Source organism: Haliotis rufescens, unplaced genomic scaffold (genome assembly GCF_023055435.1).
Source record: "Haliotis rufescens isolate VD_foot unplaced genomic scaffold, xgHalRufe1.0.p SCAF_4, whole genome shotgun sequence".
NCBI classification, from domain to species: domain Eukaryota; kingdom Metazoa; phylum Mollusca; class Gastropoda; order Lepetellida; family Haliotidae; genus Haliotis; species Haliotis rufescens.
Genome location: NW_025964112.1, coordinates 25,485,488 through 25,594,659, shown reverse-complemented (window position 1 = coordinate 25,594,659; position 109,172 = coordinate 25,485,488). Strand labels below are relative to the sequence as shown.

The window sequence follows — 109,172 nt, the reverse complement described above, 5'->3', positions numbered from 1 at the left end:
CGAGCAGTATACATGTTCAGGCATAGTCCGAGTGTCAAATTCCATAGTGAACACGAGCAGTAAACACGTTCAGGCACTGTCCGGGTGTACACTTTTAAGGCGAACACGAGCATTAAACACGTTGAGGCATAGTCCGGGTGTACACTTCTATGGCGAACACCAGCAGTATACGCGTTCAGACATAGTCCGCGGGTGTACACTTTCACGAAGAACACTAGCAGCATAATCGTTCAGGCATAGTCCAAGTGTCAAATTCCATGGCGAACATCAGCAGTATACTGTTTCAGGCACTGTCCGGTGCACACTTCCAAGGCGAACACCAGCAGTATTCACGTTTAGGCACTGTCCGGGTGTACACTTTTATGGCAACACCAGCAGTATACACCTTCATGCACTGTCTGGATGTACACTTCCATGACGAACAACAACAGTCTACACCTTCAGGCACTGTCCAGGTGTACACTTTCATGGCAAGCACGAGCAGTCTACACCTTCATGCACTGTCCGGATGTACACTTCCATGACGAACACCAGCAGTCTACACTTTCATGCACTGTCCGGCCGGTGTACACTTTCATGACGAACACCAGCAGTCTACACGTTCAGGCACTGTCCAGGTGTACACTTACACGGTGAACATGATCAGTAAACACGTTCAGGCACTCCCCGGGTGTACACTTCCATGGCAAACATGAGCAGTATACATGTTTAGGCACTGTCCGGGTGTACACCTTTATGGCAACACCAGCAGTATACACCTTCATGCACTGTCCGGATGCACACTTCCATGACGAACACCAGCAGTCTACACGTTCAGTCACTGTCCGGATGTACACTTTCATGGCAAACACGAGCAGTATACACTTTCATGCACTGTCCGGGTGTACACTTCCATGACGAACACCAGCAGTCTACACGTTCAGGCACTGTCCAGGTGTACACTTTCATGGCAAGCACGAGCAGTCTACACGTTCAGGCACTGACGGCATGTACACTTTCATGGCAAATACGAGCAGCATACACGTTCATGCACTTTCCGGGTGTACACTTCCATGGCAAACATGAACAGTAAACACGTTCAGGCACTGTCCGGGTGTACACTTACACGGCGAACATGAGCAGTAAACACTTTCGGCCACTGTCCGGGTGTACACTTCCATGGCAAACATGAGCAGTATACACGTTTACACTTACACGGCGAACACCAGCAGTATACATGTTCAGGCATAGTCCGAGTGTCAAATTCCATGGTGAACACGAGCAGTCTACACCTTCATGCACTGTCCGGATGTACACTTCCATGACGAACACCAGCAGTCTACACGTTCAGGCACTGTCCGGATGTACACTTTCATGGCAAACACGAGCAGTATACACTTTCATGCACTGTCCGGCCGGTGTACACTTTCATGACGAACACCAGCAGTCTACACGTTCAGGCACTGTCCAGGTGTACACTTAAACGGTGAACATGATCAGTAAACACGTTCAGGCACTCCCCGGGTGTACACTTCCATGGCAAACATGAGCAGTATACATGTTTAGGCACTGTCCGGGTGTACACTTTTATGGCAACACCAGCAGTATACACCTTCATGCACTGTCCGGATGTACACTTCCATGACGAACAACAGCAGTCTACACCTTCAGGCACTGTCCAGGTGTACACTTTCATGGCAAGCACGAGCAGTCTACACCTTCATGCACTGTCCGGATGTACACTTCCATGACGAACACCAGCAGTCTACACGTTCAGGCACTGTCCGGATGTACACTTTCATGGCAAACACGAGCAGTATACACTTTCATGCACTGTCCGGCCGGTGTACACTTTCATGACGAACACCAGCAGTCTACACGTTCAGGCACTGTCCAGGTGTACACTTACACGGTGAACATGATCAGTAAACACGTTCAGGCACTCCCCGGGTGTACACTTCCATGGCAACATGAGCAGTATACATGTTTAGGCACTGTCCGGGTGTACACTTTTATGGCAACACCAGCAGTATACACCTTCATGCACTGTCCGGATGTACACTTCCATGACGAACACCAGCAGTCTACACGTTCAGTCACTGTCCGGATGTACACTTTCATGGCAAACACGAGCAGTATACACTTTCATGCACTGTCCGGGTGTACACTTCCATGACGAACACCAGCAGTCTACACGTTCAGGCACTGTCCAGGTGTACACTTTCATGGCAAGCACGAGCAGTCTACACGTTCAGGCACTGACGGCATGTACACTTTCATGGCAAATACGAGCAGCATACACGTTCATGCACTTTCCGGGTGTACACTTCCATGGCAAACATGAACAGTAAACACTTTCGGGCACTGTCCGGGTGTACACTTCCATGGCAAACATGAGCAGTATACACGTTTACACTTACACGGCGAACACCAGCAGTATACATGTTCAGGCATAGTCCGAGTGTCAAATTCCATGGTGAACACGAGCAGTATACACTTTCAGGTACTGTCCGCTGTACACATTCATTGCGAACACGAGCAGTAAACATTTTCATATGATCAATGATCCAACATCCCTGATTTTATCTCCTGGAATGCTTGTGTTCCATTTTCACCCTTGCTGCAGCGAAAACAGCAATGTTCCACATAAGTGAAAACCAGAACTATATTCAAAAAGCATATACTTATTGTCTATCCAAAAAACATAACATATATTGTATAATTGTCTAAAAAACTGTAAATTAAATATCCACATGTATAATGTCGGATCGGAAATATCTCAGGCAACAGATATAAGTAACAAAAGTAATCAGTGAGTACCATAATAAAAAAACCCAAAAAACCCACATAAAGTAATTTTGTTTCCATATCATACTCCGGTCTCCATAGCCAGACAAACCAGTGATTTGATATCACGTCCAATGTACAATGACACACAATCAACCTTCATTTTGTCGCCCCTTGGGTACCTATTCTACACCGGAATCAAAATGGGAATAGATATATCAAACATGCATTGTAACTAATTACGACTCGCATCTTCATCGCTGCGCTGTTTATAGCTATTTAGTAGGATTTCATAGAGAGCATTGTAACTAGACTCGTTCAATTTTCGATTAACATTTTGTTTCACTGGCTTTGTCAAAAAGTTTCAGAGAACCAAGTATCATATGAAATTTATTTGCTACTGCATTTATTGATCATAATATAGTTCAATATCGTTAAATATAATTCTGTAGTGTGGTAGCCCTACATGGCAACACATGGAGGTCGAAAACTGAACGAATATGGTTACTATCAATTTAATTGTATATTTCATTGGTGCACATTGGCTACACCTATCTCACCTTTATAATCAACACTCGATGGCCAACTCACTTACAATATACATGTATTGTAATATTTTAATTAACTTTTTACTATCGACTAGCTTATCACCACCACCGAGGACCATACAGCAAACACTCCGTTATAACGCGCGACGAGAGACTCGTTTCACTTTTGCTCGTTTTCAATAGAAGAGAGTCGGACATATTTATCGGAAAGTGGGGATTTGATTCTTTTGTGGAAATTATAAAAATACATATAGTAAGCGCCTGCTACAATATAACTTTAGGCAACACCAACAATCCGAACGTATAGTATGACTCGATATCATCGGAAGCTCTATGTTATCGCGGCATCGGTAAATCTCGCAATGTATATCCCCTGTCGACAGTTTATTTATGCAAAACTAAGCACAATATTTTTCATCGCATGATCGAATACAGGATATGTAAAATACACAGTCTAGTTGTACAAGACCAGAAGTCGTGCATAGAGCTCAAATTTGCTGTTAATTTTTATCGATTTTTCTTCGTTTCCGTTTTCTCTTTTTTGCGCGTGATTATCCTAGTATATGAATATCACGTGATGTAATCCAGTATGGAAGGTAGGTATCCGGTGTAATGCATGTGTACCCCCTACCTCCATTCGAAATTGGTTAGAAAAGAGTCGCTTGTTTGGACGATGTCCTTTGACACAACCTAGGTCGTATGAATACTGATTATGCATAATCCAAAAGCAGGAAGTGATGTAAAGCACATATATCAAAACAATGTTCATAGGACCTGTCAGTCAAGACAAGAGGCGAGAAGAACTGCAACAGTCAGACTGTAACGAACCGGAAGAAATATGTCCGGGAGAAGGCGGCTGTTTCAAATGACATGGTCAGTTACCGCCAGATTCAAACACTAGTTCCCTGAGATACATTTGGAAAAATGCTAGTTAGAAATGAAACCCAAAGACAAAAAAGTTGTGGAACCAAGGCGAGCGGGAAAAAAACTGGCGAGCGAGCCTGCACGTTTGCTGTTTCATTCCTTCTAGGGCTTCGGTCTCAAAGGGTTCTTTGGACAATGAATGTGCATGGGTTTCGCTAAATGTCCTGTGCATGACGCAATCTCATTAAAATCAGATCTTAGTTCTCACTACCGCTGAATGAAGATCTGAGGACATCCCGACTCAGACCGAATTTTCGGGAACCGACCAATGGAATATCGAACAAGAAGCTTAATCGAGCTTTACGGCACGAGTTTCAAACTGGCGACAACGCTTCAAAATATATAATCCACACGTATCACACACAAAATAGTGATACCGCGGTAATATAGAGTTGCCCACCACAGGAACTCGTTATTGGTCAGTAAATAGAAATATATAGATCTACCCCCTATATGTGAGTAGTATATATATTTTTTGCCTGTGGTTGGTCAGCATTCGCCATTACGATCCATTATAAATTAACTACCGCGATAATATAGCTACCATGCTGATATGACGGCTAGACTGTTTGTTTGTTTGACATTTTTAGGAATTTTGTTGTAAAGTAGAGAACCTGCCACAGGCTTTCCCCTGGATGCCAGAGGGACATATATGCCCCTCCTCTTCAACCCTCACTTTGAAGTCGAATAAATTTCAACATACATCACGCACACAAATACACGTCACAGTTTTGAATTCTCTGGGAAACTTCCTGTTCGGTGATATCACTCGCTGTCAATTTAGGTACAGCAAAAATACTAAAAAATGACCTCTGAAAATTAGGTACATCGTAAATGTCGCCATTTGTTACACATTACTAAATCACCATTCACAGCGTTATTTACAGCATGATTTGAAATCGAAAATTCGGATATTTACTCGGAGAAATGTATTTCAAAATAGCATATTATTGATCACGGGTATATGTCATTTATCAAATCACCACTGATCTTTCTAAAACGTCGCCGATTGACCTAGAATCGCTTAGAAATTCCGAACGCCGAAGAGAACTTTCAGCCATTTTTTCGTTTTTCTCGTAATTCCAGTGGCTAAACTGGTTATAAATGGGAACTTATATACATATATTATTTTTTCGGTTCATTAATTTTCATTATTTTTCACACGATCATTAGGTGTTAGATACCCGTTTAGTGGCTATTAGATTACCCGAACTCTATCCTCAGCCCTTGGATCCCCTTTACGATCAATCATCCCTTTACGGTCATTAGGGTAAGGTACCCGTTTCGTTGCTATTACAGGTTCTATAGCGGCACCTAATATTCTTCACACAAAAACGTCGAGTAAAAGGATGAAATTTATTGTCGAATATTTTGGCTGCTGAAAACTGTCCTGGAACATTCACACAAACCACTTTCACCGGCTACATTTTTTCAGTACTGATTCAAAAGCGAACTCACCGTTGTGTTGTCGCTAGCCATGCTCATGCCTCCCTCGTTCCTTACTATTATCCACATCATCCTTACAGTATTCCCTACCACACGTTTCTGCCACAAAATCCACCCGGCGAATCATAAAATACCATGTCATTTATGCGTACTCGCTATTTCGACGTCTGACGTCCGGAGCCGTTTTCGGTTCGCGCCATATGGGATCATTCCTCACCACTCGGTATCTTGTACTGTAAGTGCTCCCATGACACATTTATGTCATACGATCCATGAATCGGAGCACCTTTATCATAAAGTACCACACTTCACGTGAGGACGATCTCTGCTGTAGGTCACAGATTTGTCATACCATGAACGAAAATTAGGAGATACATATATTAATCAACATTTCAATGTCGTCTTTCTCCGACGTTGTCAAAGCCATGACGTCAAATATAATTGTGTCATTTTTAGCAATTCATTACATTTGATGAAAAGGTTAATGCTCCATTAATAATGGTGCACTATTAGTCAAATTGCACACACACAATCAGGAGAATGTTGGCCTCTAAGGATTGATTTATAAGTTAGGTAGGGCCATCTATTTCGCTGTTACTTCCTTTTTTATGAAGTACAATTTCATCATTTTATAGTATTTTTTATAAAAACTAAACGTGTAAAGCTTCAATATCGATATTTGTGTTGGAATAATTTGGTACCTCGTGAACAAAACGCCACGAAAATATATTGTCCTTATCCACAGCTAATACCCACCAAGTGACATGAGTTACAATAAACTAGTGCTAAGCATAGCGGAGTTATGCCCCCTTTTCTTTGTACGTGAGTAACCTCTCTTTCGTCTTTTGTCGTCATAAAGGGAAATCAGTTTTCGTCATTTACTACAGGCTATTTTATGTATTGAATGCATATAAAGCATATGCATTTAAGCATATAAATCCACATATACATATTTGGGATACGATGACATGCATCAACCAAGTCAGCGGGCCCCACCATCCGATCCCGTTAGTCGCCTCTTAAGCCAGGTTCACACAGTGCCGATTATGGCTCCCGTTTGAGATCAGACAGCCCTACGACACGAAAAGTGAAAAAGTCGGATTCCCAGCTAACACACAACATTGTCACAACGTTGTGGAAAGGTTGTGGATTGGTAACTTCGTGATATAACGTTGTCACAACGTTATTATGACGTCAACGTGCAACGTTATTTCACAACGTAATAACAACGTTGCACATTCACGTTGTGAAAACGTTGTGCATTGGACATCACACAACGTTTTGTAACTACGTTTCTGAAACGTCGGTGAAACGTTATTGAGTAAAGGAATAGAACTGCTTTATCAAAATCAACATGAATTTGTCAGAATACCAAGGTAGTAATGCATTACTTTTCAATATATTCGGCATTTGAATTTTCATCTCTTAAAACTAAAATTTCCAGAACGTAATTGCGTATCTCTATGACAACGTTATTCCACAACGTTACAACAACGTTGCAAATTAACGTTGTGATAACGTTGTGCTTTGGACATTACAACACTTTTTGTAAATGATGTTTAGGAAACCACTTGTAGATCTACCATCTCTTAGTGTTATTATGTTTAAACATATATATCTAAACTAGTGTCCAAAAGAAACGATACCACCTGTTTGCAACGACATAAAAGAAAAACTAAACAATGCAGAAGTTTAGGATTGGTGTTATGCTTTTGAGAAATCCTTTCACAACATCTGTACAAAAATTTCATTTCAATAAAATCTGTACAACCAATATGACAAGCCTTTAAAGATGGGTGGGGTCAAAAAATGAACATTTCGTTAGAGCACTGATCACAGAAACAACGGGAAATGTCACACCACACGTCTCAAAGTCAAGTCAGTAGCGGGTATGTCCACCGTGAGCATCAATACATGCCAGAACACGCCTACGGACTAATAACGTCAAACGTCTGATGACGTTGGGAGTGATGCGTTGCCATTCCCCGAGGAGACATCGTTCCAAGTCCTGGACGTTGACTGGAGGCACACGGCGACGTCGGATTTGCCGATCGAGGTGGTCCCATAAGTGCTCGATGGGATTCATGTCCGGTGAACATGCGGGCCATGGCAAAACCTGTACGTTGGCGTTGGCGAGGAAGTTCTGTGTCAATCTTGCTGTGTGTGGCCTTGCATTGTCATGTTGGAAAAGGAGTCCACGAGGCTGTTGCTGAATAAAGGGCACCACAACAGGCCGTAGGATGTCATCAAGATAACGCTGTGCATTCAGGTTTCCACGAATTACGACAAGCATCGTTTTGACGTCACCACATATGCCACCCCAAACCATTAACCCTCCACCTCCAAACAGCCGGACCTGTTGGATACAGTTAGGCGCCAAACGTTCACCAAATCATCGGTATACAAGCTGCCGTCCATCGTTTCTGAAGATGAGGAATCTGCTCTTATCAGAGAACATAACACGTGCCCAGTCCCGCCGTTGCCAACGTCGAACTCGCCTGGCCCAGATCAGTCTGTTGTTCCGATGTCAAGGGGGTCAGGAGCGGTCCGCGGTAGGGATGACGTGGCCGGATACCATACTGCCGTAGTCTCCAGTAGACGGTCTGTCGACTGATCCTGTGTCCCAGTGCTGTAGCCGCCGTGGACGTCGCTGTTACGGTGCGGTTCCTCAGGTATAATACCCGGATGTAACGATCTTCACGGGGCGTGGTTACTCGTGGTCTTCCACTCCTGGGCCTGTCTGACGTCTGACCTGTCTGACGTAACCGCTGCATAAACCTGGTGATAATAATGCGTGCGCAGCCCAACCTTCTGGCGACGTCGACGTGTGACGCTCCTTGTTGGACCATTCCAACGGCTCTCTCTCTCTCGATGGCTGTCAAACGTGGTATATCTTGTGTTCTTTTTGTTGCTGTGTTATCAACGTGTCTGATCAGCCGTTTTATACGGTTTTTCTGCACGTGCAGAACATGCTAGAGAGGGAAATGTCACTTTCACGAAATTTACGTTTTTTCCCGGATGTGATCACGTGTTCCCGGTATTTTTTATCGACTATGCTGTGTTTGGGATGTGCAATACGAATTGGCATATTTTCATACTTGACAATTCACTTAGTAAAAAACAATTTTGAAAATAAGTTGGTATCGTTTCTTTTGGACACTAGTTTATTAACGAAGTTATCTGTCTACTAAATGTTGTCACAAGCAATATTAGTTAAAAACAATTGGCGCGTATTTTTTGCGGCGTGAAGTGACGTCAGAATGACGTCACATTGTCGCGGAAGATTTTTTGTCAAACTCACACTGGACATAATATATTACAAGCAAGTGATTGTGCAGCAACTGGAACTGGGCAGATGATCTGTGAATTCGGATGAGGTAAGTTCATTTTTCAAAAGTAGTCTCCGCTTGTTGATATCTTTCTGTACTTGCAAATGATTTAAATGTATCTTATTACTTTCCCGTGAAGAGATCACCCGTTTAATAAACATACAGCTTTATTACACATTGTGTAATACCAAAACGCGTGCTTATGTACTCTCGGAACACGTTTCACGAACAAATATTGAAAGCTCTCAACATCCCTTGGCGTATTCAACGACATTGTGTGTGGAGATGATAGATCACTGGGAGGAGCTTATGCACACTCGATGACCCCAGCAACCTTGTTGCTAGGCTGACGTCACATGGCATTGTTTCGCCGATGGATCTTGCAACAAAATTCAACAAATTACGTCATCGGGTATTGTGACGTCATTGTAAACTTTGAGCTGCAAGGCCCCGTTCCACAAGGCGATCGTACTCTAGCGCAACGAGAGTCTTTAGTCTAAGTTAAATTATGTGAGTTGTGATAGCCTTAGCACTACGATAATTTTGTGGGACGAACGCCTGAATTCTAAAGGTGGACCATTGTATGATATTAAATTCATACGTTTCAACTTTTGACGTGTTTGAAGTATTATTCTGTTAAACTCAATTGGATTATGCCATGGATCGTGTAGGTGTCAGCCTATTTACACTCAACAGTATAATTCTAAAAACATTATAAATGACAAGTAATAAATAAAATACTAAACTCGCTCTCGTGTAAAACCAATTTTATGAAACTCGTGAATAGTTGTGGTATCTGACTCGCTTTCGCTCGTCAGATACCAGAACTATTCACTCGTTTCATAAAATTGGTATTACACGGGAGCTCGTTTAGTATTCTATATGTATTATTCAGAAGTGGCAGAGTTTAGCCTAGAATGCAGTTTGCCGGTCACTTTCACTGAGCGTCAGTGTTGATATTAATATGATATACAGAACATGATGATAGAGGTGAAGGGGGTCCAAGACATTTTTCCATATTATTATTTTATGGATACCAAGGGTAATTACCAAGGGCAAGCAGTATATGTTTGACCAGAATTCAGAGTGGCGGCGTTTTGTGGCCGTCATATTATGTTCGGGTTTCGATCGTAAGCATGTAGGTCTGTAAATAGGCCTAATTTATGCATCGCCTACTGACCACTGACAGTTATCGTCATTTCTTCCGTGTTATTTCTGAAATCCTTACTATTTACAGTTTGATTTTTTGTTAAACAATGTGGCTCATTCAGGCCATGGGAAAGGTGAAGTAGTGATTCTCTTATACAGCGAAAAGAGGGAATCAAAACAATGGAAGTATTTTCAGATCGACTCTCTGAAGGCTGCTAGTTGTAGCCCTGGTCTAAAGCGCTAAATGATGTTATGAAAAAAATGTATTTTCGGGAAGAGACAGAAAAATACTTGTTGTTTCCGAAAAGGCCTAATTAGCACGGACTGAAGTATCCTAAATGTGGATCATCAGGTTGTTGGTGCTGTCTATAAAGTTTATAATACATGTAGCAAGGCGCTTATCATGTGTATTTTTATTATTTCCAAAAAAGAATTAATTCATCATTTTCCGATAACTAGATCTATGTCCGACTCCCTTCTAATGAAAACGAGCAAAAGTAAAACGAGTCTCTCGTCGCACGCTATAACAGGGTGTTTGCGGTATTGTCCTCGCTGGTGATGATAAGCTAGCCGATAGTCAAAAGTTAAATATCACCATATATTGACGGTGAGTTGGTCATCGTTAGTTGATTATTAAGGTGAGATAGGTGTAGCCAATGTGCACCAATGAAAAATACAATTGAATTGATAGCAACCATAATCGTTCGGTTTTCGATCTACATACATGTACATAACTATCCTGGCATATTAATATGGAAAATATTAAGGTAGATCTAAGTACATGTATTAAAAAATAAAATCACAATTGTAATTAGGATAAATACCCCAAAGTGTTAACACTTCTATAACTTATTGGTAGGTCAATTCGTAATTCATATTCAACATTCTTGCTTCAAATATGGGAATTATTTATTTTATTTGGCGATATATATTTTTCATTTATGTACATATTTTTCAAATAAGGTTTTAGAAACCTGGCCAACATATTCACTTGAATCACTAGTTTGTGATGTACAGCAGAAAGGTAAAGTTACTGCTTTTGAATAACTACAGTTGATCTGTTGACTGATAAAACTATTTGGCAATATTACCATCAGTTACATCATACTCTATTAGTCTAAGTAAATGGGATTTAGCTATTCAGTACTGGTTTATTTAAGAATGTGATACTTTGTGGTTTCTGTTTTTCTTTCAGGTGGAGAAAACAGTATTGTGGGAGCATATTTGTTTAAAGTACATCACTGACAGAAAGGTATGCATGATGTAATAAATTATACAAACATCTAAATTAAATTCTTATTTAATTATACCCACAAGCTAAAAGGGCGGGGGTATACAGTTTCACCAATGATTCAGTGCTAAAAGCTTTTCTGCCTATGTATGATCCAAGAGCATCATGGTATTACTGTCAGCGCCTTCTTCACACTTTCAGCAGTTTTTAACAGTTTAAAGACTGACATCAGACATCAAAATATTATTTTGGGGAATGCAACCATTATTTTTTTCTGTCAAAAATATGTCCCTTGTCTTGCCATTTTATAACATTTGTGTCATTTTTTATTCAGTTACCAAGGCATAAGGAGAGACTATAGATACAGTTGAAGATCATCCCTGTGACTTTTCATTTTAGGACTGAAAAGGCTCCTCAGCAACTCATCCCAAGTTCTGACTTGTCATTTAACAAATAAATAAAGGTCACCTCAACCTGAATTCTATTGTCATTTCGTTTGCTGGGAAATGGATCTTAGGACATCAGATGCAGAGACTATTCTGTTTATCACAGTGTTGCTCTCAATGCTGAATGTATGGGGTAAGGCCAAGAACATTTAAATGTTTCAATTTGTGCAGGGCTTATTGTTTGATGGTTTTAATTTGCAAATTCGTGGGAAAATCAAATATCTTTTAATTGTGTTGGAACATTTGTGAACAATTTGCACATAGCCTTGAAAATTGTTTGGGAACATAAATATTATATAACCAAATTGTACATGTAATTTTATACATTTAGATTTTTATCTTGGCCGTAGTTCAAACTCTGCAAAAAAAGAGAGTGCATTTCATTGACTTGCTCTTTCATGTTTTAGGTTAAAGTGAATTCAGTTTGCAGAATGTATTGCTTGGTACCTGACGTCTTAACCAGATTGGTACAAAAATGGACATTGCAACAACGTTGTCTACGTTGTCGCGACGTTTTGGTTAAACGTTGTAGCAATGTTAAAAATGGACGTTGTGACAACGTCTTGATTTGGTTGTATTTTGGTTTGCGCACAACGTTGTAGCAACCAATCTGGGAGTCTACAGATTTACATTGTGACAAGGTAACATCACAACGTTATAGCACCGAAAAGTCAACGTTGTCACAACGTTGTCACAACGTAGAATTGTTTGCTGGGTTACTATCCTCAATGATCTGGAATGTCCTATCATTGTCTGAACGCAGTCCTATACGTTCGTAACAGAGTCCTACGGATCGGAAATGGTCCAGAGAGGTCGGCCAAGCACTCCCGACAGTGATGTGCGTCCCGTAACATTCAGGAAACTCAGCCTATTTTGTCTAGTCGGATTACAATCGTGACTATGTGGTGTCAGATTATGTTGTATCGGATCAAAATCGTAACAATGTCCTGTGTTGTCTGGACGGTGTCCTGTGGATCGGGGCGCTGTCGTGATGAACGGGCATGAATTGTGCATTGCCGTTTCTTGTCGATTGAGTCCAGATCTTGTCGAATGCGAACCGTCTTTGTCGGTTCACTGTCCGGTCACTGGCTGATCTCTCTCGGCTCGCATTCGGGAGAATCGGGACGCTGTCGGGACAGATTCGGTCGTTTTTTTACAAATCGGATCAGATTCGGATTGAGAACAAGAGAATCGGGACGAATGCGGCTGAAAACGACTGAATCGGGACCCTTCCTGAACAATATCTGATTGTTTGTGAATTTACCGCCACGAATCACAGGATCTTTATCAGACTTTTGACATATTTTATTGAGCTTGAACTGGGTGACATGACTGGGTGACAACATATCTTCCGCGATCTTACGTAATTTCGCGAGGCAACAAGACTTTACGGCCTACCTTTAGAATACAGGGCCCCGTTCCACAAAGTGATCTTAACTCTAAGTTGATCGTAACTCCCATTCTTTAAAGCTCTGCACGTTAACGTCGAACCCATTCGACAGGCGGATAGCATGACACCCCAAAATAAAACGCGCCACATCTATTTACCAAGAAGGCTTTGCGTAACATTTAAATTACGTATGACATGCATAAATGCTCAGCTTGCCCAATATCAAAACTTTCAGTAATTTATTTACCTCCACATGCATAGTTATCCCGTTAGACTATTACAATCATTTTGTTACATCTAACTTAATTTTCTAGAATTATTGACACGCATGTATAAATCTTTGTGAACAAAATTCAATATTAAAGAGTTTGCAAATGATTTCGTTTGATAAACTTTCGGACACATTGACAAGCCGGCAAACGTCAGTGACACGTTTGGGCGTGGCCTAACTCGCGATTTGTTGAGTTGAACAAAGTCAACAAACACTGCGAAAAATGACAAATATTGGATGATACGCAAAATCTGAGCTGATATACATTCTAGGTAAACCATTCAATAGCAAAATAATGCAGTTTACGAGAAATAATCAAAATACTTGCAATTTTAGCTATCATTTCTGAAACCGGAAGCACGTACCGCATGTGACACATGGAAGTAAAATATGCAAAAGTTGGTAAGCTATCATAAAGAAGTTCCGAAATAGATTCAAATTCAAAAGAAAATACATAATTTACTTTTTTTCGTCAACTATTTACTATTTATTGATCTGGAGAGCAGTCTTCACTCCTATTTGTTTCATATTTCTTCGTGATTGTCGCCATCAAATGTGTAAGTCTTAATTCGAAACCGTAATGGATTTCTCGCTCGATGATTTTAATTTTAAAATATTTTCTGAAAACGAACGCAACGGAGAGCGATATAACGAATTGATATGCCATAATAATAACAACATAATATTGTTATTGGTCTAACATTACAAAAAGAACAATTACAAATATTAAAGATGTTGTTGAAAACTTTCTGAGAACCTCCCGTCCTCTGAACCGATTAAAATTTTGGTACGCGACGACTGTATGGAGGTAGTGTAAATATATAGATTCTAGGCTCCTATGTGATTTTGTACCCAAAACAAATTAAATTGTTCCCAAAATACTTTGTGAATTTGTACCTAAGAAAATAAGACAATAGATCTATAATTATATTTATGTTTTCGTGTAGATGAACAGAACACATAATAAAATATTTCATCAAGTTCATAATATGATTATGACTGTGATCCTTGAAATTGATTGTTCAGTTTGAGAGAAAATTGACGTCTTGTCACTGAAGAAGAGGCCAGTTAAGTTGGTTAAACCTAAGTTAGAATGTATTGTTTTGATAGGAAACTGATATTATGTTAAATTAATGTATATCTTTGAAATAATTCAAGGTAGATCTACAAAATCACATACCCATTTGGGTACCAAATCACTAGAAATTTTGGGTACAAAAGTCACCACTGTACATTTCAACTGGTTTTCGTGAATCAATGGGTTAAAAAAAATTCGTCTGAAAGATTCCTTTTCTCATTTTAAGAAAAGAATTTGTTTTACATAACAAAACAGGCAGATCTACACGGATCACGTTTTGTCCTAAAAATATATAAAAACCTCAGAACTTCTGGACACCTTAGAAATGAGGGCTTATAAAGTTATAATTCTACCTAACTTGTCACATGGTTTGACTTAGGTCTATCTAAGAAAAGTCCTTATGAAAATCTTTTTTTAAAATTATTTTCATGACACTAACATTTCTGGCACTTAGACAAAGAGTATTCAAGGAAAGACAGATATGTTTTTGAATGAAAATATGACTTTCCTTTATAATTCTTTTTTTTCATGATGACAGGGGAACTTTTATACACACCAGCTGAGGAAGTTCTGATACTGTGATTGCATACAAAGGAAAAACAGGTTGGAAGCAGTACCTGTATGTATAAAATAGACCACATAAGGTGAACAAAAGTAATGGATTGGCTGACTGGAAAACAACAACATCTGGCAAGGGTAAACGTGTACACAGGCACGTTTCTTTTCATTCCAACCAGAAGACTGAGATAGCATTTTCTTAGAAACATATGGCTAACAGAGTGAAAGATAATAATTGTTGAAAAAATATGTTTAAACTAAAGATAATAATTGAAGTTTGATCAGTTACACTGTGCTGATGCAAAGACCAATATTTACTGGCCACACACACAATCATTGTGGAAAAAATAATAACTAAATATAACTTAAAATTTTAAAACCTGTAAACAGCTGTAAATAATTAAACAATTACAATTCTATCATCAATGTGGTCTTAATATTTTTGGAATAAATTTAGAAAGCCATCGTGAAACTGTTCTAAAATCATGCTAGAATCTATGAATGTATTCCCGAATGGAAAACTATCCCAAATGTAATGTGGAACTAACACCGAAAATATGTACGAAGCGTTTTATTGCTTATATATACCCTATCATATTCAGCAACGCGGGGATGTTATTTTGAAACACGTTTTGTCAAGCCCATTTTCGCGCACCTGTTGAAGAGGGTGATCTTGCTGTGGGTAATATACATAGACGTATTACGTGGGATACACTTGTTGTAGTGAAACTTATCAGCGTGTACATCGCAGAAATATGAATCATGTCCCATTTATATTCACCGTAACATTGAATGGCGATTCTTAAATATCAACAGAAGGTCAAATAAAAGATACCGAGAAACTTGCATGTGGCATGTTGATTTATCGTCTACCGTTTCCGGGTCACGGGAGCATGCAAGGTCAAACGGATTAACTAATACGCGAATTATATCGTCAAAGTCACATTTTTATTTCATGTTAGTGGTGATTACTGATACTGTGTATCGACTTATGTTTTTGCCGTATGTGATAGGCGAAATATTTCAAAATTTACTGTAATTGTTTTGTTACGAAAGATTATCAGCAGACTATACCCCTGTCTGCGACATCACATCCGTGACCTTTGCACTTATTGAAATAGTGCTGTCAGAATTCACGATCTTTATTTCCTCTCGTCATATTAATCGGAATATGACGAATAAAACATTATTCGATTGAGAAGATCGTCAACTTTCGCCAAGTTATATTTATAAAGGCAATGTAAACTTTGTTGATATTAAAATAGCAATAAGTTATGCGGAGGTCGGGCGAAATGCACCATGTTTGATTTTAGGACGTCTGCTAGCATCATGACACGGGTTGTTTATTTTTGTATATCGTAAATATTCAACCAAAACGCTTGAAATTAGGTTTACTGAATATTCATGTCATTTATTTTTTCCTGCAAATTTTATAACATGACACGTGAGATTAACCCGAATATTCGTATTTCTGCAACCGACATGATGACCTCGAAAATTAAGTTATTTTTCTGTTTAACGTTTAGATAATAAATTCACTGAAATGGTTCCTAATTTACCATCGCGCTGTTATTTGCTGATATAAAAAACCCAAATCTTTACTCAATTAAAATTAAGATATCGGAGATATGATTATTGAAATCAATTTGCACAAATGTTACGATATTAAAAGGTTCCTAGCATGAAATGCAAACCACCTTCAATAACGCAATTCAGGTAAGTTCAAGAAAATTTACAAATTTTGTGTTCGCTTTGGTCTTAACCTTGGTATGATTGAAAACATCAGGATATTTTTATATAGTACTGTGTAGTTTTCTATGAGGAATAAATGTGCAAAATATTTCTTCAATTGGCCCTTGTTTAATGAGGCACCGACTGTTTGAAATCACCCACCCTCTTTAGAGCGCCTTATGCTAAAATTAATCCAGCAGGCAGGGGTAAGAAGTGTGAAAATAATTCAGCAGGCTAAAGGTTAACACTGACTTACGACAATCGTAGCGCTAAGATCGCTTTGTGGAACGGGGCCCAGTACCACAAACTTTTCAAACACGTGATCATACCCTATGACGTAATTTGTAGTATTTTCTAGACTGGTTCCCGGGTGCTCCGCTTGGTGTCGCTGCACTTGTTCCCCTTTTCAATCCAGTCTGTCGCAGGAACGAACGGGAACCAGTCTATGCAGTAGTTTTCTGTTGCATTCCTTCTCGTCCTTCGGGCTCGCGTGTGGAGATGGTCATGAATATGCATGAGGGCGTCTATTTTTAGATACGGACTCCTATGCCTGGAACATTCACACAAGCCACTTTCACCGGCTACATTTTTTCAGTACTGATTCAAAAGCGAACTCACCGTTGTGTCGTCACTAGTCATGCTTATTCCCCTATCGTTCCTTACTATTATCCACATCATCCTTACAGTGTTCCCTATCACACTTTTCTGTCACAAAAATCACCCGACGAACTATTAAATACAATATCATTCATGCGCACTCGCGAGTTCGACGTCTGACGTCTGACGCCTGAAGCCGTTTTCAGTTCGCGGCATATAGGCTCATTCCTCACCACCCGGTATCTTGTAAATTACGGAATGGGACAAGTGTGCCAAATGGCATCGGCATCATTCGTAAGTGTCCGTAGACTAAAGTCACGAGACACCATGCCTACCCGTAACCTTCGTAAGTGTCGACCCTTTTCGTTCAGTTCTGTAACGTCATAGACGTGACTAGGTAAATTTGCACTAAGTTTAACAGTGTGGACGTAGCTCGATCAGTCGGTTAGCTGTCAGGCTAACAATCCGAAGGTCGCAGGTTGTGCAGGGTGTGTGCCGATTGCGTGTGGAGATGATAGATCACTGAGACGAGCTTTTCTTACACACCTGTGGGTGAGAAACCCATTTGAGATAACTGGTATCAAACCACTCTCCTACCCAGAGTTCCATGCGGCCGGCAGCCAGCCAGCATATTACCTCTGCCACAGGCCAGCGCCATGTGACGATTCGTCACATCTTTCACAGTCCATTCAAGATATTGCATATGCTTTTCATCCGTTTCATGTTTGACAAGTCTACACATTTTCAAAAACAAATGTCAAAGAATGGTTAACTTTCATTGAAAAAGTATGCAAATACGTAAAAATCTACTTGTTTTTGCGTAGTTATCCTATGTTTACATTGGTTGTACGGCTCCACGTGCTGTCATCGAAGCCCAACGGAGAGCTAGCGACACGGTCACTTTGATGCAAAAATATATATTGTCATGCAACTCACTGTCGCAGTTGAAGTAGCATATCTATATAGTTATGCAAAACAATATGTAAAGCGCCCCCAAATACTTGCATTAGTCCGTTCTACACTGATTTCTGAAAAAGCGCGTTTGTTTACAAACAAGAGAAAAGTCCGGTCACGTGATATGCAAATTAGCCTGTGGCAGTGGTGTTATGCTGAGTCACCACTGCGCCGGAGTTCGGTATCAAACATATGCGTGAGATCGAATTCCAGGCCCGTGATTGGCTACTCCATGGTGATGACCTGGGGTCAGATGATGACGGACTACTTTCCTGAGTGTAAGTCATTCATAAGTTGCTCGTGCTTCAGTCGAATGTTCACTTACGTCTGTATTGTACAACAGGACCGTGTAATTAATAATAAAAATAAACAAACTCGTCCTCGTCTGCGAGTTTGTTTGTTATTATTATCAGTTACATTATCTGTAATTGTTATGTCAACATTATCGTTTTTTCAGAGTGTAAACCCCCTGGCTGCCACAGCGACACATATGTCCCTTCTCTTCAACCCTCACTTCGAAATCGAATAAAATTCAAAATACATCACGCAGACACTTCACAGTTTTGAATTCCCCCTTCTGTTTATCATTTACTGTCATTTGAGGCAATTCAAAATTACTGAAAGTGACTGAAAGTTAGGTACATTGTAAATCTCGCCAAATCACAATTCACGGCGTTATATAAATATTTACTGTGTGTTTAGAAATCCTAATATCGGATATTTACTCGAATAATTAAAGTAGAAAAATAGCATATTAGCGATCACGGGTATCAAATCACTAATGATAATTCTGAAACGTCGCTGATAAGCCTAGAATCGTTTAGAATGTTTTGGAAAATATGCACACACGAACGCCGAAGTCTACGTTCCGCCATATTGGATTGTGAGACGCCTATATTCGATCAGGTATATTTCAAACTCAGCTGCTATACATGCATCCCTGAATTCCTCATACATTTTCGAAACAATGGATAAATGGTCTTTGTCACCGATGCAAGTTATCTAGATGAAATCATGCGAAATAAATTAGGTATGGAAACGAAAACTGTGCTCGGAAAATTGTACTTGCTGAAATGTAAACAAAGCAAAATTTGGATTATACACTGTAGCATTAAAAGAGGTACTTTCGTCTAATTGTTGCATACATTGGCTCGATCACGCGCTTGAGAATATTCATGGGAAGAGTGTCGTTGCACTAATTATTGAATTACACATATATACATTACAATGATGTGGTAAATTCAACAGAAGCCGTAAAAGTTTCCGTCCTGTGTGACGCCATGACTGACGCTAAATCACGCACAACGATGACGGTAGGCCTAGTTATCTGCATTTCTGACTAATTCTCTTTGTTACATTGGAAAACATGGTAAACAAATAACAGTACGCAGATTGTCAGAATGTTTCTGATTACTTACGTGACACATTTATGTGTATACGATCCCTTAATCAACGAAAACCTCCTCTGGAAATCCCGCGTAATGTTGTCAGTGAACACGCCATTTTGTAAAAGTCGGTCACCGGTAGTGATGTCATACGGAAGTAAACATTGTTGTACATATTTGGTAATTTCTTTGAGGTGTAAATTTTCAACTTGGCACTCAGGTGTTCTTGGTTTTTGTCTAGTTTGCATTTTGATCATCGCCTTGATAATCCACAGATAGGACGGAGACCTTTTTGTGTAGGGTCACATTATTTATGAGTAGTAAGCAGCACATAGGATGACGTCACTTATGACAGTGGTGTTATATGTATTAATGCGCTACTGAAATCATGAGAATAGACAAAATTCATCGGTTCGATGCTAAAAAGGTACGATTTTAGGGTGTGTAAGAAACAGATTACTAAACTCGTGTCTGTCAGACACCATTGATCTTACAACTCGTTGTTACAAAGCGTATCTAACTGATAAGCTGGTTCCCGGCTCCCTATGCAAGTTGACGATATTGGAGACGGGGCCCAGCTTATGGTATCTGACAGACACTCGTGTAGTAATCTCTAATAGGGGGTGTAAGTAGGTCACGGGACTACGCGAGACCTAACGTTATTTAGTACCTCCGGTGACAAACAACCTCTCGCGGCAATGGCGACAGCAGTGTCACGTCGGGCAGGGCCCAGCGAGTCATATTTGGAAAACACAGGTGTAACTTAGAAAACATGACACTGTCACAGTCATTAAAACACTCGAGATGGGGAACATGAATAGCAAGTGTTGGCTTGTCAAAGCAGTTGCAGTGTTGTCAAGACGTCCTATGGTCGATGTCAAACTGGCCGCTACCCATTCATAAATATTGAGGTAAGTTTTCACTTTTTGCACACTTCTGATAAGTTGGTATAATTGTCAGTGTTGATAAGGCAATACTGATCGGTTCATCATCACACGTACAATGGCGATGGCGTTGAAAAATGAGCATAAAACATTCGTTCTGAAGGTATTTGCAATATGCTCTCGGTTTGTGCACCATACAATGTTATGGCAAATTTCCATTACATCTATCCTGAGCCTTTTCCAATAATAAATGTTCATCTCTGATAGGGAACGTCACAGAATTATATTTGTAGGTCCAGGGGAGATGACACAAACTATAGTCATATCTAAAGAAGGCCTATCGAGTGCATGTTGGCAACGCAAGTTTTGTCAATACTTAATGTTGTGCAAGGAGACTTATGGGGGTGCCTGTGTTAATAAATAAGGATATGTGCCAATATCACGATGATAAATTTATGTGCACTGAAAAATCAGGTTTTATTCACACACAAAAAATATTAATCTAATTTGTAAATTATGATGATTAAATCCTTGCGGTGTTTGTTATAAAGATCTCTGAAAAGTGACCTCACTTAAATGTATTCTGTATGATGTGAATAGACTTGACCATTACAACCCCATTTAGCATTTGTTTTGCATATTCAGTTGAAGGTACAATGTACATGCTTAATTTATTAATTATATCTTGATGTAGGCATTGTAAGAAATGGTTGGTATTTTAGAAGTATATATTTTATGATCTCATAAGTGTTATTTATCTTTTGCAGTTGGACCATATTTCCATGTTTGAGGGGAGAAAGATTTCCTCATCTTACTCACGAGTAGATGCATATGGATCACCAGAATTACCTTGATGCCAAGCATAACTGCACCTCAAGAGCATCTCAGACTATAACATATCTTCAGATTTCTTGGAATATTTTGTGGTCAAGCATTACATTGCCTATGAAAGAACAACTCTTGTTGTGTATACAGGTGTAAACATATTAAAGTTCTATCTGAACATTTTGCTGAAGTATTGGCTCTGTAAATGATGTATGTGACCATCAGAATACACCATATACACTGGACACTTGCTGGAACAGGACCTACATGTCATCAACATGGTGTTGCAGAACATCTTGGGACTCTCTCATAAAGTCCAGTGTGAATCTAGATACTGACACCAGTAACAGTGCATGCTGGCACATTTATTTGTTCAGGCTTGGCATTTGGGAATATTTGCCATGAATGTTTAATACTCATGACCTTGAAATAAAATTACTGAATAGATCTGAAGCTTATTTATTGTTTTTTTGTCTGGAATAATGCCATACAAAAAAAGTTTTTTAATATTTCTGGTATCAGCCATGATACTGAATTGATATTGATTATAATATCATAACAATGCACATGGAATGGGTGATAATAGATTTCCAGTTTATGGGTCAAAATTTTCCAAGAAAATACAACAGATGCTTACCAATGAAAATTTAACTTAACCAATGGCATAGCAGTTGTTGCTTTGTGAAATGAATTCTTTGTTGAAATATCAACATGTCTTGTTTTTGCATTGCTGTTTTAGGGTCCAGCATACAAATTACACTGATTCATAGAACAATAGCCAATAAACATTAACATTTCTTGACCAGTAATCTTAAAACAGATTGGTCCAAATGGATAGCGGAAAATGTGAAATGACAGTTACCTTATTTGTTTGACTTGGATTTATTGGCAGTATATTTAAAATACACAAATATATGAAAAATAGGTGCAATTGTTTCTATCTCTTCATCAAGTCAACATGGTTGCACTACATTGTGTTCATCAGTGTTGACTGAGTGATAACACTGTCCACTGAGACTATAAATACACGTCTGAACGATAGTACCACTGGTTGTCAAAATTATTTTAAAGGTAAAGAAAAGAACACATACCTTTACGAACGGTCCCATGGTTGTCAGTTGTCAGTCAGGAACCGATAAACCTGACAGTATTGACAAATAACCGATCATATTATTCTGAAATAAGTAAACTTTTACGACTGTCAAACAGAGGTGACAACCAAGCGTGGTAGTTCACTTGGTACCGTCTACAGAGTTAGCTTTGGCGGCCGCGCATTTCGAAAGCAGCACTAGTTCACGCGGATAGGCATGTCACCGTAAATGCTGGCAACGGAAGCGCTACAAAATGCAAGCCAAATACACTGAATTATGGAGGCGATCACCAATGACATGTCCTACATTAAGAAAGATACTTACTAATAAATGAAGTGTAATGTTTTTCTGAGGGAAGAAATAAAAGTGTTACACCTCGTCAGCAATATAATTGTTATAACACCGCAGACTGTGATTGATAGCAGGGGCAAGAATAAAAGATTCATTGTGATAAATGGTAGGGGTTTTTAAATTAATATTTCTGGTTGTGAGGCTCAATTGAACCAAGTAAAAAAATTGCCACAAGTCCAAAACATTAATAGATTCAACTTATCACTCAGTCAACACTGATGAACACAATGTAGTGCAACCATATTGACTTGATGAAGAGATAGAAACAATTGCACCTATTTTTCATATATTTGTGTATTTTAAATATTCTGCCAATAAATCCAAGTCAAACAAATGAGGTAACTGTCATTTCACATTTTCCGCTATCCATTTGGACCAATCTGTTTTAAGATTACTGGTCAAGAAATGTTAATGTTTATTGGCTATTGTTCTAGGAATCAGTGTAATTTGTATGCTGGACCTTAAAACAGCGATGCAAAAACAAGACATGTTGATATTTCAACAAAGAATTCATTTCACAAAGCAACAACTGTTATGCCATTGGTTAAGTTAAATTTTCATTGGTAAGCATCTGTTGTATTTTCTTGGAAAATTTTGACCCATAAACTGGAAATCTATTATCACACATTCCATGTGCATTGTTATGATATTATATTCAATATCAATTCAGTATCATGGCTGATACCAGAAATATTAAAAAAAAATTTGTATGGCATTATTCCAGACAAAAAACAATAAATAAGCTTCAGATCTATTCAGTAATTTTATTCCAAGGTCATGAGTATTAAACATTCATGGCAAATATTCCCAAATGCCAAGCCTGAACAAATAAATGTGCCAGCATGCACTGTTACTGGTGTCAGTATCTAGATTCACACTGGACTTTATGAGAGAGTCCCAAGATGTTCTGCAACACCATGTTGATGACAAGTAGGTCCTGTTCCAGCAAGTGTCCAGTGTATATGGTGTATTCTGATGGTCACATACATCATTTACAGAGCCAATACTTCAGCAAAATGTTCAGATAGAACTTTAATATGTTTACACCTGTATACACAACAGGAGTTGTTCTTTCATAGGCAATGTAATGCTTGACCACAAAATATTCCAAGAAATCTGAAGATATGTTATAGTCTGAGATGCTCTTGAGGTGCAGTTATGCTTGGCATCAAGGTAATTCTGGTGATCCATATGCATCTACTCGTGAGTAAGATGAGGAAATCTTTCTCCCCTCAAACATGGAAATATGGTCCAACTGCAAAAGATAAATAACACTTATGAGATCATAAAATATATACTTCTAAAATACCAACCATTTCTTACAATGCCTACATCAAGATATAATTAATAAATTAAGCATGTACATTGTACCTTCAACTGAATATGCAAAACAAATGCTAAATGGGGTTGTAATGGTCAAGTCTATTCACATCATACAGAATACATTTAAGTGAGGTCACTTTTCAGAGATCTTTAGGCCTATAACAAACACTGCAAGGATTTAATCATCATTATTTACAAATTAGATTAATATTTTTGTGTGTGAATAAAACCTGATTTTTCAGTGCACATAAAATTATCATCGTGATATTGGCACATATCCTTATTTATTAACACAGGCACCCCCATAAGTCTCCTTGCACAACATTAAGTATTGACAAAATTTGCGTTGCCAACATGCACTAGATAGGCCTTCTTTAAATATGACTATAGTTTGTGTCATCTCCCCTGGACCTACAAATATAATTCTGTGACGTTCCCTATCAGAGATGAACATTTATTATTGGAAAAGGCTCAGGATAGATGTAATGGAAATTTGCCATAACATTGTATGGTGCACAAACCGAGAGCATATTGCAAATACCTTCAGAACGAATGTTTTATGCTCATTTTTCAACGCCATCACCATTGTACGTGTGATGATGAACCGATCAGTATTGCCTTATCAACACAGACAATTATACCAACTTATCAGAAGTGTGCAAAAAGTGAAAACTTACCTCAATATTTATGAATGGGTAGCGGCCAGTTTGACATCGACCATAGGACGTCTTGACAACACTGCAACTGCTTTGACAAGCCAACACTTGCTATTCATGTTCCCCATCTCGAGTGTTTTAATGACTGTGACAGTGGCATGTTTTTCTAAGTTACACCTGCGTTTTCCAAATATGATTCGCCGGGCCCTGCCCGAACATTCGTGACCAACTCGTGTTATTCCGGGACAAGCCGAATAGCGACTCGTGCCCCTCTCGTGGCCATTTTTGCAACTGGGTTCCGTCTTAGCGCAAACGGGCATACATAAAACAATTGTCAACTCGTTGCGCAATGGTTCACATATATTTCCCCATATATCATTTATATTTCAGACGCAATTAAAAGCACATCAGGACATGCGAAATTATACAGTATGATTGAACACATTTAACTGTGTCTTGGGTATATTTTTAGATGCAACACATATGTAAAAACAGAAATTATTTCTGAGGGATTCTTTGACGAAGAACTTGAAATCATACGCGCATTCTGATTGGTTTGTCGTATTTTCGCACATAACATTCATCGATAGGGGGACGAGTCTTCTTGCAGGTTACGGAAAGGGGCGAGTGGTGACGAATGCTGCCCGAAGTGACACTGCTGTCGCCATTGCCGCGAGACGTTGTTTGTCACCGGAAGTACTAAATAACGTTAGGTCTCGCGTAGTCCCGTGACCTACTTACACCCCCTATATACACAGTCGATGACCAACCAACTTTGTTGCTAGGTTGACGTCACATCGCTGAAGGATCGAAGCGACAAAATTCCACAAATGACATCATCGGGTATTATGACGTGATTGTAAACTTTGAGGTGCAAGGTCACGTTCCACAAGGCGATCGCAATGACAGTCGTTCGTCTAAGTTACAGTATGTGAGCGGCGATCACCTTAGCGCTACGATCATCTTGTGGAACGGACGCCTGAATTCTAAAGGTGAATCGACATGCACAGACATGTGTCTCCATGTAAACGTGGTGCCACGCGTGACTACAAAGAGCCGTTTATAAATATGATTATGACGTTGTCACTCACTCATCCATGCCGAGGTGTTGGCGCTCGTGTACTTATGCCTACATGCGTACTGTCACGCGTGTCTCCATGCAAAACGTGGTGCCACGCGTGACTACAAACACACGTTACTAGAAGTATAGATCGATAGACATGCGTAACGTTGTCACTCGCTCATCCATGCCGAGGTGTTGGCACTCGTGTATGCCAACGTGGCGTGTGTTTTTTTACTCGTGTCTCCATGCAAACGTGGTGCCACGCGTGACTACAAACAGACGTTTATAAATACTATTATGACGTTGTCACTCGTTCATCCACGCCGAGGAGTTGGCACACGTGTATGCCTACATGCGTGCTATCATTCGTGTCTCCATGCAAACGTGATGTAGTTCGTGTCTCCATGCAAACGTAGTGTCACGCGTGTCTCCATGCAAACGTGGTGTTTTACTCGTGTCAACAAACAGACGTTTATAAATAGTATTATTTATCATATGTATATGGATACGGATAGAGAGAGATCGACAGACATACGTGGTGTTTTACTCGTGTCTCCATGCAAACGTGATGCCACTCGTGTACACATACATACACACACACACACACACACACACACACACACACACACACACACATAGAGGCGTGGTGTCACTCGTAGGCGTGTGCCTCCAAGAGGACTAGGAGGATGTGGGTTCTTTTGCATGGATTGTTGTTTGTGTTGGCAAAGCAAAGGATGAAAGCGTTCTTTCGGGAGAGATAGGTGGCCCTGAAAAGGGCCGTTGGAAAAAAAAAACTGGAAACAAGCTGGACGAGGGTTGTCTCTGTTTTACATTACTTTCCTTGATCTCGATACTAGATAATAATACGGACCACCCAAACAGTCGGGTACGTCAATTCCGCGTTGAATATTTCGTTGTAATGCTGCAATAGCCTAGCTCACACTTGTTCTTAAACCAGTGCGGGCTCTGCGATAAGATCGTCTCCGATTCATCAGGTGGGTAGGCCACTATTGTCCAGGAGTAGACTTTACTCATCCACCGACATTGTTGAGTGTTGGTCTGACACTTCAGACAGCTGCATCGAGACGACATGGTTGATCTCTCTTTCAGCGCTCGGACTGTGACGGTGTGCGTGGCTTATTATAGGAGAGGCACTGAAACCCTGCTTAATTCCTGATTTGGCGAAAACGCAGCACGCCGATGGGTCCGTTCCGGCGCCTGGTCTGAGCCTCGGTTTTTCCAAACCGGACAGACCATTGTGATGGATGTACAGTCAGTCTGTCTTACAAGGGTGTACAGTCAGTCTTACAGAGTTGTACAGTCAGTCCTATGGGGTTGTACACTCAGCCTTATAGGGTGTACACTCAGTCTTACAGGAGTGTACCGTCAGTCTTACAGGGGTGTGCAGTCAGTCTTACAGTGGTGTACACTCAGTCTTACAGGGGTGTACAGTCAGTCTAACAGTGGTGTACACTCAGTCTTACAGGGGTTGTACAATCATTCTTAAGGGCTCTACAGTCAGTCTTACGGGGTGTACAGTCAGTCTTACAGAGTTTTACAGTCATTCTAAAGGAGTTGTACAGTCAATCTTACAGTGGTGTACAGTTAGTCTTACAGTGGTGTACGATCAGTCTTACAGGGGTGTACAGTCAGTCTAACAGTGGTGTACACTCAGTCTTACAGGGGTTGTACAATCATTCTTAAGGGCTCTACAGTCAGTCTTACGGGGTGTACAGTCAGTCTTACAGAGTTTTACAGTCATTCTAAAGGAGTTGTACAGTCAATCTTACAATGGTGTACACTTAGTCTTACAGAATTGTACAGTCAGTCTTACAGGGTTGCATAGTCAATATTACATGGGTGCACAACCTTACAAGTCTTACGGGGTTGTACAATCATTCTTAAGGGCTCTACAGTCAGTCTTACGGGGTGTACGATCAGTCTTACAGAGTTTTACAGTCAATCTTACAGTGGGGTACACTTAGTCTTACAGGGTTGTACAGTCAATCTTACAGTGGTGTACACTTAGTCTTACAGGGTTGTACACTCAGTCTTACAGGGGTGTACAGTCAGTCTTGAAGGGTTGTACACTTAGTCTTACAGTGGGGTACATGCAGTCACTCTTACAAGGGGTGTATAGTCAGTCTTAAGGGGTGTACAGTCAGTTTTACAGGGGTGTACAGTCAGTCTTGAAGGGTTGTACACTTAGTCTTACAGGGTTGTACACCCCTTCTTACAGTGGTGTACAGGCAGTCTTACAGGGTTGTACACTCAGTCTTACAGGGGTGTACAGTCAGTCTTGAAGGGTTGTACACTTAGTCTTACAGTGGGGTACAGTCACTCTTACAAGGGGTGTATAGTCAGTCTTAAGGGGTGTACAGTCAGCTTTACGGGGATGTATAGTCAGTCTTACGGGGTTGTACAGTCAGTCTTAAGGGGTGTACAGTCAGTGTTACAGAGTTGTACAGTCAGTCTTACAGAGTTGTGCAGTCAGTCGTAAGGGGTGTACAGTCAGTCTCAAGGGTTGTACAGTCAGTTGATGTAAGTTAATCCAACCGTAGAAGGTTACCGACAGTATTACCTGAGCGTACTGTCAGTCGTACATCAGTGATCAATCAAACATAATTATAAAACTGATATATCACGGCGGGGGACACCAGAATTGGGCTTCACACATTGTACCCATGTCGGGAATCGAACCCGGGTCTTCGGCGTGACGAGCGAACGCTTTAACCACTAGGCTACCCGACCGCCCCCCAGGAATGCGGAAGTAGTCCGTCAGTGTTTACGTCATTTCAAGAACACGGCCTCGTGAAAAAAACGTATGGACGTCAAATTGTGTCATTCATACACTTATGAACGCCAATTTCGCGGTCATATGACCGACCTCTTGTCCAAACGAAAAAGCCCTATATCGTATAAGCTTCAAATTAAAAAATATATAGGAAAGTAATGCATTACTGTCTTGGTATTCTGACAAAATCAAGTTGATTTTGATTTTGTTGAAGCAGTTCTAAAATCTGTAAAACGTTCCACCGCCGTAACAGAAACGTAGTTACAAAACGTGTGATGTCCGATCATACACAACGATGCACAATTTTTCATAACGTAAATGTGCATCGTTGTTATAGTTTTGTGAAATAACATTGCACGGTGACGTTATAATAATGTTGTGACAACGTTGTATCACGACGTTACTAATCCACAACCTTACCACAACGTTACGACAACGTAGTGTGTTAGCTGGGAAGGGCGGGAAGAGTGGACTGCTGGAATGATGTCATCTTGAATTAGAAATTTCTCCACGAAAAAGTCATCAATGTCATAATCGAAATGACCAGAGGCTCCACTGATCATGTCGAACAACTCTCCGTTAATTTAAGCGCCACACGAAAATGTTTTGTTGCTCATACTGAAGACAAGCGAACTTGCAAAAGTACTTGACAGTAGTCTGTTGTCTTAAGCAGTCATTCAATTCGGATGTGCGCTCGGTCGTAATAAGGACAAAGAAACGTTTTAGAAAGTAGAAATCCGAAGTTCAGTCCCCAAAATACCATTCACAGCATGCTATTAAAATAGTATTCACGAAAACAATTCTTTAGTAATAGAAACAAATTAATTTATTCATTCATCGAGAATCATACCCCTAGACCAACGAGCCGCATTGATGGAGTTTGTGTCTCAATTGTTGTAGTATCATAGAATGATTAATCATATCTGAACCATACTGGTAATGTGCCTGAAAATGGTAAATTATCAGATAAACGTCTGGCAGAGAAACTGGCCATATTGTTGATGCTTACATCAGCAAGTCGATCAGCTGAACGTACTTCCATGAACATAAAGTTCACATCTGACAAGGGCGTCAAAGTTGTCTTCCTTTTGACAAAGCCCTCAAAGGTCTCTAAGCCTGGGTCAGAACCTCATAAGTTGACCATACAAGCTTATCCTGAGAATCATTTGCTCTGTGTAGTGCATTAAAATAATGTGTGAATTGAAATTATAATTTCATTAATAAAAAGAAGTAGATGTGATAGCCCCAACCTTGAGTTTCCCTACCAAGCTTGTATTTTGACTGAATTTTTGTGTCTCCTTACGGGGGACGCCATTAGGAGTCCTGGCTGAAATTCCCACATTCTAGATGTACAGCTTGGACCAACAGTATCCGTCCGGTTGCTGTCTCAGAGGAGACTGTTGATTTTGTAGATCGCGTTCGGTCGAGTACACAGATTTGTATTTCTGGGTTACTTGTAACCTTAATTTGGGACATCCCAAATAATTTTTGATTGAGGCTCTTTTCTTAGTTGTTTTTAGCACTTCGACGTTATATAGAAGGGCATATGGGTAATTTGGTCTCGCTCTCGTTTTTCGAGATCGTAGCCTTTGAACTTGGCCTGGTTGTAGCATGAGCTGATGAAAACACCGCTATCACATCTACTTCGTTTTATTAAGGAAATAATAATTAATTTTAATTTAAATTCTCACATTACAAGTGCTTTTGAAATTAACAATTACTGCTACCGTTGCACCTAATAAAAGAACATGGTTATTAAAAAAATCGTTTCCGAAGCAACGTGACACGCGTCATAAGTTCATTTATTATTATATTTATTCATTCTAGACTAGTACAAAGTGAAATATGCCATAAAATAACTCACATAATTATTGAAAGTCATTTTTTGTTAAATGTTATATTATATTTCCTACGCCCGCGCTCTTGTTAGTTGACACACATATACATAAATATGGATGGCCATATGCAAATGATACTTGGCATGCCACAAAAAGGAATCAACAGCGAATTAAAATCTGGGTCACAGAGGACCCTCAGAATGACATGGGCACGAGGAGCTTTCGGAAAAGGGTGACCCTGCCAAAACACATTGCTACTTTGCAATGAAAACATGTGGAAACGACAAAACCTACCCTCATCACTTGAAAATATTTTTTACGATTACCAGGGTTTTGACGATCATTGTCATCCAGATTCCAGATGTGCGCAAGACGAACAGGACGAAAAAACACACTGTTGAAATCACCGATTGCCGTGGATATTTTAAGAAATCCTATTTATAAACTGCAAATTTACCGACCGTACACCATAGGATCACGTTTGGTGACGTGACACATATTATGGTGAATGTTTCATCAGCACTGCTATTATTCATCACGATAAACTTATTTCGTTCTCGTCCAGAGAATACAAACGCGGGACTAATTTAAAATTGGATTGGAATGGAAACATCAATCGTGGACGTTCCACAGTAACATTTTATGATGATGTGACTGAGTGAGTGAGTTGGGTTTAACGCCGCTTTTAACACTTTTCCAGTTATATAACAGTGTGTCAGCTTAATGTGGGCGGAAAGCCCGAAGTGATCTCAGGTCTCAGATGTTTACCACGGTGAAACCCACGCGGTATGGTGCATAGCAACCTAGAAACATAATCGGGGCGAACCGGGATTCGAGGCCACAACCACAGGTTTCTGGTGTGCCCAAGGGACAGCGAATCGCGGGCCTTAGACGACTGGGCCACCCGTGTCCATGAAGATGTGAAGACAAACTAAAGTTTGTTGAAACGTCTTGCTCGATGCTCATGATGTCAATCACTGGGTTGTCTGGTTCAGACTCGATTATTTACAGACTGCCGTCATATAGCTGGAATATTGCTAAATGCGGCGTTAAACAATAAACGATCAAATAGTAAGCACTACAATCTGCAAGCTGAATTCACGATGAACTCTATCCATGAAAAAAAAGGTCAGTGCAATGCAACCTCTCTTGGAAGTTAACTATTTATCAAAACAGCTCCAAGGTTATTTGTTGGTGTGGCCAGTATTATTGTGTCACTAATGTTTAAGGTAGTGAAGACACGATACAACGTCAGAAAAACTTAATAAAATTGACCGCGAATAAAAAGATTTACATGAATAAGTAAAAGAGTTGGGCTCGTCCGGGATTTGAACCCGGGACCTCTCGCACCCTAAGCGAGAATCATACCCCTAGACCAACGAGCCGCACTAATGTAGTTTGTGTCTCAATCGTTGTACTATCATAGAATGATTAATCATATCTTTCTGTTCTTCTTTTACGATCTAGTCGCCATTTAGAATATAATTTAAATAAATAGCTAACATAATCTTATAGTAACACTATGATAATTTTTGATTACCAGAAACAAGTACTATTTCTACAGCACGATGTAGATTGTCGTTCTTTGGAGAACTCTTCTTTGTTGAAGCGCAGTTTGGTCGCAAAACTCCCTACACAGAAGTAGGAAGTGCTACCTCCGTTGACTTCAGGCAACATTAATCCATAGTGGATCGCGAGCTTCTCGTGACAACACGTTGCTCTTCCTGATACGAATACAGTTTTCGTATTTGGATGATATATAAATTTATGGATATATTTATATAAAATTTAATCGAAGAGGTCAATAGGTGTATGTTTGCATTCGGCCGGTCAACTATGGCAAGTATCGATAATCTAAAGCTGCGAATTGCGGAACTGGAGGGTGAACTTCAACGAGAAAGAGGAAGAAACCAAACAGCTGTTCGTCAGAAGATTCCGCAAATGAGTTCGGAAGTAGTTGACAGCAACCCATACAGGTCAGGTGGAGAAACTAGACCATTAAGCTCTGGTTCATGTAATTTTGGAATGTTATTCTGTGTATGGGGAAGGCTACCGGTGAAGGGACCACCTGGTAGGTATTAAGTTAATGGTTATTGTGTTATTGTGTGTTTTTTAAACCATAAAACAATAATTATGAGGAAGTTACCATGTGGTCATCTGCATATGTCTTGTGACATTGGTGCACTGGTGCATCATAAGCTTTCATACGAGAAACATTCGCATTCATATACATTTATATACCACACTTATCCAAATACTAGTATCTGCGCAAATGCTGTTTAATTGTTCCTCAACCAGACTCGAGGGTCCTTGATAGAGGGGGTCCTATAAGCAGTAAGCAGTAAAATTTAGGGTACATTTTCATTAAGCAGAAAATTCCTAAATTGGCCATGGTGGGACATGGGACTTTTAATTCTGCTTTCGTTTCATCCTGACAATTCATATTTCTAATACCTGGTAAAATCTCAAATCGCTAAACATTCTAGACTGGTCCCCTGCGTCAGTTGCGCAGCCTGCTTTCTGTGGAGAAGCATTTGGGTCTTGAAGACAGACTGTTTTTAACCATTTTAATCATTTTTACGATAAGCAGTAAATTATTTATTTACGTTAAGCAGTTATTTTTTGTTATTTTACGTTAAGCATTAACAATAAAAAAAGATGAATTTTACGTTTACGATAGTGTTTGAAGTGTGTTTTACATTAAGCATTAAAACCCATCAGGACCCTCAGTCTCCGTATGCATCTCAGTTATCATTCTAGCTGCCTATGGGCTCTAGAGGGTTTTTACATCCTACTCACATATCAGTACCCATTCTCTAATGGGTGAACAGAGGCACGTTTGAACTAAGTCACTTCCCCCGGGTGACACCACACATTTATAATACCCATATCTAAAACACTTTTTATACCTATCGGAGAGGTGCATTACAATGTTTGATTTCAGTATTTGGATTTTCTGATAAAATACACCTTTTTTGCATATTTCTTTACTTAGAAGTATTTTACCGAAACATTTACATACTCACAGATGAGGTTCAGTGCACAGTTTAATTTTGATATTTGTATTTTCTCCAAAAATATGATGGTTTTTAATGTAGTGAACAGATAAAAAATATTTTGCTTCAGCATTTGTGCGACCTATAACATGAAAACTACTTCGTGGATTCTTTTCCAATTGGGGGTACAGTTTATATCCTAATACGACAGGTGCATTGAGCATGTTGAGAAGTTTTGTTTTCAGTATTTGGATTTTCTGAAAAAGCCCAGATTTTTCTCACTTAGAATTATTTTACTGAAACAATGGGGTGTGCGACCTATAACTAAAAAACTGCTTCATAGATTCAAATTTAGAGAATAGTTTCCATACTAATAAAAGAAGTGCAGTGCAAAGTTTTGTTTTTGATATGTGTATTTTCTGAAAAATATATGATTTTGTTCATGTTTTGTACCGGTCACTAGCGGAATACGCTCCCATGCTTACTACTGGTCCCATCATTGATATACTGTTACAGCTTATATCTAAACTTTCATTTGCAAAACATTCAGGCTGACCCACATGAGAATCATGTGTCTATTCTTAAACAGAAATTGTACTTAATTGGTCACCTTGACTACCATTGTGTAAATATTCCACCCTCCATCATGTCCATTGTCCAGTTTTACTGCACTCAAAAACGTCTGTGTCTGTTTCCCTGTGAGGTTTCCTCCCCAACCTTTTGATGATGCTTGTCTGATGCCTACGCCATGTACTTGCACTCCCTGGTTATGTTGTAGTGCTTGCCCCCATACCTACTTCTCTTCTGACAGGCCATTTCTTTCACTTTTCTACTGGGTTGTGATTCCGCTGTGATCCTTCTTCAGTAAGATTGTTTGTGTTGTACTCATCAGCCAAAGTCCATACAGGTTCACACTTATGTGGGAACTTAATAAGCTTCTGCCGATGATCAATTACCTTCATTGGTGGTGCACATTTCTTAGCTTGACATTTGAATTACCTTCCATTGTTTGTTGTTATAAGCACATGTTGTTGAAGACTCATTCAATTCCTTGGTTACAGGTATGCTTTACATGTTCTGTGTTATTATGATGTAATAGATGTTTGTTTCTATAGTTGCAACCGTTAAATGTACCTTGTTCTTGATCTAGAGTAAACCTGTCATGTTTGAGTTCGCTACAGTGTTGCGATTCAATAAACCAGTCAGGTTTGCCTATTGAAAATGCAGATTTAATTCCATCTATAAAATGCACTTTATTTGTACTTCAATTTCCCTGAAGTGCATGTTAATTTACTTTTTGTTCCCTGTGATAGGGGAGAAAATGTGTTGACAGGTAATTGCTATTTCAGGCCTATTTTATGAGACAAATATATATTTAATCTTAATTTCTGCGAATGAAACATTGTCCTGCATACAGGACGGAAATACTACTGAATTTGTAAATCATTTTATTTTTATTTTTTCATTGACCAAATTTGCAAAGGCAAAACAAGCACACAAGCTCCTACTGCTGCCATGATCATAACAGGAAATGCACATTAAAGCAGTACCCATGTAAAGGGAAGTAACTGCATGCTATATTCTTTACTGTTATGTTTAGTATTGCAGCATTTCACCGTGGAGTTAATGTGCTCAAGATTTTACCTTTTAAGTTTCATGTAATTAGTTTATTGCATCAATAATATTATCCATTGTATTATTTACCATTTCAATTTTAGATTTTAATTAATGACTCCGTTAATGAGTCCATGGAGATATATAGGCTAAGGGACTGGCCATTTATTATAAGGTGGGGCAGGATTGGTTTTAGGACTGTATCATATTGCTGACAACTCACACCCACCCCACCACTCCCTATATACTAATTCATGAACGCCCCCCACCCATGTTCAAAATTATAATTTTTTAACTTATTCTATCTCACACTATGCATTTCTTCTTTCTTCTTTTGAACCTGGTGTGCAAACGCCCTAGAACAAAGTTTCCAGCTTCAAAATATATTGCACCCAAGTACCAGACGTGCCAGAGTCTGTAGAGAATTATTTTTATCCCCCGCCCAACAAAGTTGGTGGGGGAGATAGAAACGGGCTCCGTCCGTCATGTTTCGTTTCCTCCAACAGATAGATAACTTACATGGCACTTTATAATGGGAACTGAAAAAGCAAAACAACCCGTTTGTCAACAGTGTACACTCACATTTTCATCCTACCATCCATATACTTTATGCTGTGATTGTCATGGTTTATGCAAGCATGCACGCTGATGTTCTCTGTGCTCCCATTTATCAGAGGAAGATTCTAAAAAATATTTTCGCAAGTGTCAAAAAAAGGCACTGTTGACTGGTGATAGAAATCCAGAGACTTTAAACATGGACCGTCATATTCTAAAAAGCTGAAACGAGTTACAAGGCGTCTGTTCTCTTCCTCATCTACCATCACTTCACTATCAGTGGTGCGGCGTTAAAGAACAAACAATCACTATCAGTGGAAGATGATATCATATCTGACAGTTTCCTAAAGGAGGATATTCCTGCCAAAACAGCAACTACGACTGGTCCCAGTGCACCTGACGACATATCAGTGATTGCTCAACCACCTATGACATATAGTTGACAGTTCTTTCCAAGGACAGCTCCTCCCCTTGGTTACAATGATCACCACTGAGAAGCCTCCCAGCATACCTCAACTATGAATTGTCTTTCCCTCCCCATCTTCTCATTCGAAATGTTCCAGCAGAAGTCAGAAGTTGCCAACCCCTCACAAGACAAAGTCTCACCCCAGACACATAATGAACAGTCACAGACTATAGAGATTGAAGTATCAGGCTCCCCTTCATCTTCTCAACAAAGACGGGCTTTCCTCCCACATTAAGCTGACACGCTGACATTAAGCTGATATAACTGGAATAATGTTTAAGGCGGCGTTAAACCCAACTCACTCACTCACTCACACTTCTGAGACAGAGCAACATCGGTGTTCTAAGGATCGACAGAAATCTAACTTCTAAGAATTCTAAGCATTCTTAGAGGAATAAACAGTGACAGTTGGGCCAATATCGTACTGAGAAGGAATATTGATCCGACACTTCGCTATTATACAACCTACATATCACTCTTACTCAAAAGAGCAAGGTTGATCCCAACCTTCAGAACGCAAGGCCAGATCTCGATCCTGGGATTCAGATCTACAGTGACATGCATATCGACATTCCCCTGAAGATGGACATTGATGTAGCGACATATCATAGCTGGTATCGACATCAACACTACTCTTATAGAAAAGATACTCGTAGAAAGAATTCAGTATCCACAGTCCCACTAGCAGATCTCTGTTTCTTTCTACGGAACGGACCCAACCCTGGGATACTCATACCAGACAGGATCCGCCTAGTGGTCAACCTTAGCTACTTCTTGCGATCACTGGGATCAACCAGTCCTATCATCCACAGATTTTGACTCGCTGTTGCAAGCCATAACTACACCTTTACAACCCTGGACTGGCCAGAAGACCTTACCTCCTCGGTCACTACAGTTAATAACTTGTTGTCTGCTCAAGGGTATCCTGATAACAATATGGACCTATGTCACTTCAATGTTACAACATTACTGCCATATGTCACTTTGATTACAGAAATAGTCGCTCTAATGAGGATCATCTGACGGGCTTCGTAGTTCCTAACTCAGCTTCATCTGCCATCACAATACCTCCCAAGCAAATCATGTCTGACCTCACCCAGAATCTCGCCCAGACGTTTATGTTATTTCTTAAACAAGAGGACCAGATGTTGCCTCCCAGTTTCATTTTGACAGATTGTGGTACACATGGCGTGTTAACTACTGTATGGCGCTTGTCCATGACAAATTCCAGAGAATTATTGACCTCTTGTCTCACTACATGGGTACTGTTTCAGTGTTACGCCACTGTGATCTCCTTCAATACAGCCTCTAGGAAGATCATTTTAAGGTGTGCCTTTATCAGCTGCCTTGGTCCACTCCTTAATTATTCATTAACAATATCCAGGAGATTGCCCAGAATGTCACAAATGAGAGTCATTTACTAGGTTTGGTGGATCTTCTCAAATTACAGAGACAACACAGTTAACAAGATCCAGAATATTGCCCAGAATGTGACTAAGGAGACTCATTTACAAGTATCGGTGGATCCTCTCAAATTAACGCTTGGAGGAAGGTCAACAACGCAAGGAATGATGTTGTCCTCAATTCACCATATCACAGTGAGACCTCTGTGAAGTACTTGTAAACACTGGCTCCTTTTGTGGCAGAGGTCAATGACACCAAGGACAATTGAGCTACAAGTCGTCAAGTACCAGAAAAGTTTTCTTTACTTCAGCAAAGGAAGCTGGAGAGTCGGCCAAGCTGGACAGGCATGTCCCGCAACCCCTAGGTTTTACTCACCGATTTTCCTGGTCCAAAGAAAGACAGCAACAAGCTTCGAATGATTTTCAACATGAAGATTTTCAGCGTGCAGTACCTCGAAGCGACGACAAATTTACGCATGATTTTCATTGCACTGCTGTGTACGATCATCCCTCCAAGAGACTAAATGGTCAGCCTGGACCTACAAGACACTTATCTTCATTGGTATCGCCATTACCTCTGGTTCATATTCAAGGTCAGCATTACTGGTGGAAAGTCTCCTGTTTTGAATATCCCCAGCCCCGGGCCTTTTCACCAATATTACAAAGCCAATCACGCAATTCCTTCACAGTCAGATGATTATTTTCCAAGTTTATATGGAAGACTGCATTCAAGACCACGAAGACCAGTCAACTCTTGTGAAGCACCTTGAGTTCACTCAGAAGCTACTTATACAGCTAGTGTGGCTGGTCAACGTTTTGAAGTCCGAGAAAACTCCTGCTCAACTTCTTGAGATAATAACTGTATTCAACATGAAGCTCTGTAAGATGTTCATCCCCCTGGAAGATGGCCGATGGAGTCTCTTTGAACCCATTCATCCCAACCCATCAGTTGTTCATCTACGCCTCAACAGTGGGTTGGGGAGCTCACCTTCTGTATGTTCAATTGGCAGGGCTTTGGTACGTAGACAAAATGAAACAATGAAACTCCATATCAACAACTTGGAATTCGAGGCATTAATTTTGGCAATATCTCTTTGGGCCGAGATTCACAGTGCATCACAACTCATGATCCAGTAGTTTGGTACATAAACAAGATGGGCAATAGAGTTCTTCCGTCTCTTTGACTCCCTTTGCATATAGGCTTTTCGGGCAAGGCACATCCCAGAGATCCACAAATGTCATATTGGACACTCTGTCCCGACAGATCAACCATCCCTGACGGAATGCCATCTCCAATTGACAATTTTTTCGGTGGATTTGCCACCTTTATCCAAGCCCAGAAGTTGACCTCTTCCCAACATCTTTGACTGCTTGTGGTTGGTAAACATCACAGAGAGGAGATGCCATCGTCTTCCACTGCATAGACATGCCCCATTTGCCCTATAAGTTACCAGTCCCTTTAGTTTTTATCATGCTGATAGGCCAGAAAATCATTGAAGATAACATGAATCATTTCTATGTGCCTATTATGTATGTAGATAGTCATATAATTTCTTATTTTTCAGTCGCTTGATGGCTTTGAAAAGAATGGGCATAGTTGATAACTATGAGGTATGTATGCTCCATTGGACTGATGATGTGAAACCATTCAAGGTGTTTGATACTCATTTCCCCCAGGCAAGGGAGGTAACTGTCTATTAAAACTAGACTGGAATTTCTGGGCTCGATCGTAGCGCCACCAGTGGCTATAACAAGTTATGTCCTTTCTATGTACCTCCTATTGACCAATCAGATTCCACCTCTCATATCACTTGCATTGCTTCAAACAAAATGGTTGTGCCCAGTCAAGACAATCTGATCGATAACCAAAATCTATTTTGTGATAAAACAGGTCTTACTTCACGAAGTGCATCAAATCACGTGAACACCTTGAATAAAAACCTGAAATATCTGTTGATGCCAAGTTGGCAGTACACATGCTTTGCAAGTCCTGCAATCTATCGAAATCTGCACGGCGGTTTACTAACCATTTGTCGATTTTGTTGCACAAATTCGAGTGAGTGGACTTTGCATAGACTCGTTAGTCCAGCCAAAATATATAGCTCCATAATTCCAGCCCTGTTTGGCACGGGTGGAGACTGGACATTTACAGTAAGTTAACTCCTTTGCTTTGGGAAGATGTTTGATACTATGAAACAATTATATTACATGTACTTACTGAGAGTGGTGAAAACCTCCCTTGCTCACCTTATGTCGGGTGTTCACCTGACAAGCAAATGATCAAGTGAACAGATCAAAATGCTTATTTATCTTTTGTGTTTTTATGTCAAACATTTTGTCTGACATTGTTAAAACTGTGTTAATTTCCCTACTTTATTGTGCCATAAGCAAAAACATACAGGAAGTATTAAAATTAACAAACATTGCTTGTAAATACCTTGGTGTTTTCAGACAGTTTGTTGACCTCTCATTCAAAGAGCAAAATGCCAGCATTACCATGGTCACCATGTGTTATATACTGAATGCCATTAATAACCAAACTCGGGGTTTATATTTTGTTGACTAAAAGATAGGAAAAGAACCATCCACAACGATTCAATATAACAATCATCAGTGAATAATTTCATGACGTCCATATCGGTAGCACTGTCAGAGATGTCAGGAGTAATCAGGTCAGAATCCTGGCACGATGAGCATGTGCATTATCATCTTAAAAAATGAAACCTCAGAGCTGGAGATGAGCTGCGTATTGGCGTAAAATACACATTAAATAAATTGAAATATGCAGACAAATAAAATCCTAGCATATCAAATATGCAGCAAAAACTAAAAATACGCTATTGAAATAAAATTAATGTGTAAATTACAACTATTAGATAAAACCATGCGTATATTAAACTTTTAGATAAAATGATTGTGTATCAGCTGATTGTGAAATTCACTTACCGACAGTTACATTCGGAAAAGCTTGTGCGACAAGCATACTGATTGATGCCAATTGAAAAGCACATCATGCCTAGTCAATTTATCACCCAACACTGGCTCCCACAGGAGATATGCTTGGATGAGATCAAGCGATATCTTCATTGTAGACCATTGTGACGTCATTGGTTACCATGACATCACGATCAAATGACATCACTAATGGCTCGGCTGCTGAAGCTGTTAGCAGTACTTTTTGCCACGGGACCATATATGGTCCTGTAAAAATGTCCCAATTCAACTGTAAATTAAGATATCAAACACTGAGTGTGCACAATCAAAATTATAACCATCTTCACTCTAATCACTCTCAGCTTTTATATCGTGTAACTCATATTTTATACAATGCTACAGATTACGAAATATGGTGAGATTAGTAAAGTGGTTACCCCGCTTCTTGACTTTTTTTTCATGCGAATGACGGTGATTTTTTTTTTTATTATGCACACGGTGCTAGAGATGAAACGACAGCGCAAATTGTCTTTCTGTTAATGATGCTCATTTACAGAAATTATTCAAATCTAAGGTATGAAAAGATCAAATATAATAATGTGCACTTATAATATGTGCTAGCCTCCATGTAGCAGTTCATGCTGAAACCTCTACACCATTATTACCCTCAATGGATCTGTGAGCAACTGATTTTCATTCTCAGCTCTCTGGAGAGTATACAACCAGAGAAGGCGCTGGAAGGTTAACAGCCACATCACCATAAAATCTAACCCTTATGTCTTTTGATGTCATATAAAAAAAGTGGATAACTCCTCGACAAACCTCTGAGTTTTCCCACTTTTATCAACTTGTGTTGATATATTTGATATCAAAAGACACTCGGGTGAGATTCCCTATGTACATGTTGTATCCTAGACAGTTGCTGATTGGTGATTCAAAAAAGCGTCTTTCTTACTATGCTTACTTTTGCAAACAGAAAAGCAAACCAAAATAGCTTCCCCGAGAGGGAGCCGCAGGCAGACACAGAAGGATATACTACTATTCACATAGTTTTAGGTGATTAAAGGGATTGTTATGAAACAGGTTTTAAGTTAAAATACCCAAATGTCAAGAAACAGGTGGGTAAAAAATATTTGAATTCCTGCTTAAAATTGTGGATACCCAATCAAAATCAAAGCTTATCTGGAGTTCTGAACCTTGCCTGACATGTTCTGCAAATGGCATCGTGAGTGGTACAAGGATGTTGTTCCTTTGGTATTGACTCTCTCACAACTGAGTCTTGAGTGTCAATGGTAAATCAAGCATACCACCTCTTGCACATGCTGTCTGAGGTCACATGTTTCGTACCAACAAAATGGATTGAATGGTCAGACTCTGTGACTTGATTGCATGTCATCGTAGCCCAACGGCATGGATTGAGCCCATAATATGCGTCACTAGATTTTCTGGTCCTGACTCAGTTATTTACAGACCACCATCACATACCTGGAATATTGCTGAGTGCAACATTAAACAACATACAATACTAGCATTAAAATGAACATTTAGGAATCGATGAGTCCATCGATGAGTCCTTATTGTGATGTCCAAAATGTTGAGCCTGAAACATGGAATCAGTTCTAGTCCATGAATGTTAATTGTCAACACTTTTCTTTGTTTTGCCTGAAAGAAAATCCGTGATTTCACTGTGGCTGTTGTTGGTGTTGGTGGAGTTGGGAGTGTGACAGCAGAGATGTTGGCCAGATGTGGCATAGGAAAGGTACTGTGGCAATTATTTACCATGCAATAATTCACCAGGCTCATAGAATGAGAAATATAACTTCAACCCTCAATGTGTACCCCAATAAGTTATAAAGTAATAACAACAAAAAGAGGTCCTAATGGGTGAATGTTTGCTAGCTCTGCTTGAACACAGTCCAGGAAGTCCAGGAGCAACAATAACTTGAGGTAGAGCTAGCTAACATTCACCTGTGTGAACCTCTTTTGTTGTTCCTCAGCTTCTACCGGTACTCTATGACTTGTTCTAATCATCATATGGCTGAACTACTGCTGATGTGGCTATAAATTAACTCACTCATTCACCCTTTTTGTTGTTCCTTAGCTTCTACTATTTGACTACGACAAGGTAGAGCTGGCTAACATGAACAGACTCTTCTATCAGCCAAGCCAGGCTGGTATGAGTAAAGTGGAAGCAGCAGAACGCACACTCAGGTCTGTCACATCTCAGTGTGTCTAGCAGACAGCAGAACACACACTCAGATGGGTGCATGACATCTCCACATGTATAGTAGACAGCAGAACACACACTCAGATTGGTGCATGACATCTCCACGTGTCTGGCAGACAGCGAACACACTCAGATGGGTGCATGACATCTCCATGTGTCTAGTAGACAGCAAAACACACTCAGATGGGTGCATGACATTTCTATGTGCCTAGCAGACAGCAGAACACACACTGAGATGGGTGCATGACATCTCCATGTGTCTAGCAGACAGCAGAACACACACTGAGATGGGTGCATGACATCTCCACGTGTCTAGCAGACAGCAGAACGCACACTCAGATAGGTGCATGACATCTCCACATGTCTAGCATACAGAAGAACACACACTCAGATGGGTGCATGACATCTCCATGTGTCTAGTAGACAGCAGAACACACACTCAGATGGGAGCATGACATCTCCATGTGTCTAGCAGACAGCAGATCACGCACTCAGATGGGTACATGGCATCTCCATGTGTCTAGTAGACAGCAAAACACACTAGGATGGCTGCATGACATCTCCATGTGTCTTGCAGACAGCAGAACACATACTCAGATTGGTGCATGACATCTCCATGTGTCTAGCAGACAACAGAACACACACTCAGATGGGTGCATGACATCTCCATGTGTCTAGTTGACAGCAGAACACACACTGAGATGGGTGCATGACATCTCCACGTGTCTAGCAGACAGCAGAACACACACTCAGATGGTTGCACGACATCTCCACATGTCTAGCAGACAGAAGAACACACACTCAGATGGGTGCATGACATCTCCATGTGTCTAGTAGACAGCAGAACACACACTCAGATGGGAGCATGACATCTCCATGTGTCTTGCAGACAGCAGAACACACACTCAGATGGATGCATGACATCTCCACGTGTCTAGCAGACAGCAGAACACATACTGAGATGGGTGCATGACATCTCCACATGTCTAGCATACAGCAGAACACACACTCAGATGGTTGCATGACATCTCCATGTGTCTAGCAGACAGCAGAACACACACTGAGATGGTTGCACGACATCTCCACATGTCTAGCAGACAGCAGAACACACACTGAGATGGTTGCACGACATCTCCACATGTCTAGCAGACAGCAGAACACACACTCAGATGGTTGCATGACATCTCCACATGTATAGCAGACAGCAGAACACACACTCAGATGGGAGCATGACATCTCCACGTGTCTAGCAGACAGCAGAACACACACTCAGATGGATGCATGACATCTCCATGTGTCTAGCAGACAGCAGAACACATACTCAGATGGGTGCATGACATCTCCATGTGTCTAGCAGACAGCAGAACACATACTCAGATGGGTGCATGACATTTCAACGTGTCTAGTAGACAGCAGAACACACACTGAGATGGGTGCATGACATCTCCATGTGTCTAGTAGACAGCAAAACACACTCAGAATGGTGCATGACATCTCCATGTGTCTAGCAGACAGCAGAACGCACACTCAGATAGGTGCATGACATCTCCATGTGTCTAGCAGACAGCAGAACACACACTCAGATGGGTGCATGACATTTCTATGTGTCTAGTAGACAGCAGAACACACACTCAGATGGGTGCATGACATCTCCATGTGTCTAGTAGACAGCAAAACACACTCAGAATGGTGCATGACATCTCCATGTGTCTAGCAGACAGCAGAACGCACACTCAGATAGGTGCATGACATCTCCATGTGTCTAGCAGACAGCAGAACACACACTCAGATGGGTGCATGACATTTCTATGTGTCTAGTAGACAGCAGAACACACACTCAGATGGGTGCATGACATCTCCACGTGTCTAGCAGCCAGCAGAACACACACTCAGATGGGTGCATGACATCTCCATGTGTCTAGTAGACAGCAAAACACACTCAGATGGGTGCATGACATCTCCATGTGTTAAGCAGACAGCAGAACACACACTCAGATGGGTGCATGACATCTCAACGTGTCTAGCAGACAGCAGAACACACACTCAGATAGATGCATGACATCTCCATGTGTCTAGCAGACAGCAGATCACGCACTCAGATGGGTACATGGCATCTCCATGTGTCTAGTAGACAGCAAAACACACTAGGATGGCTGCATGACATCTCCATGTGTCTTGCAGACAGCAGAACACATACTCAGATTGGTGCATGACATCTCCATGTGTCTAGCAGACAACAGAACACACACTCAGATGGGTGCATGACATCTCCATGTGTCTAGTAGCCAGCAGAACACATACTCAGATGGGTGCATGACATCTCCATGTGTCTAGTAGACAGCAGAACACATACTCTGATGGGTGCATGACATCTCCATGTGTCTAGCAGACAGCAGAACACACACTGAGATGGGTGCATGACATCTCAGTGTGTCTAGTAGACAGCAGAACACACACTCAGATGGGTGCATATCATCTCCACGTGTTTAGCAGACAGCAGAACACACACTCAGATGTGTGCATGACATCTCCATGTGTCTAGTAGACACCAGAACACACACTCAGATTGGTGCATAACATCTCCACATGTCTAGGAGACGGCAAAACACACTCAGATGGGTGCATGATATCTCCATGTGTCTAGCAGACAGCAGAACACATACTCAGATGGGTGCATGACATCTGCATTTGTCTAGTAGACAGCAGAACACACACTCAGATGGGTGCATGACATCTCCACGTGTCTAGCAGACAGCAGAACACATACTGAGATGGGTGCATGACATCTCCACATGTCTAGCATACAGCAGAACACACACTCAGATGGTTGCATGACATCTCCATGTGTCTAGCAGACAGCAGAACACACACTGAGATGGTTGCACGACATCTCCACATGTCTAGCAGACAGCAGAACACACACTGAGATGGTTGCACGACATCTCCACATGTCTAGCAGACAGCAGAACACACACTCAGATGGTTGCATGACATCTCCACATGTATAGCAGACAGCAGAACACACACTCAGATGGGAGCATGACATCTCCACGTGTCTAGCAGACAGCAGAACACACACTCAGATGGATGCATGACATCTCCATGTGTCTAGCAGACAGCAGAACACATACTCAGATGGGTGCATGACATCTCCATGTGTCTAGCAGACAGCAGAACACATACTCAGATGGGTGCATGACATTTCAACGTGTCTAGTAGACAGCAGAACACACACTGAGATGGGTGCATGACATCTCCATGTGTCTAGTAGACAGCAAAACACACTCAGAATGGTGCATGACATCTCCATGTGTCTAGCAGACAGCAGAACGCACACTCAGATAGGTGCATGACATCTCCATGTGTCTAGCAGACAGCAGAACACACACTCAGATGGGTGCATGACATTTCTATGTGTCTAGTAGACAGCAGAACACACACTCAGATGGGTGCATGACATCTCCATGTGTCTAGTAGACAGCAAAACACACTCAGAATGGTGCATGACATCTCCATGTGTCTAGCAGACAGCAGAACGCACACTCAGATAGGTGCATGACATCTCCATGTGTCTAGCAGACAGCAGAACACACACTCAGATGGGTGCATGACATTTCTATGTGTCTAGTAGACAGCAGAACACACACTCAGATGGGTGCATGACATCTCCACGTGTCTAGCAGCCAGCAGAACACACACTCAGATGGGTGCATGACATCTCCATGTGTCTAGTAGACAGCAAAACACACTCAGATGGGTGCATGACATCTCCATGTGTTAAGCAGACAGCAGAACACACACTCAGATGGGTGCATGACATCTCAACGTGTCTAGCAGACAGCAGAACACACACTCAGATAGATGCATGACATCTCCATGTGTCTAGCAGACAGCAGATCACGCACTCAGATGGGTACATGGCATCTCCATGTGTCTAGTAGACAGCAAAACACACTAGGATGGCTGCATGACATCTCCATGTGTCTTGCAGACAGCAGAACACATACTCAGATTGGTGCATGACATCTCCATGTGTCTAGCAGACAACAGAACACACACTCAGATGGGTGCATGACATCTCCATGTGTCTAGTAGCCAGCAGAACACATACTCAGATGGGTGCATGACATCTCCATGTGTCTAGTAGACAGCAGAACACATACTCTGATGGGTGCATGACATCTCCATGTGTCTAGCAGACAGCAGAACACACACTGAGATGGGTGCATGACATCTCTGTGTGTCTAGTAGACAGCAGAACACACACTCAGATGGGTGCATATCATCTCCACGTGTTTAGCAGACAGCAGAACACACACTCAGATGTGTGCATGACATCTCCATGTGTCTAGTAGACACCAGAACACACACTCAGATTGGTGCATAACATCTCCACATGTCTAGGAGACGGCAAAACACACTCAGATGGGTGCATGATATCTCCATGTGTCTAGCAGACAGCAGAACACATACTCAGATGGGTGCATGACATCTGCATTTGTCTAGAAGACAGCAGAACACACACTCAGATTGGTGCATGACATCTCCATGCGTCTAGTAGACAGCAGAACACATACTCAGATGGGTGCATGACATCTCCATGTGTCTAGTAGACAGCAAAACACACTCAGATGGGTGCATGACATCTCCATGTGTTAAGCAGACAGCAGAACACACACTCAGATGGGTGCATGACATCTCAACGTGTCTAGCAGACAGCAGAACACACACTCAGATAGATGCATGACATCTCCATGTGTCTAGCAGACAGCAGATCACGCACTCAGATGGGTACCTGGCATCTCCATGTGTCTAGTAGACAGCAAAACACACTAGGATGGCTGCATGACATCTCCATGTGTCTTGCAGACAGCAGAACACATACTCAGATTGGTGCATGACATCTCCATGTGTCTAGCAGACAACAGAACACACACTCAGATGGGTGCATGACATCTCCATGTGTCTAGTAGCCAGCAGAACACATACTCAGATGGGTGCATGACATCTCCACGTATCTAGCAGACAGCAGAACACACACTCAGATGGGTGCATGACATCTCCATGTGTCTAGCAGGCAGCAGGAAACATTCAGATGGGATCATGACATCTCCATGTGTCTAGCAGACAGCAGAACACACACTGAGATGGGTGCATGACATCTCCATGTGTCTAGCAGACAGAAGAACACACACTCAGATGGGTGCATGACATCTCCATGTGTCTAGTAGACAGCAGAACACACACTCAGATGGGAGCATGACATCTCCATGTGTCTAGCAGACAGCAGAACACACACTCAGATGGATGCATGACATCTCCATGTGTCTAGTAGACAGCAAAACACACTCAGATGGGTGCATGACATCTCCATGTGTTAAGCAGACAGCAGATCACGCACTCAGATGGGTGCATGACATCTCCATGCGTCTAGTAGACAGCAGAACACATACTCAGATGGGTGCATGACATCTCCATGTGTCTAGTAGACAGCAAAACACACTCAGATGGGTGCATGACATTTCTATGTGCCTAGCAGACAGCAGAACACACACTGAGATGGGTGCATGACATCTCCATGTGTCTAACAGACAGAAGAACACACACTCAGATGGGTGCATGACATCTCCATGTGTCTAGTAGACAGCAGAACACACACTCAGATGGGAGCATGACATCTCCATGTGTCTAGCAGACAGCAGAACACACACTCAGATGGATGCATGACATCTCCATGTGTCTAGTAGACAGCAAAACACACTCAGATGGGTGCATGACATCTCCATGTGTTAAGCAGACAGCAGAACACACACTCAGATGGGTGCATGACATCTCAACGTGTCTAGCAGACAGCAGAACACACACTCAGATAGATGCATGACATCTCCATGTGTCTAGCAGACAGCAGATCACGCACTCAGATGGGTACATGGCATCTCCATGTGTCTAGTAGACAGCAAAACACACTAGGATGGCTGCATGACATCTCCATGTGTCTTGCAGACAGCAGAACACATACTCAGATGGGTGCATGACATCTCCATGTGTCTAGCAGACAACAGAACACACACTCAGATGGGTGCATGACATCTCCATGTGTCTAGTTGACAGCAGAACACACACTGAGATGGGTGCATGACATCTCCACGTGTCTAGCAGACAGCAGAACACACACTCAGATGGTTGCACGACATCTCCACATGTCTAGCAGACAGAAGAACACACACTCAGATGGGTGCATGACATCTCCATGTGTCTAGTAGACAGCAGAACACACACTCAGATGGGAGCATGACATCTCCATGTGTCTAGCAGACAGCAGAACACACACTCAGATGGATGCATGACATCTCCACGTGTCTAGCAGACAGCAGAACACATACTGAGATGTGTGCATGACATCTCCATGTGTCTAGCAGACAGCAGAACACACACTGAGATTGGTGCATGACATCTCCACGTGTCTAGCAGACAGCAGAACACACACTGAGATGGTTGCACGACATCTCCACATGTCTAGCAGACAGCAGAACACACACTGAGATGGTTGCACGACATCTCCACATGTCTAGCAGACAGCAGAACACACACTCAGATGGTTGCATGACATCTCCACATGTATAGCAGACAGCAGAACACACACTCAGATGGGAGCATGACATCTCCACGTGTCTAGCAGACAGCAGAACACACACTCAGATGGATGCATGACATCTCCATGTGTCTAGCAGACAGCAGAACACATACTCAGATGGGTGCATGACATCTCCATGTGTCTAGCAGACAGCAGAACACATACTCAGATGGGTGCATGACATTTCAACGTGTCTAGTAGACAGCAGAACACACACTGAGATGGGTGCATGACATCTCCATGTGTCTAGTAGACAGCAAAACACACTCAGAATGGTGCATGACATCTCCATGTGTCTAGCAGACAGCAGAACGCACACTCAGATAGGTGCATGACATCTCCATGTGTCTAGGAGACAGCAGAACACACATTCAAATGGGTGCATGACATTTCTATGTGTCTAGTAGACAGCAGAACACACACTCAGATGGGTGGATGACATCTCCATGTGTCTAGTAGACAGCAAAACACACTCAGAATGGTGCATGACATCTCCATGTGTCTAGCAGACAGCAGAACGCACACTCAGATAGGTGCATGACATCTCCATGTGTCTAGCAGACAGCAGAACACACACTCAGATGGGTGCATGACATTTCTATGTGTCTAGTAGACAGCAGAACACACACTCAGATGGGTGCATGACATCTCCACGTGTCTAGCAGCCAGCAGAACACACACTCAGATGGGTGCATGACATCTCCATGTGTCTAGTAGACAGCAAAACACACTCAGATGGGTGCATGACATCTCCATGTGTTAAGAAGACAGCAGAACACACACTCAGATGGGTGCATGACATCTCAACGTGTCTAGCAGACAGCAGAACACACACTCAGATAGATGCATGACATCTCCATGTGTCTAGCAGACAGCAGATCACGCACTCAGATGGGTACATGGCATCTCCATGTGTCTAGTAGACAGCAAAACACACTAGGATGGCTGCATGACATCTCCATGTGTCTTGCAGACAGCAGAACACATACTCAGATTGGTGCATGACATCTCCATGTGTCTAGCAGACAACAGAACACACACTCAGATGGGTGCATGACATCTCCATGTGTCTAGTAGCCAGCAGAACACATACTCAGATGGGTGCATGACATCTCCACGTATCTAGCAGACAGCAGAACACACACTCAGATGGGTGCATGACATCTCCATGTGTCTAGCAGGCAGCAGGAAACATTCAGATGGGAGCATGACATCTCCATGTGTCTAGCAGACAGCAGAACACACACTGAGATGGGTGCATGACATCTGAGTGTGTCTAGTAGACAGCAGAACACACACTCAGATGGGTGCATATCATCTCCACGTGTTTAGCAGACAGCAGAACACACACTCAGATGTGTGCATGACATCTCCATGTGTGTAGTAGACACCAGAACACACACTCAGATGGGTGCATAACATCTCCACATGTCTAGGAGACGGCAAAACACACTCAGATGGGTGCATGATATCTCCATGTGTCTAGCAGACAGCAGAACACATACTCAGATGGGTGCATGACATCTGCATGTGTCTAGGAGACAGCAGAACACACACTCAGATGGGTGCATGACATCTCCATGCGTCTAGTAGACAGCAGAACACATACTCAGATGGGTGCATGACATCTCCATGTGTCTAGTAGACAGCAAAACACACTCAGATGGGTGCATGACATCTCCATGTGTTAAGCAGACAGCAGAACACACACTCAGATGGGTGCATGACATCTCAACGTGTCTAGCAGACAGCAGAACACACACTCAGATAGATGCATGACATCTCCATGTGTCTAGCAGACAGCAGATCACGCACTCAGATGGGTACATGGCATCTCCATGTGTCTAGTAGACAGCAAAACACACTAGGATGGCTGCATGACATCTCCATGTGTCTTGCAGACAACAGAACACATACTCAGATGGGTGCATGACATCTCCATGTATCTAGTAGCCAGCAGAACACATACTCAGATGGGTGCATGACATCTCCATGTATCTAGCAGACAGCAGAACACACACTCAGATGGGTGCATGACATCTCCATGTGTCTAGCAGACAGCAGGACACATTCAGATGGGAGCATGACATCTCCATGTGTCTAGCAGACAGCAGAACACACACTGAGATGGGTGCATGGCATCTCAGTGTGTCTAGTAGACAGCAGAACACACACTGAGATGGGTGTATGACGTCTCCACGTGTCTAGCAGACAGCAGAACACACACTCAGATGGGTGCATGACATCTCCATGTGTCCCCTAAACTGCCACACACTCAGAATGGTGCAAGACATCTCCATGTGTCTCCTAAACTGCCACACACTCAGATGGGTGCATAACATCTCCATGTGTCTTGTAGACAGAAAACACACTGAGAATGGTACCTGACATCTCCATGTGTCTAGTTGACAGCAGAACACACACTCAGAATGGTGCCTGACATCTCCATGTGTCCCCTAGACTGCCACACACTCAGAATGGTGCAAGACATCTCCATGTGTCTCCTAAACTGCCACACACTCAGAATGGTGCAAGACATCTCCACGTGTCTAGCAGACAGCAGAACAAACACTGAGATTGGTACATGACATCTCCACATATCTAGCAGACAGCAGAACACACACTCAGATGGGTGCATGACATCTCCATGTGTCTAGCAGACAGCAGAACACACATTGAGATGGGTGCATGACATCTCCATGTGTCTAGCAGACAGCAGAACACATTCTCAGATGGGTGCATGACATCTCCATGTGTCTTGTAGCCAGCAGAACACACACTGAGATGGGTGCATGACATCTCCACGTGTCTAGCAGACAGCGAACACACACTGAGATGGGTGTATGACATCTCCACGTGTCTAGCAGACAGCGAACCCACACTGAGATTGGTGTATGACATCTCCATGTGTCTTGTAGCCAGCAGAACACACACTGAGATGGGTGCATGACATCTCCATGTGTCTAGGACATAGCAAAACACACTCAGATGGGTACATGATATCTCCATGTGTCTTGGAGACAGCAGAACACACACTGAGATGGGTGCATGACATCTCCATGTGTCTAGCAGACAGCAGAACACACACTCAGAATGGTGCCTGACATCTCCATGTGTCCCCTAGACTGCCACACACTCAGAATGATGCAAGACATCTCCATGTGTCTCCTAAACTGCCACACACTCAGAATGGTGCAAGACATCTCCATGTGTCTCCTAAACTGCCACATACTGAGATGGGTGCATGACATCTCCACGTGTCTAGCAGACAGCAGAACAAACACTGAGATTGGTACATGACATCTCCACATGTCTAGCAGACAGCAGAACACATACTCAGATGGGTGCATGACATCTCCATGTGTCTTATAGCCAGCAGAAGACACACTGAGATGGGTGCATGACATCTCCACGTGTCTAGCAGACAGCGAACACACACTGAGATGGGTGTATGACATCTCCACGTGTCTAGCAGACAGCAGAACACACACTGAGATGGGTGTATGACATCTCCATGTGTCTTGTAGCCAGCAGAACACACACTGAGATGGGTGCATGACATCTCCACGTGTCTAGCAGACAGCAGAACACACACTGAGATGGGTGTATGACATCTCCACGTGTCTAGCAGACAGCGAACACACACTGAGATGGGTGTATGACATCTCCACATGTCTAGCAGACAGGAGAACACACACTGAGATGGGTGTATGACATCTCCATGTGTCTTGTAGCCAGCAGAACACACACTGAGATGGGTGCATGACATCTCCACGTGTCTAGCAGACAGCAGAACACACACTGAGATGGGTGTATGACGTCTCCACGTGTCTAGCAGACAGCAGAACACACACTCAGATGGGTGCATGACATCTCCATGTGCCCCTAGACTGCCACACACTCAGAATGGTGCAAGACATCTCCATGTGTCTCCTAAACTGCCACACACTCAGATGGGTGCATAACATCTCCATGTGTCTTGTAGACAGAAAACACACTCAGAATGGTACCTGACATCTCCATGTGTCTAGTTGACAGCAGAACACACACTCAGAATGTTGCCTGACATCTCCATGTGTCCCCTAGACTGCCACACACTCAGAATGATGCAATACATCTCCATGTGTCTCCTAAACTGCCACACACTCAGAATGGTGCAAGACATCTCCACGTGTCTAGCAGACAGCAGAACAAACACTGAGATTGGTACATGACATCTCCACATATCTAGCAGACAGCAGAACACACACTCAGATGGGTGCATGACATCTCCATGTGTCTAGCAGACAGCAGAACACACATTGAGATGGGTGCATGACATCTCCATGTGTCTAGCAGACAGCAGAACACATTCTCAGATGGGTGCATGACATCTCCATGTGTCTTGTAGCCAGCAGAACACACACTGAGATGGGTGCATGACATCTCCACGTGTCTAGCAGACAGCGAACACACACTGAGATGGGTGTATGACATCTCCACGTGTCTAGCAGACAGCGAACCCACACTGAGATTGGTGTATGACATCTCCATGTGTCTTGTAGCCAGCAGAACACACACTGAGATGGGTGCATGACATCTCCATGTGTCTAGGACATAGCAAAACACACTCAGATGGGTACATGATATCTCCATGTGTCTTGGAGACAGCAGAACACACACTGAGATGGGTGCATGACATCTCCATGTGTCTAGCAGACAGCAGAACACACACTCAGAATGGTGCCTGACATCTCCATGTGTCCCCTAGACTGCCACACACTCAGAATGGTGCAAGACATCTCCATGTGTCTCCTAAACTGCCACACACTCAGAATGGTGCAAGACATCTCCATGTGTCTCCTAAACTGCCACATACTGAGATGGGTGCATGACATCTCCACGTGTCTAGCAGACAGCAGAACAAACACTGAGATTGGTACATGACATCTCCACATGTCTAGCAGACAGCAGAACACACACTCAGATGGGTGCATGACATCTCCACGTGTCTAGCAGACAGCAGAACAAACACTGAGATTGGTACATGACATCTCCACATGTCTAGCAGACAGCAGAACACATACTCAGATGGGTGCATGACATCTCCATGTGTCTTGTAGCCAGCAGAAGACACACTGAGATGGGTGCATGACATCTCCACGTGTCTAGCAGACAGCGAACACACACTGAGATGGGTGTATGACATCTCCACGTGTCTAGCAGACAGCGAACACACACTGAGATGGGTGTATGACATCTCCATGTGTCTTGTAGCCAGCAGAACACACACTGAGATGGGTGCATGACATCTCCACGTGTCTAGCAGACAGCGAACACACACTGAGATGGGTGTATGACATCTCCACATGTCTAGCAGACAGGAGAACACACACTGAGATGGGTGTATGACATCTCCATGTGTCTTGTAGCCAGCAGAACACACACTGAGATGGGTGCATGACATCTCCACGTGTCTAGCAGACAGCAGAACACACACTGAGATGGGTGTATGACGTCTCCACGTGTCTAGCAGACAGCAGAACACACACTCAGATGGGTGCATGACATCTCCATGTGCCCCTAGACTGCCACACACTCAGAATGGTGCAAGACATCTCCATGTGTCTCCTAAACTGCCACACACTCAGATGGGTGCATAACATCTCCATGTGTCTTGTAGACAGAAAACACACTCAGAATGGTACCTGACATCTCCATGTGTCTAGTTGACAGCAGAACACACACTCAGAATGTTGCCTGACATCTCCATGTGTCCCCTAGACTGCCACACACTCAGAATGATGCAAGACATCTCCATGTGTCTCCTAAACTGCCACACACTCAGAATGGTGCAAGACATCTCCACGTGTCTAGCAGACAGCAGAACAAACACTGAGATTGGTACATGACATCTCCACATATCTAGCAGACAGCAGAACACACACTCAGATGGGTGCATGACATCTCCATGTGTCTAGCAGACAGCAGAACACACATTGAGATGGGTGCATGACATCTCCATGTGTCTAGCAGACAGCAGAACACATTCTCAGATGGGTGCATGACATCTCCATGTGTCTAGTAGCCAGCAGAACACACACTGAGATGGGTGCATGACATCTCCACGTGTCTAGCAGACAGCGAACACACACTGAGATGGGTGTATGACATCTCCACGTGTCTAGCAGACAGCGAACCCACACTGAGATTGGTGTATGACATCTCCATGTGTCTTGTAGCCAGCAGAACACACACTGAGATGGGTGCATGACATCTCCATGTGTCTAGGACATAGCAAAACACACTCAGATGGGTACATGATATCTCCATGTGTCTTGGAGACAGCAGAACACACACTGAGATGGGTGCATGACATCTCCATGTGTCTAGCAGACAGCAGAACACACACTCAGAATGGTGCCTGACATCTCCATGTGTCCCCTAGACTGCCACACACTCAGAATGGTGCAAGACATCTCCATGTGTCTCCTAAACTGCCACACACTCAGAATGGTGCAAGACATCTCCATGTGTCTCCTAAACTGTCACATACTGAGATGGGTGCATGACATCTCCACGTGTCTAGCAGACAGCGAACACACACTGAGATGGGTGTATGACATCTCCACGTGTCTAGCAGACAGCGACCACACACTGAGATGGGTGTATGACATCTCCATGTGTCTTGTAGCCAGCAGAACACACACTGAGATGGGTGCATGACATCTCCACGTGTCTAGCAGACAGCAGAACACACACTGAGATGGGTGTATGACATCTCCACGTGTCTAGCAGACAGCGAACACACACTGAGATGGGTGTATGACATCTCCACATGTCTAGCAGACAGGAGAACACACACTGAGATGGGTGTATGACATCTCCATGTGTCTTGTAGCCAGCAGAACACACACTGAGATGGGTGCATGACATCTCCATGTGTCTAGCAGACAGCAGAACACACACTGAGATGGGTGTATGACGTCTCCACGTGTCTAGCAGACAGCGAACACACACTGAGATGGGTGTATGACATCTCCACATGTCTAGCAGACAGGAGAACACACACTGAGATGGGTGCATGACATCTTCACATGTCTAGCAGACAGGAGAACACACAATGAGATGGGTGCATGACATCTCCACGTGTCTAGCAGACAGCAGAACACACACTGAGATGGGTGCATGACATCTCCATGTGTCTAGCAGACAGCAGAACACATAGTCAGATGGTTGCATGACATCTGCATGTGTCTAGCAGACAGCAGAACACACACTCAGAATGTTGCCTGACATCTCCATGTGTCCCCTAGACTGCCACACACTCAGAATGATGCAAGACATCTCCATGTGTCTCCTAAACTGCCACACACTCAGAATGGTTCAAGACATCTCCACGTGTCTAGCAGACAGCAGAACAAACACTGAGATTGGTACATGACATCTCCACATATCTAGCAGACAGCAGAACACACACTCAGATGGGTGCATGACATCTCCATGTGTCTAGCAGACAGCAGAACACACATTGAGATGGGTGCATGACATCTCCATGTGTCTAGCAGACAGCAGAACACATTCTCAGATGGGTGCATGACATCTCCATGTGTCTAGTAGCCAGCAGAACACACACTGAGATGGGTGCATGACATCTCCACGTGTCTAGCAGACAGCGAACACACACTGAGATGGGTGTATGACATCTCCACGTGTCTAGCAGACAGCGAACCCACACTGAGATTGGTGTATGACATCTCCATGTGTCTTGTAGCCAGCAGAACACACACTGAGATGGGTGCATGACATCTCCATGTGTCTAGGACATAGCAAAACACACTCAGATGGGTACATGATATCTCCATGTGTCTTGGAGACAGCAGAACACACACTGAGATGGGTGCATGACATCTCCATGTGTCTAGCAGACAGCAGAACACACACTCAGAATGGTGCCTGACATCTCCATGTGTCCCCTAGACTGCCACACACTCAGAATGGTGCAAGACATCTCCATGTGTCTCCTAAACTGCCACACACTCAGAATGGTGCAAGACATCTCCATGTGTCTCCTAAACTGTCACATACTGAGATGGGTGCATGACATCTCCACGTGTCTAGCAGACAGCGAACACACACTGAGATGGGTGTATGACATCTCCACGTGTCTAGCAGACAGCGACCACACACTGAGATGGGTGTATGACATCTCCATGTGTCTTGTAGCCAGCAGAACACACACTGAGATGGGTGCATGACATCTCCACGTGTCTAGCAGACAGCAGAACACACACTGAGATGGGTGTATGACATCTCCACGTGTCTAGCAGACAGCGAACACACACTGAGATGGGTGTATGACATCTCCACATGTCTAGCAGACAGGAGAACACACACTGAGATGGGTGTATGACATCTCCATGTGTCTTGTAGCCAGCAGAACACACACTGAGATGGGTGCATGACATCTCCATGTGTCTAGCAGACAGCAGAACACACACTGAGATGGGTGTATGACGTCTCCACGTGTCTAGCAGACAGCGAACACACACTGAGATGGGTGTATGACATCTCCACATGTCTAGCAGACAGGAGAACACACACTGAGATGGGTGCATGACATCTTCACATGTCTAGCAGACAGGAGAACACACAATGAGATGGGTGCATGACATCTCCACGTGTCTAGCAGACAGCAGAACACACACTGAGATGGGTGCATGACATCTCCATGTGTCTAGCAGACAGCAGAACACATAGTCAGATGGTTGCATGACATCTGCATGTGTCTAGCAGACAGCAGAACACACACTCAGATGGGTGCATGACATTTCTATGACATCTCCATGTGTCTAGCAGCCAGCAGAACACACACTCAGATGGGTACATGACATCTCCATGTGTCTAGTAGACAGCAAAACACACTCAGATGGGTGCATGACATCTCCATGTGTTAAGCAGACAGCAGAACACATACTCAGATGGGTGCATGACATCTCAATGTGTATAGTAGATAGCAGAACACACACTCAGATGGGTGCATGACATCTCCATTTGTCTAGCAGACAACAGAACACATACTCAGATGGGTGCATGACATCTCCATGTGTCTAGTAGACAGCAGAACACACGATCAAATGGGTGCATGACATCTCCATGTGTCTAGCAGACAGCAGAACACATACTCAGATGGGTGCGTGACATCTCCATGTGTCTAGCAGACAACAGAACACATACTCAGATGGGTGCATGACATCTCCATGTGTCTAGTAGACAGCAGAACACATACTCTGATGGGTGCATGACATCTCCATGTGTCTAGCAGACAGCAGAACACACACTCAGATGGGTGCATGACATCTCCACGTGTCTAGCAGGCAGCAGGACACATTCAGATGGGAGCATGACATCTCCATGTGTCTAGCAGACAGCAGAACACACACTGAGATGGGTGCATGACATCTCCATGTGTCTAGCAGACAGCAGAACACACATTCAGAATGGTGCCTGACATCTCCATGTGTCCCCTAGACTGCCACACACTCAGAATGGTGCAAGACATCTCCATGTGTCTCCTAAACTGCCACACACTCAGAATGGTGCAAGACATCTCCATGTGTCTCCTAAACTGCCACACACTGAGATGGGTACATGACATCTCCACGTGTCTAGCAGACAGCAGAACACATACTCAGATGGGTGCATGACATTTCCATGTGTCTAGTAGACAGCAGAACACACACTCAGATGGGTGCATGACATCTCCATGTGTCTAGTAGACAGCAAAACACACTCAGATAGGTGCATGACATCTCCATGTGTCTAGCAGACAGCAGAACACACACTCAGATGGGTGCATGACATTTCTATGTGTCTAGTAGACAGCAGAACACACACTCAGATGGGTGCATGACATCTCCACGAGTCTAGCAGCCAGCAGAACACACACTCAGATGGGTAGATGACATCTCCATGTGTCTAGTAGACAGCAAAACACACTCAGATGGGTGCATGACATCTCCATGTGTTAAGCAGACAGCAGAACACATACTCAGATGGGTGCATGACATCTCCATGTGTATAGTAGACAGCAGAACACACACTCAGATAGATGCATGACATCTCCACGTGTCTAGAAGACAGCAGAACACATACTCAGATGGGTGCATGGCATCTCCATGTGTCTAGTAGACAGCAAAACACATACTCAGATGGGTGCATGACATCTCCATTTGTCTAGCAGACAACAGATCACATACTCAGAATGGTGCCTGACATCTCCATGTGTCCCCTAGACTGCCACACACTCAGAATGGTGCAAGACATCTCCATGTGTCTCCTAAACTGCCACACACTCAGAATGGTGCAAGACATCTCCATGTGTCTCCTAAACTGCCACACACTGAGATGGGTACATGACATCTCCACGTGTCTAGCAGAAAGGAGAACACATACTCAGATGGGTGCATGACATTTCGATGTGTCTAGTAGAGAGCAGAACACACACTCAGATGGGTGCATGACATCTCCATGTGTCTAGTAGACAGCAAAACACACTCAGATAGGTGCATGACATCTCCATGTGTCTAGCAGACAGCAGAACACACACTCAGATGGGTGCATGACATTTCTATGTGTCTAGTAGACAGCAGAACACACACTCAGATGGGTGCATGACATCTCCATGAGTCTAGCAGCCAGCAGAACACACACTCAGATGGGTGCATGACATCTCCATGTGTATAGTAGACAGCAGAACACACACTCAGATGGGTGCATGACATCTCAACGTGTCTAGTAGACAGCAGAACACACACTCAGATAGATGCATGACATCTCCACGTGTCTAGAAGACAACAGAACACATACACAGATGGGTGCATGGCATCTCCATGTGTCTAGTAGACAGCAGAACACATACTCAGATGGGTGCATGACATCTCCATGTGTCTAGCAGACAGCAGAACACATACTCAGATGGGTCCATGACATCTCCACGTGTCTAGCAGACAGCAGAACACATACTCAGATGGGTGCATGACATCTCCATGTGTCTAGTAGACAGCAGAACACGCACTCAGATGGGTGCATGACATCTCCACGTGTCTAGCAGACAGCAGAACACGCACTCAGATGGGTGCATGACATCTCCATGTGTCTAGCAGACAGCAGAACACATACTCAGATGGGTGCATGACATCTCCATGTGTCTAGTAGACAGCAGAACACGCACTCAGATGGGTGCATGACATCTCCACGTGTCTAGCAGGCAGCAGGACACATTCAGATGGGAGCATGACATCTGCATGTGTCTAGCAGACAGCAGAACACATACTCAGATGGGTGCGTGACATCTCAATGTGTCTAGCAGACAACAGAACACATACTCAGATGAGTGCATGACATCTCCATGTGTCTAGCAGACAGCAGAACACATTCAGATGGGAGCATGACATCTCCATGTGTCTAGCAGACAGCAGAACACATTCAGATGGGAGCATGACATCTCCACGTGTCTAGCAGGCAGCAGGACACATTCAGATGGGAGCATGACATCTCCATGTGTCTAGCAGACAGCAGAACACATACTCAGATGGGTGCGTGACATCTCCATGTGTCTAGCAGACAACAGAACACATACTCAGATGAGTGCATGACATCTCCATGTGTCTAGTAGACAGCAGAACACATACTCAGATGGGTGCATGACATCTCCATGTGTCTAGTAGACAGCAAAACACATACTCAGATGGGTGCATGACATCTCCATTTGTCAAGCAGACAACAGAACACATACTCAGATGGGTGCATGACATCTCCATGTGTCTAGTAGACAGCAGAACACACGATCAGATGGGTGCATGAGATCTCCATGTGTCTAGCAGACAGCAGAACACATACTCAGATGGGTGCGTGACATCTCCATGTGTCTAGCAGACAACAGAACACATACTCAGATGGGTGCATGACATCTCCATGTGTCTAGTAGACAGCAGAACACATACTCAGATGGGTGCATGACATCTCCATGTGTCTAGCAGACAGCAGAACACACATTCAGATGGGTGCATGACATCTCCACGTGTCTAGCAGGCAGCAGGACACATTCAGATGGGAGCATGACATCTCCATGTGTCTAGCAGACAGCAGAACACACACTCAGATGGGTGCATGACATCTCCACGTGTCTAGCAGGCAGCAGGACACATTCAGATGGGAGCATGACATCTCCATGTGTCTAGCAGACAGCAGAACACACACTGAGATGGGTGCATGACATTTCCATGTGTCTAGCAGACAGCAGAACACACACCCAGAATGGTGCCTGACATCTCCATGTGTCCCCTAGACTGCCACACACTCAGAATGGTGCAAGACATCTCCATGTGTCTCCTAAACTGCCACACACTCAGAATGGTGCAAGACATCTCCATGTGTCTCCTAAACTGCCACACACTGAGATGGGTACATGACATCTCCACGTGTCTAGCAGACAGCAGAACAAACACTGAGATTGGTACATGACATCTCCACATGTCTAGCAGACAGCAGAACACACACTCAGATGGGTGCATGACATCTCCATGTGTCTAGCAGACAGCAGAACACACATTGAGATGGGTGCATGACATCTCCATGTGTCTAGCAGACAGCAGAACACATACTCAGATGGGTGCATGACATCTCCATGTGTCTTGTAGCCAGCAGAACACACACTGAGATGGTTGCATGACATCTCCACGTGTCTAGCAGACAGCGAACACACATTGAGATGGGTGTATGACATCTCCACGTGTCTAGCAGACAGCGAACACACACTGAGATGGGTGTATGACATCTCCATGTGTCTTGTAGCCAGCAGAACACACACTGAGATGGGTGCATGACATCTCCACGTGTCTAGCAGACAACAGAACACACACTGAGATGGGTGTATGACATCTCCACGTGTCTAGCAGACAGCGAACACACACTGAGATGGGTGTATGACATCTCCACATGTCTAGCAGACAGGAGAACACACACTGAGATGGGTGCATGACATCTCCACGTGTCTAGCAGACAGCAGAACACACACTGAGATTGGTGCATGACATCTCCACATATCTAGCAGACAGCAGAACACACACTGAGATGGGTGCATGACATCTCCACGTGTCTAGCAGACAGCAGAACACACACTCAGATGGGTGCATGACATCTCCATGTGTCTAGCAGACAGCAGAACACACACTCAGAATGGTGCAAGACATCTCCATGTGTCTCCTAAACTGCCACACACTGAGATGGGTGCATGACATCTCCACGTGTCTAGCAGACAGCAGAACAAACACTGAGATGGGTACATGACATCTCCACATGTCTAGCAGACAGCAGAACACACACTGAGATGGGTGCATGACATCTCCATGTGTCTAGGACATAGCAAAACACACTCAGATGGGTACATAATATCTCCATGTGTCTTGTAGACAGAAAACACACTCAGAATGGTGCATGACATCTCCATGTGTCTAGTTGATAGCAGAACACACACTCAGAATGGCATGACATCTCCATGTGTCCCCTAGACTGCCACACACTCAGAATGGTGCAAGACATCTCCATGTGTCTCCTAAACTGCCACACACTCAGATGGGTGCATAACATCTCCATGTGTCTTGTAGACAGAAAACACACTCAGAATGGTACCTGACATCTCCATGTGTCTAGTTGACAGCAGAACACACACTCAGAATGGTGCCTGCCATCTCCATGTGTCCCTTAGACTGCCACACACTCAGAATGATGCAAGACATCTCCATGTGTCTCCTAAACTGCCACACACTCAGAATGGTGCAAGACATCTCCATGTGTCTCCTAAACTGCCACACACTGAGATGGGTGCATGACATCTCCACATGTCTAGCAGACAGCAGAACACACACTGAGATTGGTGCATGACATCTCCATGTGTCTAGCAGACAGCAGAACACACACTGAGATGGGTGTATGACATCTCCACATGTCTAGCAGACAGCAGAACAAACACTGAGATGGGTACATGACATCTCCACATGTCTAGCAGACAGCAGAACACACACTCAGATGGGTGCATGACATCTCCATGTGTCTAGGACATAGCAAAACACACTCAGATGGGTACATGATATCTCCATGTGTCTAGCAGACAGCAGAACACACACTGAGATGGGTGCATGACATCTCCATGTGTCTAGCAGACAGCAGAACACACACTCAGAATGGTGCCTGACATCTCCATGTGTCCCTTAGACTGCCACACACTCAGAATGGTGCAAGACATCTCCATGTGTCTCCTAAACTGCCACACACTCAGAATGGTGCAAGACATCTCCATGTGTCTCCTAAACTGCCACACACTGAGATTGGTACATGACATCTCCATGTGTCTAGCAGACAGCAGAACACACACTGAGATGGGTACATGACATCTCCATGTGTCTTGTAGACAGCAGAACACACACTGAGATGGGTGCATGACATCTCCACATGTCTAGCAGACAACAGAACACACACTGAGATGGGTGCATGACATCTCCACATGTCTAGCAGACAACAGAACACACACTCAGATGGGTGCATGACATCTCCATGTGTCTAGGACATAGCAAAACACACTCAGATGGGTACATAATATCTCCATGTGTCTTGTAGACAGAAAACACACTCAGAATGGTGCATGACATATCCATGTGTCTAGTTGACAGCAGAACACACACTCAGAATGGCATGACATCTCCATGTGTCCCCTAGACTGCCACACACTGAGATGGGTGCATGACATCTCCATGTGTCTCCTAAACTGCCACACACTCAGATGGGTGCATAACATCTCCATGTGTCTTGTAGACAGAAAACACACTCAGAATGGTACCTGACATCTCCATGTGTCTAGTTGACAGCAGAACACACACTCAGAATGGTGCCTGACATCTCCATGTGTCCCCTAGACTGCCACACACTCAGAATTGTGCAAGACATCTCCATGTGTCTCCTAAACTGCCACACACTCAGAATGGTGCAAGACATCTCCATGTGTCTTGTAGACAGCAGAACACACACTGAGATGGGTGCATGACATCTCCACATGTCTAGCAGACAACAGAACACACACTGAGATGGGTGCATGACATCTCCACATGTCTAGCAGACAACAGAACACACACTCAGATGGGTGCATGACATCTCCATGTGTCTAGGACATAGCAAAACACACTCAGATGGGTACATAATATCTCCATGTGTCTTGTAGACAGAAAACACACTCAGAATGGTGCATGACATATCCATGTGTCTAGTTGACAGCAGAACACACACTCAGAATGGCATGACATCTCCATGTGTCCCCTAGACTGCCACACACTGAGATGGGTGCATGACATCTCCATGTGTCTCCTAAACTGCCACACACTCAGATGGGTGCATAACATCTCCATGTGTCTTGTAGACAGAAAACACACTCAGAATGGTACCTGACATCTCCATGTGTCTAGTTGACAGCAGAACACACACTCAGAATGGTGCCTGACATCTCCATGTGTCCCTTAGACTGCCACACACTCAGAATGATGCAAGACATCTCCATGTGTCTCCTAAACTGCCACACACTCAGAATGGTGCAAGACATCTCCATGTGTCTCCTAAACTGCCACACACTGAGATGAGTGCATGACATCTCCACATGTCTAGCAGACAGCAGAACACACACTGAGATTGGTGCATGACATATCCACGTGTCTAGCAGACAGCAGAACGCACACTCAGATGGGAGCATGACATCTCCATGTGTCTAGCAGACAGCAGAACACACACTGAGATGGGTGTATGACATCTCCACATGTCTAGCAGACAGCAGAACAAACACTGAGATGGGTACATGACATCTCCACATGTATAGCAGACAGCAGAACACACACTCAGATGGGTGCATGACATCTCCATGTGTCTAGGACATAGCAAAACACACTCAGATGGGTACATGATATCTCCATGTGTCTAGCAGACAGCAGAACACACACTCAGAATGGTGCCTGACATCTCCATGTGTCCCCTAGACTGCCACACACTCAGAATGGTGCAAGACATCTCCATGTGTCTCCTTAACTGCCACACACTCAGAATGGTGCAAGACATCTCCATGTGTCTCCTAAACTGCCACACACTGAGATTGGTGCATGACATCTCCACGTGTCTAGCAGACAGCAGAACACACACTGAGATGGGTAGATGACATCTCCATGTGTCTAGCAGACAGCAGAACAAACACTGAGATGGGTGCATGACATCTCTATGTGTCCTCTAGACTGCCACACACTCAGAATAGTCAACATGACATCTCCATGTGCCCACTTGACTGCCACACACTCAGAATGGTGCATGACATCTCCATGTGTCATCTAGACTGCCACACACTCAGAATGGTGCATGACATCTCCATGTGTCATCTAGACTGCCACACACTCAGAATGGTGCATGACATCTCCATGTGTCATCTAGACTGCCACACACTCAGAATGGTGCATGACATCTCCATGTGTCATCTAGACTGCCACGCACACTTGAGTATAGTAGAGCTGTCATCCTGACGTAGTACATTATTTTGTAATTGTAGGGATATCAACCCAGATGTAGAGTTTGAGGTGTACAACTATAATATAACAACTGTGGACAACTTCAATCACTTTGTGGAGAGGATCAGGTGAGTCAGTGTAAATATGTCATCACAATTAGTGCCAAGCATGGGTAGTATGTAGTCAGTGTAAATATGTCATCACAATAAGTGCCAAGCATGGGTAGCGTGTAGTCAGTGTAAATATGTCATTACAATAAGTGCCAAAGATAAGTTCCGTGTAGTCAGTGTAAATATGTCATCACAATAAGGTCCAAAGATAAGTTCTGTGTAGTCAGTGTAAATATGTCATCACAATAAGTGCCAAACATGGGTAATGTGTAGTCAGTGTAAATATGTCATCACAACAAGTGCCAAAGATGGGTAGTGTGTAGTCAGTGTAAATATGTCATCACAATAAGTGCCAAAGATAAGTTCCGTGTAGTCAGTGTAAATATGTCATCACAATAAGTGCCAAACATGGGTAATGTGTAGTCAGTGTAAATATGTCATCACAACAAGTGCCAAAGATAAGTTCCGTGTAGTCAGTGTTAATATGTCATCACAATAAGTGCCGAACATGGGTAATGTGTAGTCGAGTAAATATGTCATCACAATAAGTGCCAAAGATAAGTTCTGTGAAGTCATTGTAAATATGTCATCACAATAAGTGCCAAACATGGGTAATGTGTAGTCAGTGTAAATATGTCATCACAACAAGTGCCTAAGATGGGTAATGTGTAGTCAGTGTAAATATGTCATCACAATAAGTGCCAAAGATAAGTTCCGTGTAGTCAGTGTAAATATGTCATCACAAAAAGGGCCAAACATGGGTAATGTGTAGTCAGTGTAAATATGTCATCACAATAAGTGCCAAAGATAAGTTCCGTGTAGTCATTGTAAATATGTCATCACAATAAGTGCTAAACATGGGTAATGTGTAGTCAGTGTAAATATGTCATCACAACAAGTGCCAAAGATAAGTCCTGTGTAGTCAGTGTTAATATGTCATCACAATAAGTGCCGAACATGGGTAATGTGTAGTCAGTGTAAATATGTCATCACAACAAGTGCCAAAGATAAGTTCCGTGTAGTCAGTGTAAATATGTCATCACAATAAGTGCCAAGCATGGGTAGTGTGTAGTCAGAGTAAATATGTCATCATGTTTCTTTTCACTCTCTCTCTTCCCCTAGTCTCTATGTATCTCTCTCTCTGTCAAACATTTATGTCTTTTTTTTAGTGATTTGTAAATACCAGGAGAGGACAAGCTAACTTTGAGTGTACAATTTCCATTTATGTGGGTCATAAAAACTATAAGAGAGCCTTTGGAAGACCCCAAACTAGCCTTAAATTTAATTTTTATCTTAACCTGCATTACTGCTTGTTCTTGACAAAAACAAGAGCTTAGTGATGTCTTGCTGAAGAAGAAGTTGTTTCAACTATCTGACAACTAGCTCCCATGTGACCACAGAATTGATGACATCACGGATCAGCATGTTACTGCTGTCATTCACAGAAGCAAGACCTGTGTTTTTGATCTCAGTCAAAAACTTGTTCAACCCTTGTGTGTTTGATTCTTTTGTGAATTTCTCTTGTGACTATATTGTGCCTCCGGTTTGTATCTTTATATATTTCATATGATTTACACCATAGCATAATTATTTCACCACAGTAATCTCAGGTGTCTTGTTGTTTCAAATAACCACCGTGAATATTTTACATGGCCACAGAATCTCGTGGCTTGGATTCTGTTTTCCTTTGTGTTGCCTGGTACTTCATCATTAAGTATTCTTGCAATTATATTTTTTATTTATGTGGTGTTGTTTTATGTGTTCTCGTAAACCTGTTTTTCATAAACCAGGGCGGGGACGCATTGTGATTACAGTCTGCGTCATTGCAGGTAACATTCTCTGCCCCCAGGAATTCCTCATGCGGAGCAGCAAGTTGTCTCACTCCTGCCACCGTTTCCAAAGCCGCTCTCCGGTTGGCTGTTCTAGCAGTTACCAGTCAGACTCTGAAGCCTCCTTTGTTCCACCCTATAAAGGATCGACGTCTGAGGTCGACGTCCACCTCTGCTTCAACCAGGCGACTGATTGGTTGTCTGACCGGCTGGAGGCCGTGGATCCTTTGCCTGGCCAGGGCAGGGATAAGTGGGACCCAATTTGGTTCAATCCCACCTCCATCCCTCCGAATCCCTTGATCAAATATGATCACAGCCTTTAATGAGGACTTCTCGAAAAAAATACAAAAAAAGAGGATATTCCTATCCATTCCTTCCAGCTTGTGGACACTGCCCACACCCTTGATGAAGACTTACACCGCATGACAGGCTCCAACGGCCCCACCACCATCCGCATTCAAGACATCAAGCTCACCTATGTTGAGACGGAACTCAGACGCTCCCTCAAGCCACTATCACTCATGGCGTCCACCTCCAAGACCATTATGCAGGACCTCTTGGAGGATAACCCCCATTGACAGGACCACCTCACCACTGTCCTCTCCTACCTCCATCGACAGGTGGAACACATGAGGACACATATGCGCACCTCCTCCGTCAACCATAGTCGTCTACCTTCTTCTTTAATGGCAAAGTCTCAAAGACTCTCTCCCGGATATCAGCCTTTCACCAGGGATGAGACCTCCCTCAAGGCTCTGGCCCACATCTCTCAGTCTGCTTCATTCAAGCCATCTAGGTCAGCTACCTATCAACGTAGGCACAACTTCCTTCAGCCGTCCTTCCTCCCCATCAGTATATGGAATTCGGAACTCATGCCTACCTTCTGTCTCCAGTTGATTGGGGGCCTCTTCAAAACTGACTGAGACCTCCTGTCAGGTGAGACTGAATCCAACTCCAACTCATGCATGCTGTGCTAGTGGCAAGCGATCTTGGACCTTCTATCATCAGCACAGGACTTGACCTCCAGAGGATGACTCCAACTGTGCCCGATTCAGATGTTCCTGGCACCTTACATCAGACGCCAAGAATTGTCTGTATCCATTGCCCTCCCAGACCACCTCATGCTTCATGGTGGTGGACGGTAGAACGAACGTCTTAGACGGTGTCTCCTTGATAGAGCCTATGACCTCGTTACACCTATTCGTTGATGCCTCTCTTTTAGGATGGGGAGCACACCTGGAAGTGGCATATCAACAACCTGGAACTAGATGAGCTCATACTGGCTCTCTCTCACAGGAAGCATGCCCTTCAGCACGCACAGATCAGCATCTCAACAGAAAACATCACCGTCATCTGGTGTCTCCAGAACCAGGGAACGACTCGCTCCAACTCACTCCTTCAGCAAACGAGCCAGTTCTTCAACCTGGTCGATCAATTGGGGCTCCAATTCCGAGGCACGCCCTTTGAACCTTTGAACCAGTCCATTCCCACCTGATGGAAAAGACAATCTTCCTCCTGGCTCTCCCAACAGCAAGAACCAGCTCCCAGGACAGCCCGACAGATCCTTTCTCATCCCGCCTCTATCGTCGATACGGAAGCGGAGGACTCCTACTGTGTCCAGTGAGAGCGCTGCGATGTTTCATCTGCCGTTCAAGGGATCGCCGCAAACAACGCAGTCATCTCTTTGTTCCTGTATCGTCGACATCGCAAGTGGAAGTTAGCCATTATGGAAGGCTGTTTCTGGTGATCTGACACCGTATTTTGACTGTCACTACCTGAGAGATGTCACCTTAGAAGACGTGTAAGGCACGCACAGAGCACGCATACCTATCCAGATCTGGCCTCTTGTCCTCTCTGTTGCGTACCAGACTAGAAGTTTACATGCTCATGCATTTTGGCTCGGTACGTCAATTGTATCATTTATCTTCTACGGTTGTATCGATACCTGTATATTTGGCATACCTAACTCCCTCCTTCCCTGTCGACAGTAATGGTCGATCGACACCGAGCTTGGCCTTCGCTGATTGGCTAAGGGATTTTAGAGAGTTTTGGGATGGAAGATCACATCTGAAGGTTTGCCCACCACCTTTCCGTCGCATTCAGATGCATTAAGGAGTAATGCAGGATAAGTTAAAAATTCTAGTATAATCCAGATATTTTTTATATTGGTATACTTGTCCTGCATTACTGCGTCTAAAGGGACCCTCCCGTCACAGAGTTGCCTCCCCACAATGTCTTCAGATGCTCTGTTTTTAGCAGTAATGTGCTGATCCATGATGTCATAACTTCCCTGGCCACGTTGGAGCTGTGTGATAGGGCAGTTGAAACAACTTCTTCTTCAACAAGACCTCACACAGCTCAAAAACAAGCAGTAGATGCATTAAGGAGTAATGCAGGATAAGTATGCAAAAATCTATAAAAAAATCTAGGATTTTACTTGTTTGGCCAAAAAAAATGCCATCAAATTTTTCACTTTAAGAAAGTACAGGAAAGCTAAAACTTTGAGTGAATACAACAGTTTTACACAATACTTACATTGCTCTATATACAAATTGTTACCACATTGTTTCTTCTTGCAGTTGGTATTTGGTGATTATTTTGAACATGAAAATGCTGAGAAACCCTTTTGACTGTTGACTTTACATTTAATGGATTGATATGTATCACACTATTCAAAACATCGATCCTTATAAAAATCATAGTTAACCTTATCCTCACTCATACTAATTTGCTTATCTCTTTTTCTTCACGAAACGGAGTGGAAACCTCTTGTGCAGTGATCCCTGTGAACAGAAAACATCTCACCCAAACGCACTAGCATTGGTTCTCCTGCTGTTGCGATGAGGTCCGGGAACCATGTTCTCTCCGGCCAATAAGTCACAATTTATACTTATCCTGACTCATACACTGAAGCCACCTGCCCAGCTGTCCTTGCTTTCAGATGTGTTTCATAGTAAGAAAATTGAAGAGAAAATAAGGAGTGATGAGTCAGACTGTTGGTCGGTGTGCATGCGCGTAAGAGGAGTGAGTTTGGGTGAGATGTTTTCTGTTCACAGGGATCACTGCACAAGAGGTTTCCACTACATTTCGTGAAGAAAAAGAGATAAGCAAATTAGTATGAGTCAGGATAAGTATAAATCACATATTTATCACAAAATGATGCATTTTATTGACACTTTGTGCTGTTGGAGTATGTAACTAGGTGACGTATCCATCTGAGTTTAGGTTAAGAAGATGTATGATGTTGTTTGTGTGATCACAGGAGCGGTGGACTGAAGGTGGACACACCAGTGGACCTGATTCTCAGCTGTGTGGACAACTTTGAAGCAAGAATGACAATCAACACGGTGAGTTTTTTTTTTTTAATGCATGCTGGAATGAAAACTTTTACTATTTAATCAGCTCCATCATTAATCAATAGCTTAAGTTACATTTTCAAGTCTAGAACTAGGTATATCTTTATGGTAGGCCATAAACTGAAAAAGTATTGAGTGACTTGTGTGTCAGGTCAAGGTCACAGTGAAGGTCAGGAGTAAATTATGTTTGCCAACCGTTTGCACTAAAATGCCCTTTCCTGCAGAACTATTTACGTCATATGGATGCAGTGGTTATATGATTTGAATAGTTACCCAGGTACCCCAGACAAGTGATGTCAACTTTATGATGACAGTAGTAGAAATGAGTGGGACATGCAAAATAGTCATAGTTTCACTGAAATCCACCTAGGAGGGTCTTGATTGGGGTGTTGGTCAGCAGTACAGTTTGGAGCCTATAGTCAGTCATCATTATTTTGTTGCCTTTGAAAGGAAACCCATTTGAAGAGAGGATAAGCTGTCAAGTTGAATCTGAAGTATGAAATACCTCTGTGCAAATGCACATCTTCAGTCTGTCTGAAGGGAGCATTTGGGACAACTCGTTCTGCTCCCATTTCATTACTGCAATTCGTGGTTTGCAAATACCAAAATTTGTTGTGTTGTTACATCTAGTCACATATGACTTTTACGAGATTTACGTTGTTTCTATTTAAACTAAGCAATATTTATAGAGATTTTTCATCAATCTTTTGTCATACAAATGAGACTTTTCTTATGTTTACGATAGTTTTTTATCCCCCACCACAAAGTAGGTCAGGGGGTATAGGAACAGAGTTCGTCAGTCACTTCGTCCGCTTCTCAAAGGGACTTATTTTCTCTAAAACTATGTAAATCAGAGAAATGAAATTTTACACTCTGATGGTCATGATGTCAAATGAGTTCGAAAATTGGTGTCGTATATTCATTTTATGGCCCATGCATGAAGTTGCCTGAATGAAAGTTTGCATGCATATCTAAGAGATACTTGGCAAGACTGAGTTTGAAAACTAGTCCCCTAAATTAATATTTTTTTACAGTTTACAGAGTTTACAAGCCCTTGATCCATGTTCTTTACTTGGTGCATAGTGTCTGTAATTGGGACAAGTTTTAGAAGAAACTACTGAAGTTAGCTTATCTAAGAGCTTAGGCTTCAACAAATAAAAGAAATGGTTCTCAGGCAATGGCTTGCCCTGCAACACTTGCTCAATAGTTCTCTGCCAGATAGCAGGGGTTGTCTTGATATCAAAAGGTAACCAGTTATATCTGTAAAGTCCTTTTGAAGTGTTAAAAGTGAGATACCTTGTTGATTCATCCTCCACTTCCATTTGTAGATAAGCCTGTCTCATGTCTGTCTTCATGAAATAATGTGCTCCTGACAGTTTTGCAAAGACATCTTCTACCTTTGGCATTGGGTGTATCACATCTTGCAGCACTGGGTTCACAGTGATCTGAAAGTCTCCGCTCATTCTGACCTAGCCATTTCTTTTCAAGATGGGAAAAATGTGGGCAGCCTATTCACTGAAATCAACCTTGGATGTGATACCAGACTGTTCAAGTCTCTCTGGCTCAGCTCCAACTTTATCCTGGAGCAGTTATGGCACATTTGTTGCCTTTTGGGTGCACGATCCTCTGGTACACTTTGCCTTGACTTCATTTAACTTTCCTAGTCCTTCCCTGAATACTGACTCATACTTCTGTAGAATGTCCTGTACTTTGGACAAACATGCCTGTTGAAGGTGACCACTCTCTTGCATTTGTGACATATAGCCTCTTTGAATCTACAGTCGTTAAGATTATGACCACCCCTCCCACAGCGATAACATGGTTTGTAGTAAGTGTTCTTGGGTCTTGCGTAACCATTCACACTCATAGACTGCGATGAAGTACCTTGAATTTCACTGATATCCCTCAAAGCAGATTCATCAAGTCATTCATTCAGACAGACATTTACTGACTGTTGAGGAGTGATTTCATGATTCAGGCTGGTGATGTCATGTAAAATGAAATCTTTCACCTATTTCCGTTGGTTGATGGTTTAGGTGGTCATTCAAGGTCGTGATCATATTGTCATTATTTAGTGATGCTGGTATTTGGGGGGAGATTACATGAGAGTGATAATAGTCGCTACATGTTTTTCATTCTTAACATCTTCAGCAATGAAAACCTGCTCTGCCCTTTCAACAGATGGCTCAAACATTGCCAGTGAACCTACGATGCCCCACAACCAGTAACAACACATAGATAACATGCATGAAGTACTTTCGCCTGTTGAATAACTTGGTCCGGCTATGTCCTGAATCCACTAACAACGACGAATATATAGTCTAACACATGAAATATTCACAGAGAAAATGTACTACTAAGGCACCATGTGCCATTCAAGCAGATGACAAACAGGCCAAAGTTCAGATCTTGACGGAAGGGCCGGGGGTTTTTGCTCAGCAAGCGCATGTGTGGGTTGTACAAAAGGAGCAGTCATTTCTCTGGATTATCATCACGCATATAACATGCATAACATCAATACACTACATGGACTTTAATCCATTATCCGTTTGTAATCCATTGTATTACTTTTATCAAAAATTTGATTCAATTTTGATGACATTAATTTCGACGAAATCCTGTTTGAAATGATGGGCAAATCACATCAACTCACCATGAACTCGCTTTAAGAAGAGAACATTTGTTGTTAAAGATACAAAGTATTCGGTCTTCATATCACTGTATTGTGATCACGCAATTTCTCAAGAACCAGGGGGTACATTTCAGTCAGACCATGTTAATGAAGAGGGAATAGTGTTATGCCTCACAGAAACCCATCTCCAAGATGAGGAAATACACTAATAAGATCGTCTCCCTTCTCTTTCATTCCCGCACAAGGCATCTGATCATGTAGTAGCAATGCTAGTTAAGAGAGATCTGAGTTACACACAGTTTCATTGGCCAACATCTCTGGAGCTGATGGCAGTTATGGTTCAGAGACATCTGTATTGGTTGTTGTCGTAAACGGACCTCAAGGCCCACTTAGGAACTTTCTGCGTCTTTTGGATGAAGCTATATCCTCACTTCACACAGGAATGGGGAAAACAATTCTGACAGGAGACTTCAACATGAATAATCATGTACAACTCTGTCAGTTGATGAACAAATTTGACCTTCATCTTGTGCAAGGCAGACAAAGATCTACACATATTAAGGGTGGAGAACTTTATCTGATATTCACACTGTTTAACCGACACAACCAGTCCCTGTCTTCGTCACTGGCCACTTCCTGGTGCAATCTCATTAAAATCAGACCTCAGTTCTCGCTAACGCTAAACAAAGATCTGAGGACATCCCATTAAGGGTCACGTCAGAACGACCTTTCATCCGACCAATCAGAGCGTCGCTCCAGATTATGAAAGTGACAGTCGGAATGTAATTTCTAATCATCGAACCTCGAAAACTTTAACACGGGGTATTCCGAACGATAGTTACGGGTCTAACGACTGAATCCATACAATCTAGACCATCTATTAGCCATTCCAGAATGTTCCTTTGGTTCAGGTTTCAAATTTGTAATCGAGAATTTGTCAAAATTTGTTTCGCAGCGTAGTCGCCAATTTGATATTAGTGCCAAAAAGCACAAGAAAGCTGCCTTCTAATTGGTCATTTTATTGGTCATTTCATTGGTCATTTCATTGGTCGGTCAAAGTTCGCGCAAGGTCGTTCTGACGTGACCCGTAATGGGATGTCCTCAGATCCTTGTTTAGCGGTAGCGAGAACTAAGATCTGACTTTAATGAGATTGCTTCCTGGTGTGGGTGAAGATGTAGTAGGTTTGTAACCCCATGAAGCATAACTGTACTTACTTGACTTGCAGGGAAAATGTTCCACCAACACACTGAAATACTTTTACATTTCAGGGAGGGATATTGTTTCATGCCCGGACTACTTGTTGTTTTTGTAGGTTTTGAATTGAAATCCTTTCTTATGAAGATGTTCTATTTCTATTAAACTTCCCGTTTCAAAATCTTAAGGAGAAATATTGTGTGACTACTTTACTTAAGTTTAAGGAAATTATGTACGTTATCATTTTGTAGCAGCGGGGGTACATTGTCACACTGTCACAAATACTTGTCAGTTATGACAATGGCCATGACATGAGGTATTTTTTAAATTAAATCACCCATAGACACCCATAGATGTGTTAACAGCTGATTGCTATTTCCGGCTTATTTTACGAGACAACTACACATGTGATTGTTATCTCTGCATATGAAACATTGTCCAGCATACAGTACACAAATACAATTGAATTTGTAAATCATCACGTCTAGTGATATTTTATCATAATTTTCATGTTTTCATTGGGCAAATTTACAAATGGCAAAGCAAGCACAAAACCTGACCTTTACCGGTACATGATATGTGCACTAAAGCAGTACGCATGTAAAGGGAAAAGTAACCGTGCACCATATTGGATCGCATTGTGTTTGATAAGTTTTGTAGCATTTCACTGCCTGGGTCATGTGTTTGAGGTGCGGATTATATAAGGATTTTTACATTTTTTAGAAATGGAAATAAAAACGAAACGTGCATGAAGATGTGGGCGGCGTCTGAGAACCAAGACTGTTATGTTTTTAGTGTTATCAAGAGCTTATCTAAGAGCTTCCAGAGAAGGGGAATTTTTGTGTGTATTAATTTCACATTTAATCATTATTTCTGATGACATAAAGTGGCCCAAATATCTGTCTCTTCTTAAGGCTAAATAGGACTCTTGTTTATAGTTTTTTTTCACTCCTACATGAACAAACAATATTCTAATGTGCCCCATGGCGGGGGATAGAGATAATGCTGTATTCTTATTCTTCTAGTTGTTTTGCGCTGAAAAGTATTCCCCATCAGGACCCTCATGGAGGGACGTAATATTTTGTTTGCATATCGTTTAACCCTTTGAAATGTTCTTAAATAACTTGCAACTGATATGGAAGAATATATTCACTCTCATGGTCATACATTCAAACATGTATATGTTTATGAAATTGAAGAAGTTTTGTTGTAAAGATTTGCAGATAAAATTTTAGTACATATCCTAAGGATGGGGATTCCTTCTTTGAAGGTTATAAGATGGTTCTGCTTCTTTGTGTACTAAACAGACCCCTTGTGTTGGCACGACATGCCAGCACTTATGCCTTCAACCAGAACTAGTCATGTGATTGGCTGAAATTTAGAATCAAGGTCATGATACCGGAATTCCGTGCAACTTTCTTAATAAGGAGGCTAGAGGCATGATATTCCCTGCCTTTAAGATGCACTTCATTAGACATGTTTTTTTGCAAACCAGATTTGAAGTCATTACACTGGAAGTGCCAATAACTTTCTTAGGAAGCTACCTAGAGGTATGGGCTTACTGTTTTAAAGTTATTTTGCATTCAATAACTTTGCATTTGTTTCCTCAAACTGGAAATAATGTTACCAAGCGATGCATACATGTAACTTTCATATTAAGGTAGCCAGAGGGATGGGAGTTTTCCCAACTAGAAATGATATCATTGAAACCAAAAGCTCTGAATGCATTCAACTTAAAATTGTACAGCCCTGGGAATTCCAAAACAGAAATGATGTCATTAGCAGCACAAAGATTTTTGACATAAGATATTCTTCTTCCATGGACTTCTTCCTGTTGGCCCTTGGAATTCTTTTGATACAGTTGTCATGAAGATGTCAAAGGTCAAGATCAAAAGCTAAAAATCACACTAAAAAAACTGTTACATCATAATCAGTTTCTGGGGCTTTGTTAGCTCTACAGGATGAAACTTTATCTTTCATATAATTGCTACCACATGAAATCTTCATAACATGTCTGGTGAAGGTCATCTTTGAGGTTATTGTGAAACATTACTGTATAATTCATTGCCAGTTACTGTTGCCCTTCTACTTGTACAGTCCTAAGACTTTGTAATTGTTGCATCATAGGAAATTGTCTTTAATAAGGTCAATTTTGGGAATTTGGTATTTGGGATTGATGGTATTTTTGGACTTTATAAGCTTGAGAAAATGGCAGTGATGGAGCTGCTTCTGTTTTTGCAAGTATTTCCAAAGTATTTACAAACACCTCTAGTTAGAGCACAAATGCATTTAATCTTGTTTGGTGTCATTGTAATCGCCAAAAGCATAGTCGGCACTTCACAGAAATGTAGGCACTATGTTTCTACATCACCAAGTGAGTACATTGGGCCAATATGCAGTGTGTCTTGTTTTTGTCAGCTCAATGAGGCTGTGTGTAACTTATAAAAGTGAAATGAGCTCTCCTCCATGCTTGAACTTTGTGCAAACCCTACCACTGCCTAGCACTGAAGCAGTGTGTGGAGCAGATTCCACATGGAAATTTCACATGTCACACATGATGTCAGGTGAGAAACACTGTCAACTTGAGCACACACTGGTTTTAGTATTCAAAAGTTTCCCTCAGGCCATTGGTTAAAAATATCTGGTACACAGCAAAATGATAACGGGTGATGGAGGAACATAGTACATGTGAAACCTGTGAGGTATTGACAATATTCCCTAAAAGGAAGGTAAAGGAATCACACTGGAAATGCATGATTGTATGTAATGGTTATTGGGCCTTCTAGAAACAGCATTGTAGGGGCTACTTCTGATTTTACAAGTACTTGCAAACACTGTTCTGTTTTATTCATAAAAAAGCATATATTATTATCCATGCTTGATAACTGAGTTTATCTTCAAGTTGGAAGTCTCTCTCAGTCTTACACATATGCTCCATGACTATCAATCTGTTATTCCAGTTCACACTTATTGCATGACTATCCATCTGTTATTCTGGTTCACACTTATTGCATACCTATCCATCTGTTATTCCAGTTCACACTTATTGCATGACTATCCATCTGTTATTCTGGTTTACACTTATTGCATGACTATCCATCTGTTATTCTGGTTAACACTTATTGCATGTTCTGGTTCACACTTATTGCATGACTATCCATCTGTTATTCTGGTTCACACTTGTTGCATGACTATCCATCTGTTATTCTGGTTCACACTTATTGCATGACTATCCATCTGTTATTCTGGTTCACACTTATTGCATGTTCTAGTTCACACTTATTGCATGACTATCCATCTGTTATTCCGGTTCACACTTATTCCATGACTATCCATCTGTTATTCCAGTTCACACCTATTGCATGTTCTAGTTCACACTTATTGCATGGCTATCCATTTGTTATTCCGGTTCACACTTATTGCATGACTATCCATCTGTTATTCTGGTTCACACTTATTGCATGACTGTCCATCTGTTATTCTGGTTCACATATGTGTTCCATGACTATGCACCTGTTATTCTGGCTCACATTTATTATACCCCCGTTTATGAAGTAAATCGGGGGTATATAGCGTTCCGTCCGTCCGTCCTTCCGTCCGTCCGTCCGAGCTTTTGTATGGCCCATAACTTTTTAACCATGCACCCTAGCTTCACTAAACCTTCTACACACATTTAACACAAAGAGTACTTGTGCCTTTTGCTAGTTTGAAGATTCTGAACTTTTTAATTATTGCCGTTTCCATGGAAACATTAAGAAACTTAAACTTTTAGGGAGGGTGTTTTGTACGGCCTATATCTTTTTAACTATGCACCCTAGCTTCACCAAACTTTCTACAAACATTAACAACAATGAGTACTTGTGCCTTTTGCTAGTTTGAAGATTCTGAATTTTTTTATTTTTGCCGTTTCCATGGAATCATGGTGAAACATAAATTTTGGGTAGAGTTTTTGTACGATCCATGTTTTCAATATTATGTATCCTAGCTTCAGCAAACTTGCTACATTAACCACTATGATTGTTTTTTATCTTTTATGAGATTCTGAAAGTTTTCTCTTTTGCTGTTTTCATGGAAACATGATGGAATTTAGAAATTTTGATGACTGGTTTTGTATAGCTCATGGGGTTACAAAGGAAATGGCAGTTCCTCTGACTTAAAGCAATAGGTATATTTCATTAATTAACAAACTATCTACTATTTGTTGTTGACCAGCGGGGATAATTTGTTGCTAAACTATCCATTACTTATTCTGGCTCACATGTATTGCATGACTACCCATCACTTATTCTGGCACAGACTTATTTCATGACTATCCATCTGTTATTCTGGTTCATACATCTGTTGCATGCCTATCCATCTATTATTCTGGTTCATATATCTGTTGCATGCCTATCCATCTATTATTCTGGTTCATATATATGTTGCATGCCTATCCATCTATTATTCTGGTTCATATATCTGTTACATGACTATCCATCTATTATTCTGGTTCATATATCTGTTGCATGCCTATCCATCTATTATTCTGGTTCATATATCTGTTGCATGACTATCCATCTATTATTCTGGTTCATATATCTGTTGCATGACTATCCATCTATTATTCTGGTTCATATATCTGTTGCATAACTATCCATCTATTATTCTGGTCAAAACTTATTGCATGACTATTCATCTGTTATTCTGGCTCACACGTGTAACACAACTATCCATCTGTTATTCTGGCTCACACTTATAACTATTCATCTGTTATTCTGGTTCAGACATCTGTTGCATAAGTATCCATCTGTTTTTCTGGCTTATTAAGACGTGTTGTCTATTATTATAGGTCAAGTGTGTGTGGCATGCCTGTTAATGATCCAAATTTTGTATTTGAAAAGACTTTTTCAGGAGCTGATTTATGTGATGTTGCAGGCATGTAATGAAGTTGGTCAGACATGGATTGAGGCAGGAGTGAGTGAGAATGCTGTGTCAGGACATATACAGGTCATTGTGCCAGGGGAGACATCATGTTTTGCTGTAAGACACTTCATGACTACTTGCATGTAGAACCAAGAAGATCTGGGTACAGAATAGGTCTTCAGCAACCAATGCTTGCTGTAAGAGGCGACTTTGCTGGTCATAAGAGGTGACTAACAGGATTGGGTAGTCAGGCTTGCTGACTTGGTTGATGCATGTCATCGTATCCCGATTGTGAGGATCGATGCTCTTGATGTCAATCACTGGATTGTCTGGTCCAGACTCGATTATCTACAGAACGCTGTCATGTAGCTCTAATGTTGCTGAGTGCGGCGTTAAACAACAAACAAAAAGAGAAGAAGGAGAAGAAGTAAACATGTGATTCTATACTTCTAATAAACATGTAGCAGGCCTAAAAAGTCATCTGAGCTTACTGTGTTTACATCTCAAACTTTTTTCCAATGGCCATTATTTTCATGTAGATTTAAATTTCAACTCAAGAATCTTCAAATCTTTGAACATACCATATGCAATGTTAAAAGTATACTTGAATAGATAGGTTGATAAACAGCCTACAAAGTTTTACAAATCCTGTCACCTGCTCCATATTTGGTGATCCTGTCCCCTGCTCTCGTACTTGTGATCCTGTCCCCAACTCCAGTACTTGTGATCCTGTCCCCTGCTCTCGTACTTGTGATCCTGTTCCCTACTCTGTACCTGCTCCAGTACTTGTGATCCTGTCCCCGGCTCCATTACTTGTGATCCTGTCCCCAACTCCAGTACTTGTGATCCTGTTCCCTGCTCCAGTACTTGTGATCCTGTTCCCTACTCTATACCTGCTTCAGTACTTGTGATCCTGTTCCCTACTCTATACCTGTTCCAGTACTTGTGATCCTGTTCCCTACTCTGTACCTGCTCCAGTACTTGTGATCCTGTCCCCTGCTCCAGTACTTGTGATCCTGTTCCCTGCTCCAGTACTTGTGATCATGTTCCCTACTCTATACCTGGTCCAGTACTTGTGATCCTGTTCCCTACTCTGTACCTGTTCCAGTACTTGTGATCCTGTTCCCTACTCTGTACCTGCTCCAGTACTTGTGATCCTGTCCCCTGCTCCAGTACTTGTGATCCTGTCCCCTGCTCCAGTACTTGTGATCCCGTCTCCTAATCTATACCTGCTCCAGTATTTGTGATCCTGTTCTCTACTCTATACCTGCTCCAGTATTTGTGATCCTGTTCCCTACTCTATACCTGCTCCAGTACTTGTGATCCCATCCCCTACTCTATACCTGCTCCAGTATTTGTGATCCTGTCTCCTACTCTATACCTGCTCCAGTATTTGTGATCCTGTCTCCTAATCTATACCTGCTCCAGTATTTGTGATCCTGTTCCCTACTCTATACCTGCTCCAGTACTTGTGTTCCTGTCCCCTGTTCCAGTACTTGTGATCCTGTCCCCTGCTCCAGTACATATGATCCTGTCCCCAATTCCAGTACTTGTGATCCTGTTCCCTGCTCCAGTACTTGTGATCCTGTCCCCAACTCTGTACCTGTTCCAGTACTTGTGATCATGTTCCCTACTCTGTACCTGCTCCAGTACTTGTGATCCTGTTCCCTACTCTGTACCTGCTCCAGTACTTGTGATCCTGTTCCCTACTCTATACCTGTTCCAGTACTTGTGATCCTGTTCCCTACTCTGTACCTGCTCCAGTACTTGTGATCCTGTCCCCTGCTCCAGTACTTGTGATCCTGTTCCCTGCTCCAGTACTTGTGAACATGTTCCCTACTCTATACCTGCTCCAGTACTTGTGATCCTGTTCCCTACTCTGTACCTGCTCCAGTACTTGTGATCCTGTTCCCTACTCTGTACCCGCTCCAGTATTTGTGATCCCTTCCCCTACTCTATACCTACTCCAGTACTTGTGATCCTGTCCCCTACTCTATACCTACTCCAGTACTTGTGATCCCATCCCCTACACAAAACCTACTCCAGTATTTGTGATCCCATCCCCTACTCTATACCTGCTCCAGTATTTGTGATCCTGTTCCCTACTCTATACCTGCACCAGTACTTGTGATCCTGTTCCCTACTCTATACCCGTTCCAGTATTTGTGATCCTGTTCCCTACTCTATACCTGCTCCAGTACTTGTGATCCTGTCCCCTACTCTATACCTGTTCCAGTATTTGTGATCCTGTTCCCTACTCTATACTTGCTCCAGTACTTGTGATCCCATCCCCTACTCTATACCTGCTCCAGTATTTGTGATCCTGTTCCCTACTCTATACCTGCTCCAGTACTTGTGATCCTGTTCCCTACTCTATACCTGCTCCAGTATTCGTGATCCTGTTCTCTACTCTATCTCTGCTCCAGTACTTGTGATCCCATCCCCTACTCTATACCTGCTCTAGTATTTGTGATCCTGTCTCCTACCCTTTACCTGCTCCAGTATTTGTGATCTTGTTCCCTACTCTATACCTGCTCCAGTATTTGTGATCCTGTTCCCTACTCTATACCTGCTCCAATACTTGTGATCCCATCCCCTACTCTATACCTGCTCCAGTACTTTTGATCCTGTTCCCTACTCTATACCTGCTCCAGTACTTGTGATCCTGTTCCCTGCTCTATACCTGCTCCAGTACTTGTGATCCTGTCTCCTACTCTATACCTGCTCCAGTGTTTGTGATCCTGTCTCCTACTCTATACCTGCTCAAGTATTTGTGATCCTGTTCCCTACTCTATACCTGCTCCAGTACTTGTGATCCCATCCCCTACTCTATACCTGCTCCAGTACTTGTGATCCCATCCCCTACTCTATACCTGCTCCAGTATTTGTGATCCTGTCTCCTACCCTATACCTGCTCCAGTATTTGTGATCCTGTCTCCTACTCTATACCTGCTCCAGTATTTGTGATCCTGTTCCCTACTCTATACCTGCTCCAGTACTTGTGATCCCATCCCCTACTCTATACCTGCTCCAGTACTTGTGATCCTGTTCCCTACTCTATACCTGCTCCAGTACTTGTGATCCTGTTCCCTACTCTATACCTGCTCCAGTACTTGTGATCCTGTCTCCTACTCTATACCTGCTCCAGTGTTTGTGATCCTGTCTCCTACTCTATACCTGCTCCAGTATTTGTGATCCTGTTCCCTACTCTATACCTGCTCCAGTACTTGTGATCCCATCCCCTACTCTATACCTGCTCCAGTACTTGTGATCCTGTTCCCTACTCTATACCTGGATCATGACTTGTGATTCTATCCTCTGTTCAGTCTTATAGTTTGGTATTGGTCTGTAATTAGTTGTGTACTGCTAAGATAAGTGTGTGTTACTGGTGCAGTGTGCTCCCCCATTGGTTGTGGCAACCAACACTGATGAAAAGACTTTGAAGAGAGAGGGTGTGTGTGCAGCCAGCCTTCCCACCACAATGGCAATTGTTGCTGGATTTCTCGTGCAGAATACACTCAAGTTAGTACTGTTCTCAAGTTAGTAGTGTATTCAGTATGGCAGTATATCAAAACAATAGGTTTTACTGTGGCAGTTTAGTGAATCTGACATACTGATAAAAACACTGTGAATAATTGTCCTACACTAACATACAAAGGAAATAAAGTAAGTGTGAATGAAATGTCGAAACATGTTTTCAATTAGGAATTAACAATGTATAATCTCATAATGTAGCACTTTTATTGAAGTTAAAGATTGACAAGAATAAATGCCAGTACATGATAAAATTGTTGCAGATATTTGTTGAAGTTTGGTGAAGTGACATACTACCTTGGTTACAATGCACTCCAAGACTTCTTCCCCACCATGACAATGAGGCCTAACCCCCAGTGTGATGATAGCCACTGCAGGAGACAACAGAAGCTTTATCAGGTACAGGAGGATTTTCACAACATTGTGTGCATATTGTTTATGACTATATGGGCTAGATATACATCCTATGAGATTTCACATGGGTCTGCATGTAAGAGATAGCGCGTGTGTTTCCAAGTAGAAATAATCAATCATGAGATTGGCTGAAAATAGGGGTCATGGTGCACCGTGAAGTGCACAGCACTTTGATATTCATGCAGCTTGAATTATACAACCTTTTGTTTCAAAGTTGTACCTCATTAGACATGTGTTTCCCCAAAAAAAGACATCATGTCATTAAACCTGAAGTGCATGTACCACATTCACACCATGCACCAATAAGCCTCCCATGCTCCATTTCTACATGAATCTGTAGTACCCATTACAAGCTCTCTTACCAAGTGGGAAACTTTAAATGACAATCCATATTTTGTCGTATATAATGCACATGTTTTACAGAATATACAGCTGTTGTGCATGATATACAACGGTAGTTCTAGGAAACAAAGGTAAAATATTTGGCAATGTGATTGCATTTGGACTGGACTTTTATAGTCAGTTAACTCCCTTGTGTGTATATATATATATATATATATATATATATATATATATATATATATATATATATATGCTTGCTTGCATTATTAAACATTGCATTTATATCAACAAAAAGACATTTTGGATAGCAGAAATACCAACTTAGACATACGCTGAAAACAAACAACTTTGTATTCCACATCACTGTTTATTGAGCAGCACTTGTAACAAGTATATAAACATGTCATTACACCCTTGAATTGTCACTGCTGGGGTCAAGACAAGAGTTCTACTCACTTATGTCTTTGTTCTTTGCGACTGTGTCAAAGGCCGACACGAGCCAGTGTGCATGTATTGTTTTAGCGAAAGTACTCTACTCAGCGCTAATAAGCAGTGCTATTTGGTGTGTTGTGTGTGATTGGATTAATGTAAGGTTGGATTAAGGTGACGATTCTCCTGTAAACCTGACAGAGGACATTTTCTTTAGATGCTTGAGAGGAGGGGGGTGTCGCATTCATATTGAGTCGCATATTTGGCAAGGGACCAGCGATCATATATTCTTTTGGAGACACATTAATTTCACGATTTACATTAAATATATATGTATGTATTCCTACTTCATTACTGCCAACTATCTTGGATACTAGATGCCATATCCTCCCAGTCCCTCTGGTGTATACATTACAAGATGCACTCACACACTATAGCTGTGGTGTACTGTAATCCATACACTTACCACCTGGGCCAACAGGCACATATACTATAGTTGTGGTGTACTGTAATCCATACACTCACCACCTGGGCCAACAGGCACATATACTATAGCTGTGGTGTACTCTAATCCATACACTCACCACCTGGGCCAACAGGCACATATACTATAGCTGTGGTGTACTGTAATCCATACACTCACCACCTGGGCCAACAGGCACATATACTATAGTTGTAGTGTACTGTAATCCATACACTCACCACCTGGGCCAACAGGCACATATACTATAGCTGTGGTGTACTCTAATCCATACACTCACCTCCTGGGCCAACAGGCACATATACTATAGTTGTAGTGTACTGTAATCCATACACTCACCACCTGGGCCAACAGGCACATATACTATAGTTGTAGTGTACTGTAATCCATACACTCACCACCTGGGCCAACAGGCACATATACTATAGCTGTGGTGTACTGTAATCCATACACTCACCACCTGGGCCAACAGGAACATATACTATAGCTGTGGTGTACTCTAATCCATACACTCACCACCTGGGCCAACAAGCACATATACTATAGCTGTGGTGTACTGTAATCTATACACTCACCACCTGGGCCAACAAGCACATATACTATAGCTGTGGTGTACTCTAATCCATACACTCACCACCTGGGCCAACAGGCACATATACTATAGCTGTGGTGTACTGTAATCCATACACTCACCTCCTGGGCCAACAAGCACATATACTATAGCTGTGGTGTACTGTAATCCATACACTCACCTCCTGGGCCAACAAGCACATATACTATAGCTGTGGTGTACTGTAATCCATACACTCACCACCTGGGCCAACAGGAACATATACTATAGCTGTGGTGTACTGTAATCCATACACTCACCACCTGGGCAAACAAGCACATATACTATAGCTGTGGTGTACTCTAATCCATACACTCACCTCCTGGGCCAACAGGAACATATACTTTAGCTGTGGTGTACTGTAATCCATACACTCACCCCCTGGGCCAACAGGAACATATACTATAGCTGTGGTGTACTCTAATCCAGACACTCACCACCTGGGCCAACAGGCACATATACTATAGTTGTGGTGTACTGTAATCCATACACTCACCACCTGGGCCAACAAGCACATATACTATAGCTGTGGTGTACTCTAATCCATACACTCACCTCCTGGGCCAACAGGAACATATACTATAGCTGTGGTGTACTGTAATCCATACACTCACCCCCTGGGCCAACAGGAACATATACTATAGCTGTGGTGTACTCTAATCCATACACTCACCACCTGTGCCAACAGGCACATATACTATAGTTGTGGTGTACTGTAATCTATACACTCACCCCCTGGGCCAACAAGCACATATACTATAGTTGTGGTGTACTGTAATCCATACACTCACCTCCTGGGCCAACAGGCACATATACTATAGCTGTGGTGTACTCTAATCCATACACTCACCACCTGGGCCAACAGGCACATATACTATAGTTGTGGTGTACTGTAATCTATACACTCACCACCTGGGCCAACAGGCACATATACTATAGTTGTAGTGTACTGTAATCCATACACTCACCACCTGGGCCAACAGGCACATATACTATAGCTGTGGTGTACTCTAATCCATACACTCACCTCCTGGGCCAACAGGAACATATACTATAGTTGTGGTGTACTGTAATCCATACACTCACCACCTGGGCCAACAGGCACATATACTATAGCTGTGGTGTACTCTAATCCATACACTCACCACCTGGGCCAACAGGCACATATACTATAGTTGTAGTGTACTGTAATCCATACACTCACCACCTGGGCCAACAGGCACATATACTATAGCTGTGGTGTACTCTAATCCATACACTCACCACCTGGGCCAACAGGCACATATACTTTAGTTGTAGTGTACTGTAATCCATACACTCACCACCTGGGCCAACAGGCACATATACTATAGCTGTGGTGTACTCTAATCCATACACTCACCTCCTGGGCCAACAAGGACATTTATTATGTATTTTTGTTGCCTTTCTGCAGGAAAGAGAAGAACTAAAACCGAAGGAAGAGAAAAAGGAGATGAAGGTTGAAGAGATTATCCATGAGGATGACTGGGGTATGTTCCACTCAGTAGTATAAGTATTGACAGTTCTGCCGCAACTCCACTGGAACCAGATTAGGAGTGCAATACCTAATCTTTCTATGCTTATTATTGAAGTCTTGTTCGGAGATGTACCGGTAGATGCCTTCGAAATATTACCAGGTCTATCGATTAAATGGCTCAAGAAACACGAGCGTCGATGTTGCAGTATTATTCATATTGGAGCATCACCCGTTGCAACCCTTGAGGGGGTCCAAATTATTAAAAGTGACAGCATTTCTCTTACTAAGATATTCTTGCCGTATAATATTCATTTGATAAGGTTGATGTATACTCTCAAAACATTTAAGCAAGATCAATTAAAGACTATTATATGACCGTAATATACACTATGAGTTTATATCCGGCGCTCGATGAGGCATTTGAAAAGATGGATACTGTTGATGGATTTTGATTACATCAAATAAGCGACATAAAACATCGCATAGCCGTGAATGCTCTGGACGGAGTTGACACCGTGCTTGTAACAGCTGGAATGGGACTCGGTGTAGCCGGTGTTGGTTTATTATCAACTATAATCGCCACGCCTATCGTACTTGGTATGGAAGTGGCAGCCAGAGTCTCAGGACTGGCAGGAATAGCGATAAAATTTATTTCTCATAAGTTGCAAAAGAAAGCATTAAAACATGATAATGTTCGGATACTTGCCGAAGCAAAGTTGAACAGCATTGAGGATCATATTTCAACAGCACTGGCTAATTGTAAGATATCCGAGGATGAGTTTCGTGTAGTGTTGTCAGAACTAACCAAATACAATGCAATGAAGAAGGAGATTCGATCCAATTCTCATGAGACCAGTGGTATTAGTGAAGACGAGAAAAAAAAGTTCATAGAACAGGGGAGACAACAAGCGCATCAATTATTCCGTGCCAAAACCAAAGAACTGGTTGGAGATTGAAAATAGATTGTTTGATCACATTTAAATGAATGCTTACATAAGTCTATAATAATGTCAACAAAACATTTATGCTCAGGGACATAATTATAAAATGGAGAGAATTACCATAAGGTATATATTATATCAGTAATGTCAAACCGACCAAATACGGTCATCAATTGTTTCTTTCCAATTTCGAAAAAGAGTATATAGTCTGGTCTAGTAAAATGAATGAAGAACTTAGTAAAAATGTTGAATATCACTTTGTTCAAAATAATGGTATGCGTATGAGTAAAAACAATAGAGAATATTTTCATTACAATTTAGTTTAATCTCATGACAATCTTTGAATCGCATCATCATTTTTGCATAGAAAATTCCCTCTGTAGTATAGTAATTGGGTATAAATCTGGCTCCAATGGAGTTGCGGCAGAACTGTCATTACTTATCAGTGATCAGTGATAGTGTCCTGACAGGGGTATGTGTCTCTCTCATTAACTGTAGCAGATCTGTGATAGTGTCCTGACAGGGGTATGTGTCTCTCTCATTAACTGTAGCAGATCAGTGATAGAGAGTCCTGACAGGGGTATGTGTCTCTCTCATTAACTGTAGCAGATCAGTGAAAGTGTCCTGACAGGGGTATGTGTCTCTCTCATTAACTGTAGCAGATCAGTGATAGAGAGTTCTGACAGGGGTATGTGTCTCTCTCATTAACTGTAGCAGATCAGTGATAGAGAGTTCTGACAGGGGTATGTGTCTCTCTCATTAACTGTAGCAGATCAGTGATAGAGAGTCCTGACAGGGGTATGTGTCTCTCTCATTAACTGTAGCAGATCAGTGAAAGTGTCCTGACAGGGGTATGTGTCTCTCTCATTAACTGTAGCAGATCAGTGATAGAGAGTTCTGACAGGGGTATGTGTCTCTCTCATTAACTGTAGCAGATCAGTGAAAGTGTCCTGACAGGGGTATGTGTCTCTCTCATTAACTGTAGCAGATCAGTGATAGAGAGTTCTGACAGGGGTATGTGTCTCTCTCATTAACTGTAGCAGATCAGTGAAAGTGTCCTGACAGGGGTATGTGTCTCTCTCATTAACTGTAGCAGATCAGTGATAGAGAGTTCTGACAGGGATATGTGTCCCTCTCATTAACTGTAGCAGATCAGTGAAAGTGTCCTGACAGGGGTATGTGTCTCTCTCATTAACTGTAGCAGATCAGTGATAGAGAGTTCTGACAGGGGTATGTGTCTCTCTCATTAACTGTAGCAGATCAGTGAAAGTGTCCTGACAGGGGTATGTGTCTCTTTCATTAACTGTAGCAGATCAGTGATAGAGAGTTCTGACAGGGGTATGTGTCTCTCTCATTAACTGTAGCAGATCAGTGAAAGTGTCCTGACAGGGGTATGTGTCTCTCTCATTAACTGTAGCAGATCAGTGATAGTGTCCTTACAGGGGTATGTGTCTCTCTCATTAAATGTAGCAGATCAGTGATAGTGTCCTCACAGGGATATGTGTCTCTCTCATTAACTGTAGCAGATCAGTGAAAGTGTCCTGACAGGAGTATATTTGTCTCTTATTAACTGTAGCAACATTTTTGTAAAATATCATAATTTGTTAATTTAGGAATAGAGTTGGTTTCTGAGACAACAGAGGCAGAATTGCAAGCTGCAGAGGGCTCAGTACCAGAACTGACCAAGGGTGTTACAGTTGCATATACAAAACCTGCCCAAAACCAGGTTAGTAATACCAGGAAGAAACATGATGAATAGTCATTTTAGCTCAAGTGAAAGTCAAGAGAATTTTGTTGTGGCACAGTTTTCATCCATTCATCCATTGTAAACTTTTCCATTTTTGACATCTCCTCTAAGAAACACAAGGTCTTGAAAGATGAAACATGGTTGATCACAGCTATCGCAACAGTAGTCGGATCCAAGTTTATAACATGCACGCTAGCTATGTCAGCCATATTGAAAATGTTTACCCACCTATGGCCTTAACATGACCCTTTTGTGCCAAGAAATTCTGTTTGTCCTTCCTAAACATGACCCTTTTGTGCCAAGAAATTCTGTTTGTCCTTCCATCCTTCCTAACTTGGTGAACCCTTTTTATACCTATAGGAGGTGCAGTGCAAATTTTGATTTTGATAAGTTGATTTTCTGAGAAAAGATTGCTCTTTTAATGTTTTGAACTTAGAAATATGTTGTACTAGGGGTTGGGAATATTAGTTAGCCCTGCTCACTTTTTGTCTTGTTTTACTAGTTTCACAAAGTTTAAATCTTGTGTATTATATCCAAGAAATGGCCTGTGAAGGGGACTATGCTTGTCGTAAGAGGCGACTTATGGGATCGGGTGGTTTGGCTCGCTGACCTGGTTGATACATGTCATTGCAACCCAATTGTGTGACTCCAGACTCGATTATTTATGTAACACCGGCATTTAGCTGAAATATTGCTCAGTGTGGCGTTAAACAACAAACAAACAAACAATCCAAGAACTGGTGTCCCTTGAGAGAGCTCACAGAATTCAAACCATCATGGCCACCACAACAACCTTATTTGAAATGGCCGATGATCTACAGAGCCTTGTTACTGTTGTTTCCAGATTCAGTTAATTTCAAATCAATACAATTACATTGAAGGTAATTGAAATGAACCTATTACTTATGGTCTATAAAATGAATACCCCCAATTAGCTGAGAATTAAGCAATTAGCTGAGAATTAAGCCTGCATGCACAGTGATCTGTTTTCAGCCCGGTGGTGCTAAGTTAGTTGAGTTAGCTACATAAGTGCCACCCTCTCATCATCCTATAGTCTTCATGATATATACTTAATTTAAATCCTCCATTATCATGTCTGGTTGTGCTCATCATATGTTGTCCTCCTTGTCTGCATTTGAATGTCAGCCAACTAACAAATTCAACTTTGATACCCTTTGTGATTTATTTCCCTTTCGCCTCCGGGATCTAGTGGTAGAGCATCTGCCTGGAGAGCAGAAGGTCAGGGGTTTGAATGCTCGACTGCATTATACCAAAAGACTTTGAAAGAGGGTACTTGTGGTTACCCTGCATTGTGCTTGGCATTATAGAGGCTAAAACACACACACACACACACACACACACACACACACAAACACACACACACACACACACACCACACACACACACACACACACACACACACACACACACACACACACACACACACACACACACACACACACACACACACACACACACAGAGCTATGCACTAATTTTGGATGCAATGTTAATTTCACCTCACCTCTCTACCTTCATATTAACTTCCCCCTATCTATTGTTATATATGTGCACCACTTCGCATTACTGTTAAGCATCTTTGACACCTGTCAGATGCTACCTTACTTCTGATTGGCCCCTTGGTCCACTTCCTGTCCACCTTCCTGTCTCATCTGCCCTCCTCGTGCATTGTGCAGGAACTCTTGATGGAGAGAGGACTCTTGTTAACAGCGACCCTCCCATTATCCTTGTTATCTGATTAAGAATAAGACTTCACCATCACCATCCAGATCTGCCTTATGTTTTACCTAACAGCCCAGTGGCTGGACATACCATTACTAAACGTAGCATGCCGATGAAGCAGCCATAAAACTTTCTTGTCCCGTGATGGGATTCAAACTACACTGACAAGGTAAGGATGTCATCTGTGGGATGACTCCATGCCCTGCTACATGTTCATCAGTTGTCAGACCAGAGGAGTATGTCCCTAATTGATGTGTAGTCAACTCTTTGAAATGGGTACTAATTATCACCTGTTTGTTGTTATTAGGGTCTGTTATAGAAAAGTTCAATTCAATAGAAAAAAGTTCATTAGAAACTTGATTAGTATAAGACTATTAATTTTCTTTGCAACCTATTGCTTTGTCATATGTTAGGATGCTAACTTGACTCTGAATGAATGTGCCATTACGATACAAGGTTATTCTTGCCATCATGGTAAGGGAAGTAACTCTTATTGCTTTGTTTCCAGATGTCGGACAACAAATCAACGGTTGGTGCAACAGAGAAGAGTCTAGAGGATCTAATGAAGGAAATGAAGGGATTATAGCAGTGTGGCTATTTTCACTTGCACCTTGATTTTGAAGGCATCTGTACAACAGATATTCTTGAATCTTTTTTGTTCACAAATATCCTTAAACTGGACACAATCCATCTTGAAATACCTTGCTGTCTTCTGAAGAGTTAGGTGATAGGACTATTTCCAAGAAGTGTGGTCAAAGTTATCAAACAAACAACAAATGTGTGTGGTAGCTCCTATCATGTTTGCATATGTTGTTAGTATTTATATGAATATATGTAGTGTAGAAATTAGTTGGAAGCTGTGATAAAATGTCAAGGTTTAATATGTATTTTGATCAACAAGAAGAGGTATTTCTGCTGTAGGTCACTGTTTGCTGATCTCTAGATAGTTTTGTGGGAGCAGATCTTGTGGTGCTTGTTTGACCTACCAAATGATTATCCTCCAAGTGTTTCAGACTGGTCAGCAGAACTGATTAATGTCTACAACATATATTCTTTTCCATGAACGTGTTTTGGCTCAAATTATGTGTATCGTGTTATCATTGTATACATTTGATTTGTTATATAACACAATGTAAGGAGCAGTATATGTTAGAGTGTTAGATCAAACTGACAAACTGACAAACTGACAGGGGTGCTTGGGTACTAGGACTTTAAACTGACCACTCCAAGGAATATGACAAATATTGTAGTTGCTCTCATATCTTTGCAGCTAGTGTGCCAAACAAACCTCATTGTCTGACCCACATCATCCAGCAACCCTGTCTTCTGGACACTCTCTGTAAAATCTTCATCTAGATTAGCAAGGTTTCACTGTTCAAAAATATCTACAACTATTTGTGTGTGCTACATGTAGTGTCTACATGTGGCCAGTCTGTACCACTATTGGTATGTGCTACATGTAGTGTCTATATGTGGCCTGTCTGTACCACTACTGGTGTGTGGGCGGTCAGGTAGCCTAGTGGTTAAAGCGTTGGCTCGTCACGCCGAAGACCCGGGTTCGATTCCCGACATGGGTACAGTGTGTGAAGCCCATTTCTGGTGTCTCCCGCCGTGATATTGCTGGAATATTGCTAAAAGCGGCGTAAAACCATACTCACTCACTCACTCACTACTGGTGTGTGCTACATGTAGTGTCTACATGTGGCCTGTCTGTACCACTATTGGTGTGTGCTACATGTAGTGTCTACATGTGGCCTGTCTGTACCACTATTGGTGTGTGCTACATGTAGTGTCTACATGTGGCCTGTCTGTACCACTACTGGTGTGTGCTACATGTAGTGTCTACATGTGGCCTGTCTGTACCACTATTGGTGTGTGCTACATGTAGTATCTACATGTGGCCTATTTATACTAGTCAGGATAAGATAATCAGTATGGTCTGGGGAATGATATAGGAAATGGTCAAGATCATTAGTTACAAAATACTTACTATAAAGATTGTGGTTATTAATCCCCTCCAGCAAAACTTGGTCTGTACTTTCTCAAGGATGTGGCCCATGAATGTTTGTTGTCTGGATCATTCCAGGGTGAACGTCAGCTTACAAGTATGTAGCTCACCTGATTGATGACATTCTTGTTCACTGACAAATTGTCAACAAACACATTATAAATAAATTCCAAGTCATTCCATGTCATTTGATTGGCTACTGCATCCTGATAAAATGATAATGGAAGGGGCGGGGCTTGTGTTGCGTTATTGTGCTGAACAGTGTTTCTGATTTTTTATTGTTGTCTACGTTTTTTGTGCATTAATGAATAATGATTAAATATGCAGTCAGAAATTATTATTGTTGACATATTTATTTATAAGTATTGACTTCAATGTTTCTTCTTTCTGGAAGTGTAACTTAAAAACCAGTGTGCACACTGTGTAAATCCACATTGGAAATTGAAGCAAGCTGACAACCACAATAAACATCATATACTCACTATTTCAAAGACTAATGAACTATGACTTTAGAAAATGGTACCATGAAAGTTTCTCTGGGTGTACATGTTAATCCCATGTTAATGTTTGTGTGATATTGCACGGATTAGACTAACATTGTAAATGTTTTGCAGCCTTGGTCTGCGCAGACCCTGTTTAATAACCGGATCCCTGGTGTTCTAAAAGAACAGCAGGCTGCTTCGTCTTCCACGGCTTCGCGGCATACGTTGGATCTGGTAGGGTCTCTGCACAGACGCCTGGGTGGTGCCCCTAAACGGAGTGCCCCTCAGGATGCTGCGGCCGGGAAGTCCAAGGGGTTGGTGTCTTCTTCCTCCGGGAAGAGGCCCTGGTAAGGGCAACCTGCCGCCCTTTCGGGGGAAGAAGGAACACTGGGGGAAGTCTAAGCCGTCTCCGGGACGGTAAGGGCTCCTCCAAAAAACTCTCACTTGCAATTTCCCTCTTTCCGACTGTTTAACCTGATCTAAGATTTAGTTCACAGGGATACTGTGTTTTCTTCCGCTGCGGCGACGAAATACCTATCCAGTGGGGCCGTTTGGAGTCACCAATGTTTGGCAAGACGATTGAGCCTTACGGTATGCGCTTGACAGTGCTTTGGTATTCCTATATGGTAAAGCCAAGCTGGGAGCATGCGCATCGAGCGCTTCCGCCTTGTTGTTTACTTCTGCTGGTCGGAAGGAACATGAGCGGTCAGGTTCGGGTTGTAGGTGCTCCCCACCACCTACTGTGGTAATCAGCCTCGGTATAACAAGTGGTAACGTATTACTTATTGTAATTTGTAGAAATTTCCTATTCGGAATATTCTATAGTAATATGTTACCACTCTGGCTGATGCCCGCCTGCCCGTCCCCTGAGCACTTGCTCTCGCTAGAGACAAGAGTAAAGGGTGTCACATGACAGCATAGGTGGCTAGGCACGTGCTACATGAGGTAATTGAGATCTCTGTGGAAGATTTCGCTATAAGAGCAGTTGTGGGAGACAACAGCCTACGTATAACATGTGGTAACGTATTACTATAGAATATTCCGAATAGGAAAATTCTACAATTATGTCATATGAACTACTCAAAAAAAGAAACGTCTACAAGACAGCTTTAAGAATTTTTCTTCTAATGCTTTTTCTAATGTCTATTATGCAGCTGTTCTCGACATCAGAACTTGTTAACATTGTTATATCATTCTCAGTTTCTTTGGAATATTTAACTTCCTGGAATGTAAATTCATATTGCATGTATCCTATTTCAGATCCTTCCACATCAAATATCATTTGCTATTATGTCAAAGGTCAAGTATCTTTAGCTGTTATGGAAAGTTTGTTGACATTAGATATCCTAAAATGGACTTCTTCCATATGGACAAGGGAAATTAGTTTGGCACATGAGAAGACAAGGTCATGAGATATCTTAATTTCACTGAAATGTTTTTGAATATATCTTCTCTTTAGTCTTTTTAGTTAGTGTGAAACTTCTTCAGCATGGGGTTCTGTTCCAGAAGGTTTTGTTCAAAATTAGACAAATGTCAAGGGGAGTGGTGAAGTTTTTGTGAGATGTGGTTGTATCATTGCCAGGTTTTTCGGCTTGGTAATCTCTACTGGTTTGAAACTTTATAAACAAATCCTACCACATGACATGTTTCTGGCATGTCTGACTTCTTTTCCGACCGGACGTGCATGCTGCTATGTTATGGTTTTGGTGTCTTGATACAGCTGCTTATGTTTTTACAACTTCTTGCATTAATGTATTGTGGGGGGTTTGAATGGAGCTAAGGAACAAGCAGAAAGTGGAAGAATCTGAAGGCTAGGTTTTGGAAGGAACAAGGTCATTCCCATCTTCCTGAGGCATGGAACTGACTATTTCTGGGCTTGACAGTGGCGGCTATTATGAGTGATGTTCCTTCTATGTCCCCCCACTATTAACCAATCAGATTCCACTTCTCATATCACTTGCATTTGCTTCAAGCAAAATGGTGGCGCCCAGTCAAGACGATCTGATCGATAATCAAAATCTATATTGTAATAAAAGGGGTCTTAGCTCCATAAGTGCATCAAATCATGTCAGCAACTTGATTAAAAACATGAAAAGGTGCGGGAAAATATCTGTTGACGCTGAGTTGACAAGATGCTTTGCAATCCAGCAATCGACCGAAATCTGCACCACAGTTCGGGAACTTGCTGTCGATTTCATTATGCAGTTTTTATTGGACTATGCATAGACTTGTTTGTCCAGCCAAAATAAAACTCCATAACTCCAGCCTAGTTTGCCACTGGGTCATTCCAGTCTAATGACACTTTCTCAACTGACAGCTGAAAGCTGGGAACGGGCCTTGCAGATAGATGGATGTTATTAAAGTTGCATGTTTTTAAGTAAACATCTTACCGTGAAGCCATTATTTAAATTTTATCTTTTATTTGTAATCAAAAGCATTTACCAAGCTCTTAATGGTAGTGCACACGATCTGTATTTTCAGCAATTTTATCCGGTAGACGACAGAAATTGCATTTTGTACAAATTTAGTTTTTAAATGCGGAATAAATTCTAAAACCAATACATCTGGTATTACTGCAGTCAAGAGAGGTCACACAATGAATCCAGCTGCCATGTAAATGGATTCCAAATGAGGATAGCTGCAATAAGTAAACACAGTTGGCACAATGCATAAGATATTTTGCATTTTATATTTTTTCACTCAAGATTGTTCTCACAATACCATCATACTGATTGGTGATACACAAGAACACCCTGAAACATCTGGTAATTCTGACACAAGAAATCATTTAATAACGATACATCTAGCAAAGCTGAGCTACATACTCAGCCCACAAAAACATGTCTAACAGGGTGAATTACATGCTCTACCCACAATGACTCATCTGCCAAAGTGTGTAACATTCTCTACCCACAATGACTCATCTGCCAAAATGTTACTGGTACATGCTCAACCCACAATGACTCATCTGCCAAAGTGTTACTGGTACATGCTCAACCCACAATGACTCATGTACCAAAGTGTGTTACATGCTTTACCCACAATGACTCATCTGCCAAAGTGTGTTACATGCTTTACCCACAATGACTCATGTACCAAAGTGTTACTGGTACATGCTCTACCCACAATGACTCATCTGCCAAAGTGTGTTACATACTCTACCCACAATGACTCATGTACCAAAGTGTGTTACATCCTCTACCTACAATGACTCATCTCCCAAAGTGTGTTACATGCTCAACCTACAATGACTCATGTACCAAAGTGTGTTACATCCTCTACCCACAATGCCTCATCTGCCAAAGTGTGTTACATGTTTTACCCACAATGACTCATCTGCCAAAGTGTGTTACATGCTTTACCCACAATGACTCATCTGCCAAAGTGTGTTACATGCTTTACCCACAATGACTCATCTGCCAAAGTGTGTTACATGCTTTACCCACAATGACTCATCTACCAAAATGTTACATGCTTTAGCCACAATGACTCATGTACCAAAGTGTGTTGCATACTTTACCCACAATGATTCATCTGCCAAAGTAAGTTACATGCTTTAGCCACAATGACTTATCTGCCAAAGTGTGTTACATGCTTTACCCACAATGACTCATCTGCCAAAGTGTTACTGGTACATGCTTTACCCACAATGACTCATCTGCAAAAGTGTTACTGGTACATGCTCTACCCACAATGACTCATGTACCAAAGTGTGTTACATCCTCTACCCACAATGACTCATGTACCAAAGTGTGTTACATGCTTTACCTACAATGCCTTATCTTCCAAAGTGTGTTACATGCTTTAGCCACAATGACTTATCTGCCAAAGTGTGTTGCATATTTTACCCACAATGACTCATCTGCCAAAGTGTGTTACATGCTTTAGCCACAATGACTTATCTGCCAAAGTGTGTTACATGCTTTACCCACAATGACTCATGTACCTAAGTGTGTTACATGCTTTACCCACAATGCCTCATCTGCCAAAGTGTGTTACATGCTTTACCCACAATGACTCATGTACCAAAGTGTTACTGGTACATGCTCTACCCACAATGACTCATGTACCAAAATGTGTTACATCCTCTACCCACAATGACTCATCTGCCGAAGTGTGTTACATGCTTTACCCACAATGACTCATCTGCCAAAGTGTGTTACATACTCTACCCACAATGACTCATGTACCAAAGTGTGTTACATCCTCTACCTACAATGACTCATCTCCCAAAGTGTGTTACATGCTCAACCTACAATGACTCATGTACCAAAGTGTGTTACATCCTCTACCCACAATGCCTCATCTGCCAAAGTGTGTTACATGTTTTACCCACAATGACTCATCTGCCAAAGTGTGTTACATGCTTTACCCACAATGACTCATCTGCCAAAGTGTGTTACATGCTTTACCCACAATGACTCATCTGCCAACGTGTGTTACATGCATTACCCACAATGACTCATCTGCCGAAGTGTGTTACATGCTTAACCCACAATGACTCATCTACCAAAATGTTACATGCTTTACCCACAATGACTCATGTACCAAAGTGTGTTGCATACTTTACCCACAATGATTCATCTGCCAAAGTAAGTTACATGCTTTAGCCACAATGACTTATCTGCCAAAGTAAGAAAGTGCGTAAGGATGTCGCTTTACGTCGACACAATGACTCATCTGCCGAAGTGTGTTACATGCTTAACCCACAATGACTCATCTACCAAAATGTTACATGCTTTACCCACAATGACTCATGTACCAAAGTGTGTTGCATACTTTACCCACAATGACTCATCTACCAAAATGTTACATGCTTTACCCACAATGATTCATCTGCCAAAGTAAGTTACATGCTTTAGCCACAATGACTTATCTGCCAAAGTAAGAAAGTGCGTAAGGATGTCGCTTTACGTCGACACAATGACTCATCTGCCGAAGTGTGTTACATGCTTAACCCACAATGACTCATCTACCAAAATGTTACATGCTTTACCCACAATGACTCATGTACCAAAGTGTGTTGCATACTTTACCCACAATGACTCATCTACCAAAATGTTACATGCTTTACCCACAATGATTCATCTGCCAAAGTGTGTTACATGCTTTACCCACAATGACTCATCTGCCAAAGTGTTACTGGTACATGCTCTACCCACAATGACTCATCTACCAAAATGTTACATGCTTTACCCACAATGACTCATGTACCAAAGTGTGTTGCATACTTTACCCACAATGATTCATCTGCCAAAGTAAGTTACATGCTTTAGCCACAATGACTTATCTGCCAAAGTGTGTTACATCCTCTACCCACAATGACTCATGTACCAAAGTGTGTTACATGCTTTACCCACAATGACTCATGTACCAAAGTGTGTTACATGCTTTACCCACAATGACTCATCTGCCAAAGTGTGTTACATGCTTTACCCACAATGCCTTATCTTCCAAAATGTGTTACATGCTTTAGCCATAATGACTTATCTTCCAAAGTGTGTTACATGTTTTACCAAAAATGACTTATCTGCCAAAGTGTGTTGCATACTTAACCCACAATGACTCATGTACCAAAGTGTGTTGCATACTTTACCCACAATGATTCATCTGCCAAAGTAAGTTACATGCTTTAGCCACAATGACTTATCTGCCAAAGTAAGAAAGTGCGTAAGGATGTCGCTTTACGTCGACACAATGACTCATCTGCCGAAGTGTGTTACATGCTTAACCCACAATGACTCATCTACCAAAATGTTACATGCTTTACCCACAATGACTCATGTACCAAAGTGTGTTGCATACTTTACCCACAATGACTCATCTACCAAAATGTTACATGCTTTAGCCACAATGACTTATCTGCCAAAGTGTGTTACATCCTCTACCCACAATGACTCATGTACCAAAGTGTGTTACATGCTTTACCCACAATGACTCATCTGCCAAAGTGTGTTACATCCTCTACCCACAATGACTTATCTGCCAAAGTGTGTTACATGCTTTACCCACAATGACTCATCTGCCAAAGTGTTACTGGTACATGCTCTACCCACAATGACTCATCTACCAAAATGTTACATGCTTTACCCACAATGACTCATGTACCAAAGTGTGTTGCATACTTTACCCACAATGACTCATCTGCCAAAGTAAGTTACATGCTTTAGCCACAATGACTTATCTGCCAAAGTGTGTTACATCCTCTACCCACAATGACTCATGTACCAAAGTGTGTTACATGCTTTACCCACAATGACTCATGTACCAAAGTGTGTTACATGCTTTACCCACAATGACTCATCTGCCAAAGTGTGTTACATGCTTTACCCACAATGACTCATGTACCTAAGTGTGTTACATGCTTTACCCACAATGACTCATGTACCAAAGTGTGTTACATGCTTTACCCACAATGACTCATCTGCCAAAGTGTGTTACATGCTTTACCCACAATGACTCATGTACCTAAGTGTGTTACATGCTTTACCCACAATGCCTCATCTGCCAAAGTGTGTTACATGCTTTACCCACAATGACTCATGTACCAAAGTGTTACTGGTACATGCTCTACCCACAATGACTCATGTACCAAAATGTGTTACATCCTCTACCCACAATGACTCATCTGCCGAAGTGTGTTACATGCTTTACCCACAATGACTCATCTGCCAAAGTGTGTTACATACTCTACCCACAATGACTCATGTACCAAAGTGTGTTACATCCTCTACCTACAATGACTCATCTCCCAAAGTGTGTTACATGCTCAACCTACAATGACTCATGTACCAAAGTGTGTTACATCCTCTACCCACAATGCCTCATCTGCCAAAGTGTGTTACATGTTTTACCCACAATGACTCATCTGCCAAAGTGTGTTACATGCTTTACCCACAATGACTCATCTGCCAAAGTGTGTTACATGCTTTACCCACAATGACTCATCTGCCAACGTGTGTTACATGCATTACCCACAATGACTCATCTGCCGAAGTGTGTTACATGCTTAACCCACAATGACTCATCTACCAAAATGTTACATGCTTTACCCACAATGACTCATGTACCAAAGTGTGTTGCATACTTTACCCACAATGATTCATCTGCCAAAGTAAGTTACATGCTTTAGCCACAATGACTTATCTGCCAAAGTGTGTTACATCCTCTACCCACAATGACTCATGTACCAAAGTGTGTTACATGCTTTACCCACAATGACTCATGTACCAAAGTGTGTTACATGCTTTACCCACAATGACTCATCTGCCAAAGTGTGTTACATGCTTTACCCACAATGCCTTATCTTCCAAAATGTGTTACATGCTTTAGCCATAATGACTTATCTTCCAAAGTGTGTTACATGTTTTACCAAAAATGACTTATCTGCCAAAGTGTGTTGCATACTTAACCCACAATGAATCATGAACCAAAGTGTGTTACATGCTTTACCCACAATGACTCATCTGCCAAAGTGTGTTACATGCTTTACCCACAATGCCTTATCTTCCAAAGTGTGTTACATGCTTTAGCCACAAATTCATCAACAGTCAAAGGTTTTCTGGAATTTAAAAGGAATCGTACTGGTGGACTACCCGCAGAAAGGCCAGACTATGAATGGCTATTATGCCAATCTGATTAAGAAAGTGCGTAAGGATGTCGCTTTACGTCGACACAATGACTCATCTGCCGAAGTGTGTTACATGCTTAACCCACAATGACTCATCTACCAAAATGTTACATGCTTTACCCACAATGACTCATGTACCAAAGTGTGTTGCATACTTTACCCACAATGATTCATCTGCCAAAGTAAGTTACATGCTTTAGCCACAATGACTCATCTGCCAAAGTGTGTTACATGCTTTACCCACAATGACTCATCTGCCAAAGTGTTACTGGTACATGCTCTACCCACAATGACTCATCTACCAAAATGTTACATGCTTTACCCACAATGACTCATGTACCAAAGTGTGTTGCATACTTTACCCACAATGATTCATCTGCCAAAGTAAGTTACATGCTTTAGCCACAATGACTTATCTGCCAAAGTGTGTTACATCCTCTACCCACAATGACTCATGTACCAAAGTGTGTTACATGCTTTACCCACAATGACTCATGTACCAAAGTGTGTTACATGCTTTACCCACAATGACTCATCTGCCAAAGTGTGTTACATGCTTTACCCACAATGCCTTATCTTCCAAAATGTGTTACATGCTTTAGCCATAATGACTTATCTTCCAAAGTGTGTTACATGTTTTACCAAAAATGACTTATCTGCCAAAGTGTGTTGCATACTTAACCCACAATGAATCATGAACCAAAGTGTGTTACATGCTTTACCCACAATGACTCATCTGCCAAAGTGTGTTACATGCTTTACCCACAATGCCTTATCTTCCAAAGTGTGTTACATGCTTTAGCCACAAATTCATCAACAGTCAAAGGTTTTCTGGAATTTAAAAGGAATCGTACTGGTGGACTACCCGCAGAAAGGCCAGACTATGAATGGCTATTATGCCAATCTGATTAAGAAAGTGCGTAAGGATGTCGCTTTACGTCGTTGTGAAAATCCTAAGGGTGTGTTGTTCAGTCAGGACACTGCATCTGTTCACAAGTCTGTTGTCGCTATAGCTGCAAAGTGATGCTAGTGCACGGCACGTTATTATCCCCCGCCGCGCGAAAGCGCGAAGCGGGGGATATAGTATTCACGACCGTCCGTACGTCCGTCCGTACGTCCGTCCGTCCGTACGTCCGTCCGTACGTCCCACCTGTTTGTTGCCGCGATATCTCAAGAACTAAACACTGGATTGTCTTCATATTTGGAACTATGGTGTATATACAGACTCCGCAGACACCAGTCGGTTTTGGTGACCTTGACCCCATTTTCAAGGTCACAGCAGGCATATCTGCTTTTTGAGTTAGAAAACGGTGTTGCCGCGATATCTCAAGAACTAAACACTGGATTGTCTTCATATTTGGAACTATGGTGTATATACAGACTCCGCAGACACCAGTAGGTTTTGGTGACCTTGATCCCATTTTCAAGGTCACAGCAGACAAATCTGCTTTTAGAGTTGGAAAACGGTGTTGCCGCGATATCTCAAGAACTAAACACTGGATTGTCTTCATATTTGGAACTATGGTGTATATACAGACTCCGCAGACACCAGTCGGTTTTGGTGACCTTGATCCCATTTTCAAGGTCACAGCAGACAAATCTGCTTTTAGAGTTGGAAAACGGTGTTGCCGCGATATCTCAAGAACTAAACACTGGATTGTCTTCATATTTGGAACTATGGTGTATATACAGACACCGCAGACACCAGTCGGTTTTGGTGACCTTGACCCCATTTTCAAGGTCACAGCAGGCAAATCTGCTTTTGGAGTTAGAAAACGGTGTTGCCGCGATATCTCAAGAACTAATCGCTGGATTGTCTTCATATTTAGAACTATAGTGTATATACAGACACCGCATACACCTGTCAGATTTGGTGACCTTGACCCCATTTTCAAGGTCACAGCAGGCAAATCTGTTTTTGGAGTTGGAAAACGGTGTTGCCACAATATCTCAAGAACTAATCGCTGGATTGTCTTCATATTTGGTAGTATGGTGTACAGGCGGGGGATATTTCGTCACTCTGTGACAAATACTTGTTTGGGTAGAAAATGCAAACTGGTCATCGTTTACGGAAATTTGACAGCTCAGCGTTACATTGATGACATTCAGACAGACAGATAGTTTATTCAGTAAGAAGGCCATAGGCCCATAATACAGACAATGGTTGATGGCATGAACTACGCATGCCAAGGAAGTAGTCGATTTAAGTTTCTCTTAGCCGTTGGACTTTATATAGACATAAACGTATTATATACAACATCAAAGTTTTCTGATGAAATAATTTCAGTAAAATATGTTACAGTTTGAAACTTGATATACTGTTTAAGATACATATTTCTTAGGGCTGAATAACGCTCACATACAAGTAAAACATGAAATTCATCTTCAATAAAAGATATACCATTTTATATACAATATTTACATAATCGTTCCGTGTATGGGACATTTGTGTATCTCCCCAAGTTAACTGCAAGTTTAAACTTGCTACATCTGAAACGAGTCATACATATTCTCAGATGTACTGGTATGGGGAGTGTAAGATATTTTTCTACATTGAACAGGGATTTAAAATGTTTATAATAAAAGGTATCAGATATACTGTTGATAGAACTACACCATGATTGTTGAAGGTTATCAAATAATCTTTGCATAAAAAGATGAATAAATATCTTCACATTGCCAACATCTTGTGTTAACCATACATATCCTAAACCTAATTTGAACAAGATTTTCTTAATTCGAGTAGCCCATGCGGTGCGACCGGAATGGTCCAGTGATTTGAGCATTAAATAGCATTGGCGAGGCAGTGTGTGCTCGTCCAAACGCAGTAGCCTGCACCAATACTTGATGGCCCATATGGTATACACACACTGGAGAGGGGCTCTTCCGGAATCTCCTAAAACCATTGCATTGTTTGTTGTTTTACCTGTATTTAGGATGACATTCATCGTCCGATTGTCCAACCATTCCTACAGCAGCCGCTACGTGGTGTGACAACACCAGACCACATACATGCCGAATCATACTTGCAGCCAAACGTAAAGGTGTTACCATGGCCAGCATACTCCCAACACATGTCCACCATAGAACACCTCTGGTATATCATTGATCGTTGTATTCGACAGCGACCACATCCTCCAGCCAACCTACAAGAACTGATCCAGTCCCTTCAAGAAGAGTATCCCATCAGACGACAGATTCTGTTCGCCGGAGAGTTTTTGGTGTCTTGTAGCACGCATTTAATGTAATAGAACTTGAGCGATTTTAGATGTGTGTGCCCTTTGTCCGTTATGTTGAGAGCTTGTTTTTGATACCTAACCTCAATTCGGACAACTGTCATTATCAGATGCTGTATATATTTTAAATGTTGATTTCGTTGAGATGTTGATATTTTCAATACATTTTACTTCATGCATCTACCTTTTGTGTTTTTTTTAACTTGAGTGATTTAAAACTATGGTAAAGTTTCTTTTGGCCCTCAGTTCAAAATGTTTTTTCATGACCTCCCCAAACTATGGCGGCTAGTTGTTGGTCGAAGTCTCCCACAAGCAACTACCAGCTGTTGTGCTCACCAGCGTGAACACGTGGCATCCAAGGGACAGGACATTAGTTCACGATATTTATAACGACAACCAAACACAAAGTTGTTTCAAACATTTATTATGATAAAATACAAAATTATAAATTTGGCGTATGGGGAATTCTCAGGTTTGATTACGGGTGCCCATGATTGAGCATCAATCATGCCAAGCATTGGAAACGATTTGGCCACTTGCAAATAATAACATGACACGGCCAAATCGTTGGCACTAAGTGTGTACATGATCGAGCATCGGTCATGCCCAAGCATTGGGATCAAACGCTGGCTATAGTTCTGAGCCTCAGAGCACAGCGAGTGACTACACAGAACGTACAAAATGGTGCTATAAATGAGCATACAAGTAGCCTACGAGTTGGATGTGGATTATTGAACTTTAGGGGGAACTATCCCAGCAATTTGAGGAGGATAGTAAGGCCACAATTCGAGCCAGATGTGGATAAAATAAAATACCATGATACAGCTGGCTGAGAATACCCCATAAAGAAAATAATACCTAGTAATGGCATATAGGATTATTACGCCTGAACGACATTGGACTTGGACTATAACGCCAAGGCTTACTCTGAAGGAGTTACACCATTGAGAGGCTGCACAGGAAGATTGACAAGGTCAGACAAAGTAAGAGTCAACCATAAGATTAGTGCACTATCAGCTGTTGTGCTCACCAGCGTGAACACGTGGCATCCAAGGGACAGGACATTAGTTCACGATATTTAATCGAGACTCACAATTCTTCTTTGAAGCTCTTTTTCTGTTTCACTGTTGTGAAGCTGTCACTGTTTCTCTGGAGTTATACCGAAATTAATCTGTAGAACATGTAGTCCGCCTCGTGAGCGAATGCCCATCTGTATGTGTGTATGTGTGTATGTGTATGCGTGCGTGTGGGCGTGTGTGAACACTCTCCCAAAAACGTAGTGGGATCATGAAATGTATATCTTTTGACTTCGTCAGAAGATAGTTCGGCTTTAAAAATGACCGCCCGAGTTTTGGTTCCAAACCGTTCTAACGCCCTAACACTGCCGAAACATGGACAGGAACACCACAAAACCGTGCGCGTGGGTAGGGGGTCATTCTTGATTTTGACACCAGTATATGGTCGTCAAATCACTGGGAGCGATCAGTACTGTTCTTTCTACTGTTGCTTTAATGCAGTATTTATGATCAGATTAGGAATGCGTCGTCTACAACTTGATGATCGTCTAAGTACTATTGGCATGTTTCAAAGAAGTAAAACTCTTCGAGGGGTAGCCAGTCAATGATTTGCAGATTGTGGAACAGGTTTCTGCAGACAGAAAATGTTAATGATCGGCCCGCACGGGGTGCTCAAAGTCAACAACACAAATGCAGGGTCGATTCATCAGAAACCGATCAAATCGCCCAAACAGCTGATCAAATCGCTGTTCGCTTGCGCCAGGGCACCAGAGTTCAAAGCAACCAAGTGTTGTACCACCATTAACAAATCGACACATTCTAGCCAGACGACAAAGGTGTTTAGATTATAGAAACTGGTGGAATTGTAGATGGTCTCCTTTCATGTTTTCAGATGGTCTAGTTTCTGGATAGTCGTACACATAACTGGAGGCGTCCTACCGAACGTCAACGTAAAGGCAACATGGCCTATTTGGGTGTGGGTCTGTAATGATATGGGATGGGGTCGCTATAACTGCAAGAACGCCACTACACATTGTACATGTCATTTGCACGCATTGCTTGTCCACACTTTCTCTTTCATGACGCCAACACTCGTGCCCACCGTGTACGTATCGTAACTGACAACCTCCTGCAGCAACACATCTTGAGAATAAAATGTCCAGCCACGAATCCCGACCTTCCCCCGACAGATCACGTCTGGGACTTGATTGGGAGACCCACCTTTTCTCAACCCTACCTAAACCAAGCGAAATGTTTATAAAAGAACTCTAAACACTGTGTTTTCGTTTAAAATGGAAAAATAAACCAGACAAAATCAGTAGAAGTATTATGATAAAACTTTATGAAGAGGGAGGTATAAGAGTGCCTGATATTAAAATACAATCAATGCTCAAAAGTTATCACACTTTTGATTAATAATACAACTCAAACACAAACTGATTTTCTGCAAAAATGTCAGTTCTATATTTCGGAAAAGGTTATTAATGATAGGACAATTGCATTCTGGAAAGATGTTCTCTGTGCATTGGGAAGCTTAATATAAAAAAGGGAAATTCTATCAAAGAGGAAAAACATATATTATCACAATCTGTAAGGCAAAATACGAATAGAAGAATTCGGAACACTCCGGTATATTATAAACATTACTCGAAAAAGGTATTAATCTTGAAAATGATTTGATAGACGAGAACGGCAATTTTCTAGATCTTTTAGACCTTCAACAAGTATACGACTGTAAAACACATTTTCTGGAATATTCTAGTCTTAGCCAAGCAATAAAACAATATCTAAAGCGTAAGAGTATAGCCCTAACATCTTAGTTACATCTGCCCTTAATACCATATTTCCTTGAACACTTAGTAGAGAGGGGGGATGTAGAAAATATATGATATATTAAATAAGGTTTCCAACAATATGATATCCCAAAAATACATTCAAAGATGGTAACTAGATCTGGCCTTACCATGACGGAAGAAGATTGGCAAACGATTAATCGTACCCCCCACAGATATAATGTCCTCAAAAAAAAGAGAGGTTCCAATACAGTATTATTCATAGAATTGTACCAACAAACGAGTTACTTTACAAAATGGGACATATTTCTCTGCATTTTTTGTAAACGAAAAACAAAACAAACCTAAGTGCACAAGTCTGGAACAACTCTACAAAATAGATCAAAGACAATACTAGAAAAACTAGAATTTTCAAAATTGACAATTTTATGAGGATATCAGCAAAAACGAAATGATGTATAAAATCATATTATAACTGTGACTAAGAAAAACATTCAAATCAAACATTTCCGACACCATGCCAAATTCCCCACACATGAAACAAGAACTAACCGATTCATACACAAACACATAATCGACACAAACATATCATATTCACAATATAAATACACACAGTCCATGACATTTTGGTCTCTCTGTCACCACCTATTCGATTAAACCCACAAAGATGCCTTAACATCCTGACACTGGAATAGCTTTTGTTTGTTATTATCCATAGATATACTTTGTAACTTGTATGTATTTAAGAATTGACCTTCACTTTGTGTGAGTTCATTGGAGTATAAACCTTCATAGAGTGAAGGCCAAACTGTATGAACGTCGGAGCTTGCTTGCAAAGTGAAAGTCAATTGTTATCAAAAAAATTATCACAATTTCTTACCTCAAAGGATGTAGGCCAAGATCTAAACACAATTTTATTTAGTACGTGTGGCTTTACATGTTTACACTGACAGCCATACAACAACCAGCTAATATAATAGTTCCTCAAAAAGACAGGTGACATGAGCGTATGGATGCATCACTTGCTCTTCAGAAACATCTTACACAACACATGTGTTCAAATCATATTTTCATTAGATGAGAAAGGGCTGTAAAGAACTACCTCAGTAAGTCAGTCACAATGACAGCGCGTCGTAATACATTTACATCAAGTACAAGACGTCAAAATGGCCGACACGATAAACGTGACCGGAGAGATTTCCAAAGTTGTTAATGAACCTG

The 109,172-nt window shown here is 41.9% G+C and overlaps 1 protein-coding gene, 2 long non-coding RNA genes and 1 other non-coding gene across 5 annotated transcripts; 2 read left to right on the top strand and 2 right to left on the bottom strand.

Moving 5' to 3' along the window:
* Positions 1-20,426: 20,426 nt before the first annotated feature.
* On the top strand, positions 20,427-21,959 carry LOC124119778. Its single transcript, XR_006858707.2, has 2 exons — positions 20,427-20,714; positions 21,455-21,959. It is a non-coding gene; the product is annotated as an uncharacterized LOC124119778 (long non-coding RNA).
* Positions 21,960-23,704: 1,745 nt separating this feature from the next.
* Positions 23,705-25,195, bottom strand: LOC124119779. The gene is made up of 2 exons (XR_006858708.1): positions 24,955-25,195; positions 23,705-24,209 (listed from the first exon to the last, which is right to left on the bottom strand). It is a non-coding gene; the product is annotated as an uncharacterized LOC124119779 (long non-coding RNA).
* A 6,746-nt stretch (positions 25,196-31,941) lies between these two features.
* On the bottom strand, positions 31,942-32,013 carry Trnap-agg. Its single transcript has one exon. It is a non-coding gene; the product is annotated as a tRNA-Pro (tRNA).
* A 285-nt stretch (positions 32,014-32,298) lies between these two features.
* Positions 32,299-94,128, top strand: LOC124119775 (ubiquitin-like modifier-activating enzyme 5). Of its 2 annotated transcripts, none has more exons than XM_046482408.2 (12): positions 32,299-32,604; positions 39,228-39,273; positions 42,266-42,355; positions 42,698-42,807; positions 66,070-66,156; positions 71,230-71,314; positions 80,065-80,169; positions 83,447-83,574; positions 83,850-83,985; positions 87,295-87,370; positions 89,912-90,024; positions 92,295-94,128. In XM_046482408.2, exons 1-12 carry the CDS (start codon positions 32,441-32,443, stop codon positions 92,370-92,372), a joined length of 1,218 nt encoding a protein of 405 aa, XP_046338364.1. In that variant the 5' UTR covers positions 32,299-32,440; the 3' UTR covers positions 92,373-94,128. The 2 variants fall into 2 exon arrangements, with proteins under 2 accessions (XP_046338364.1, XP_046338365.1); XM_046482409.2 differs by lacking the exon at positions 32,299-32,604 and adding an exon at positions 32,613-32,699.
* The last annotated feature ends 15,044 nt before the right edge of the window (positions 94,129-109,172 follow it).

Excerpts from the sequence above, each read along its gene's own strand:
- LOC124119775 (XM_046482408.2), top strand. The coding sequence starts at position 32,441 with ATGTTTGCATTCGGCCGGTCAACTATGGCAAGTATCGATAATCTAAAG. Across the intron at positions 32,605-39,227 it reads GTTGACAGCAACCCATACAG|TCGCTTGATGGCTTTGAAAA; the intron begins GTCAGGTGGAGA and ends CTTATTTTTCAG. Across the intron at positions 66,157-71,229 it reads CACTTTGTGGAGAGGATCAG|GAGCGGTGGACTGAAGGTGG; the intron begins GTGAGTCAGTGT and ends GTGTGATCACAG.